This window comes from Nerophis ophidion, linkage group LG07 (genome assembly GCF_033978795.1).
Source record: "Nerophis ophidion isolate RoL-2023_Sa linkage group LG07, RoL_Noph_v1.0, whole genome shotgun sequence".
Classification (NCBI taxonomy): domain Eukaryota; kingdom Metazoa; phylum Chordata; class Actinopteri; order Syngnathiformes; family Syngnathidae; genus Nerophis; species Nerophis ophidion.
The window spans coordinates 27,433,973-27,578,151 of record NC_084617.1 but is presented as its reverse complement, the minus strand read 5'-3'; the positions used below and the strand labels follow the sequence as shown (position 1 = coordinate 27,578,151).

The 144,179-nt window shown below is 39.2% G+C and overlaps 3 protein-coding genes across 9 annotated transcripts in view; 1 reads left to right on the top strand and 2 right to left on the bottom strand.

Annotated features, from left to right (window-relative positions):
• Nucleotides 1–6,997, bottom strand: part of grapa (GRB2 related adaptor protein a) — a 90,327-nt gene extending 83,330 nt beyond the window's left edge. The window contains exon 1 of the mRNA XM_061905848.1: nt 6,673–6,997. Coding sequence (XP_061761832.1) covers nt 6,673–6,750 — 78 coding nt within the window. The 5' untranslated portion in view covers nt 6,751–6,997. The remainder of the gene's footprint in view (nt 1–6,672) is intronic.
• Nucleotides 6,998–33,080: 26,083 nt separating this feature from the next.
• Nucleotides 33,081–102,210, top strand: epn2 (epsin 2). 5 transcript variants are annotated; one of them, XM_061905842.1, is made up of 10 exons: nt 33,081–33,427; nt 54,302–54,999; nt 64,261–64,415; nt 74,618–74,730; nt 75,692–75,796; nt 76,184–76,289; nt 88,047–88,193; nt 88,324–88,353; nt 92,558–92,785; nt 99,191–102,210. In XM_061905842.1, exons 2-10 carry the CDS (start codon nt 54,569–54,571, stop codon nt 99,502–99,504), a joined length of 1,629 nt encoding a protein of 542 aa, XP_061761826.1. In that variant the 5' UTR covers nt 33,081–33,427; nt 54,302–54,568; the 3' UTR covers nt 99,505–102,210. The 5 variants fall into 5 exon arrangements, with proteins under 5 accessions (XP_061761826.1, XP_061761823.1, XP_061761827.1 ...); XM_061905839.1 differs by having other exon boundaries at nt 33,082–33,427; nt 88,324–88,416; XM_061905840.1 differs by lacking the exon at nt 33,081–33,427 and adding an exon at nt 33,612–34,144 and having other exon boundaries at nt 88,324–88,416.
• Nucleotides 102,211–102,253: 43 nt separating this feature from the next.
• Nucleotides 102,254–112,155, bottom strand: b9d1 (B9 protein domain 1). Of its 3 annotated transcripts, XM_061905845.1 has the most exons (7): nt 111,953–112,154; nt 111,741–111,809; nt 104,922–105,033; nt 104,743–104,839; nt 104,409–104,471; nt 102,572–102,639; nt 102,254–102,486 (listed from the first exon to the last, which is right to left on the bottom strand). In XM_061905845.1, the coding sequence occupies exons 1-7, from the start codon at nt 112,013–112,015 to the stop codon at nt 102,338–102,340; spliced, it is 621 nt and encodes a 206-aa protein (XP_061761829.1). In that variant the 5' UTR covers nt 112,016–112,154; the 3' UTR covers nt 102,254–102,337. The 3 variants fall into 3 exon arrangements, with proteins under 3 accessions (XP_061761829.1, XP_061761830.1, XP_061761831.1); XM_061905846.1 differs by lacking the exon at nt 111,741–111,809 and having other exon boundaries at nt 111,953–112,155; XM_061905847.1 differs by lacking the exons at nt 111,741–111,809; nt 111,953–112,154 and adding an exon at nt 106,729–106,846.
• Nucleotides 112,156–144,179: the final 32,024 nt, after the last annotated feature.

Below are 144,179 nucleotides of genomic sequence, written 5' to 3'. Positions count from 1 at the left end.
CACTTCTCTTGTGCTAATATTGCATAATCGCTCCTACATTTGGATTGACCTGAGAAATGGACTAAAAAAGTTAGCATGTTAACATTTAGAATTTATCAAGTACCAACATATATGAGTCTGAGGTGTGTACCTGTAAATTACCCCAAAAAATGTAAACATTTTTTTTTTAAGTTAGCATGAATGCGTTAGCAGTTGATTAATATTAGCAAGGAGAATCTTGAATTTGGCATGACTTGAATCTGTTAATAAATGTGGAAGCTGCAACACTTTTTAATAGAGAATACATTTTAGGACAACATAAGACATCACATTGACAAAGATAAGACCTTCTGGAGGAAAGTTATGTGGTCAGATGAAACAAAAAATGAGCTGTTGAGCCACAATAGCCAGCAATATGTCTGGAGGAGAAAATGCAAGGCCTTGAATCTCAAGAACACCATGCCGACCGTCAAGCATGGTGGTGGTAGTATTATGCTCTGGGCCTGTTTTGCTGCCAATGGAACTGGTGCTTTACAGAGAGTAAATGGGACAATGATAAAGGAGGATTTCCTCCAAATTCTTCAGGACAACCTAAAATCCTCAGCCCGGAGTTTGGGTCTTGGGCGCAGTTGGGTGTTCCAACAGGACAATGACCCCAAACACACGTCAAACGTGGTAAAGGAATGGCTAAATCAGGCTAAAATAACGTTTTTAGAATGTCCTTCCCAAAGTCCTGACTTAAACGTGTGGACAATGCTGAAGAAACAAGTCCATGTCAGAAATCCAACAGATTCAGCTGAACTGCACCAATTTTGTCAATAGGAGTGGTCAAAAATTCAACAGAAGCTTGTGGATGGCTACCAAAAGAGCCTTATTGCAGTGAAACTTGCCAAGGGACATGTAAGCAAATATTAACATTGTTGTATGTATACTTTTGACCCAGCAGATTTGGTCACAGTATGTGCTCCAATCACTATATCACAAAAAATAAGAGTTGTAGAAATTATAGGATACTCAAGACAGCCATGACATTATGTTCTTTACAAGTATATGTAAACTTTTGACCACAACTGTAAATCAATGTCGTACATACAAACACTAATAATAATAATAATCATCATCATCATCATAATAATGATCCATCCATCCATCCATCCATTTTATACCGCTTATTCCCTTTCGGGGTCGCGGGGGCGCTGGCGCCTATCTCAGCTACAATCGGGCGGAAGGCGGGGTACACCCTGGACAAGTCGCCACCTCATCGCAGGGCCAACACAGATAGACAGACAACATTCACACTCACATTCACACACTAGGGCCAATTTAGTGTTGCCAATCAACCTATCCCCAGGTGCATGTTATGATAATAATAATAATAATAAATAGATGAGTTTCTGGTGTGGAGTCTTACATGAATGGATGTTGGACATTCACACAATATTAATAAGAATAATAAATTGATGATTTTCTGGTGTGGAATCTACCATGAGTGAATGCTTGGACATTCACACAATAATAAAAACTGCCTCCAAGCGGCTGCACTACCTCACAGTCATGGCGAGACATGGACTACCTGCAGACGACCTTGTTACGATCTACACCTGTGGTTCTCAACCTTTTGTCATTGATGTACCCCCTGTGAACCTTTTTTTCATTCAAATACACCCTAATCAGAGCAAAGCATTTTTGGTTGAAAAAAAGAGATAAAGAAGTAAAACACAGCACTATGTCATCAGTTTCTGATTTATTAAATTGTATAATAGTGCAAAATATTGCTCATTTGTAGTGGTCTTTCTTGAACTATTTGGAAAAAAAGATATAAAAATAACTAAAAACTAACAAGGGATTCAATTATAAATAAAGATTTCTCCACATACAAATAATCATCAACTTAAAGTGCCCTCTTTGGGGATTGTAATAGAGATCCATCTGGATTGATGAACTTATTTCTAAACATTCCTTCACAAAAAATAAATATTTAACATCAATATTTATGGAACAGGGCTTCACGGTGGCAGAGGGGTTAGATGGATGGATGGATAATAATAAATAGGTGATTTTCTGGTGTGGAGTATTCCATGAATGAATGCTTGGACATTCACACAATATTAATACAAATAATAATAAATAGACTATTTTTTTGGTTTGGAGTCTTACATGAACGAATGTTGAAACATTCACACAATATTAATTATAATAATAATAATAAATAGATGAGTTTCTGGTGTAGGGTCTTACATGAAAGAATGTTGGACATTCAATCAATATTAATAATAATAACAATAAATAAATAATTATACGTGTGTATGTGTTTTCGTGTGTATGTATATATATATATTAATAAATAGTTGTTTCTGGTGTGGAGTCTTACATGAATGAATGGTGGACAATCACACAATATTATTAATAAAACTAATAAATACAGGATTTTCTGGTGTAGAATCTTACGTGAATGAATGTTGGGCATTCACAGAATAATAATAATAATAAATAGATGATTTTCTGGTGTAGAGTCCTACCTTTGTGAATGTTGGACATTCACACAATACTACTACTACTACTAATAATAATAATAATAATAATAATAAATAGATGTGTTTCTGGTGTGGAGTCTTACATAAATGAAGGATGGACATTCACACAACAATAATAAAAAATACATGAGTTTCTAGTGTAGTCTTATATGAATGAATGTTGGACATTCACACATTATTATTAATAATAACAATAATAAATACATGATTTTCTGGTGTCGAGTCTTACATGAATAAATGATGAACACAATATTAATAATAATAATAATAAATACATTATTTTCTGGTGTGGAGTCTTACATGAATGAAGGTTGGACATCCACCCAATATTATTATTATTATTATTATTATTAATAATAATAATAATAATAGTAATAATAAATAGATGATTTTCTGGTGTGGTGTCTTACCTGTGTGAATATCGGACATTCACTCAATATTAATAATAATGATAATAAATAGATTATTTTCTAATGTAGAGTCTTACATAAATGAATGTTAGAAATTTACATAATAATAATAATAATAATAATAATAATAATAATAATACATTGATCATTTTCTGGTGTGGAGTCTTACATGAATGAATGTTGGACATTCACTCAATATTATTAATAATAATAATTAATCAAGGATTTTCTGGGGTAGAGTCCTACATGTGTGAATGTTGGACATTCACACAATATTAATAATAATGATAATAGTAATAATAAATAGATGATTTTCTGGTGTGGTGTCTTACCTGTGTGAATGTCGGACATTTACCGAATATCAATAATAATAATAATAATAATAAATACATGATTTTCTGGTGTCGAGTCTTACATAAATGAATGATGGACATTCACACAATATTAATAATAATAATAATAATAAATATCGGTACAATATTTTCTGTTGTGGAGTCTTAAATTAATGAATTTTGGACGTTCACACAATATAACTATTATTAATAATAATAATAATTATTATTATTATTATTATAATAAATAGATGAGTTTGTAGTATAGAGTCTTACATGTGTGAATGTTGGACATTCACACCATATTAATAATAATGATAATAGCAATAATAAATAGATGAGTTTGTAGTATAGAGTCTTACATGTGTGAATGTTGGACATTCACACAATATTAATAATAATGATAATAGTAATAATAAATAGATGATTTTCTGGTGTGGTGTCTTACCTGTGTGAATGTTGGTCATTCACCGACTATTAATAATAATTATAATAATAATAATGAATTGAATATTTTCTGGTGTACAGTCTTACATGAATGACCGTTGGACATTCAGTTAAAATTATTATTAATAATAATTATTAGATTATTTTTTTGGTGTGAAGTCTTACATGAATGAATGTTGGACATTCACTCAATATTGATAATAATAACAATAAATAGATGATTTTCTGGTGTGGATTCTTACCTGTGTGAATGTTGAGCATTCACAGAATAATGATAATAATAAAAAGAGGAGTTTCTGGTTTAGAGTCTTAGAGGAATGAATGTTGGACATTCACTAAATATTATTAATAATAATAATAGTAATAATAAATAGATCATTTTCTGGTGTGGAGTCTTACATGAATGAATGTTGGACATTCACTCAATATTATTAATAATAATAACTAATCAAGGATTTTTCTGGTGTAGAGTCCTACATGTGTGAATGTTGGACATTCACACAATATTAATAATAATGATAATAGTAATAATAAATAGATGATTTTCTGGTGTGGTGTCTTACCTGTGTGAATGCCGGACAATTACCGAATATTAATAATAATAATAATAATAATAATAATAATAATAATAATAAATACATGATTTTCTGATGTCGAGTCTTACATAAATGAATGATGGACATTCACACAATATTAATAATAATAATAATGATAAATACCGGTACAATATTTTCTGTTGTGGAGTCTTAAATGAATGAATTTTGGACGTTCACACAATATAATTATTATTAATGATAATAATAATAATAATTATTATAATAATAATAAATAGATGAGTTTCTAGTATAGAGTCTTACATGTGTGAATGTTGGACATTTACACAATATTAATAATAATGATAATAGTAATAATAAATAGATGATTTTCTGGTGTGGTGTCTTGCCTGTGTGAATGTTGGTCATTCACCGACTATTAATAATAATTATAATAATAATAATAAATTGATTATTTTCTGGTGTACAGTCTTACATGAATGACCATTGGACATTCACTTAAAAGTATTATTAATAATAATTATTAGATTATTTTTTTGGTGTGAGGTCTTACATGAATGAATGTTGGACATTCACTCAATATTGATAATAATAACAATAAATAGATGATTTTCTGGTGTGGATTCTTACCTGTTTGAATGTTGGGCATTCACAGAATAATGATAATAATAATAATAAATAGATGATTTTCTGGTTTAGAGTCTTACAGGAATGAATGTTGGACATTCACTCAATGTTATTTTTATTAATAATAATAAATAGATAATTTTCTGGTGTGGAGTCTTACATGAATGAATGATGGAAATTCATTCAATACTAATTCTAATACTAATACTAATAATAAAAAGATGATTTTCTGGTGTGGAGTCTTACATGAATGAATGATGGACATTCACACAATACCAATAATGATAATAATACATAGATGATTTTCTGGTGTGGAGTCTTACATGAATGAATGTTGGACATTCACACAATAATAGTAATAATAATAATAATAAATCGTTTATTTTCTGGTGTAGAGTCTTACATGAATGAATGTTGGACATATCAATTAAAATTATTGATATATAATATTTCGATAATATAATATTTCGAGTGCAATACGTCCGACACTGATTGTTATATATTACTCCGGTGCTCTTGTCTTGTTCTGTATTTTGTACTGTATTTTGTGTTTCTATAGTGTTTTGTATATTGTACAGGATTGTTTATTATTTTTATTGGATGATAGTCTGTTTATTTCAATTGTTAGTTTTTCCTTTATTTCCTCTTGCGGTATTTATTTTTACCGCATATTTGTTCCCACTACCGCACCTTAAGGTGGAGTCCTTAATCTCGTTGTATGCAAATATAATGACAACAAAGTCCATTCTATTTCCATTCTATTATTATTAATGAATAGATGATTTTATGGTGTAGAGTCCTACATGAATGAATGTTGGACATTCACTCAATATTATTATTAATAATAATAAATACATTATTTTCTGATGTAGAGTCTTGCATGTGTGAATGTTGGAAATTCACCCAATATTAATAATAATAATAATAAATAGATGATTTCTGGTGTGGAGTCCTATATGTGGAATGTTGGACATTCACTCAATATTAATACAAATAATAATAAATGGGTTGTACTTGTATAGCGCTTTTCTACCTTTAAGGTACTCAAAGCGCTTTGACACTACTTCCACATTTACCCATTCGCACACTGATGGAGGGAGCTGCCATGCAAGGCGCTAACCAGCACCCATCAGGAGCAAGGGTGAAGTGTCTTGCTCAGGACACAACGGAAGTGACGAGGTTGGTACTAGGTGGGGATTGAACCAGGAACCCTCGGGTTGCGCACGGCCATTCTTCCACTGCGCCACGCCGTCCCTTAATAATAATATATGCTTTTCTGTTATATTTGGTCATATGACTTCAGTCACACCCTGGCTACAAATCCAGATAAATAGTCTGTTAAGTTGCATTTGTACATTCTCTGGAAGATGTGAGTCGCCTCAAAAATATGCAAAACCTGACCTTTGACCCGAGTCAAAGACCCTGGGACATCTGCTAAAGTGAAATGAAGTGGCGCGGGGAGTTTCACTGCACTTCCTGATTGGTTGCACTGTGTGACCCCTTTTAAAAAAAAAAAAAAACAGCTTGATGGCTTGAGCCCTGAGCAGCTGGCGACATGTCGCACGTCTGCAAAGAATCCTGACGTTTGCCGCCACTCAACACTTTGAGGAGCAATTTTCTGCCACAATCATCCTGTGCAGAAATGCGCTCACTTTAGTCCTCTTTAACGAGAATAACACCGGCAAAAAGCCCAATTTGCTAAGATATCTATGCGCTACCCCTTTAGTTACTTTAGCATTGTAGTAGTAACTTGCAGATGTGGAGGTAGAAAAAGAGTTTTTGGTCTTACCTTGAGTAATTCTCCTTTGTTGAAACTGAGTTCATCGCCCTCAGTGGCATGAAACGTGTACAGTGCCACTGCTTCCATGCTGGAAACCACAGTCACACACAAACACACACACACACACACACACACACACACACACACACACACGCACACACGCTTAAACACTGCCACTAATGATCCGGAATGAGAAACTTCAAGAGGTTGATGTGAAACGTAGAAAGGAGGAGAGGCGGCTAGCGGATGAGAGAGAGGTGTGTGAGCTCCGAGAGAGAAAACACACAACTGGCTGCCGCTCGGCAACACACTGCCATGACTAACATACACACACACAGAGAGAGAGAGAGAGAGAGAAAGAGAGTGGGAGGCACATCCTGTGTGTGTATTTATCTCACATCTTGTGCATCTTGAGGTCCAAAGCAAAATGTTTTCACACATAGAATGTGATCTGCAAGGATCCAAACAATGCTAAACATTTTGCTTTGGACCCAATACCAATTTAAAAAAATGTATTTCAATACTTTTCAAATTAAAGGGGACAAAAATGTCATCATTGGCTTTATTTTAGCATGAAATCTTGTAATATACGAAATATGTTTCTTATTGCAATCAAATAAGTATGCTGTCCTTAAAAAAAGTATTGAACATACAAGACAACTTGTCTTTTAGAAGTAAGTAAACAAAGACTCCTAACTACTCTGCTGACGTATGCAATAACATAACATAACTTTAAGTTAAAGTTTAAGTACAAAGGATTGTCACACACACACTATGTGTGGCGACATTTGTCTTCTGCATTTGAACCATCCCCTTGTTCATTCACTGGAAGGTAAGGGGAGCAGTGAGCAGCAGCAGTGGCCTCGTCCGGGAATTATTTTTGGTGATTTAACCCCCAATTCCAACCCTTGATGCTGAGTGCCAAGCAGGGAGGTAATGGGTCCCATTTTTATAGTCTTTGGGGCAGCTTGGCGTAATGGGTAGAGCGGCCGTGCCAGAAACCGGAGGGTTGCAGGTTCGCTTCCCACCTATTGACATCCAAATCACTGCCGTTGCGTCCTTGGGCAGGACACTTCACCCTTTGCCCCCGGTGCTGCTCACACTGGTGAATGAATGATGAATGAATGATAGGTGGTGGTCGGAGGGGCCGTAGGCACAAACTGGCAGCCACGCTTCCGTCAGTTTACCCCAGGGCAACTGTGGCTACGGATGTAGCTTACCACCACCAGGTGTGAATGAATGATGGGTTCCCACTTCTCTGTGAGCACTTTGAGTATCTAATAATAGAAAAGCGCGATATAAATCTAATCCATTATTTTTTTTTTATAGTCTTTGGTGTGACTCGGCCGGGTTTGAACTCACAACCTACCGATCTCAGAGCGGACACTCTAACCATTAGATCACAGAGTAGGTTGTGTACCATTGAAAATATTTTGTCAACATTATTAACCTCCTTATTCATTGGCTGTTAATATGTGCTTACCTGCTGTTTCAACGTGTCCTATCTACTAGGGCTGTGTATCTCGTTAGCATATTAGCTAAGGCTAAGGATGCTAGCGTCATTACATTGTGCTCGCACGTACAAATATGTATGAAAACACTCAGACAGACATCACGCATGGGACGGTATAAAAAGTAAGAATTGTTTTAGTTATATTGTAAAACTCGCAAATGTTGCTTGGAGGGTTGAATGGGTAGAAACGCTATGGACGGTTTTACTTCCGGTTCAAGGCATTAATTACAACAGGAAGTGCATTGTCAACCCACAGCACTTGCACTGAGTGAACTCGAACAAAAGCTGGCGTCACAGAACAAACAATAACACCTTTGTGCCTCGCTTGCAGAGTGAGATGTACTCTTACCCTGGGACCCCCGCACTTGTTAATACTTGAGGGGACATTTCTCAAGACCACAGCAAAGCAACATGTTCTCACACAAACATCCAAAGAGGGTCACTCCGAAGAAAGGGAAAGTAGCGTATCAAGATTGGTTGCATGAACGCAGGAAGTGATCACTGATCAGTGGGCGTGACACGCAAACAGCCAATCAGGTAACAGTATCAAGTTTGGTTGATTCTTTGCGTGGAGTGAGAAGAGAATGTCCAAGTGAAGAAATTGTGGAAAAAAAGAGGAAAAGTCACCTGGACAGGTTTTGGGATGTTTCCAAAGGGACCGTTGTCAGACCAATGTGGTCTGAAAATGATGCAAGGCGCTCCTTATACGACACCACATAAGCCACGCTCACCCTTTAGAGCACAGCTGTCCGAAAATAGTTATTTTTAGGTTTCTCCACTGCAGTGGTCACCAACCTTTTGGAGCCCTGGATCCCTCAAATTTGGCACCAAGGACCTGATCGGGTCCAAGTCATAAAAATGTTAAAAATAAGTCATGAGTTATTTTTTTCCATTATTATCATTATTCAACGCTTAAATCTCCACATCAACTTCAGGTCTATCCGTCAAAAAAAACAAAACAAAAACGTATTTGTTTTAGGCCTTTTTTTGTCAAATAAACCCATGTTTTTATGGCAAAAACACTAAATATGCAATATTTTCCTCCGCCAAAAAATCAAAGTGAAATATATGATGTGAAGTAATTGGAGAATTTGATCCAATATTTAGTTTTTTAGCAATGAAAAATACACTAAAGATCTTGGGGACCAAAAAAGGGTCTCACTCATAAAAGCGTTAAAAAGAAATCATAAATGATTTTTTCTTTACTCTCAATGCTTAAATCTTTACATCATTTTCCGACCTCTCCTCCCTGAGCTGCTACCTTATTGTAGTAAAGGAGCTTGCGTGTCCCAATGATCCTAGGAGCTATGTTGTTCGGGTCTTCTATTCGTCCCCAATAGGGTCTTCCATGACAAACAGGTACTGGGTGAAGGACCAGACAAAGAGCAGCTTAAAGATGTCTCTGAGGAGACATAATCAAGGATCGAGGTTTCCCTCGCCTGGATGCAGGTCACCGGGGCAGCCCTCTGGAGCCAGGCCTGGTGGTGGGGCTCGATGGCGAGCGCCTGGTGACCGGGCAACCACCCACAGGAGGGACCAAAGAAGTCGAGTGCTTTGTAAACTGGGTGGCAGTCGAAGGCAGGGCTCTTGGTAGTCCGATCCTCAGCTAGAGAAGCTACCTCTTAGGACATGGAATGTCACCTTGCTAGGGATGAAGGAGCCTGAGCTGGTGGTCGGTCTCACCTCGATGCAAAGCAAAGGCTCTGGAACCAGTTCTCTCGAGAGGGGCTGGACTCTCTTCCACTCTGGTGTTGCCAGCAGCTGAGAGGCTATCCATGTTGCCCCACGGCTCAGAACCTGTACGTTGAGTTCAACTCTGTGGACAAGAGGGTGGTTTTACTTCACCTCCGGGTGGGGGGAAGGGTCCTGACTGGTTTTGTGTTTACGCACCAAGCAGAAGTTCAGAGTACCCACCCTTTTTGGAGTCCCTAAAAAGAGTACTGGATTGTGCTCCCCCGGGTGATTCCCTTGTTCTACTGGGGGAGTTCAACACTCACTTGGTAACAACAGTAAAACCTGGAGAGGCATGATTGGTAAGAAAACGACCGCCCTAATCTGACCCAGAGTAGTGTTTTATTGTTGGACTTTTGTGCTCGTCACAGATTATCCATAACAGAACAGATTGTCCATGTCCAACTGTAAGGGTGTCCATATGTGCACTTTGCATCAGAACAACCTAGGCCACAGTTCGATTATCGACTTTGTGGTTGTATCATCAAATTTGCAGTCTTGTGTTTTGTGCACTCACTTGAAGAGAGGGGCGGAGCTTTCAACCGATCACCACCTATTGGCGAGTTGGCTCCAATGGAGTCTCCCGTCCGAGAGGGATTCAATTCTTACCTCCGGAAGATCTTCGAAAATGTTATAAGAGAGGCACGGGACATTGAGTACGAGTGGATCATGCTCTGTGCCTCTATTGTCGAAGCAGCCGATCAGAGCTGTGGCCGTAAATTGGTCGGTGCTTGCCGTGGCGGTAATCCCAGAACCCGGTAAGAGATGCCGTCAAGCTGGAGAAGGAGTCCTACCGGGTCCTTTTGGCTCATGGGACCGTGGAGGCAGCGGACAGGTACCGACAGGCCAAGCGTTGTGCGGCTTTGGTGGTTGCAGAGGCAAAAACTCAGACATGGCAAGAGTTTGGAGAAGTCATAGAAAACGACTTCCGGACGGCTTCGGAGCGGCTCTGGACCACCATCCGCCGCCTCACAAGGGGGAATCAGTGCACTGTCAACACCGTGTATAGTCTGGACGGTGTGCTGTTGACGTCGACAGGTAATATTGTGGATCGTTGGACGGAATACTCGGAATACCTCCTTAATCCCACCTACACGTCTTCCAATAAGGAAACAGTGCCTCGGGACTCTGTGGTAGGCTTTGTTATTTCTGGGGCTGAGGTTTCTGAGGTAGTTAAGAAGCTCCTCGGCAGTACAGTGGACCAGATCTATACTCTCGGCAGGATCCTTGAGGGTCTATGGGAGTTTGCCCAAACAGTCTACATGTGTCTTGTGGACTTGGAGAAGCCATTCGACCGTGTCCCCCGGGATGTCCTGTAGGGAGTGCTCAGAGAGTATGGGGTATAGGACCGCCTGATTGTGGCGGTCCGCTCCCTGAATGATCGGTGCAGAGCTTGGTCCGCATTGCTGGCAGTAAGTGGGACCAGTTTCCAGTGAGGGTTGGACTTCGCCAGGCCTGCCCTTTGTCACCAATTCTGTTTATAACTTTTATGGACACCATTTATTGATGCAATTAGGGCATAGAGGGGATCTGCTTTGGTTGCTGAAGGATTCGGTCCCTGCTGTTTGTGGATGACGCGGTCCTGCTGGCTTCATCTGGCCAGGGTCTTCGGCTCTCACTGGATCGGTGAAGCGACTGGGATGAAAATCAGCTGAGCCGGAAAGCAAAGCTTTTCATTTACCCGTCAATCTACGTCCCTACCCTCACCTATGGTCATGAGCTTTGGGTTATGGACAAGTACAAGATCACCGGTACAAGTGGCCGAAAGGACTTTCCTCCATTAGGTGGTGGGGTTCTCCCTTAAAGATAGGGTGAGAAGCTCTGTCATCCGGAAACAGCTCAAAGTAAAGCCGCTGCTCCTCCACATCGAGAAGAGCCAGATGAACTGTTTTGGGCATCTGGTCAGAATGCCCCCCGAACGCCTACCTGGGGAGATGTTTAGGGCATGTCTGACTGGTAGGAGACCACGGGGAAGACCCAGGACACGGTGGAGAGACTAAGTTTCTCAGCTGGCCTGGGAACGACTCAGGATCACCCTCGAAGAGCTGGACGAAGTAGCTGGGAGAGGGAAGTCTGGGCTTTTCTGTTTAGGCTGCTGCCCCCGGGAAACAACCTCGGATAAGCGGGAGAAGATGGATGGATGGATTTTCCAAACTGTTTGTTGATTATAAGTTGTTTTTGTTGTTGTTGTTTTTTTTAATCATTTACTTTTTGCTAAAATACCACTAAAACTATTGGGGATCCAAAAGGTCCCGCACAAAAATGTTAAAAATAAGTCATACATATATTTATATTATACTTTCAACACTTAAGTATCTGGATCAACTTCAGATTCATCTGTCGATTAGAAGGTTTTTTTTATAATTTTTTTTATAATTTTTATTTTTTTATTATTATTATTGTTTGTTTCATGTCCTTTTTGTTGAATACTTTGTTGTTTACATGGCAAACATAGAAAACATGCAATATTTTCTCCAAAAATAGTTCCAAGACAAATATTTGATGCGACGTAATTGGAGCCTAGAATACGTCAATGTTTCATAACAACATTGATTTTGATACATTATTATTTTTTGAGCAATAAAAGCAAAACAAAAAACACAGACATTTTGAGGATCCAAAAGGACCCAACTTATAAAAGTGTAAAAATAAGTCATACATTTTATTTTTCAAATGTCACCGATTGAATCTTTAGATCAGTTTCAGATCAATCCACCAATTATAAGTTTTTATTATTTTAATATGTTTTTTTTTGTTAGTTTTAGGCACGTTTTGTAAAATAACACTTGGTTGGTTTTTTTTTTTGGCCAAAAAACTACATATTTGATATTTTCCCTAAAAAATGTTCGAAGTGGAATCTTTGATGCAAAGTAATTGGACCCTGGAATATGTCAAAAATTCATAACATTGATTTTGATTCATTATTATTTTTTGAGCGCTGACAACGTTACATAATAAAAGTTAAAGTACCACTGATAGTCCCACACACACTAAGTGTGGTGAAATTACCCTCTGCATTTGACCCACCCCTTTGTTTCAGCCCCTGGGAGGTGAGGGGAGCAGTAAGCAGCAGCGGTGGCCACGCTCAGGAATCATTTTGGTGATTGAACCCCTGCAAACAGCCTGCATAGCAGCTTTGTGTTGTTCCAGTCGACATTGAAACTTTTTCCCCTAATATTTCGCCTGTTTTATATAAATATATATATATATATATATATATATATATATATATATATAGTGGTGTCTCACTCAAGCACCGCCTGACAGGTAAGCACCTCACAAGGGAAGAGCCAGGGCATGGAGGCAGAGTGAAACATGGAAGACAACACCCCACCCTTGCCCGCATCATCGAGGGGTGGTACATTCCCCTCTACCTGTTCAATCAGCCTGAAGTGCCACCTGCTGCGCGGCCAGGTGAGACCCAGCTACAAACCTTTCTTAACCCTGCCTCATTCAGGTCTGGCTCTCCTCGGTGTCAAGGCAGGTGCATCAGGCGGAAATTACCTATGACCTTTAAAGACGTGTGCTGTGTGAAGGACTGAGAGCCCCGGACGGGAGGTATTTGTGTTTGGTCACTTTATGTTTGATTCTTCCACACCCCGCCCTTCCTAAAAAGACTTGTATAATAAATACCCTTTTTTGGCTTGCTGTAAAACCAATCCTGTGTCTTGGTGAGGGTTAGGGTACCACAATATATATATATATATATATATATATATATAAATCCCGATGATTAAGGGAACCCCTCATGAAACAGTTCTGTAGAGATGAAGTAGTCTTGTGATTTTTCCCACACATACATATTGCGCTCTACCACGGTATTGAGCACTATTCTCTGGATAATCCAATTAAGATGTGTATATATATATGTATATATATATATATATATATATATATATATATATATATATATATATATATATGAGTTTGACACCTTTGGTATAGAGTGTACATTGAGTGTTCCGCAGCTATACACCTTTGAGTCGTATAACTTGGTATATGAAACACGCTGACACTGAAAGGGTCTAGCGGTACAAAATGGATGACTGTTATTGCGCTATCGTTAGCAAACATCAGAATCAGAATCAAAATCAGCTTCATTGTCATTATGCAGGGTAACGAGATTGAGGCCATTCCATACAGTGCGATGCGTGCATGCAAGAAAGCAATGTGTAAATATATAAAAATATAAAAAATATAAAAGTGCAAAGAAAGGTGTGGAAGAGAACAGTGTACACTCTATACTCTCTGTACACTGTGCAAATGTACGCCCTATACACTCCACAATGTACACTCTATACACTCTGTACAAATGTGACTGTATACACTCTGTACAAATGTACACTCTATACCAAAGGTGTCAAACTCATACAGAGTGGGCCAACATTTAAAACTGAACAAAGCCGCCGGCCAAGGTTGTACAACTTAACCTTTTAATTTTACTTTACCATGAATTGATTAGGGCTTCACGGTGGCAGAGGGGTTAGTGCGTCTGCCTCACAATACGAAGGTCCTGCAGTCCTGGGTTCAAATCCAGGCTCGGGATCTTTCTGTGTGGAGTTTGCATGTTCTCCCCGTGAATGCGTGGGTTCCCTCCGGGTACTCCGGCTTCCCCCCGCTTCCAAAGACATGCACCTGGGGATAGGTTGATTGGCAACACTAAATTGGCCCTAGTGTGTGAATGTTGTCTGTCTATCTGTGTTGGCCCTGCGATGAGGTGGCGACTTGTCCAGGGTGTGCCCCGCCTTCCGCCCGATTGTAGCTGAGATAGGCGCCAGCGCCCCCCGCGACCCCGAAAGGGAATAAGCGGTAGAAAATGGATGGATGGATGGATGAATTGATTAATGTGGACCCCGACTTAAACAAGTTGAAAAACTTATTGGGGTGTTACCATTTAGTGGTCAATTGTACGGAATATGTACTGAACTGTGCAATCTACTAATAAAAGTATCAATCCATCAATCAATCAATCAATAGGGATCCAAACAAGTTTTGCATTGAATATTGAACAAGCAAGGTTTATATAACTTGATAGTGACATAAAAAATTGAGTTTCAAATAATAATAATAATAATGATTAAAAAATATCAATGGCATATCAAATAAAATTTAAATAAAAATTGAATCCCTCTTTTCTATTTGCAGCCTTCTGAGGCAAAATAAACTTTTTCCACAGGCTAATAATAAATTTGAAAACAAAATAATAATAATGAATGAATCAAACATTCGAGCCTCAAAGTAGCAAGAGAATGTGCATGAATAAAATGTTAATTATTGCTCAGTTTTTGCTACAATGATTTGCTTTAACACTGAAAATGGAACAAGAAACACTTATATATCTTAATAGTGAAAAATCAACTTTCAAAAAACATAAGAAAAAACATCAATGGCATATTAAACAAAATTTAAATAAAAAATTGAATGCCCATTTTCTATTTGCAGCCTTCTGAGGTAAATATCAACATTTACTTTTTCCACAGGCTAATAAATTTGAAAATAAAAATAACAATGAATACATTAAGGCTTTTTTTTACTGCTCAGTTTGCAACACGCTGATCTAATCTGATGTGCCCAAGCCAGATAACTGGCATCTTTTCTTGGATGCTAGTTCATTAATGTCGGGGGTTGGCGGTAGCGGGGGGTGTATATTGTAGCGTCCCAGAAGAGTTAGTCCTGCAAAGGGTTCAGGGTATTTGTTCTGTTGTGTTACGGTGCAGATATTCTCCCGAAATGTTTTTGTCATTCTTGTTTGGTGTCGGTTCACAGTGTGGCGTATATTTGTAACAGTGTTAAAGTTGTTTATACGGCCACCCTCAGTGTGACCTGTATGGCAGTTTATCAGGTATGCCTTGCATTCACTCGTGTGTGTGTAAAAGAAAAACGGACGTGACGACAGGTTGTAGGGGAAGCTAAAGGCAGTGCCTGTGAGGCACGCCCCTAATATTGTTGTCTGGGTGGAAATCAAGAGAAATTCGGGAGAATTGTTGCCCCGGGAGATTTTCGGGAGGGGCACTGAAATTCCGGAGTCTACCGGGAAAATCGGGAGGGTTGGCAAGTACGAGTATCAGCGGTGAATGCGATGTTACAGTGCAAAGCACTGCCGCTGTATAATACCGGCGGGCCAGCTCTAATGTTAATTTGATATTGCCTCAAGGGCCAAATGAAATTACACGGCGGGCCAAATTTGGCCCGCGGGCCAGAGTTTGACACACATGCTCTATACAGTGGGTGAAATTAATATATACATGAATATCTACATGAAAAAACAGGGTGGTTGGTGGAATGGGTTATTGCACTGAAGAGAAGGCAGTTATGAGGGTCAATGGGGCAGTCCGTTCAGGGTGGTTATGGCCCTGGGGAAGAAGCTGTTCTTTAGCCTGTTTGTCTTGGATTTAATGCACCTGTACGCTTCCCAGAGGGCAGCAGGTGGAACAGGTCAGAGCCAGGGTGAGTGATGTCCTTGATGATGGCAGCGGGAGGTGTAGATGTCCATCAGAGAGGGGAGAGGGCGGCTGATGATCTTCTGAGCAGTCTTGGCCACTCTTTGCAGCCTCTCTCTGTCTGCTGCAGTGCAGCTGCCGTACCATACTGTAGGTCAGTTGGCTCTCGATGGATGAGCGGTCGAAGGTAAGCAGCAGGTCAGACTTCAGGTTGTACTTCCCGAGGACTCTCAGGAAGTGTAGCCGCTGCTGAGCCTTTTTGATGATTGATGTGGTGTTGAATATCCAGGAAAAGTCGTTAGAGATGTGGACTCCAAGGTACCTGAAGGTGAGGACCCTCTCCACACGCTTGCCGTTGATGTAGAGGGGGGTAGGGTCGGTGCTGCTCCTCCTGAAGTCGACGATGATCTCTCTGGTCTTGCTGGTGTTGAGAGCGAGGTTGTTCTCCGAAGACCAGGCCGTCAGCTTCAGGACTTCCCCCCTATAGGCAGCCTCATCACCCCTGGAGGTGAGCCCGACCACTGTAGTATCGTCAGCGAACTTGACGATAAGTTTGTCACTGTGGGCTGGACAGCAGTCATGGGTGTAGAGGCAGTAAGGGAGGGGGCTCAGCACACAACCCTGTGGGGAGCCGATGCTCAGCGTGCGGGTGGATGAGAGGTGCGGGCCAAGTCTCACATTCTGGGGTCGGTCCGTTAGGAAGTCACTTATCCAGGCGCTTGTGAGAGGGGTGAGGCCAAGAGTGTCCAGTTTATTGCAGAGTCTGTTGGGGATTATTGTATTGAAGGCAGAACTATAATCCACAGAAAGCATCCGGGCATAGCTCTGCTGCTGCTCCGGGTGGTTCAGAGCAGAGTGGAGAGCAACAGCGATGGCGTCGTCTGTAAATCTGTTCGCCCGGTATGCGAACTGGTGTGGGTCGAAGTCTGGAGGGATGTGGTCTTTGATGTGCTGGAGAACCAGTCTCTCGAAGCACTTCATGATTACCGGAGTGAGGGCCACTGGTCGATAATCATTCGGGCTGGTGATGGGAGACTTCTTCAACACCGGGATTATTGTAGATGACTTCAGGCAGGATGGGATGACTGCCTGGGCCAGGGAGAGGTTGAAGATACTGGTGAGGGGGGGAGCAAGCTGGTGGGCGCACACTCTGAGCACCTTTCCAGTTACTCCGTCTGGTCCGGCAGCCTTCCTGGGGTTCACAGCCAGGAGCACTCGTCTGACACTGTGCTCCTGTACAGTGAGTGGAGTAGTGCCGGAGCCCGGTGGGGGCGGGGGCAGGGCTGGAGCAGGTGAGTGTCGCTGGGGGGTTTCGAAACGGGCAAAGAAACAGTTAAGCTCCTCTGCCAGTGTCGCACTCTGATCTGCAGTTGTCACATCGCAGCCTCTGAAGTTTGTGATATCATGAATGCCCCACTACACCTCCCGTGAGTTATTGCTGGACAGATGAGACCCTATGCACCTCCTGTGGTCCGCCTTTGCTTTTTTAATCCCTCTCTTCTGGTCGGCTTTAGCAGCACTGTACAGTGCCCTGTCCGCTGACCTGAAGGCTGCGTCGCAGGCCCTGAAGTGTGTGCGGACCTGGCTGGTCATCCAGGGTTTCTTGTTGGGGTAAACCCGGATGTTTTCTTCCACAGTCACATTCCCGATGCAGAACTGTATGTAGTGCAGCACCGTTCCTGTGGCTGTCTGCAGCTCCTGTTGTTGGAAGAGGTCCCAGTCTGTGTGTTGGAAGCAGTCCTGAAGTTTGGGGAGTGCATCGTCAGGCCAGGTCATCACAGTCTGTGTGATGGGCCTGGCCTGGCGTATGATGGGGGTGTAGGTAGGAGAGAGCAGGAGGGAAAGATGGTCTGACTGTCCAAGTTGGGGGACTGGTGTAGCTCTGTACGTGTGCTTCATGTGGTCCAGGGTGTTCTTGCCCCTTGTAGAACACTTCATGTGCTGGTAGAACTTAGAGAGTACAGTCTTCAGATTGGCCTTATTAAAATCCCCTGCTATGATATGAACACCGTCGGTGTGGGCCCGCTGCTGTTCGTTGACAGTGTTCAGCAGAGGAGAGAGCGCTGTGTTTACTTTGGCGTCCGGTGGAATATACACAGCCGTGATGATAAGAACAGACAGCTCTCTCAGGAGAAAAAAAGGCCGACATCTAACAGACAGGTACTCCACGTCCAGGCAACAGTGCTGTTCAATGATTGTCCCGTTGTTGCACCAGTTCTCATGCATGTTAATACAGAGCCCCCCTACTCTGCTCTTACCGTAGTCCTTAGTTCTGTCCCGGCGGAGCAGAGTGCAGCCGGCTAGCTGCATGCTAGCATCGGGTATTTCCGGGTGAAGCCAGGTTTCGGTGATAATCATAGCACAACAGTCCCGAACATAGCGGTTTCCAGCGAGTTGTAACTCCAGGTCGTTCATCTTCTGTACGAGGGATCTGGAATTGGAGATGGCTCGGTAGATGTGGCTTGTGGGGTTGTTTTCTAAGCCTGAGCAAGACGCCGAACTTGCGGCCACGCTTCTGCTTCCTCTCCCTCCTCCGTCTGCGCCGTCTCCCAGACCCGACAACAAACCACGGAGAGCCCGGTGCTCTCGCTATGTCGTCTGGGATGTTGTGCTCGTGGTGAAAGTCGCTCGAAACAGATATCTGGTGCGAGTTCCCGATATCCGAGAGTGACTGGCGGGTGTACCGGGTGTTTGCACTACAGGTGGTGCACAAAAGGAAAAAAAACAAGAAGAAAAGAAGGAGGAAAGAGCACTGAAATGGAGAGCCGTAAGCCGCTGCGTCCGTGCACGCCGCCATCTTGGAAAAAATTAAATAAAAAAAAATAAATTATTTTACATACACATGCTACTGATTTATGATAGCTCTGTTGCTCATTTTGTACAGTTACACTTAAACCTGAAAGATTCAGACATTCGGCACCGTCTAATAAGTACGGCGGGTTCCAGCGACCCCCGGCCACAGGTCCAAGGCACAGACAGCAGTTTTGTCGTTTATTATATTTGACTTTTCTATACTTGCCAGTGCTGTATATGATTGTTATATGTAGTAGTATATGTAAAAAAATATATACATTTTTTTGTGTTTTTTCATACAATTTGTTCTCATTTTTTAAATTACGTGTTACAGTTGTGATGTTTTTAGCGGCCAAACACAGAAATAAATACATTTCAATGTGGAATATCTACTTGAGATACAAGTGTCTTGAGTTAAGAGCTGCGTCACAGAACCAAATAAGCTCGTAAATTTATTTACTACTGTAAGAAAAATGAAAGCCTCTCATCATTAATGTCAGTTTTCTTTAAAATATGCGGCTTTTGAGTGTAACAATATAATAATAATGCTGTAATAATATTATTTAGATGATTTGTGTTACATGTATAATCATATAATCTTGTGGAATATGATATATACATATAAGTAAGTAGTTTTAATATACTTGTCGTATTTCCAACATGACGCATGATTCCTAACACTTTGCATTTTTAAAGTTTTACTAGTTGTGTAGAGCACCATTACACCATTAGGAATAACTACAGCCACCAGAATGATGATTCATAATTAATGCATGCATCAGATGTCATTAATTGTCTAAATGAACCTGCAGGAAACTCCTACCCTGTTACGTCAATGGCAGAACAGGCCTGACCTCTACTGGTGAAAAGTGGTGGTGCAAGACTCCAGGCTGTCAGTGCATAATAGAATTGGACAAAAACTAGTGATAGAAAATAGATTCAAAGGCACAGAGTAAAGAGAAATGTCTGAAATAATAATGAATAATAGCATTAATTTGTCTTTAACGCGTTTCTTATCCTTTTACAAAATTAAATCCACAAAAATGTCAACATGACCGGGCATTATTTTACTTTTTGAGCCTCTGGTGCTCAAATCCAGTTGGGCATGATATTTTGAATTTCCTATTTTTATACATATAAATACCGTATTTGCTTGAATTGCCACCAGGGCGCTAATTCATTTAAAACCTCTTCTCACTCCTACGCTTACCAAAGGCATGCGGTAAAAGTAAGCATGCGCTAATTATTTTAAAACGTCTTCTCACGCCGGCACTTACCAAAGGTATGCAGTAAAAATTTGAGTGTGATGTAAGCTTGGACCTTAAATCCTACTGAATAGCTCTTAATCTTCTTCCCTTTATGCGATTTTAAATTACCGGTATTGAAATCAGCCTCCTCCATTTTGAAAATGATGACAGGGGAAGTGTAACTCGTGACGTCACGAGTTTGACCAGGCAGTAATAGTAAGCATGCGCTAATTATTTTGGGAAGCTAGTTAGACCCGGAAGTAATTCAAGGCAGGCACATACTATATGCCCTGCGGCAATTCAAGTAAATACGGTATGTTATTATTTGATTGTATTATATTTTAGTCTTCAAAATGTATTCACCCTGCTGTGATAAATTGCACGTTTGACGATCGGAGTGTCAATCTGATTCTTGAGGCGACGATTCGATTCATAATCGATTCTCGAATAAAACCGATTGTTGATATATTATAAAACTTTTCAATTTTGCTCCTCAACAATCCAGTCACATAACTTGGTACTTGACGCATGCTAACATGTTAGTGTTAGCATGCTAACTTATTTAGCACATTTTTCATGCGTACGCTTGAAAAAAATATGACCTGTTAATTGGCACTTTCTAACTGTTGGCATGATCACGTTAGCATTTAAATTTGGCTTGCGCATTTTAGCGTTCACATGCAATTTCAGCGTAAAATTGCCTATTTATGTTTTTTTGTGTAGTGTAACAAAAATCAAATCGCTCCAGCATGCTAACAATTTTTGGGGATACTATGCAGACTAACGCCTCAGTGATATAACTTAGTACTTGACACATGCTAGCATGCTAACTTTTTCAGCCAATTTTACAGCCAAACACCTCAGAGTCATTTCACTTGGTACTCGACACATGATAACTGTTAACAAGCTAACACTAACATTCTAGCATACTAACATGAGCATGCTAACTCTTCTAGCTAATTTTACATGCGTAAGCTTCGTAGTCATATGACATTGTAGTTGACACATTCTAACTGTTAGCGTGATAGCTTTAGCATTTAAAACAACAAGAAAAGAACAATTTCCCTAGTGGATGATTAAAGTTTGTCTAAGTCTAAGTCTAAATTTGGCCTGCGGCTTCCACATTTTAGCATTAACACACAATTTCCCCCCAAATTGCTCATTCACGTTTTTTTATGTAATCTAATCCGGGATGTTTTTTTTATTTTTATTTTAGAATGTGTCACAGGTCAATAAAAAGCAAATGGTCCCAGAATGCTTACTTTTTTTTCTTGCCAAATTTGCAGATGAACACCTCAGAGTCATGGAACTTGATACTTGACACATGCTAACTTTTTTAGCCAATTTTGCAGGTCAGTAATACAACTTGGTACTTGACAGATGGTAACTTTTTTTTTAGCCAATTTTGGAGCCAAACGCCGTAGTCATGTAAGTTAATACTTGAAATATGCTAACTGTCAACATGCATGACAGTTCTCCAGGTATTCCTCAGACATGTTATGCAAACATTGTGTGCTTGTCTATACATGCCGTGTGATTGGCTGACAACCAGGAAGGTGCATGATATCACAAACTTAAAAAATACCTTTTTAGGCGAAACAATGGCAAAGCCTCAAATCATGGGTCACCAGTCAGGGGTCTTCAGTGTTTTCCAGACCAAGGACGCCCAAACTGATGGAGAGATGGAGCAGGGACCCCCCTACTTATACTTCCTGTATAAAACTGTAAGCATACCTTGTTGTTGCACAATACTAATATATTCAAATATTAATATAGTGCTGCTAATAGCTAGGCAACTAGCATGCTAATCGTGCTGATCTTTTTTAAAAAATTGTATTAATAGTGAAGTGAATCAATCAATCAATCAATCGATGTTTACTTATATAGCCCTAAATCACTAGTGTCTCAAAGGGCTGCACAAACCACAACACAAACCACTACGACATCCTCGGTAGGCCCACATAAGGGCAAGGAAAACTCACACCCAGTGGGACGTCGGTGACAATGATGACTATGAGAACCTTGGAGAGGAGGAAAGCAATGGATGTCGAGCGGGTCTAACATAATACTGAGAAATTTCAATCCATAATGGATCCAGTTCAAAGCGGATCCAAGACAGCAGCGAGAGTCCCGTTCACAGCGGAGCCAGCAGGAAAACATCCCAAGCGGAGGCGGATCAGCAGCGCAGAGATGTCCCCAAGCCGATACACAGGCAAGCAGTACAAGGCCACCGGATAGGACCGGACCCCCTCCACAAGGGAGAGTGGGACGTAGGAGAAAAAGAAAAGAAACGGCAGATCAACTGGTCTAAAAAGGGAGTATATTTAAAGGCTTGAGTATACAAATGAGTTTTAAGGTGAGACTTAAATGCTTCTACTGAGGTGGCATCTCGAACTGTTATTCCAGAGTACTGGAGCCCGAACGGAAAACGCTCTATAGCCCGCAGACTTTTTTTGGGCTTTGGGAATCACTAATAAGCCGGAGTCCTTCGAACGCAGATTTCTTGCCGGGACATATGGTACAATACAATCGGCAAGATAGGATGGAGCTAGACCGTGTAGTATTTTATACGTAAGTAGTAAAACCTTAAAGTCACATCTTAAGTGCACAGGAAGCCAATGCAGGTGAGCCAGTACAGGCGTAATGTGATCAAACGTTCTTGTTCTTGTCAAAAGTCTAGCAGCCACATTTTGTACCAACTGTAGTCTTTTAATGCTAGACATGGGGAGACCCGAAAATAATACGTTACAGTAGTCGAGGCGAGACGTAATGATCTCAGCGTCTTTAGTGGACAGAATGGAGCGAATTTTAGCGATATTACGGAGATGAAAGAAGGCCGTTTTAGTAACGCTTTTAATGTGTGAGTCAAAGGAGAGAGTTGGGTCAAAGATAATACCCAGATTCTTTACCGTGTCGCCTTGTTTAATTGTTTGGTTGTCAAATGTTAGAGTTGTATTATTAAATAGAGGTCGGTGTCTAGCAGGACCAATAATCAGCATTTCCGTTTTTTTGGCGTTGAGTTGCAAAAAGTTAGCGGACATCCATTGTTTAATTTCATTAAGACACGCCTCCAGCTGACTACAATCCGGCGTGTTGGTCAGCTTTAGGGGCATGTAGAGCTGGGTGTCATCAGCATAACACTGAAAGCTAACACCGTATTTGCGTATGATGTGTTGGGTGTCATCAGCATAACAGTGAAAGCTAACACCGTATTTGCGTATGATGTCACCAGTGAATTATATTTCTATAGCGCTTTTCTCTAGTGACTCAAAGCGCTTTACACAGTGAAACCCAATATTTAAGTTACATTTAAACCAGTGTGGGTGGCACTGGGAGCAGGTGGGTAAAGTGTCTTGCCCATGGATACAACGGCAGTGACTAGGATGGCGGGAGCGGGGATCGAACCCTTAGGTTGCTGGCATGGTCGCTCTACCAACCGAGCTATACATTAGTTTATTCATACATTACATACTCTGTATATATATATATATATATATATATATATATATATATATATATATATATATATATATATATATATATATACATTTAATAAAAAAATGAATACATAAAAAATAAAATAAAAATAATATATACATATATTTTTTAAAAATGTTATTTTATTTTATGTATTCATATTTTTTTTATTAAATGTATTTTCTTATTTTTAAGAGACAACAAAATAGCACTCCAGTTGTTAGGTAACCATTAACATCCTAGATGCAAGCTAGTGATTAGCGCAGCATTTGTCGGCTAGCGATTAGCGCAATAGTTGCCGACTGGCGATTAGCGCAATATCTGTCTGCTAGCAATTGTCACAATAGTTGTCAGCTAGCGATTAACACAATAGTTGTCAGCTAACAATTAGTGCAATAGTTGTCTGCTAGCGATTAGCGCAATAGTTGCTAGCTAGGGATTAGCTCAGTAGTTGTCAGCTAGCGATGAGGGCAACAGTTGCCAGCTAACAATTAGCGCATACATTGTCAGCTATCGATTATCATGATAGTTGTCAGTTATCAACTATCATGATAGTTGTCAGCTATCAATTAGCGCAATAGTTGACAGCTAACGATAAGCATAATTGTTGTTGGCTAACGATTAGCGTAATAGTTGTCAGCTACCAATTAGCAGAATAGTTGCCAGCTAGTGATTAATGCAGTAGATGTCAGCTAGCGATTATTGCAATAGTTGTCAGCTAGCGATTACTGCAATAGTTGTCAGCTAGCGATTATTGCAATAGTTGTCAGCTAGTGATTAGCGTGATAGTTGTTAGCTAGCAACTAAAAATATTAAATATACTTAAAAAAACAGCTCTTTCCTGTTTCTGATGAATACTAAGGCCTACTCCACTGCTGGATTTAAATGTTGAATATTATGTTTTTTTTTAAGTTGGTACTTGGTGAAAAAAGTTTGAAAACTTATTTTAATGACCTTTTTATTTTGTCTTTGTCTTCTTTGGGGCCAAAACACAAAATATTCAATTCTACCCCACAAAAATATTTCAAAATAAAATAGTTGATGTGGAGTAATTGGAGCCTTCAATAGGTCAATAATTCATAACAACATTGATTTACTATTATTTTTCAGCACGAAAGTTAAAGAAAAAAAGACCTCTAAAATTCTCAAAGATCCAAAAAGGCCCCACTTATAAGTGTTAAAAATGAGTTATGCATTCATTTTTGTTTTACTTTCAATGCTTAAATCTCGATCAACTTCATATATATCCTTCAATTATAAGTTTTTATAAAAAATGTTTTATTTGTTTCATGCCCCTTATGTCTTTTATTTGTTTTTGTTTTTTACGGCAAACACTCAAAATATGCAATATTTCCCCCTAAAATGATTTCAAAGTGGAATATTTGATGTGAAGTCATTGGAGCCTTCACTAGGTCAATAATTTGTGACAACATTGATTTATTATTATTTTAGTTAAAGTTAAAGAAAAACGACTATTAAAAATCCCAAAGATCCAAAAAGGCCCCATTTATAAAAGTGTTAAAAATGAGTTATGCATTCATTTTTATTTGTTTTACTTTCAATGCTTAAATCTCTAGATCAACTTCAGATTCATCCTTCAATTATAAGGTTTTATTTTTTTTGTTTCATGCCCCTTTTGTCTTTTTTTTTTGTTTGTTTTATTTAAGGGAAGCACTCAAAATATGCAATATTTCCCCCAAAATGTATTTCAAAATGTAATATTTGATGTGAAGTCATTGGAGCCTTCAATAGGTCAATAATTCATTGATTTATTATTATTTTAGTTAAAGTTAAAGAAAAAAGACTATTAAAATTCACAAAGATCCAAAGAGGCCCCACTTATAAAAGTGTTAAAAATTAGTTATGCATTCATTTTGATCTTTTTTACTTTAAATGCTTAAATCTTTGATTGATTGATTGATTGATTGATACTTTTATTAGTAGATTGCACAGTACAGTACATATTCCGTACAATTGACCACTAAATGGTAACACCCGAATAAGTTTTTCAACTTGTTTAAGTCGGGGTCCACGTTAATCAATTCATGGTAAAATCTCTAAATCAACTTCAGATATTTCCTTAATTATAAGTTTTTATAAAAAATTGTTTTTATTGTTTCATGCCCCTTTTTTCTTTTTTTTTGTTTTTTGTTTTTTATGGCAAACACTCAAAATATGCAATATTTCCCCCTAAAATGATTTCAAAGTGGAATATTTGATGTGATGTCATTGGAGCCTTCAATAGGTCAATCATTTGAGACAACATTGATTTATTATTATTATTTTAGTTAAAGAAAAAAAGACTTAAAAATCTCAAAGATCCAAAAAGGCCCCATTTATAAAAGTGTTAAAAATTAGTTATGCATTTATTTTTATTTGTTTTACTTTCAATGCTTAAATCTCTAGATCAACTTCAGATATTTCCTTCAATTATAAGTTTTTATAAAAAAAAAAAAAAGTTTTGTTTCATGCCCCTTTTGTCTTTTTTCGTTTATTTTATTTACGGGAAACAGTCAAAATATGCAATATTTCCCCCCAAAATGATTTCAAAATGGAATATTTGATGTGAAGTCATTAGAGCCTTCAATAGGTGAATTATTCATGACAACCTTGATTTTCTTTTATTATTTTTCAGCACGAAAGTTAAAGAAAAAAAGATCATTAAAATTCTCAAAGATCAAAAAGGCCACACTTATAAAAGTGTTAAGAAACAGTTATGCATTCATTTTCATTTTTGTTTTACTTTCAATGCTTAAATCTCTAGATCCATCCATTCAATTTCTTCCGCTTATCCGAGGTAGGGCCGCGGGGGCAGCAGCCTAAGCAGAGAAGCCCAGACTTCCCTTTCACCACCCACTTCGTCCAGCTCCTCCCGGGGGATCCCGAGACCTTCCCAGGCCAGCTGGGAGAGATAGTCTTCCCAACGTGTCCTGGGTCTTCCCCTTGGCCTCCTGCCGGTCTGCCCCAAACACCTCCCTAGAGAGGCGTTCGGGTGGGATCCTGACCAGATGCCCAAACCACCTCATCTGGCTCCTCTCGATGTGGAGGAGCAGCGATTTTACTTTGAGCTCCTTTTAGATGTCAGAGCTTCTCACCCTATCTCTAAGGAAGAGCCCCGCCACCTGGCGTAGGAAACTCATTTCGGCCGCTTGTACCCGTGATTACTGTAAGGTATTATTTTCGGGTCTCCCCATGTCTAGCATTAAAAGATTATAGTTGGTACAAAATGCGGCTGCTAGACTTTTGACAAGAACAAGAACGTTTGATCACATTACGCCTGTACTGGCTCACCTGCACCGGCTTCCTGTGCACTTAAGATGTGACTTTAAGGTTTTACTACTTACGTGTAAAATACTACACGGTCTAGCTCCATCCTATCTTGCTGATTGTATTGTACCATATGTCCCGGCAAGAAATCTGCGTTTAAAGAACTCCGGCTTATAAGTGATTCCCAGAGCCCAAAACAAGTCTGTGGGTTAAAGAGTGTTTTCTATTCGGGCTCCAGTACTATGGAATGCCCTCCTGGTGACAGTTCGAGATGCTACCTCAGTAGAAGCATTTAAGTCCCATCTAAAAAGTCATTTGTATATTCTAGCCTTTAAATAGACCCCCCTTTTAGACCAGTTGATATGCAGTTTATTTTCTTTTCTGCTCTGCCCCCTTCTCCCTGCTGGCCCCACTATGGACTGGACTCTCACTATTATGTTAGATCCACTATGGACTGGACTCTCACTATTATGTTAGATCCACTATGGACTGGACTCTCACACTATTATGTTAGATCCACTATGGACTGGACTCTCACTATTATGTTAGATCCACTATGCACTGGACTCTCACACTATAATGTTAGATCCACTATGGACTGGACTCTCACACTATAATGTTAGATCCACTATGGACTGGACTCTCACACTATTATGTTAGATCCACTATGGACTGGACTCTCACTGTTATGTTAGATTCACTATGGACTGGACTCTCACATTATTATGTTAGATCCAATATGGACTGGACTCTCACTGTTATGTTAGATCCACTATGGACTGGACTTTCATAATATTATGCTAGATCCAACATGGACTGGACTTTCACAATATTATGCTAGATCCACTCGACGTCCATTCCAAGGTTTCTCATTGTCATACCACTGGGTTGAGTTTTTCCTTGCCCTGATGTGGGATCTGAACCGAGGATGTCGTTGTGGCTTGTGCAGCCCTTTGAGAAACTTGTGATTTAGGGCCTTATAAATAAACATTGATTGATTGATTGATTTGGTCTTTTTTTTTTTGTTTTGCTTATGGCAAACATTTAAAATATGCAATATTTCCCCCCAAAAGGATTTCAAAATGGAATATTTGATGTGAAATCATTGGAGCCTTTAATATTCATAACAACCTTGATTTTGATTCATTTTTATTTTTGGAGCAATGACATTAGTTTTTTAGGTGGGCCGTTAAAATAAACGGCTGCACTTTTGATACCTCTGCTTTCGACAACAAGTCTCTGATTTAGTTACTTTTCACTAGGGGTCTCAAACTTAATTTACCTGGGGACCACTGGACGCAGAGTCTGGGTGAGGCTGGGCCGCGAGAAAAGATTTCTTAAAAAAAATGTTGCATACTCCTCATAATGTCTAGTTGTATAATGACGTTTCAAATTGTATCCCTTGTGCACCGCAACTTTCTCTTTGCAAATAAGACACGTCGAGGTGCCCCTGTGCTCAACAAAGAAATATTGCATCTCCCACTTTTCCTGGAATAGTCTTTGCACAACACTAATCATTCTCTTCACTGCAGGCTTTGAAAAAGACATGTTTGGGGTTGTGGAATATATTTGTATTTAGCCAACGCACGGAGAATAATGTTATTTCCGCAAGGTGTGTAGTTCCGCTTTTCCTCCCTACAGCAACACGGCAGTCGGCGGATAATAGCCAGGAAAATAACGGGACAGCGAGCGCAAAAAAGTGACTGCTCCAGGAGTGTTATCCGGCGTCATATATAAATATATGTAGTGTTCATCGTGTGAGGCAATGCAAATTAAACAAACAGAAAAAAAAACCGGTTTGAATTAGTCTAGGTTATGGGGGACTGTTTTTACTGACGGACATGTATCGCAGTGTGACTGCAGCCAGGCATGTAAGAAAACCCTCGTCTCCATGGCAACGTCTCTGTCGCTTTCACTAATTTTCCGCTTTTCCACTATGGCAGGGGTAGGCAACCCAGAATGTTGAAAGAACAATTTTGAACCCAAATAACAACGCTGTCAAGCGCCATTTATATAAAACTTGCGGGCCGCAATAACGTTAAACTTTCATATTAAGGTGGGGGCCGCAAAATAACGACTGCGTGGCTTCCCTCCGGGTACTACGGCTTCCTCACACTTCCAAAGACATGCACCAGGGGATAGGTTGATTGGCAACACTAAAATTGGCCCTAGTGTGTGAATGTGAGTGTGAATGTTGTCTGTCTATCTGTGTTGGCCCTGCGATGAGGTGGTGACTTGTCCAGTGTGTATACCGCCTTCTGCCCGATTGTAGCTGAGATAGGCACCATCGCCCCCCACGATCCCAAAGGGAATAAGCGGTAAAACATATATGGATTGATGGGCCGCAATTGGCCCGCGGGCCGTGTGTCTGAGACCGCTGCTTTACACACTTTGTTCATGTTAACGATATGCATGATAGGCTCCAGCACCCCCCGTGACCCTGAAAGGGACAAGCCTTAGAAAATGGATGGATGGATGATCTCACATAACTAGACTGACCATACGTCCTCTTTTACCCAGACATGTCCTCTTTTGCGGTGCTGTCCGGGATGTCCGGGCAGGGTTTCTTAAATGTTCGGCGTTTTGAGGCAGGGTTTCGTGTATTTTCAATGCAAGTCCAGGGTTAAGAAGGGGTTAAAAACAAAACAAATTGTGAAGGTGTGCGGAGACAGCAGCATTTGTGAGGGAGGGACAGAATCAGAGAGAGCGAGGGAGTGGATTGAATGATTGATTGATTGAAACTTTGATTAATAGATTAGTAGATCAAATTGTCATTGCTCAAAACATAATATTACATCAAAACCATTGTTATTATGAATTATTGACCTATCCAAGGTTCCGATTACGTCACATGAAATATTACACTTTGAAAAATATTTTTGGTGCAAGATTTTGCATATTTTGTGTTTGCCATAAATATAAAAATAAAAGTTTTGTTTGACAAAAAAGGTTGGAAAACAAACAAAAAACAACATAAAAAACTAAAACATTTTGAAATGAGGAAAAGTTCTGAAGTTGATGTAGGCTGCAATGATTTAAGCGTTATATATAAAATGTATGTATGCCCTGGCACACCAATATCATCATTTCATGACCCAAACAAAACACTTTATACTTAAATAAATACACCTACAACTTATTAAATAAAAACATAGAAAAAACTACCAGCACCGGTAAAGTTTAGATCCATGAAGGAAAGAAGAAAGTGAATGAATGTTTATAACCGAATACATTTACATATGTATACACTAGGGGTGTGGGAAAAAATCGATTTGAATACGAATCGAATCGTTTACGTTTCAGAATCGATTCTCATTTTTTAAAAATCTATTTTTTTTTTTTATCAATCCAACAAACCACTGCACAGCAAAACCATAACAATGCAATCCAATTCCAAAACCAAACCTGACCCAGCGACACTCAGAACTGCAATAAACAGAGCAATTGAGGAGACAAACACAACACAGAACAAACCAAAAGTAATGAAACAAAAAGGAATATTATCAACAACAGTATCAATATTAATTATAATTTCAGCATAGCAGTGATTAAAAATCCCTCACTGACATTATCATTAGACATTTATAAAAATAATAAAAAAGAACAATAGTGTCACAGTGGCTTACACTTGGATCGCATCTCATAAGCACTGTGTCCAATGTTTTTACAAAGATAAAATAAGTCATATTTTTGGTCCATGTAATAGTTAAAACAAATTTACATTATTGCAACCAGTTGATAACACGTTGTCCTTTACAATTAGAAAAGCTTTTTTTTTTTTTTAAATCTACTACTCTGCTAGCATGTCAGCAGACGGGTAGATCCTGCTGAAATCCTATGTATTGAATGAATACAGAATCGTTTTGAATTGGAAAAATATGGTTTTTGAATCAAGAATAGAATAAAAAAAAATCGATATATTATCGAATCGTGACCCCAAGAATCGATATTGAATCGAATCGTGGGGCACCCAAAGATTCACAGCCCTAGTATACACATTTGTTTTCTTTTTTTAATATTTCTTATAATGAATTAAGTAATGTTTATGACAACCTTTTTCCAATGTAGAATGTGAGATATAACAGGACAATGCTTAGGTTTATAATTTTTTTTCAAAACGCTTAAAAAAAAGTGGGACTCCAAAAATTTACTCTGGGACCCCATTCTTATGACTTGATGATGGGATCCATTCCTAGCGCCAACACTGCTGTCAACAGAGGAAAAAAAATGCTTTATTTAAATATATTATTTATAAAGCAAGTTCAAGTATCATTGGCAAAAAAAAATGGGGCCATTTATCGTGAGATTTTGAGCCAAAACCTCCTTCCATCAGTGAGAGCTTTGAATGGTTGACCAAATACTTATTTTCCACCATAATTTACAAATAAATTATTTAAAATTCCTACAATGTAAATTCCTGGATTTTTTTTCACATTCTGTCTCTCAGAGTTGAAGTGTACCTATGATGAAAATTACAGACCTCTGTCATCATTTTAAGTGGGAAAACTTGCACAATCGGTGGTTGACCAAATACTTTTTTGCCCCACTGTATGTGTCCTCGTTTTGGGATTTCAGAATATGGTCAGCCCAACAAGTATCGCTTTTTGATTTTTGTGAGTCGATATTATCAATCAATCAATCAATCAATCAATCAATCAATGTTTACTTATATAGCCCTAAATCACTAGTGTCTCAAAGGGCTGCAAAAACCACAACACAAACCACTACGACATCCTCGGTAGGCCGACATAAGGGCAAGGAAAACTCACACCCAGTGGGATGACGGTGATAATGATGACTATGAGAACCTTGGAGAGGATGAAGGCAATGGATGGCGAGCAGGTCTAACATAATACTGTGAAAGTTCAATCCATAATGGATCGAACACAGCCGCGAAGGTCCAGTCCAAAGCAGATCCAACACAGCAGCGAGAGTCCCGTTCACAGCGGAGCCAGCAGGAAACCATCCCAAGCGGAGGCGGATCAGCAGCGCAGGGATGTCCCCAAGCCGATACACAGGAAAGCGGTCCATCCTGGGTCCCGTCTTTGGACGAGCGGTCCATCCTGGGTCCTGACTCTGGACAGTCTGTACGTCATCCATGGCCAGCGCGGTCAAGCAAACATGAATCACGACAGAATGTCAACCAGCAGGTTTCGGTGAGAAAATTGTGGTAAAAAGTCACTTCTTACCAGAGAAAAGCTGAGCTTGTGCCGTCCATAATGCTGCCGTCGACTCCCCTGAGACATTGGTGTCAACACACCCGTGGACGTACACCTCCGACTATCAGGTACTATTTAACTCACTACAACACTAGCAACACAATAGAAAGATAAAGAATTTCCCAGAATTATCCTAGTAAATGTGTCTAAAAACATTTGAATCCGTCCCAATGCAATCGCATTTTTTTTTTCTGGTCCGTCGCTATCAATATCCTCAAACACAAATCTTTCATCCTCACTCAAATTAATGGGGAAATTGTCGTTTTCTCGGTCCGAATAGCTGGTTTTGTTGGAGGCTCCCATTAAAATCAATCGGAATATGTGAGGAGCCCGCACACGTGTGACGTCATTGTCTACGACTTCCGGTAGAGGCAGGGCATTTCTCTTAGCACCAAAAGTTGGAAACTTTATCGTGGATGTTCTCTACTAAATCCTTTCAGCAAAAATATGGCAATATCCCGAAATGATCAAGTATGACACATAGAATGGACCTGCCATCCCCAATTAAATAAGAACATCTCATTTCAGTAGGCCTTTAAGTGGGAAAACTTGCACAATCGGTGGCTGACTAAATACTTTTTTGCCCCACTGTATGAGTCCTCTTTTTGGGATTTCAGAATATGGTCAGCCCGACATAACTCAAGTATCAAAAGTATCGCTTTTTAATTTTTTGTGAGTCGATATTAGGCCACAACGACTCGGTATCGGCGGTGTCGACATTCCAGTATTGACCCGCATGCCACTTCCGCAACCCTGAAGCAAAGTATTCCCTCTTAAAGAATACTATTATTTCCGAAACAAGCTGTTCTTGTTGGGCGACACGGCCCGCATGGAAGGAAGGACTTTGTGTGCGCGAGTCAAGCCGCCCGGGTCACACCCATCCCTGGCTCTCCCCCTCCCGCCCTGCCCGCCATGTTCTGGAGGAGCCTGCCGCTAGCCTTAGCATTAGCATCACTTTAGCTAGGCGGAGGCGCAACAAGCTATTATTAAGTTATTCCCCCCTGCATCAGAAGGACGATATTTATGGCGCCGCGGTCCCGGACTATTGTTTGAATCCACGCCAGCTCGGGACATCCGGTGAGTTATAATAACCCGCTTTCCCCCCACACGGAGGTGGAGTATTTCGGGACGTTTTAATCCTGTTTTCTGCGTCTCGGCGTTAGCTCGCTAGCTCGTTAGCATGTCACTCGGATGTTAAATAAACATATAAACTCATTTTTTCGGGTTAACATGTCAAACAAAGCGTCAAAAAGATGCCGGTTTTGACCCGAAGGAGGAGCGAAAGCTAGCTTATTTCCGTCCCAACTTTTTCCCTCTCTCCGAACGAAGTGAAGACTTAGTCGTCTTGCACTGACATGAAAACTGACAAAAAGACAGCAAAGCAGATTCAAGTTAGCTCGCTAGCGTTAGCATTAGCCACTTAGCATGTGTGTGTTTGCACCAACGTTCGTCATTTTGTGTGTTCCCCCTTTTTTAATATCATTATCTAACAAGGGATACTTTCTGACTACAGGGAAATAAAGATAACGGAAGTTCAAGGAAACGCTGTGATTTCTTATTGAATACGTAGTTTTCCTTGTAAAAACTACAACACGGTTTTACTTCCTTAAGCTTTGATGTTATTTAGCGTCATTTTTGTTGTTGTGCTCATTTACGCTTCAGGGGCGCTGCCTCTGTCCCAACTCATGTTGGAATCGGCCACACTTTGTGACTCATTATAAGGGGATGTGCTCATAGAGACATCATCTGGTTTCCTCCTGGGACAGGAAGGACAAAGACTGGATCGATCAGGAGGTAATGTTGTATCTTTGCGATCCTACTTGGCTCCAACACAGAGCTGAGCAAATATTTTGACTCGGGGGACTGGGGAAGAAAACGTGTGTCGGGGGGGGGGGGGGGGCTCTACTCCCGATTGGGCCGGACTGGTAAAATCGTGGCACGATAACTCAAAAATTAAGAAAACTTCAGATTGTTTTCTTTGTTTAAAATTAGAACGAGAACATGCTGAAATTGTACAAATCGTAATGATGTTGGGGTATTTTTTTTACACTTGCATGTTGCGGTTAAAAGTGTTCTATCTGCATTTGTCGTTATTTATACTCTTTGGATAAATACTGTGATAATGTTAATCAGTCAAGTCATTGGTGTTAATTTTCAATCCATCAGGATAAAAAAAAAATGAAAATCAAATTACAGTAAGTTATTTTTGTAGTTTGATAATTTTCCGGGGGCCACATAGAGAAAACTCTACTCCCAAGTGGGCCAGACTGGTAAAATGGTGGCACGATAACTCAAAAATATAGAAAACTTCAGATTGTTTTCTTTGTTTAAAATTAGAACAAGAACATGCTGAAATTGTACAAATCGTAATGTTGTTGGGGTATTTTTTTTACACTTGCATGTTGCGGTTAAAAGTGTTCTATTTGTCGTTATTTATACTCTTTGGATAAATACTGTGATAATGTTAATCAGTCAAGTCATTGGTGTTAATTTTCAATCCATCAGGATAAAAAAAAAAATGAAAATCAAATTACAGTAAGTTATTTTTGTAGTTTGATAATTTTCCGGGGGCCACATAGAGAAAACTCTACTCCCAAGTGGGCCAGACTGGTAAAATGGTGGCACGATAACTCAAAAATATAGAAAACTTCAGATTGTTTTCTTTGTTTAAAATTAGAACAAGAACATTCTGAAAATTAGCAAATCATAATGTTGTTGTTTTTATTTAAACTTGCGTGTTGCAGGTAAAAGTATTCTATCTGTATTTGTCGTTATTCATACTTTTTGAATAATTTATGTGATAATGTTAATCAGTCAGGTCATTGGTGTTAATTTTCAATCTATCAATATAAAAAAGATATATCAAAATCAAATTACAATATGTTATGTAGTTTGATCATTTTCCGGGGGCCACATGGAGAAAACTCTACTCCCAAGTGGGTCAGACAGGTCAAATCACGGCACGCTAACTTAAAAATAAAGACAACTTCAGATTGTTTTCTTTGTTTAAAACTAGAACGAGAACATTCTGAAAATGAGCAAATCATAATGTTGTTGTTTTTTATTGCACTTACATGTTGCGGTTAATAGTATTCTATTGTCGTTATTGTGTGTGAATGGGCGGATGTGGAAAATACTGTCAAAGCGCTTTGAGCTCCTTAAAAAGGGGTAGAAAAACGCTATACAAGTACAACCCATTTACCATTTACCATCACTTTTATGCAGACATTTGCTGTAAAATCTGCTTCTACATCTGTTCCTGACACATGTGTTTGGGTTGGCTGCTCTGAAAACAAACCCCACCCACTCTTTATTCCTCATCTGAGCTGCTGTGAGGTGGAACTCCTTTAACACCCAAAAGTGCATATTTTAACCATTAAAATAATTAAATAGTTAAAGACTTAGAGTCATTTGAAAATATATACACATTTAGCTATACAGTATGTGGGTTTGGGTCCTTTTTTTAGGGAACACTAATACTAAAAGTCACAATGTCCGACGGAATTCTAAAAATGTTATGACGGACCACCTAAAAAAAAATAAATTTTAAATTTTTTTACTGAATGGGCCCCCCAAAATGTGCATGGAAATAAAGATAGTGGGATATGCAATATTAACTATGAACAATAAAATACTGAATATTAACAACATATGAACGTCTTTTACTTCTCAGACCACCTCCTCCATAGACATCTTTTACAATCAAGCAAAACACAACAAAAATGTATAAAAACTGCACAACATGAATGCAAAGTGTTATCAACACCTACAATATGATAAATTATCAAGTAAAACTCTGCTTCCACATCTGTTCCTCACACGTGTGTTTGGGGCTGGCTGCTCTGAAAACAAACCCCGCCCACCCTTTATTCCTCATCTGAGCTGCTGTGAGGTAGATTACTGTAATAACTCCTACAACACCCAAAAGTGCAGATTTCAACCATTGAAATATGTTCTATAGTTCAAGACTTAAAGTTATTTAAAAACAGCACTGTACATCATAATGGCGGATACAGTTTTGATGTTAAAGGTCGAAAAAAATGATGTAGAATGTCCGGCGGGCCAGAATGAAAATCTTAATGGGCTGCCCAGGTCTGCTCCAACATATAATCCGCAAAGTATTGTATGTCGGAATGTAATAATTGCATCTCGGAATAGGCGATATGGCTTAAAATCGATATGCGGCTTAAAAACTGGATCACGATATAAAAGTAGATTTTTTTTTTTAGGACCTATGGAAAATGAGCAGGCCCTGCGATGAGGTGGCGACTTGTCCAGGGTGTACCCCGCCTTCCGCCCGATTGTAGCTGAGATAGGCGCCAGCGCCCTCCGCGACCCCGAAAGGGAATAAGCGGTAGAAAATGGATGGATGGATGGAAAATGAGCATAGGAAAAATATAATGAATGCAAACATTTTTTATATTTCTGATTGTAATCTGCAAATGTCAACACTAGCATTCTCTAGCAGGTGACTTTTCAAATTGTGCTACACATTAGCAGTAATGCTACTTTTTGTAGGAACACTTTTGCCCAACACTTGACAAATGACGGTTGTCTGTTCGACATATTCCCACTTGAAGCCAAACCACCGCCAGACGATGGACACCCTGCTGTTTTTCTTGGGAATTAATTCTTCCTTCATTTGTTACCAGATTGGCACCTTCTTTCTCTTGTATTACCACTCGCAACACAACTAACGTTACCCATGCTGCTACCTCTCTACTCCGCGAGGGCGTATACGTATGTGACGTATGACGTGTCAGTATGTGACATATGTAAGAAGGTGCGCTTGCTGTCTGTGAGAAGGAGACACAAAAAAGAGTGGGAAGAGCCTGTAATGTAATGCCCGCCGCTACAAGCCACTGTGTGAGAAGGTATACTCGAATATCACGATATAGTCATTTTCTATATCGCACACAGACAAACCCGCGATATATCGAGTATATCGATATATCGCCCAGCCCTACTTTAACCTCAAAACTGTAGCCGCCATTATGATGTGCAGTGCTGTTTTTAAATGACCCTAAGTCTTGAACGATAGCAAGTATTTCAATGGTTGAAATCTGCACTTTTGGGTGTTATAGGAGTCATGGCGCAGTGGGAGAGTGCCAGTCCGCAACCCGAGGGTCCCCTTGTTCAATCCCCACCTATTACCAACCTTGTCACGTCCGTTGTGTCCTTGAGCAAGACACTTCACCCTTGCTCCTGATGGGTGCTGGTTAGCGCCTTGCATGGCAGCTCCCTCCATCAGTGTGTGAATGTGTGTGTGAATGGGTAAAAGTGGAAGTAGTGTCAAAGTGCTTAGAGTACCTTGTAGGTAAAAAAAGCGCTATTCAAGTACAACACATTTATCATTTATAAGTATTATTCAATAAATATATTTATAAAGGATTTTTGAATTGTTGCTATTTTTAGAATATTTAAAAAAAATCTCACGTACCCTTGGCATACCTTCAATTACCACCAGGGGTACGCGTACCCCCATTTGAGAACCACTGATCTAAAGGGTAAGCATTTCTAGGGTGGTATTAGCGGTCTTGGTCATCATTTACAGACCACATTGGTCGGACCAAGGTCCCTTAGAAAACAATCAATCAAGTGTCACAATTTCAAATTTTGTCATTTTTACTATCTCTTCTCACTCCATGCAAATAATCAACCGCCAGTTAATACTGTCGCCTGATTGGCTGTTAGCATGTCACTCCCACTGAACAGTGATCACTTCCTGCCTTGCTCAGTTACCAGAGAGCGAGTGCCTTTGTTCATACAACCAACCTCGCTTCCGACAAAGACAAAAAAAACATTTTATCGAACACATGTTTTATTAATTTCGATTACGTGGGCAGAAGCGGGCCTGTTAGCTTACACACATGCACAAATAGAGGGCCTTGTTTGTGGCGACTCGCTAGTAAGATAGAAATGAGGAGAAAAAATATGATTGCAAAGCCAAATGTCGGGTGTGGGAATGTTTCCTCTTCAAATAAATGAGCTCATCAACACAGATGAATGAGCAAGTGTGCCTAATTTGTTGGAAAGTGATGGGGAAAAAACAACAAAACAAACCACCCGACCCAGTTGTTCCAACTGGGAAAAAAATTGCACTCCAAGATGTCCGATATTAATGGAAGTACAACTTTTGCTAATGGAGATTAAGAGCTATTGTATTTCTATTGTTTGTTTACTTATTGAGGGTAATTACCAGTTATTAATTTTCCAATTGCATTGGTCAAAACAAACAAATGAGAAACCAAATTTCATTGCGGTTAAAAGGAATACCTGCAATATTATCGTTATTACACTGTAGGAATTTTAACGATAAACTCTAATAGTGACAACTGTGGTAAACTCAGCGGTTAGTATTACAATTTAAAATATAATGGAAAAACCGCAAACCAAAAGTGTCATGGTTATCAATATTATCACGGTATATTAAAAAAATAAGTACTTCTACACATTCTGAGTATAGAAGGACCACTGTGTTTTTAGGAGAGCACAGCTTGTATTTTAATGTACAGAAATATCTTAGTTGCTCATACACTAATGTGTTTATAGAAGTTTAGATTGAAGTGCAGTCATGACCAAACATATTGGAACCCCTGCATTTCTATAAAATACTGCACGACTTCTCCCAGAAAATTGTTGAAATTACAAATGCTTTGATATTCACATGTTTATTTATTTATTGCTGGCACCTTTACAAAATTGTAAGAAATAGTTGTATTTTAAACATGTGATGCACCTTTAATCCGTAGCAAGTAACAGGTACTGGCAATATAGAAATCACACATGCAGCTAGTTAAAATGAAGACAAGTTGACTCAACCTTTGTGTTGTGTATACCACCCTAAGCACGGAGAAAAGAAAGAAGAACAAAGAACTCGCAGAAGATTTGAGAACCCAGATTGTGGAAAAGCATGGATAATCTCAAGGCTACAAGTCCATCTCCAGAGATCTAAATGTACCTGTGTCAACTGTGCGCAATGCCATCAAGAAGTTTAAAACCCATGGCACTGTAGCTAACATCCCTGGATGTGGACGGTAGAGAAGAATTGATGAAATACTGCAAATGAACACTAATGTGTTTATAGAAGTTTAGATTGAAGTGCAGTCATGACCAAACATATTGGCACCCCTGCATTTCTATAAAATAATGCACGACTTCTCCCAGAAAATTGTTGAAATTACAAATGATTTGATATTCACATGTTTATTCATTTATTATTGGCACCTTTTCAAAATTGTAAGAAATAGTTGTATTTCAAACATGTGATGCACCTTTAATCTGTAGCAAGTAACAGGTACTGGCAATATAGAAATCACACTTGCAGCCAATTAAAAGGAAGAAAAGTTGCCTCAACCTGTGTTGTGTGTACCACCCTGAGCATGGAGAAAAGAAAGAAGGACAAATAACTCTCAGAAGATTTGAGAACCAAGATTGTGGAAACGCATGGATAATCTCAAGGCTACAAGTCCATCTCCAGAGATCTAAATGTACCTGTGTCTACTGTGCGCAATGCCATCAAGACGTTTAAAGCCCATGGCACTGTAGCTAACATCCCCGGACGTGTACGGTAGAGAAGAATTGATGAAAGACTGCAAATGAAGGATTGTTAGAATTGTGGATAAAGAACCTGGATCCACTTCCAAACAAATTCCAGCTAACCTGCAGACACAGAGTACAACGATGTCAGCTGGCACTATCATCTCAATGAAAAGTGACGCTATGGTAGGAGACCCAGGAGGACCCCACTGCTGATACACACACATACAAAAGCAAGACTGGCGTTTGCAAAAACTTACCTGAGGAAGCCAAAATCCTTCTGGGAGAATGTCCTGTGGAGCTTTATGGCAAAGCACATCATCACACCGTTTACAGAAAACTAAATGAGGCCTTCAAAGAACGAGAACACCATCCTTGCAGTCAAACGTGGCGGAGGTTCACTGATGTTTTGGGGTTGCTTTGCTGCTTCTGGTACCGTATGCCTTGACTGTGTGCATGGCATCAGGACATCTGAGGACTACCAAAGAATTGTGGGGCATAATGTAAGGCCCGGTGTCAGAAAGCTGGGTCTCCGTCAGAGGTCATGGGTGTTACAGCCAGACAACGACCCAAAGCATACCTAAAAAAGCACACAAAAATGGCTTAAGACAAAAAGCTGGACAGATCTGAAAACAGCATTTGGAAGAAGGCACCCTTTAAATCTGAGAGACCTGCAGCCTTTTGCAATAGAAAAGTGATCCAAAATTCCAGTAGCAAGGTGTAAGAAACTCGTTGATGATTACAGGAAGCGATTGATTAGTTATTTTTTCCAAAGGGTGTGCTACCAAATATTAAGTTGAGGGTACATTTTTGGAGTTCTATGTAAAATAATATCAGATTTGTTTTTTAAAATTTTTTTTTGTGTTGTTCCAATGCAAACAAAATAAAACACAAAGCATTTGGAATTTCAACAATTTTCTGGGAGAAGTGGTGCATTATCTGATAGAAACGCAGGGGTGCCAATATTTTTGGCCATAACTGTATGTTGTTTCTTAATGGGGAATACGCTTTGTTTTCATGTTAACATTTAAACTAGCAAACTAATTATTTTGATTTTAAAAGGATAATATGAAACCTTGAGAGTTTTGCTATAGTTATCATTGATACTGTTTATTTGTACTTTCCTAGTATGAAGACACATAGTTAGCTGCTAGCCGGTGAACCAAAAATAAAGTATCCGCCAGAAGGGATCGTTTTTTTGTGATCGGCATTTAACAGGTATTGAACAGCATTGGCAGATAACATACATAATTTTACACAGAAATCGGCTTATACTGATCGATGGCCGATCGATTGACACACCCTTACTTACTTGTGTAAACCTCACCTCCCAACTCTCCTTAAGAGCTGTGTTGGACAATGAGTTTATAGCCTAATGCCTTTTGCTCTTAGGCTAGCACTGCTTGAATAATTCTCATTCAGCAGGGCTTTGTGGACCCTGGTTTGTGCCCAGCATGCTCCGGACTGCATAACAAATGGAATGTGCACCATCATAACAACCATAGTAATAGTCATGATGTCAGTGTTGATGCTCCCAAAAGCAACAAATAAAATCTTCTTGCTCTCTTTCGATTGTGTTGTTCTCGTCCATATACTGTGGAATCTCTCAATTTGTCCCATAGAAATACTATATAGTGGAAAAACTGTTACATCAATCATTAACTGTACATGCATTGTTAGAACATTCAAACATCATTAATAATCAACTTATGATTGAAATAAAAAACAGTATTATAATTAAAATGTCAACATGTATTTAAGCTGCACCCACTAAATTTTTGAATAAAAACAAATTTTTCCATAAATTAGCCTCATCGGACTATAAGCAGCAGATGTATACATTGTGAAATTACTTTTTTACGCAGAAAGTTTCTATAAATCATTATTTACGTACCTTAATTCTTTCCAAAGGGTGTCTGTAACACTGCAGTAAAACGGGAGATCAAACAAAACAGAGGTCATTGTCATGGACCCACTAGCTGCACAAGTAAGTGCTCCAATCAGCTAAACAGACTCAATAACTCCACGGTGACGTTTTGGTGAATTTATGAAACTGAAAAAGAATACCATGTAAGTTAATAATACTAACACAGACACTCGTAAACATGTTAGCATATTAGCTAATGCTAATGACACTAAATTACATTACGATAGCATGTACAAATCTGCATGAAAACACTCCTGCAGATATCACACATGGGACGCTTTAGTAAGTAAGAATTGTTTCAGTTATATCGCGATATATGGTATTAACGGTATTTTAAACAAAACGTGCAAAGTGTTTAGTTTAAAGGCCTACTGAAACTCACTTCTACCGACCATGCAGTCTGATAGTTTATACATCAGTGATGAAATATTAACGTTGCAACACATGCCAATACAGCCGGTTTAGTTTAGTAAATTACAATTTAAAATTTCTAGCCGAGTTTCTTGTTGAAAACGTTGCGGAATGATGACGCGTGCGTGTGACGTCTTGAGTTGGAGGGGACATATTAGCGCAGCACCACTTGCGACTAAAAGTCGTCTCTTTTCATCGCGCAATTACACAGTATTCTGGACATCTGTGTTGCTGAATCTTTTGCAATTTGTTCAATTAAAAATGGAAAAGTCAAAGTAGAAAGATGGAGGTGGGAAGCTTTAGCCTTTAGCCACACAAACACACGGTGTTTCCTTGTTTAAAATTCCCGGAGGTGAAGCTTTACTATGGATCAGAGCGGTCAAGCGAACATGGATCCCGACCACTTGTCAACCGGCAGGTTCGGTGAGAAAATTGTGGTAAAAAGTTGCCTCTTACCGGACATCAGCGGAGCTTGCGCTGTCCATGCAGCTGTCGTGACTAATTCCCTCAGAGACTGGCGTCAAGACACCCGTGGACACACCCCTCCGACTATCAGGTACTATGTAACTCACTAAAACACTAGTAAATAAATAATAAATAAATGGGTTGTACTTGTATAGCGCTTTTCTACCTTCAAGGTACTCAAAGCGCTTTGACACTACTTCCACATTTACCCATTCACACACACATTCACACACTGATGGAGGGAGCTGCCATGCAAGGCGCCAACCAGCACCCATCAGGAGCAAGGGTGAAGTGTCTTGCTCAGGACACAACGGACGTGACGAGGTTGGTTCTAGGTGGGATTTGAACCAGTGAACCTCGGGTTGCGCACGGCCACTCTTCCACTGCGCCACGCCGTCCCTTAACAGTAACACAATAGAAAGATAAGGGATTTCCCAGAATTATCCTAGTAAATGTGTCTAAAAACATCTGAATCGCTTACAATGCAATCGCCTTTTTTTTTTTTTTAGACTTTATTTTTAAATTTTTAATTTTTTCTAGTCTTTCGCTATCAATATGCTCAGTCATGAATCTTTCATCCTCGCTCAAATTAATGGGGAAATTGTCGTTTTCTCGGTCCGAAGAGCTCTTTTTGTTGGAGGCTCCCATTATAAACAATGTGAGGATGCGAGGAGCCCTCACACGGGTGACGTCATCGTATGCTACTTCCGGTAAAGGCAAGGCTTTTTTTTAGCGACCAAAAGTTGCGAACTTTATCGTCAATGTTCTCTACTAAATCCTTTTAGCAAAAATATGGCAATATCGTGAAATGATCAAGTATGACACATAGAATGGACCTGCTATCCCCGTTTGAATAAGAAAATGTCATTTCAGTAGGCCTTTAAACTCAACACTACATTACTGTTACTACCAGTGTTCAGAAAGTTAGTTTTAAAAAGTAATTAATAGTTACTTGTTACTTAACCAAAAAAAGTAATTTCATTACTCTTGGAATTGCTCCTTAATAAATGTAATTAACTAATTAGGAACATAATTATGTGTTCCTTCAAAAATAACTTCAAATATGTAATATGAATTTGAGAGTTTTTTGACAGCAGCCCTTGCTTGCAATTGCCTTTTAAAGGGATTGTCTGTTGCCAAGCGTCGTGTGACGTCACTGAAGGTTTCCGCTTAATTATATTTGTTAGCTTTAACAGTTAGCAGCGGTTGTTTATCTCTGGCGCCTTTCAGCTGCTGGTGTTACCTCCTGTTAAAAAAGAAGAGCTGCCCCCGTCAACCGCCGGAGCTACAGTGCAGGCACATGGACTGGGTGCAAAGGCGAATGTGGCGGTGGCTCGGTGTCAACAATGTGCGGTAGCAATTCCCGCCGCACACCAGACCCTTTCCGCTAGGGCTGGGCGATTTGGCCTTTTATTACTATCTCGATATTTTTAAGCCATGTCAAGATACACAATATATATATTTCAGGGAATTAATTTTTTTTAGTATTTTTTTTTGTCATTAAAAAGGGAGGTTTTTTGGGTTGGTAGACTAATTGAAAGTGTATCTTGTGTTTTTTATGTTGATTTAATTAAAAAAGATAAAAAATGTTTAAATAAAAAAAAAAAATACAAATTTATAAAAAATTATTCTGCGGCCCGGTACCAATCGAGCCAAGGCCCGGTACCGGTCCGCGGCCCGGTGGTTGGGGACCACTGCTCTAAACAGAAGAGCATTGCAGCACATACATAGAGCAAACTTGTCCAAAAGATGGTGCCATGGCACAAACCATAGCATGTTTTACAGTGTATTTGCTTGTTTTTTTGTTAAATCTATTTGCCTTATGGCTGCCAGCGAAGAAAAATCTATTGATTAGCCGCACTGTTAATAAGCCGCAGGATTAAAAGCAGAGGCAAAAAGTACGGTCTTATAGTCCGGAATTGATGGTAACTGCTTTAATTGCAATGACATAAGATTACAGATGTGCCTCAATTTTTGAACCGTCTTCGCTGTTGCACAAGTGTAAATAGAAGCTAACCAGTTTCACATGTTTAAAATAACACAACCTGTTTGAAATAAACTGAAACTAACTAATTAACCCTTGACAAGTGACACATATGGAGCATCACTGCTCTGACTGATGGGCCAGGTTGCTTCAGGTGTATATTCAATCTCTTTTCTCTTGTTGAGGCTCATCTTTTTGGAATCAAAGCTGCACAAAGCCGCCCCCAAAATAAAACCTGCACAGAATGATTTCCTTTTATGCTTGAAGAATGACACCTGAGAAGTTCAATTTCACCCCCAGTGTACATTTCCTACATTGGTCACATTCCATCTTGTAAGAACTTGAGTTTGTTTTGGCAAGTCACTCCAGATGGGCAAAAATAAACATTCCCAGCATAGCAAAGCGTAGAAGTGCCTGGAAGGTCGTGTGATGGTCTGATATGACCCACACTTACATCTTTCATGGCTCCTATGCAGCTTAATGCTTAGGAGAGATGACACTTTTTTAAACCCAATCTAGGCAACAGAGGTGGTTCTCTGGTTATGAACCTCACGGTTGGATTCTGATTCTTTGGGTGACTATTCAATTCAGAATCAATTCTCGTTTCAACACTCGGGCTACAACTCACAATTTTGTTAGTCGATTAGTCAACCACTATCTTAACAATTAGTTGACTAATCCGATAATAAACCATACACATATTTAATGGCTCTAATTTTTCCATCAACTTTTAAATGCAGCTTATTTTAGGCATATGCTTTCGAACAAAGATGACTTAAGTCATTCAGAAATATGTATTTATACCTTCTCATTCAGCTGTTAAAACATTAAGATGAATTTTGAAATATTTCCATTTAAAAGAAAAGAAAGGCAAAGTGCTAAAAAAAAATTAACCTTCTTTATGTATTAAAAACAGTTAAAACAGCAGCTTAAAACAGGGCTTCACGGTGGAGGGGTTAGTGCGTCTGCCTCACAATACGAAGGTCCTGCAGTCCTGGGTTCAATCCCATGCTTGGGATATTTCTGTGTGGAGTTTGCATGTTCTCCCCGTGAATGCGTGGGTTCCCTCCGGGTACTCCAACTTCCTCCCACTTCCAAAGACATGCACCTGGGGATAGGTTGATTGGCAGCACTAAATTGGCCCTAGTGTGTGAATGTTGTCTGTCTATCTGTGTTGCGAGGAGGTGGCGACTTGTCCAGGGTGTACCCCGCCTTCCGCCCGATTGTAGCTGAGATAGGCGCCAGCGCCCCCGCGACCCCAAAAGGGAATACGCGGTTGAAAATGGATGGATGGATAAAACAGCAGCAATGAAGACAAACAACAAAACAGAAAATCTAACTTCCTCAAAAAGAAAAAACATTGTTTTGTATTTAAAAAAACTGCACACTGATATTGCCAAAAGTATTTGGCCCCCTGCCTTTACTCACATATGAACTTGAAGTGCCATCCCATTCCTAACCCGTAGGTTCAATATGATGTCAGTCCACCTTTTGCAGAAGGCTTTACACAAGGTTGCGGAGTGTGCTTTTAGGAATTTTCCACCATTCTTCCAAAAGCGCATTAGTGAGGTCACACACTGGTGTTGGTCGAGAAGGCCTGGCTCTCAGTCTCCGTTCTGATTCATCTCAAAAGTGTTCTATTGGGTTCTGGTCAGGACTCTGTGCAGGCCAGTCAAGTTCATCCACACCAGACTCTGTCATCCATGTCTTTGTGCACTAGTGTACGGTCATGTTGGAAGAGGAAGGGGCCCGCTCCAAACTGTTCCCACAAGGTAGCGTTCTCCTGGCAACCTCCAAACCCTGACTCGTCCATCAGATTGCCAGATGGAAAAGTGTGATTCATCACTCCAGAGAAGGCGTCTCCACTGCTCTAGAGTGCAGTGGCGGCGCGTTTTACACCACCGCATCCGACATTTTGCATTGGACTTGATGATGTATGGCTTAGATGCAGCTGGTCGGCCAAGGAAACCCATTCAATGAAGCTCTCTGCGTTCTGTACGTGGGCTAATTGGAAGTTCACATGAAGTTTGGAACTCTGTAGCGACAGACTGTGCAGAAAGCCGGCGACCTCTTTGCACTATCCGCTGACCCCTCTGTCAGTTTACGTGACCTACCACTTGGTGAGTGGCTGTTGTTCCCAAACTCTTCCATTTTCTTATAATAAAGCCGACAGTTGACATTGGAATGATTAGGAGCAAGGACATTTCCCAATTTGATTTTTTGCACAGGTGGCATTCTATAACAGTTCCATGCTGGAAATCAACGAGAGCGGCCCATTTTTTCACAATTGTTTGTAGAAACAGTCTCCGTGCCAAAGTGCTTGATTTTATACACCTTTGGCCGAGCCAAGTGATTAGGACACCTGATTCTCATCATTTGGATGGGTGGCCAAATACTTTTGGCAATATAGTGCATGTTGACCATTGATTAACCCTTGGCAGTTTTAGCACTGTAATAGACTCAAATGTTGTCTATTTAATAGATTGAATGATTAATCCTGTGATACCTCCACATTGGTGACTGTCTGTTTCTACGCACGCGCGGTTTGCGTTTGTTACTGTGCCTTTTTTACTGCATTGAAAATTTACGCAGCTTTAAAACATACTTGAATTTATTTAGAGAAAAGTTTAGCTGGCTGTCTCTGGCTAAAATGATGATTGAAGTTATTTTTAGCACAACTTTGTCTCATACTTGTTAGCTCGCCAGCAAGGCACAAGACAAGCTAACACTCTTACGAAGGCTCAGACTGATGTCATGCCTCCGCATTAAATGCTGGCGTATCACACATGTACTGCCGTAAAAATAAGGTCCGCTTTGCAAAATGATTGAGGTTTTCATGTTTTTAACAAGAATAAGAGGAAATGTTCTCACACTTCACATGTTTACATGCGAAAAGCACCAGTGATGACGCATGGCTATTGTCGACAAATATAATTGTCAGCGACAAATTTCGCTAATAGTTGCATCCCTATTCAACACAATTCTTTCATTATACAATTTGGTATGATTATAAATTGCAATAAAACCAGGAACAAAACAGAAACTCTGCCTTTTTAAACTACTGACAGACAGCAGAATCTTGCTTTTAACTTAAATTAGCATCCGCCCAGTTGTAGCTGAGATAGGCGCCAGCGCCCCCCGTAACCCCAAAGGGAATAAGCGGTAGGAAATGGATGGATGGATAGCTATTATTTTCACTTGACTTGTGAAAAAAGTATTTTGGCACGGTTTCTAGATTTATTTGGGTGCGTTCATACTTGTCATTTTTGGCCTTATGTTCTGTTAGTACGGTTCGTTTGGTCAAGTGTCCGCAGTCCTCTGAAACCCGGGACCGGACCAAACAGGCATACCAAGAACCATCTTTCTGTAAGCAGAATCATGCCCAGAGTGAGGCAAGTGTGAAGGTCAACTGCACCAGCGCACCAAAACACGGTACAAAATATCGCCAAATGCAAGTGAAACCTAACCAACATCTGAGTGAAAATCAGTTTAAAAAAAATCTTTTAAATGTTAGCGCAGAAGCGTAAATACAGTAAGGTTGTGTTGCCAATTACATTTCAGTGAACTCGTCACAGGCCTGAGCGATGCGGCTAAAAACTTTATTAGCATGTAAGCTTTTTACTTTGTAAATATTGATAATTATTTATATTTTTTATGACCAATGGAAAATAAGGAGCAGAAGAACAAATATATTAAATGTGAACATGTTATTTTTTTGTGTAACTTTCTTCTGGTTATAATGTCCTCAGCTATCAAGGCAGGAAGGAAATGTCTGCACAAGCATGGAAAACACTCAAACAATGTCAACAAAATTCTAAAATCACAATGAACACTTAACAATAACCTCTTTGAGGTGCAAGAATAAGGAATATGTAAGTAATCCCAAATAAAATGCAAAGTTAGCCACGTAATACAAGCAGGATATTACAAATTAAAATGCATTAAAAAAGAAAGAAAAATGTGTCTTGTTTTACATAGGAATTGTGAATGATAGGCGAAATTCCAATAATAGTGCACTTCTCCTTTCAGAGTGATGTATTTGGCCCTCAATAAAAATAGTGAACGCTAACCGAACCACATTTAAGTGCTAACTAAGTATATTTTATTTAATTGTTAGTCCCTAAAGCAGTGTTTTTCAACCACTGTGCCGCGGAACACTAGTGTGCCTTGAAATACAGTCTGATGTGCCGTGAGAGATTATCTAATTTCACCTATTTGGGTGCAAAATAGTTTTTGCAAACCAGTAATTATAGTCTGCAAATGATGTCTTGTTGTTGAGTGGTGTTGCTGTCTAGAGCTCCGCAGAGTAACCGTGTTATACTCTTCCATATCTTTAGGTGGCAGCCGGTAGCTAATTGCTTTGTAAATGTCGGAAACAACGGGAGGCAGTGTGCAGGTAAAGAGGTGTCTAATGCTTACACCAAAAATATACAATAAGTGAGTGCCCCTAAGAAAAGGCATTGAAGCTTAGGGAAGGCTATGCAGAATGAAACTAAAACTGAACTGGCTACAAAGTAAACGAAAACAGAATGCTGGACGACAGCAAAGACTTACTGTGGAACAAAGACGGCGTCCACAAAGTACATCCGAACATGACATGACAGTAAACAATGTCCCCACAAAGAAGGATAAAAACAACTGAAATATTCTTTATTGCTAAAACAAAGTAGATGCGGGAAATATCACTCAAAGGAATACATGAAACTGCTACCGGAAAATAACAAAAAAAGAGAAAAAAGCCACCAAAATAGGAGCGCAAGACAAGAACTAAAACACTACACAGGAAAATAGCAAAAAACTCAAAATAAGTCACAGCGTGGTGTGACAGGTGGTGACAGTACACCTAGTTTAAGACAAGAGCTATAGTGATGCATGGTTGGTTATGGTTTGAAGTCATATCCAACAATTGCGACAATAACTTTTTACTGTGAACTGAGTTTCGTTTTGTGGTGTGCCTACGGATTTTTTTAACGCAAAAATGTGCTTTGGCTCAAAAAAGTTGAAAAACACTGCCCTAAAGTACCAAAATAATATATTTTATTAGCCCAATGTAGATTTATGTTGCTTGTACATTGTACTTTAATACCCAACAACATTTAATCAATTTAGAAATGGTGTCAAACAAGTGTTTTCTTCTTACCTCTGCCAGGCGGAGCCAAATGGCCAAGTAGTGCTGGACTGAAAAGGTGCTAGCAAACGATCAATCAAAGTTTATTTATACAGCCCTTAATCACAAGTGCCTCAAAGGGCTGCACAATCCTCAACCGCATCCCCTGATCGGAACCCACATCCGAGCAAGGAAAAACTCAAAAGCTCAAAATGGGGAAAAATAAGAAACATTGAGAAGGGGCCACAGAGGTAGTGACCCCTCTTCTGGGTGACTGGCTCCAATGGATGCCAAGTGGGTACAAGTATTGCAAGTTATGCATGATAATGTGAGAGTCCAGTCCATTGGAGGCAAGTAGAGGATTTGTCAGAGGTCTACATCCAGGTCATAAAGAAGTGGTTCGCTCCGAGTCTCGACTTAGAACAGCTAGTGTCTTCTCCAAACTGGTACTTCTCCAGGGATTGTACGAGGCCACCTGTTAACCTTCTCATGCCGGAGAGGTGGGCAAAAAAGAGAAGCGGCAGGTCAACTGTCTAATTAAAGGCTTGAGTATATAGATTAGTTTTAAGGTTGGACTTAAATGCTTCTAATGAGGTAGAATCTCTTACGGTAGCACATTGCAAAGTACTTGAGGCCGAGCAGAAAACTTTCTGGAGGCTGCAGACGTTTGCGGGCTCTGTGAATCACTAATAACCCGGTGTTTTTGAAATATATATTCCTGTAAGGAACATAGGGTACAATACAATCCGCAAGATAAGATGGTGCTAAACTGTTTAATATTTTGTAGGTAAGTAATAAAACACTAAAACCTAAGTGTATCAGGAGCCAGTGCAGGTGAGCCAGTAAAGGCGTAACGCCAACCAACTTTCTTGTTCTTGTCTAAAGATTAGCAGCCGCGTTTTGTTTACCAACTGTAGTCTATTAATGCTGGTCATTGGGTAAGTAAGTACATTTTATTTATAAAGTGCTTTTTACAGATAAAAACACAGAGCTGTACAAAACATAGGTGAAGTAAAACAACAATTCACTTAAAACAACAGGCGCAACATCATAAAAACAAAAAAAAACAAAAATATATAGTTAAAAGTTGCATTAACAAAAAGCTTTACTAAAAAGAGAAGTTTTCAAATGTTTCTTAAAATTGTCAACACAGTCAATTGGGAGAAGCGAAAATAATATTTTACACTAATCAAGGTAGTGGTGGACCAAAAAAGACAACTTCTAGCGATTTTACGAAGATGATAGAAGGCTGTTTTAGTAAGACTCTTAATGTGTGACTCAAACCACAGCGAGTTGGTTTGAAAATAGTACCGACATTTTTCACCGAGTCCCTTTGTACGATTTCTTTTTTTTATTTCAATGTGGTTTTCTGAAACAAGTGTCTGTGTCCAGCAGGGCCAACATTTCTGTTTTCTTAGCGTTACAATGCAGTAAGTTGCTGGAAGACACGCCTCCAGGTAACTACAATGTGGCGCGTTGGTCAGCTTTAGAGACACATAAGATTGGCTGTCATCAGCATAATAGTGAAAGCTAGGTTGTAAGTTCAAACCCCGAGTCATAACAAAGACAATAAAAATGGGCCCCATTACCTCCCTGCTTGACACTCAGCATCAAGCGTTGGAATTGGGGGTTGAATCACAAATAATTATTTCCGGGCTTGACTACCGCTGCTGCTCACTGCTCCCCTCACCTCCCAGGGGGTAATCAAGGGTGATGAGTCAAATGCAGAGAGTAATTTCGCCACACCCAGTGTGTGTGTAAGAATCATGGCAACTTTACTTTTTAACTTAACACGGTATTTGCTTATGATGTCACATAGCGGCATCATCATGCTACGGGGTGCACGGCCAACCACAGAACCCCTGTCTTGATGGACATGTGAGTTCATCTGGAACTGCAACCTGCTGTTTCTGGATGTTTCCTATTATTGTAATGGCAGGAGTCTGATTTTCTGACCTAGTCGTCGAGAGTCGATATTTTATTCACACATTAACACACATTCCTCTGCTCAGACTTGCTGCTAAGTGAGCTCGGCACAAGGAAGACCTTAAGGAAACGGGTCCGGCTGTGTTTTGTGGTGGGGGTTGTTCCGGGGTGTAAAGGGGGGTGCGGGGGATTGCGGTGGACAAGACAGACTCTTCTCTCTTCCTCCTGTCTGCAGCCAGTGAATAGGTGATTATTGCAGCAGATGTGTGATTAGGTCTCAGCCGTATTCATGGGGGTGAGGGAACGTTCGGGGTGGGTTGCTCCACGGGAGTCACACTTTACTGGCATTAAGTGAATGTACGTTGTTTTCGTATTCCCTGAGCATTCTCACTCATCCTCGTTTCCTCTCCAGCTGTCCCTCTGTGGCACGGCTAAGCAGGAAGCCCCCATGAATCCCAACATCCAAAAGCTGTTTTTTCCCTCCAAGTCTGAAAATGTAAACCTCTGAATGCACCGCACTCTCCCTACACCGTTGGCGCCATCAGCATGCCGGTACAAGTTCAGTGCACTGATGATATTACCGGATAGGACATGTCATCATGCGCCTATTGAATGTTAGGTAGAACAAAAGTGCTCAGTTGAAGTCTATACCGTGATCTATCCTGTCAACTGAGCCCTAGGTAATCCTGTGTTTTGTACAACACACATACGCAAGGAGAGAGGACTGAGTCATCACAATTATTCTAAATAGCATTGAGTTTGTTTTGGGTTCCATAGCCCCAGGCTTTATGGACTCTAGCTATTGCTGCCCCACTTTTTGGACGCTTTCTGGTCCCAACCACAAACACACCTACTGAGCTTTGGGCCATTGAGAAAGCCTGGAGAATTGCACCATCACACATCTATCACTGTCAAATAGGGCTGGGCGATATCGCCTTTTTTAAATACCGTGATATTTTTAGGCCATATCGTGATTTATGATATATTTCTCAGTATTTTGCCTTAGCCTTGAATGAACACTGGATACATATAATCACAGCAATTTGGTGATTCTATGTGTCTACATTAAAACATTCTTGTTCATACTGCACTAATATATGCTACTTTTAAACTTTGATGCAGAGAAGGAAATCACAACTAAGTCAATTTACCAAAACTGTAATTATTAAAGTTATTAGCAGGTGACTTTTCAAATGATTCTACATATTAGCAGTAATGCTACTTTTGGTAGCAACGCTTGTGCCCCACACATGACAAATTAAAGTTGTCTATTCGACATATTCCCGCTTGAAGCCGAACCACCGCCAGACAATGGACCCCGTGCTGTTGTTCTTGGGAATTAATTCTTCCTTCATTTGTAACGAGATTCACACCTTCTTTCTCTTGCAACAACCCGCTAGCATCACAGCTAACGTTAGCCACGCCGCTACCTCTCTGCTGGGCGAGGGCGTGTACGTATGTGACGTATGACATGACAGTATGTGACGTATGTAAGAATGTGCGCCTGCTTGTCTGTGAGAAGGAGACACAGGAAAGAGCGAGGAGGGCCTGTAGTGTAATGCCCACAGCTAAAAACAACTGCGTGAGAACATCTACTCGAATATTACGATATAGTCATTTTCTATATGGCACAGAGACAAACCCGCGATTTATATCGTATATCGATATATCGCCCAGCCCTACTGTCAACACAATACCTTATATTGTGTGATTAATGCCCCAAACTCGCTTTAAACCACTTTTACAAATTATGGAAGATCTGTTTTTAATGGCTTGACTTAGATTCACCGCTATTGAAACATTCACTGTATAACTCGTTATTGATGCTGCTTTACATTTGTATTTTTTGTTGCTATTTGAATGGAGTTGTAATATATTATTTTTTTAATATAGTATATGGTAAAAGGCTGCTCTGGCTTCAAAATGCAGTCTTTTGTATGAATAAAATCTGTTTAGCCTCTGAAAAAAGCAAGGGCTGGGCGACATGGCAGAAAACTATCATGATGTAAGTGTTTTATATCGGTCAATATGGATATTTATTGATTTTTTTGTATGACCTAAGAAAGGTAAGGACCAGGGGAAAAATAATTTCAACATAAATAATTGTATTTGTAATGTAACCTTCCTCTGATTTTAATCCCCTCAAGCTATCTAGGCAGAAAGTTAAGGAAATGTCAACATAAGCATGGAAAAAACAAACAATGTAAACAAAATTGTAAAATTATTGGACACTTAACAAGTTCCTAAAATGAAGGTGCAAAAATAAGAAATATGTAAGAAATGCTTCATAAGGTGTAACAAAATAGTGCAAAATGTAAATATGGAGAAACCTGCAGACTATTTTTTTGCAGGTTTAGGAGAAGAAGTTACAGCTGTGCTCTAAAGGGTGAGCGTTGCTAAGGTGGTGTGGTATTAGCGGTCTTGCCTTGCATCATTTACAGACCACGTTGGTCTGACTTTGGTCCCTTAGAAAAAATCAATGAAAATGTTTTATTGCCCATCCCTACAGTCGGGACTTTACGGTTCAGCTAATCAAAAATGTAACGTGATGTCTGTCAACTTGTTCATTGACCTTTGTTTTGTACATCCTAGGTAATGGCATGGTCCAAAGTACTGCCGGCACTTGGCGTGTGGAGATGGTTTTAACAGACGTTCTGGAGGACTCAGGAACACTGCACTGGCCTGGAGAAGCCTCATAAACCCCTTATCCGGCACACACTTTTCTAGACAAGGATTTTTGGTCCCACGCGCTGTGAGAAAGGACACAGACTCCTCATCTGTAGCTGGAATACACAAAGTTGTTCCCCTCTGTGAGCTTCCCTTGTTTGTCATCCCGTGTGTCCCACCTCAACTGCCACAATGCCAAGCTCCACCATCCGTCGGCAGATGAAGAACATGGTGAACAACTACTCTGACGCAGAGAAGAAGGTCCGAGAGGCCACTTCCAACGACCCCTGGGGGCCCTCCTCCTCACTGATGTCCGAAATTGCAGACTTGACCTACAACGTGGTGGCCTTCAGCGAGATCATGAGTATGATCTGGAGACGGCTCAATGACCACGGCAAGAACTGGCGCCATGTCTACAAAGCGCTCACCCTGCTCGACTACCTGATCAAGACGGGTTCAGAGCGCGTGGCGTTGCAATGCAAGGAGAACATCTTTGCCATCCAGACGCTGAAGGACTTCCAGTACATTGACCGCGACGGAAAGGACCAGGGCATCAATGTGAGGGAGAAGAGCAAGCAGCTGGTGGTCCTTCTCAAAGACGAAGACCGTCTCAAAGGAGAGAGGTAAGCAGACAAGGATGTTTAATTAATCAGTCCTAAATTATTAAGAATATTATAGTTAATGAACTCAAAGATATAGTATTTTTGTGCATCCAATCAGGGTTTTATGTCCCTGATTCTAATCATCCATGAGAGAGATTGTCCGATACCAATCACATACACTATATTGCCAAAAGTATTTGGCCACTTTCTTTTACTCACATATGAACTTGAAGTGCCATCCCATGGAATTGTCCAAAATGTTTTGGTATCCTGGAGCATTCAAAGTTCCTTTCACTGGAGCTAAGGGGCTAAGCCCAACTTTTGAAAAAAAAAAAAAAAAAACCCCACACCATAATTCCTCCTCTACCAAATTTGACACTCAGCAGAATGCAGTCTGAAATGTACCATTCTCTTGGCAACCTCCAATCCCAGACTGGTCCATCAGATTGCCAGATGGAAAAGCTTGATTAATCACTCCAGAGAAGGCGTCTCTACTGCTCTAGAGACCAGTGGCGACGTATTTTACAGCACTGCATCCCACGCTTTGCATTGGACTTGGTGATGTATGGCTTAGATAAGCTGCTCGGCCATGGAAACTCATTCCATGAAGCTCTTTGTGTACTGTACGTGGGCTAATTGGAAGGTCACATGAAGTTTGGAGTTTTGTAAAAACTGACAGTATTCACTTAAGAGCGACCCACTCTTTCATAATTGTTTGTAGAAACAGTATACATGCCTAAGTGCTTGATTTTATACACCGGGCCAAGTGATTAGGACAGCTGATTCTCATCATTTGGATGGGTGGCCAAATACTTTTGGTAATATAGTGTATATTAACATTTTCTTATGGTCTCTGCTCTTTACAGTTTAACAATATCAACGCAATATTTAAGGTAGTAGTGTTGGCGTAAACACACCTTTTGTGTCTTTTTTCCCCCTTTAAACCAGAAAGGACGCACATTTCCGTAAGCCTTTGCTTGTTTTGTTATTTTATCGATTATCGCTTCCTGCCGGTATTTTGTTGGCACTTGAGGACCGGCACGTCCCTCTCTCCCGCTCTCTCTGGCCAGGAGAGCGAGGACGCACCTGGGCGCTGACGGCGGAAGCAAGTGCGCTGACACAAAGACAATGTCCGTGTCATGACTTGGAGAAGATACCTGGGTCAAATTTCCGTCCCCGTTTTTATTGGTTGTCTTCAAAGTAATGAATTTACCGTTATAATTTCTTAGATTTTGATTCGCCGGAAGTTTTATCAATGACAAACACTGTCTCTGTTTGCACTCGGACAACTTTTCCACAAGGAGCTGTCAAAAGAAAGACTTCATGTTAAACACTAAGGTGAGTGTAGAGTCAACCTTTTTAACTTTATCCTGTGCCATATCTCCAGTAAATGACTTGTTTTAGTCTTTGTGAGTCCATGGAAACCTTACTTTTATCTCGCGCTGAATCAACATAGTTTGAGGATGGAGACAGTCTAGCTGTTAGCTTCAAGCTAACCAGCACCCGACCAGACTCCTCCACCTCAAAAACATACTTTGCAGGTCAACAAACGAGGCAAATATGTGCTATTTGGAGTATTAATGTGCGAGCAGTGTTGATGTGCGAGTGTTCAAAAGGAGTATCTTGGAGAAGTGGCTGACAAGTCACGCTGACAGTGACGTTATCACTGTTACTGTTTACTGAAGCAGAGATGCTGACTGTGTGTTATGATAAACGCACATGCGTCGCCAGGCTCTGAATTTTATCCATAGACTCATCAGATTCAGTTTTTTATTATCCGTAGCAGGGGTGTCAAAAGTGTGGCCCGGGTGCCATTTGCGGCCCGCAGCTAATCTTTTAAAGGCCTACAGCACATTCTAAAAATACTATTAACATAAACAAAAACATAACAAAAGTGGAATAAAAAAGCTTACAGGTGAAATGTAATTTCGAAAAAGTTGCAATGTTGACTAATCAAACAAAGCTGTTTTGTTTCTTTAAAACTGTCATTGCTCAAAACATAATATTGAATCAAAATCAATGTTTTTATGAATTATTTACCTATCCAAGGCTCCGATCACTTCACATCAAATATTCCACTTTGAAAAATATTTTTGTGGAAGATTTAGCATATTTTTGTTTGCCATAAAAACATGTAGTTTTTTTTGACAAAAAAGGCAGAAAACTAACACAAACAGAATTGACCGATAGATCGGAAGTTGATGAATGTTTATTACTGAATAAATAAATAAATAAATAATAAATACATTTTTCCAAAACACAATATACAACAGGATAATGCATACATTTATCATTTGTTTTCAAAACAGTTACAAAAAAGTGGGTCGCCAAAAATTTACTCTGGGACCCAATTTTTATGACTTAATGGGGTCCCAGGCCTTTTGAAAATTCCTAGAGCCAACACTGAGTAGTTCCTAATTGTTTGATCAAAACGAGTCCGTAATACACAATAACTTAAAAGTAAAACAACTTCATACTTTCATTTAAACCCTTTGGTTTTTACCCTCAAAGCTCTCCTGTGTCCAGTAAAATATTCCCTGAATTTGTACAAAACCCAAAACCAGTGAAGTTGGCACATTGTGTAAATCATAAATAAAAACAGAATACAATGATTTGCAAATCCTTTTCAACCTATATTCAATTGAATAGACTGCAAAGACAAGATATTTAATGTTCCGACCTTATTTTTTGCAAATATTAGCTCATTTTAAATTTGATGCCAGCTGCATGTTTCAAAAAAGCAGGCACAAGTGGCATAAAGGACTAAGAAAGTTGAGTAATGCTCATCAAACACTTATTTTGGAACATTCGACAGGGGAACAGGCTAGTTGGGAACAGGTGGGTGCCATGATTGGGTATAAAAGCAGCTTCCATGAGATGCTCAGTCTTTCACAAACAAGGATGGGGCATAATCAAATTGTCCAACAGTTTAAGAACAACATTTCTCAACGAGCTATTGCAAGCATTTGAGGGATTTCACCATCTACGGTCCGTAATATAATCAAAAAATTAAAGAGAATCTGGAAAAAATCCCTGCAAGTTAGCGTAAATGCCCATGACCTTCAATCCCTCAGGCGGTATTACATCAAAAAGCGACATCGGTGTGTAAAGAATATAACCACATGGGCTCAGGAACACTTTAGAAAACCACTGTCAGTAACTACAGTTTGTCGCTACATCTGTAAATGTAAGTTAAAACTCTACTATGCAAAGCCTAAGCCATTTATAAACAACACCCACAAATGCCGCTGGCATCGCTGGGCCTGGTTCATCTAAGATGGACTGATGCAAAGTGGTTAAGTGTTCTGTGGCCTGACGAGTCCGCATTTCAAATTGTTTTTAGAACCCGTGGACGTTGAGTCTTCCGGACTGTTCTCGGCGCAAAGTTCAAAAGCCATCATCTGTGATGGTATGGGGGTGTATTAATGCCCAAAGTATGGGTAACTTACACATCAGTGAAGGCATCATTAATGCTGAAAGGAGGAGCAACATATGATGCCATCCAAGCAACGTCTTTTTCATGGACGCCCCTGCTTATTTCAGCAAGACAATGCCAAGCCACATTCTGCACATGTTACAACAGCGTGGCTTCGTAGTAAGAGAGTGTGGTTACTTGACTGGCCTGCCTGTAGTCCAGACCTGTCTCCCATTGAAAATGTGTGGCGCATTATGAAGCCTATTGTACCACAATGGAAACCCCAGACTGTTGAACAACTTAAGCTGTACATCAAGCAGGAATGGGAAATAATTCCACATGAAAAGCTTCAAAAATTGGTCTCCTCAGTTCCGAAACCTTTACTGGGTGTTGTTAAAAGGAAAGGCCATGTAACACAGTGGTAAAAATGCTCCTGTGACAACTTTTTTGCAATGTTTTGCTGCCATTACATTTTTAAATATCTTGTCTTTGCAGTCAATTCAATTGAATATAAGTTGAAAAGTATTCGCAAATCATTGTATTCTGTTTTTATTTACCATTTATACAACGTGCCAACTTCGCTGGTTTTGGGTTTTGTAAAAGTGCAGGCCGTGTAGATTTCTGTGGAAGTCATCAACCAAATCCATTTTGTGGTGCATATATGCCCACTCACTGTACGTTGATTTGCAACGAATGCATGAATATCATTTATATTTCCGATCTAAAGTGTTCACTTACAGCACAGACTAGGGATGGAACAGTTTATGAAGAAAAATGCTAACCGTTCTGGTGACCTGTCACAGTTCAGAACACGTGTCGGTTGTATCACGTTTGTTCTTTTTTCATCGTGTTACTCATCAGTTTGGCGTTTGTATGAGTATTTCTGACAATAAGCGTGCACATGTTGATGTGTGAGAACCTGGGAAGGAAAGTTGTACAAGTGTGATACAAAGGTCCGAGTGTCCGGCAAAATGCATTACTTTTTGTTGAGTGTTTATTATGTGGATACAAAAAGGCCAGATTTTTGTGTTTGTTCTTATTCAATGGTCATTGCTTTTGGAGTCCTTTTTAAGCTTTATTTTACAAGTTATCTTTGTGTAATGTTGGTGGGATAAATGTAGGGATGCAAAGATGAATCAATTAAATAATCTATTGAAAAAAGCTTTGATTCACACTCTGTTGCTTCAATTAATCTTTTTTGTGTTTAACTAAATAAAATGTATTGATTCCGGATCGCTTTACATATGCAAACATAGTGTGGCAGCAAACAGCGGATTAAAAAAAAATATATATATTAATACACACATGTCAAAAGTGCAATTTCAATGTTGATGATGTGTATTTACCTAAAAAGAATGAAGGTTGTGGCAAGCAGAAAAATTGTTGTTTTTGAACTTCTTTCCCTAAAATAGGGATATGATTAAATAAGATTTGCTTCTTCCTACTTTTCAACAAAAAAAATTTGAATATGTAAATGGTTATATTTTATTTATTTATTTATTTTACAAACAGACATAGTTGTGTATTTCATTATTGTTTATTTTGTTAATATCAAAGTCTGTTCTAGGTAATCCCTAGAAGCGCACAATTTATCAACAGGGACCCACAGTTAAAATATACATCATCATATAATATACAAAATACAATACGATAAATTTTTAAATCTACCCACCAAATATCCATTTACAATTTCATTTATAAATAAAAAAAGGAATCTTTAAAAATCCACCAAATCAGTCTCAATATCCTATTATTCAATTTGATTAAAAGGTTGCCTCTTGAAGATAGATAGATAGATAGATCTTAGATAATCTCATCATACATACATAAGCCAAGACCAAAATTATGCGACTAATGTGAATTCCTCAACCATAAACGGTGTGTTAAAGTACTAAGCATAACGTCACAATACATTTACCGTATTTTTCGGAGTGTAAGTCGCTCCGGAGTATAAGTCGCACCTGGCAAAAATGCATAATAATGAAGGGAAAAAATATATATAAATTGCACTGGAGTATAAATCGCATTTTTAGGGAAATTTATTTGATAAAACCCTACACCAAGAATAGACATTTGAAAATTTAAAATAAATAAACAATAGTGAACAACAGGCTGAATAAGTGTACGTTATAGGACGCATAAATAACCAACTGAGAAGGTACCTGGTATGTTAACGTAACATATTATGGTAAGAGTCATTCAAATAACTATAACATATAGAACATGCTATACGTTTACCAAACAATCTGTCACTCCTAATCGCTAAATCCCATTAAATCTTATACGTTTAGTCTCTTACGTGAATGAGTTAAATAATATTACATGATATTTTATGGTAATGTGTTAATAATTTCACACATAAGTCGCTCCTGAGTATAAGTCACACTCCTGGCCAAACTATGAAAAAAACTGCGACTTATAGTCCTAAAATACGGTACATTTACTGTACAAACATTTATATACATATTCTGTACATATACATACACTCATGCACATAAGCACATTTCATCAAACATATATTAACGTTGTTGCCCTAGGGTAAACTGGGTAACACATGACACACTGACAAAGCTTAACCTATTGTTACTATAACAATCTACAAGATTAATACAGGTTGCCTCCCTCTCTTCCCCTCCATCTTTCGCTATTCCTTTTTTATTTATTTATTTATTTTTTTAAAAATCTTTAGTTATCATTATGTATCTGTATTGTTGCATTTGAAACACTGTATTGTTGATTATTGAGGTACACTATTGATATTGTTCAGGATCAATAGCGCTTTTTCTATTGGTATTTGTATTGCTCCAGTTGTAGTGTAAAAATGCTCATTGTCATTTTTATATTATTAATTATTTCGCTAACTGCTTCTTTGCTATCACTTTTACGATCATATTTGTCCATATCGTATGTCCTGGTGTTGTTCTATTGTTGTTCGTTTTGTCTCTCTGTCTAATCCCCTCTTATCCCCACAATTTCCCCCTCTGTCTTCCTTTTTACTCTTTCTATCCCCTCCTGCTACGGTCCGGCCGCACCAAATTATAATATAAAACCATTTATTAAAGTCAAATTCAAATAAGGCAACAAGAGAAGTTTCCTACACTTCTCTTTTGTAAAGTAAATCTGAACAGCTTATATGGGCATCTACATCTACGATACAACTTGCCTGAAAAGCTGGACAGGACAAAAAAATAAGAAAAAAAGTTTAAAGAATTTGATTCTTTTATAAAGCTATCAATCTCATTCCAGGGCTTCTGCGGGCTATACTAAAGCTTGTACACTTTTGATGATTTTTCCCTTTTAATAAAGGTTTACTTCTAATGTTATATCTATGAGAAGTAGTGGTCACTGGAATTGAGCTGGCAGAGTCTAGGATTTAATCTATATACTATGTTATCCATAATACAAACACCGTGGAATCTGTGGAATAAATTGTGTGATGTAATACATTGTGACCACATTCCTGTTTTAAATAAACTTCAACCATAATTACCATAACCATTAGGCTCAAAATGTGTTTTATCCGATTACTTAATCGAACAAAATCATCCATCCATCTATTTCCTACCGCTTATTCCCTTTGGGGTGGCGGGGGGCGCTGGTGCCTATCTCAGCTACAATCGGGCGAAAGGCGGCGTACACCCTGGACAAGTCGTCACCTCATCGCAGTGATCGAACAAAATAATTGGTATATTACCAATGTAATCAACAGCTTCAGCCCTAGATATAGGTTTTTCTGGGGTATTGAAAAGAACAACAGTGTACACTGAAGCGAAACCGTGGATTTTGTGAAACGTTCCAGACGAGTGAATAAAATGAAGTCTCTGAGCCTTGCAAAGTGAGCATGTCAACAAGTCTGGGCCCTAGCACAAATCAGTAGACTGGACTTAATGTTGTTACACTAAGCTGGAAAAAACAATCTTAAACCAGGTTCAAACTGTCATCGAGCAACGGCAGTAAAGATGAAATATATAACAATCTTGCAATGAAAGATTGGCTGCAAAAGATAGCGAGTGGTGTCAGAAATGTCCTTGAATCATCTCAGCGTCTCAAGCTGCCGCTTTGCTTTCTGCCTGCCAACCAACCAATGGGAACACACCGCTAAATGACGTGAGGAGCACCGCATCCATAGTCACTCTCACAACACAAAGGACACACAGGAGAACGGATGGAAGCAAATGTGCATTTTAATCTGTAATGACAAAGGTGTGTTGAGGTCATGCTGGCTGGAAAAGGCTGTTTATGGAAACCAGTAAATCATCTTACAGGATTGCAAAAACTATACAAATTGTACACGATCGACCTGATATTACAGGCTTTTGCATTTCATTGAGACTTGGAGCCACGTTTTCTTTTTATTTCAATTAAATGAGGCACTTTGTGTTTATGTTTTAGAAGCTGTACAAGATAACTGTGGCAAACACTTTTTGATAACGGGTTATTTATTTAAAAAAAACAACAATGTTCAATTATACATTTTCAGCCAGCAGTTAGTTCATTTGTTTTAAATTTGAACCTGGAGTTTCCAAACTTTTTGACTGGTTAGCTAGATTAGGCTTAAAAAAATTTGGCCGGGGCCCGAAAGCCGTCTGCATGCAAAGTGTGTGTGTGAGTGTGCATGCAAGATGTATTATTACAGGAATATAATTAATTGGTTATTAAGAGTATGTGAAAATTTGACCGGTAGCTTGTTTACTCTCCTGACGATCTCCTTAAGTTTTTTTAATCAATCCGAACTAGCAAGTATTTAAAAAAGGGCCAAACATAGATAAGTATGGAGTGTTTTGCATATTTCCTAGTAATGGATTTTTTGAATGATGATTGGACATTTGCTGTAATTTCCACAAAGTTCAATGAGCAGGATATGTTATGTATCACCATGTTTGTGTTGATTGATTTTTTTTTAATTTTTTTATGCACTGTGATTAGGGAAGGTTGTTTGGATTGGGCCATACAAGTACATGCTGTGAACATAATCACTTTGATTTACATTTAATGGCCTCCGATCTGAGTTAATTTTGTTGGCCAACAGATGGCGGAAAAATGGCTACTATCTGACCGCTGACTATTACATGAAAACACAGCGCCCAGCCAAATTGCTAATTGGAATTGTGCCGTCTCTTGGGCCAAATTGAAGATACTGACAGGCCGTAGTTTGGACACCCCTGTTCTCAACCAACCATCTATCCATCCATCCATCCATTTTCAACCGCTTATTCCCTTTGGGGTCGCTGGGGGTGCTGGTGCCTATCTCAGCTACAATCGGGCGGAAGGCGGGTACACACTGGACAAGTCGCCACCTCATCGCAGGGCCAACACAGATAGACAGACAACATTCACACTCACATTCCCACACTAGGCCCAATTTAGTGTTGCCAATCAATCTATCCCCAGGTGCATGTCTTTGGAAGTGGGGGGAAGCTGGAGTACCCGGAGGGAACCCACGCATTCACAGAGAGGACACAGTCGCTTCATTTTTCTACCATTTGTTCCAGTGCTGAACGCTTTTTTTTTTTGACAGCCTCTATATTGTTATGTGATGTACAACCATGAAATCAGATGACACTCATTTATTCATAGCAGTGACATCTGTGTGAGCAATTAAATTTATTTAGGCCCTTGTTATGCAGCATCTCGATTTCAAGTGGGATCCCAGCTTCTTTTGTAATGCAAACATTTGGAATGTGGTTTCTGTAGCCAATTAGACTGGCGCCCTGTATCATGTTATAATTCGCATCTCACATTTAACAAATCATTTTTCTAAGTTTTTCCAAGAGGAAAATGTGCAACTCTGATAACATTGATGATAATCTCACCATCCTAAGAACCATGAGCTATTTTACAAAGTTTGCTGTGTTTTGTCTTGCAAGGTCTCAGGCTTTGAAGACTAAAGAGCGCATGGCCCAAGTGTCCACGGGGAGTACTCAGATGGGCTTTGGTCGTGGCTCATCCCAGCCCAACCTCTCCACTTCCTACAGTGAAGAGTACGGGAGGTCAGAGGGCTCGCCTGCCTCCTACCATGGCTGTGAGTACCAATAAAGCACTCCTCCCATATGTAATTAATTCTTTACATTTCTGTTATAGTCCAGCATCCTCAGATCTACTCCTAGTGCTGGACGATATGGAAAAAAAATGAATTACACGATATATATAACTTAGATTTATATCGCGCTTTTCTTGACACTCAAAGCGCTCACAGAGAAGTGGAACTCAACATTCATTCACACCTGGTGGTGGTAAGCTACATCAGTAGCCGCAGCTGCCCTGGGGTAGACTGACAGAAGCGTGGTTGCCAGTTTGCGCCTACGGCCCCTCAGACCATCACCTATCATTCATTCACCAGTGTGAGCGGCACCGGGGGAAAAAGGTGAAGTGTCCTGCCCAAGGACACAACGGCAGCGATTTTTTGGATGTCAATAGGTGGGAAGCGAACCTGCAACCCTCAGGTTTCTGGCTGGCCACTCTACCCACTACGCCATGCCGCCCCTTATAAAGATATGGATCATTTTATATCACGATAACGATATACCACGATATAGCGATGGTACGCTTTCAGTTCTATGAAAAATTTAACATTAATGACCACTTACCTTTTTCCTCACTTCATTTGCAAGTGAAATAAAGAAATACATTTGGTATAGCAAACAACAATACCTACAAAACAAATTTTTAAGTTTTTAAAACACATTTTTTAAAGTTTTTTAAAGTTTTACAAGTATTCAAGTTTCTCTGAACTGCAGTCAGAACGCTATATCTTAACTTAAAATAAACAAATACTACTGGTATCAGATGTAAACAATTTCAATAAAAAATCTTAAAAGTGCACGTCTCTGGCATCAATAACGTTAGCCTTGATTGCAGTCAGAACAGTAGTAGATCACAATTATTAATAATTTAATAGTTTAAATTAACAATAATTAATTCAAACTAATACTTTTGGTTTATCAGGTGTAAACAGTTGCAGTGTTTGGAATCATTAACCTTAATAGAATAGGTTGGTTGTGTTAGCGTCGGGCGACAGAACACTTTTGTTGCTTACTTTGCATATGACCGTTTTCTGCTCTGAATCCGTCGCTTTGAAACGAAACCTTAATTTAACATGTTGTTTTTTGCTGCTTCAACACAGCCTAATAAACACAGAAAAAGTAAAAGTAAAATTCCTTAGTTGTTAACTGTAGGTCAATAATGCTGGTCTTTCTCTCCGACAGACAGGGCTTTGTTGTCCGTTTGATGTGGGGCCCACACACACACACGCACGCACAAACACCGAACAGTGAGCTAACGTTACGCTAAAACCTAATTGGTCTTCACTTCAAGGATTGCGAGCGGGCTGAGCTACCGCTTATCTTTCTAGAACGTTAACCGGCTTATAGTGATGTTATTAGTAGTTGAATTGTAGGGGACTGAGAGGTGTTTATTATAATTTGGGGAGAGTCCGCTGCCATACCATGAATTGAATAACGTGGACCCGACCTTAAACAAGTTGAAAAAGTCATTTGGGTGTTACCATTTAGTGGTCAATTGTACGGAATATGTACTGTACTGTGCAATCTACTAAAAAAAGTTTCAATCAATCACTCATTAAATGCTTACCTCCTAAACACCTTTCTGCTCACCACACCGCAGGAGCACTAACTCAATGCGCTCTGAATACGCACTGCTGATCGGCTGTTACCGCCGATGGTTTTGTGGGTGGGACAAGGCTGGGTACTGCAGAGACGTAAGGAAAGAGGCAGTACGAAGCAGAGCAGCTTATTAAGACATTAGTTTAGGTGGTGGCCCTTTGTTGTTAAGGCAGCCGCCTTAACAACAAAGTGCTGCTGGAAACACAGCAAAAAATTACTGAATGTGCTATTATTGTTGTTGTTACTATGAATCATCTGATGGCACAAGCCTTACTGATAAAATACAGCCTTTACGAATCATCTGAAGGCACGAGCCCGAAGGATAAAATACAGCCCATCGCTTGAAACGATAAAAATAGAAATGGCACGATAGACATTTTTCTATCGTGCCCACAATATATATCGTCATATCGCCTAGCACTACATACTCCTGCATTTATTTTTTGTATAGTTTTAGTACAGGAGTTGCAATAGAAGAGGCATCGTCATGGACCAACTAGCTGCGGAGGCTAGCTCTCCAATCAGCTAAACAGACTCAATAACTCCACGATGTGTTCATCGAGGCGCACTGGCTAGAATTTGTTTTGACCTTTTTTTTTTATGCATGGACCTATTGTGCAGTCCCTCCACTATTCAATTTCAACCAATCCCTGCGAATTATGTACAACATTATAATTCGTCCAATGTCGGCAACTTTCCCTGCACAATTTGGCTACAATATTTTCATGACTAAATTCGAGAAATAAAGGAATAGCGGCTCGTTTCCTCACAGTATTTTTACGTGAGTAGGGAGGATTGGGCTGATTTCATTATCACAAATCTGCTGAAGGATACAATCATCGCATCAGTTGGCACCTGATTATAAGCAGCAGATATATATGTTGTGAAATGAGATATTTACACAGTTAACTGTTTCCAAACTGTGTCTGAAACACGGCAGTAAAACGGCTGATCCAATAAAACAGAAGTCATCGTCATAAACCTGCTGCGTAAGCCAGCTCTTAAATTAGCTAAACAGACTCAATAATGGTGGATTTACTGACACATTTGGTAAACTGAAACAATACAAACAGAATGCAAATGTAAAGTAATAGTACTAACACAGACACTCGTAAATGTGCGAGCATATTAGCTATTTTTAACAGGGCTATCGTCATTACATTACGATAACATGTTCAACTATGCATTAAAACACTCCTTCAGACTTCACACATGGGACAGTTTAGTAAGTAAGAATTGTTTTAGTTGTATTGTAAAACTTACAAACGTTTGGAGTAATGAATGAAGAATCCATTCAGGTAAAATCACTGTGGACGGCTAGAAGAAAGAACAGCACTTGTACTTCCGGTTCAACGCTTAAAAAACAGCAGGAAATCACTGCAGGCGTTCACCCAGTAACACCTGCACTGAGCGAACTTGTCCAAAAGATGGTGCCATAGTACAAACAATGACACACCATTTTAGTGTCTTTGCATGTGTTTAATGAAAACTATTTGCATTATGGCGATCAGCGAAGCAAAATCCATTAATTAGCCACACCATTTTATAATTTGCAGGGTTCAAAGTGTAGGAAAAAAGTAGCGGTTTATACTCTGGAATTTACGATAATAGCAAAATTTTCGCCAATCTCATTGATTTCAAAAGCACACGTCTACTGTCTTATCAAAATTAGTTTCTTGTGTAGATGAGACAGTAACAGCAACACGTAACAATACGTATAACTCTTTATTGCTCAGTTGTTGTCTCCCTCATAGCTCATGGTGGGTTCCATTTGTACTTGGACGGCGGAATTTCCGAGTTCCTAGCTGGAATTTTCAACTGGAACGCCCCCTGGAGGTCAGATTTCCTACTCAAAAAGTCAGAGCATTGGCTTCAAAGATGGCGGCTCTGAATGTAAACAATAATATAAACTCCTATGGTATCCGTTATTAGCACTTCTGATTAGTTTTTGTCGCACAAAATCAGCACCGGTTAGTCAACATTGTCGATAATTACATTTGTTGCCGACAATTATATTTGTCCGCAATAGTCGTGACGTCATCACTTGTGTTTTTCCGTCCGGATGTGGGTAACTCGCAGAAATATGGCCGGTGGTAACATGCAAAGTGTGAGGATATTTCTTCTCATTCTTGTTAAAGACATGAATACCTTGCTCATTTTGCAAAGCGGACCTTGTGTTCCTGGCTGTACGTCTGTGATACGCCAGCGTTTAAAGCGGAGACATGATGTCGGACATCTGGAGGGAGGATGTGGACGTAGCCTCGGTCAGAGCTTCTACCTTGCTAGCTAGCTCACTCTAGCTCACAAGAGCGAGACAAAGTTGTGTGAAAAAATAATTTTAACTTTCATTTTAGCCAAAGTCAGCCGGCTAAACTTTGTCCACATCATTTTAAGTACATTTTAAAGCAATGTCAGTTTGCAAAGCGGAACGGCACTGCTGCTGCCCACTGCTCCCCTCACCTCCCAGGGGGTGATCAAGGGGATGGGTCAAATGCAGGGAATAATTTCTCCACACCAATAGTGTGTGTGACAATCATTGGTACTTTAACTTAAAAAAGGGCACTTTCAAAACCGCAATCCGCACACACGTACACAGACAGGCACGCAATTTAACCTTTCTCACGGCACACTTGACATTTAAATGGGTTGTACTTGTATAGCGCTTTTCTACCTTCAAGGTACTCAAACCGCTTTGACACTACTTCCGCATTTACCCATTCACACACTGATGGAGGGAGCTGCCATGCAAGGCACTAACCAGCACCCATCAGGAGCAAGGGTGAAGTGTCTTGCTCAGGACACAACGGACGTGACGAGGTTGGTACTTGGTGGGGATTGAACCAGGGACCCTCGGGTTGCGCACGGCCACTCTTCCACTGCGCCACGCCGTCCCGCCATACTTCCACTGCGCCACGCCGTTCTCGAGCATACATTTCCCCAACCACTAATCTCTACAGGGTATCCACAGGGTCTTAAATCCAATAATTTGAATTTAAGGCCTTAAAATGTCTAAAATTCTCATAAAATCTTATAAAAAGTCTTTAATACGATTTCGAAAGTTCTTAAAGATCTATTGACGTTACTTTTATTTAAAACATGCGTAAACTTCAGTCTTGCTTTGAAATATATTTTGACTTTTGAGGACGCTATAACGTAACTACACAGCGGAACTAACTGTGCTGCCCGGTCAGAATTTATGGAACACCAACAATTCCTGACTTCCAAACAAATCTTGGTTCACAACAGAGAGCTTTCTGGTGTTTTTAGTTCAGTTAAGCGTTTTGTATTCCAATGTGAAAGAGCTGTGAATAAATTCATATACTTTGCAGGTAATTCCGGGCCTCCAATTTTTCTTCTAATCTTTTGTACTTTTTTGCCTGTATCGATGTGAAACGTGTCTTAAATTCTATTCATTATGGTCTTAAACAAGTCCTAAATTTGGCTTGTTGAAACCGGCAGAGACCCTGCTATATTTATATTTAGTCATGATAATATATTTTTGCCCTCGTAGCTTGCTGTGACCGACTGAGCTGACCGATCCTATCCATCCCGTGAGCCTGAATCTAAACAACCACAAAAGGCACCACACGATATAAACCAATCAGAAGCACTGTAAGGCCGGGTTTGCTTGAGTTTTGGCCCATCTTATGAAGTGCGATTGCTACGATCCGGGAACGTATTAATAACTTCAATCATTTGACAATGAGGCATTGTAACATCAAAAATGGTTCAAATCAAATGATGTCATCAAAATGGCAGCCCCCATAGGTCTTCCAGCGGGACACAAAATGAATGAATGAGTAAATGTGTGAGACACGGTCCGCACACAGAGGCATAGTTAGCGCATTGTAAAACATTGGCAAACCGAAAGAACGCAAATAGAAGTGTTTGTGAATCGAAGTTTCATTGTGTGAATGCTCCAAAGCATTCACACATATGGTTTCTATACCAACATCATCTATTTATTCAACTTGTTCAACTTCTTTTTCTTCTCTAGATTTTAGCGCTCTACTTTCCACATTTCTCACCCGATTCGAACCGTACCAACTTCAAACTGTTCAGCCTACTCGAGAATCGCTGGCTTTCCCTTGACAAACTCCAAGAATTCCAGGTTTTCCAGGACATTTTTCCCATTCAAAAAGGAATTGGCCATTTTTCAAACATCCAACATTTCCACACGTTTCAACCGATTCAAACCATTCCACCTACAACACATTCCATCATTCTTGAATTATAAACGATCTTTTTTCCAAGTTAAAAAAAAAATCCAGGATTTTCCAAAATTCCTGGTTTTCCAAAGCCCTGTTTCCACCCTTTTTTCTGGCGACTATTCCGTCCACATTTTTCAACACATTTCAACCATTCCACTATCAAAACCTTCCTCTTAATTAGGACAAAAAATTAAGTGTTTTTTTTAACTGGAAAAATTCACAGTTTTCCCGAATTTCCAGGAATGCCGTAATACCCTTACTACTTCAACATTTTTCGACCGATTTAAAAATAAAATTCAACACTAACCCTTACAGCTCATTCAGACCATTCAAGTTTTTTACTAATTAAAAAAAAACAAATAAAAAAAAATCCCGCTTTTTCCAAATTTGGGGAAATTCCGTTTGAAATCAATGGAACATTATTCAAAGTTCCACATCTCTCACATTTATCATCTGATTCAATCTGTTCCAACTTCAAAATATTCCGCCTGTTTGGGGATTGTGTGCTCTACTTTAACTATTCTTTAAAAATTCCAGGAATTTACTTCAACTTTAGTATTGGCGCATTCACACAATATTCCTTCAGGAATTTTTAAATACACCAATGGTGCAACTGCACACATCCTCAGTGATGTAACTTAGGATCACAGGGGGTTTCGCGTCTTTCAACAATCAGACCCCCTCCCCTAGCCAGGGTTGATCAGGCCCCAGCCTGTGTCCAGGTAGCGCTACTGCCCTACATGCCACGCTTCTCCCCTCCTGATCCACAGCCACCTTGATGCCACTTCTGCTGCATCTGTGACTAACTTCATGGCCCTTTGCTGGCTGGCTGGCCCCTGTGATGCCAAGCATTCTGTAGGCCCTGCAGAGAGATTTGCCCACAAACCCTCGACATCCCACTTCAACGAGCCGGCACATCACTCGCCACCCATTGCTCCGACACTCCTCCACAAGCTGAGAGTACTTTGCGCTCCTCCTCTCAGTGGCCTCCTCCAATTGCCTCATCTAGTTGTATTTATTTCACAGTCACTCTGGTTACATTTTTGGCAACTGAATCAATTTCAACTAAGTGAATCGTTTTAGCCCGTATCCTCTATATAAACTAATATCGTCCCTGAATCGCATCGGCAACCTTAAATTCCAATTCCAATGGTATCATTGTTAAAATGAATCGTGACATTAATATTAATAATAATAGTAATAATAAACAGATTTATAAGTGCACGGGGTGTGATGGTAAACATCGCCTTGGAGAAATACAGTTTTAGGCAAGAAAACTGATAGAATAGAATACCTTTTATTGTCACCATACACAGGTACAATGAGATTAAAAGCAACTCCAGTATCAGTGTCTATAAATATGCAAAACATAGGAAGGAAAGAAAATATATAATGCAAAAGGAGGTAAGGTGCACAGTCCAGTCCTGAGAACGAATGTTGTGAATGTGTTGTTTAAATATTAAATATTATACTATATACATATACACAGAAGCATTCAGATTGTGGGTGGAAAGTACAAACTGCACACAGAAAGGGCCTAAACTATAAAATCAGTGCCTATGAGAGTTCAGCGTGGTTATGGCTTTAGAAAAAAAAATGTTCTTGAGTCTGTTTGTCTTCGACCTGATGACACTGTAGTGCCTTCCTTGGGGCAGCAGGTCAAACAGGTCAAAGCCAGGGTGAGAGCTGTCCTAGATAATGTTGGTAGCTCTGCTGAGGCAGCAGGAGGTGTAAATGTTTGTCAGAGAGGGGAGAGGACAGCCAATGATCTGCTGTGCTGCCTTCACCACTCTCTGGAGCCTCTTCATGTCTGCAACGGTGCAGCTGCCGTACCATGCTGTGATGCAGTATGTCAGCAGGCTCTTAATGGATGAGCGGTAGAAGGTCAGCAGCAGGTTGGAGTCCAGGTTGTACTTCTTGAGGACTCTCAGGAAGTGCAGCCGTTGCTGAGCCTTCTTAGTGATGCAATTAGTTCCACTGTTAGTGATAAATAGGCACAAGATAGGTTTATATGATGATGACAATTTCCTGATCCTTTTCTGCTTCCCAGTGTCAAATTAACGACTGTTAGGAAGATACACAGAAGGACAAACGGAAAACAGGAGAATTTGCAATGCATGCGTGAACGAACCCTGGTCTGTTTTCCCTTTAGCTTTCGACGTTTGGCTTTTTTGTAGACGGTGGCGCTGCCGAGTGCATGCACCAGATCGTGTAGTGCGCTATCAGCCCGAGTATGTGACCCACAGTCCTTCATGCACGTAATCTGCACTATGCTGCTCTGGGGCGGAAGGTCCAGCAGCTGAGTCATGCTCTTGAGAAAAGCGAAACCGTGTCGAGCCAATAGGAACACGACCGGTGTTGCGAGGAGGGATTTTTGAGATTCCAGTTGGCGCTCCGGGTGTTACGCGTCGGTAGTGTGTGATTTAAAACAATGTGACTGACTTTAGATGTGAGCTGTCCTCGGCCCCTAATGGTTTGTGTAACATATTTAAAGGAGAACTGCACTATTTTGCGGGGGATTTTGGCCTATCATTCACAATTGCTATGTGAGACAGGAACACACATCTTTCTCCTTTCTGTGCATTCTGAATCATTAAAAACAGCTAGTTTGAGGCGGCTAACAAAAACAGGTAATGGCAATTGATCTATTCCGTGTATTAAGCCCTCCAAAAACCTCCAACAAGGTTTCATATACATGCTGTAAGTATTAAAAACATTAAAAACTACTAATCATGGCATACTTAATTTGGGCAAACGACGACCACCTTCTGAAAAATTATGATCTACAACAGGTGTGAAACTAATTTTATATCAGGGGCCACATGGAAAAAATCTACTCCCGAGTGGGCCGGTCTGGTAAAATCACGGCACAATAACTTAAAAATAACGAGAACTTTAGATTGTTTTCTTTGTTTAAAAATAGAACATGGACATTCTGTAAATGTACAAATCCTAATGTTTTTTTCTTTTTTTTACACATATATGTTGCGGTTAATAGTATTCTATCTGTATTTATCGTTATTTATACTTTCTGTGTAAACTATGTGATAATGTTCGTCAGTCAACTCATTGGTGTTTATTTTCAATCTATCGAGATAAAAAAATATCAAAATCAAATTATAGGATGTTATTTATGTAGTCTGCTCATTTTCCTCGACCGGTGCACCAACGTGTTTTTCTTTTTTTACATATGTAGCATAATCTACAAATATACAAATATTTGCTTTTGCGGCATCTAGCGGGCACATTTAGAACAGCAGTTTTTTTTCATTCAAAGATTTTGGCTCATTTTTATACTTAGCAACCTCATCCCACGGGCCGGATAAAACCTGTTCGCCTGATTTGGCCCGCGGGCCGCACGTTTGACACCCCTGATCTAGAACCTTACATTTTTTAGTCTGAATATACTGACGATGATCTACAAGTTTTCAAAGCTGGATGATAAATAGATCCAGTTCGAGTGAAACACTAAGGCATGTAACTAGAAATGCAATGTATAAACACAATAACAAAACAGTGATTTGCAATGTCCGCTCCCACTGGGAAGCCAACTAGTAAGATGGTTGTATATTTCAGCACAAGACTTGTGCTCTCTGTTTAGCACAATCCTCACTCCTCAGGTAAAATGCTGTAAGAAATAAGTATCTTGCCTCGTCTTCCCAGAGATGTCTTGATAGTTTAATAAAATAAAAAAAAAGACCAATGTCTTGGTTTGTGGCCACATATTCTAGTCTTTATTCTTCAGCTATCATTCATTCCACTATACATGCGCAAAGTACGGTTTATAATCTAGCATTAACTTTTCCAAACTCCGAGGCGATGCAGCAGTAGTATCTCAGTAGCTCGATACTCGCAGTAGTTTGCTGACTTTGGCGCTCTGTTGCTAAAAGTAGTTCCTCTGTGTTAGCTCCTAGCATAACAATCTCGTTATCGCTTGGTTGATAAGCAGGTCATGGCATGTAAATGGGGTATTGTTGGTTTAAATTTTATTATGTACATGGTTAACTGCATCGTACTTATAGATTGTTTTTGATTCTGACTGCATAAAAAAAGAGTAAAACATGTTCTTGTCCCACGTAGGGATTGTGAATAAAAAAAGTGTCAATTGTTTTTCAGATTTTAAAATCCTAAAACAACAAAATTGAGAAGTCCATTGTCACACTTTTAATCAATGCTATACATTTACTTGCCACATTTTGTTTTAGGGGATCTTTTTGGAAGAAACATATGTACCACATGCATTATGTGATGATTGTCAACTTGTTTCCTTCCATGTGAACTCAGAAAAAGAAGGTCCATAGAGTTTTGAAGACACACAGAAACATTTTCTACATTCTCCAGATATAATCCTAATACCTGGAAATGCTTTTTATATGAATTTTGTCTACTAGCCACATCTCCCAATGCGGGCTCAGAACTGGAGCAGGCCAGGCCTCAGACCAGTGGTGAAGAAGAGCTACAGTTACAACTCGCTTTGGCCATGAGCAGAGAGGCTGCAGAACAGGTACGAAACACGGGTGCTAACGTGGCAGATCATGGATACGATGAGTATCCATCTTGAAGGTGTCTAGCTGTGATTGGTCAGTCTACTTATAAGATTTGAATGTAGGGTAACTAGAGTAAAGTACAGAGTAGGGCAATAAGGCACAACGCAATGGCTAAAAAGGATCTAATTACCGGTCAAAATCGACAATTATTGATATTTTCTTATGACCTATCAAAAATAAGGACCAGGACAAATGATTTTAACTGTAAACACTTTAATTTAAATCGTTTTGTTATTAAAAAAATATTTAAAAAATTTGAATTAAACTATTTTCTGAAAATGTAGTGCCAGGAAGTTACAGCTGTGCTCTAAAGGGCGAGTGCAGCTTTGGTGGTGTCTTGGTGGGGATGAGCGCCATTTACAGACCACATTGGTCTGACTACGGTCCCTTTCGAAAAAATCCCCAAAAGGGCCATACTGTCCAACTGACTTTTCCTCTTTTATCCAAAATGTCTTAATTTTTTTCCCCGTTTTCACTTCATGCAATGAATCAATTGCGAGAGAACAAGACGTCACAACCAAACTTGATAGCTGATACTGTTACCTGATGGACTGTTAGCGCGATCACTTCCTGCGTTTCTCGGTTACCAGAGAGCAAGTGCCTTTTTACATGCAACCAACCTTGATTCCCAACTTACGCTTTCTGCTGACGAAGAACAAATAAATCAAAATACATTTTTTTTATATTGGCTACGTGTCTATTGCGATATGTACTGATATAGTTTTATTGCTCGGCCCTAGTACAGCTACGACATAGTAGTTGTAATTACTTCATTTTACTTAACTCAAATTTACACCTTTTGTATTCAACTAAAAGTATATAGTTTTGTATTTGTATTTGAATTGAAAATGTAATTGTAAGTCCTAGTAAATGCTGGAAACTGCAGTTTGTACTCATTGGTCTTCTGCCCATTTATAGGAGGAGCGCGTACGCAGGGGCGATGATTTGAGGCTACAGATGGCCTTGGAGGAGAGTAAGAAAGGAGGTCCAGGGTCCGGCAAACTCACCAGAAAGAAAAACGACGTAAGTAACCCACAGAGCACAAACAAGAGTGACTAAGGTCTCCCATGATCCTAATCCAGTCCCCTCAACCTCAATAGCAGCATGAATTGATTTACGTGGACCCCGACTTAAACAAGTTGAAAAACTTATTCGGGTGTTACTATTTAGTGGTCAATTGTACGGAATATGTACTGTACTGTGCAATCTACTAATAAAAGTTTCAATCAATTAATCAAAGCAATGAAGCTTTGATCTATGAGGATTGCCTTGTTAGCTCACCATTCTTGTTTGCAGAGGGAGGCCTGTATGAACGGATAAATGTGCAGTTGAGAACTAGCATTGTTTATGTTCGCTCTTACTGTAAACATTTTTTAACAAATATTTTGTATTTTTTTAATTTTTTTTCAGCCACAGTCCGCTCTGATGGATTTGATGGCTGTCCCAGAGCCAGGTGCTACTGCTGATCCCTGGGGTGGAGGAGCTGTAGCCAAAGGGGACCCCTGGAAGTCTTATGGTATACACACATGCATGTTGTATCATGCAAAAGCCACTTTTATTGCCCGATTTTGTATATTTGGGATCTCCATGAGCCCTGCGATGAGGTGGCGACTTGTCCAGGGTTTACCATGCCTTCTGCCCGATTGTAGCTGAGATAGGCTCCAGCGACCCCGAAGGGAATTAGCGGTAGAAAATGGATGGATGGATGGATGGGATCTCTATGAGTGCTGAAAATGTGAATTCAAGCCATGGAGGCTTTGCCAAGGTATTTATAAAACCTTATTGTAAACGAGTGGTTTAAGATTTAGGACAAGTGACGTCAGTGGAAATTTCCATACATGGCAGAGGTTTTCCGGAAAACACCTGCGCGAGTCCGTCATTTTTATTTTTAGAAACCGTTTGTAGTCCAAACAAAAATTTCCTAGTTTGACTCATAACCCAAAATGCTATCAACATCAGAAAATATACAGAAGGATTATTCCCCATCAGTATTGTGATTTCCAGAGTATACAGCGCACGCACACTGCTATATATGTCGCATCCACTAGGTTTTAGAAAGAAAACTATTTTCCATTTATTAGCCGCACCGGACTATAAGCTGCAGATGTATATGTTGTGAAATTATTTACACAGCAAGATTTTATAAATGTTTGTTTACATACCTTAATTGTTTCCAAACGGTATCTGTAACATGGCAGTAAAACGGCTGATCAAGCAAAACAGAAGTTATCGTCATAGACCCACTAGCTGCGGAAGCTCGCTCTCCAATCAGCTAAACAGACTCAATAACTCCACGGTGACGTTTTGGTGAATTAACTGAGTAATTTATGAAATTGAAACAATACAATGAAAATGCCATTGTATGTCAATAATACTAACACATACACTTGTAAACATGTTAGCGTAATGCTAATGCTAGCGACGTTAGCTTCATTGCATTATGATAGCACGTACAAATATGCATGAAAACACTCCTACAGACATCACACATGGGACGGTTTAGTGGAGTAAGCATAGTTTTAGTTTTATTGTAAAACCTACAAACATTGTTTGGAGTGATGAATGAAGTAGAAACGCTATGGACGATTACAATAGAGAACGGCGCTTCTGGTTCAAAGCTTTAAACAGAAGGAAACAATTGCAGGCATTCACTCAGCTGCACCTGCAGTGAGCGAACTAGTTAAAAAAAATGGCGCCACATAGGGCAATGCGCTATATCGAGTTTGTAAGATATAAATATATATTTTTAAACAAGATATGAATTAAGAAAATATCGTAATATCTATATAATTTATTTCAAGTTAAAATGACCAAACATCACTTATTTGTTGTGGTCCTTGTTTTGCCCCGCTCCTCACTCACTCTCATGGGCTACTAAACTTTCCCTTTCCTCCTTCCAAGACGGGCTTGCACGTATAAGAACGTCCATGATTGGCGGTTTAGCTCGGTTGGTAGAGTGTTGCAGGTTCGATTCCCGCTTCCACCATCCTAGTCACTGCCGTTGTGTCCTTTGGCAAGACACTTTACCCACCTGCTTCCAGTGCCACCCACACTGGTTTGAATGTAACTTAGATATTGGGTTTCACTATGTAAAGCGCTTTGAGTCACTAGAGAAAAAGCGCTATATAAATATAATTCACTTCACTTCACTTTACTTTAGTGGTTTAATATGATGAGTTACGATTGGTTAAGATTAGGCCAATCAGAGGCATGATAGGGCGGGTCATGGAACCAGAAATCACAACAGACATCCCAAATGACGACGAGAAAGTCGTGGAAGAGAAGAGGGAATTTTCAAGCTACCGATTTATATATTAAAAAAAAAATAGTGGAAAATGGCAGAGGGATTCTCTTCCTTAGATTTTTCTTATAGCGATGTAGATGACGTCCAGGAAACCCACAATGTGTCTACTTGGCCACATTTGGACAAATGTATGCGTCTGGATAAAATATTCATTTGAGTTGTATACCATGAAAGGGCTTCATGGTGGCAGAGGGGTTAGTGCGTCTGCCTCACAATACGAAGGTCCGGAGTAGTCTGGGGTTCAACCCCGGGCTCGGGATCTTTCTGTGTGGAGTTTGCATGTCCTCCCCGTGAATGCGTGAGTTCCCTCCGGGTACTCCGGCTTCCTCTCTCTTCCAAAGACATGCACCTGGGGATAGGTTGATTGGCAACACTAAAATTGGCCCTAGTGTGTGAATGTGAGTGTGAATGTTGTCTGTCTATCTGTGTTGGCCCTGCGATGAGGTGGCGACTTGTCCAGGGTATACGCCGCCTTCCGCCCGATTGTAGCTGAGATAGGCACCGCAACCCCAAAGGGAATAAGTGGTAGGAAATGGATGGATGGACCATGTAAGCCCAAATCAAAACCGTTCTCCAGTTGCCATGAGAAATGCTGTCAAAAATGTATGCCGAAGCGAGGAAGATCATAGATAGATCATTTTATTTATGTCATGTAATTCTGTGCTACTTAAACATTTCATTTTCTGTGCTGTAAATACCCATCTTGACTAAGTGGGTTCATAAAAATGCCACTGACTATTTACAGTACAGTTGTCATTTACTGCGATTTCAGTTAATCTGGCTCAAAAAATAATATCTTTGTGTGTATACTTTCACCGGAAAATATATGGACATATATATCAAATATGGAGTTTAAGTAAAAATATATCGAGATATATTTTTTCGTCCATATCGCCCAGCCCTAGTGCCACAGCACAATCTATGACAAACTATTTCACTGTCTTTGTACCGTATTTTTCGGAGTATAAGTCCCACTGGGGTATAAGTCGCATTATTTTGGGAAAATGTATTTGATAAACCAAGAATAGACATTTGAAAGGCAATTTAAAATAAATAAAGAATAGTGAACAACAGGCTGCATAAGTGTATGTTATATGACCAAAAATAACCAACTGAGAACGTGCCTGGTATGTTAACATATTATGGTAAGAGTCATTAAAATAACTATAACATATAGAACATGCTATACGTTTACCAAACGATCTGTCACTCCTAATTGATAAATTCAATGAAATCTTATACGTCTAGTCCAGGGGTCGGCAACCCAAAATGTTGAAAGAGCCATATTGGACCAAAAATACATTAACAAATCTGTCTAGAGCCGCAAAACAAATTTGAAAGCCGTATTACATACAGATAGTGTGTCATGAGATATAAATTGAATCAAGAGGACTTAAAGGAAACTAAATGAGCTCAAACATAGCTAGAAATGAGGCATAATGATGCAATGTGTACATATAGCTAGCCTAAATAGCATGTTAGCATCGATTAGCTTGCAGTCATGCAGGGACCAAATATGTCCGATTAACATTCCACACAAGTCAATAACATCAACGAAACTCACCTTTGTGCATTCACGCACAACATTAAAAGTTTTGTTGACAAAATGAGACAGAAAAAGAAATGGCATAAAAAACGTCCTAGAAAGTCGGAGAAAGTTGTACATGTAAACAAACCACGGTGAGTTCAAAGACAGGCAAAATTAGTAGGACAAAACGGCGCTCGCCAAATACTTGAATCAGTGAAGCATGTTTAATACAAACAGTGTGCTTTACAACAATTAGGGAGGTTTGTGTCATGTTTGTCCTCCTACAGAAACCATATTAAAACAAAAAATATATGTTTTCCCCTCATCTTTTTCCTTTTTTCATACATTTTTGAAAAAGGTCCAGAGAGCCACTAGGGCGGCGCTAAAGAGCCGCATGCGGCTCTAGAGCCGCGGGTTGCTGACCCCTGGTCTAGTCTCTTACGTGAATGAGCTGAATAATATTATTTGATATCTTACGGTAATGTGTTAATTATTTCACACGTAAGTGTAAAAACTGCGATTTATAGTCCGAAAAATACGGTATGTGTTTAATTACTATTTGCTTCAAGTTCCAATCCATAAATCAACCACACCGTTTTATAAGATCTAGGGTTCAAAGCGTAGGTAAAAAGTAGCAGCTTATAAATTTGGACAATTGTCCAAATGTCGATTATTTCCACGTTAAAGAAATACAAACGGGTCTAAAACGCAGATCTAGTACAATCACACTCATCAGAGAACGGAGGAGAGGAGATGTCAATCTAGCTTGAATGTGAATGAGTAAAACAAGAAAAAAAAAACGTTGTACATTATAACAGAACAGGATTTGCGTTTAAGCTAAAAGTAACCAGCTGAGAAGAGGAAAATAGCAAGTATATCTCAGAAGAGTACGGCCGCTGGCTGGCAAAACTTTGAGCCATAAATATGGATGACTTGATAGACAATATGTCTTTGAGCGCAGAGTTATGGCGATTTGGAGCAAAGTGTTTGAAAATTCTGTGGTTTCAGAAGGCAAGAAAGTTAAATCAAGTCTTGTCTGTTCACCAAGTAGGGACATTTATTTATTTTAGTAGCTAATGAAGGAGCTTTTTGTACGTATTAATAATTAAACATAATACCTCTGAATGTGAGTGTGAATGTTGTCTGTCTATCTGTGTTGGCCCTGCGATGAGGTGGCGACTTGTCCAGGGTGTACGCCGCCTTCCGCCCGATTGTAGCTGAAATAGGCGCCAGCGCCCCCGCGACCCCAAAGGGAATAAGCGTTAAAAATGGATGGATGGATGGACCTCTACAATACATACAACTATACGATGTATTGACATTGCACAATTTACTAACATACTGTGCAATATCATAATGAAAGATGCATAAATATTTGATTCGTAATCCAAAAGTAGCCCCTGAATCGTAATCCTAATCAAATTCTAGTACATGGTTACAAAGAAACGGTACGACTAAAAACAGCAGACTGATTTTATTTGTAATGATACGTTAACGATAGGTCTGAAAACTGTATGACAATATGAGTGTTTTTTTTAATCGGTTGATATTAATAATTATTGATATTTCTTATCAATAATATGGACTAGGGAAAAAATATGATAAATGTAAAAATGTGTATTTCTAATGTAACTTCCTCTAAATTTAATCCCCACAACTATCAAGGCACAAAGGAAAGGAAATGTAAACACAAGCATGGAAAACACTCAAACAATACAAACAAAGTTTTAAAATCACATCAAACACTTAATAATAAGGTCTTAAAATGAAATGTGCAAAAATAAAGAATATGTAAGAAATGCTTAATAAAGCGTAAGAAAATAGTGCAAAGTGTGAAAATGTTAACAGAGAAACCGGAGAAGGATTCTGCAGGTTAAGTGCCAAGAAGTTACAGCTGTGCTCTAAAGGGTAAGCATTGCTAAGGTAGTGTGATGTTAGCGGTTTTGGTAGGGACGAGTGCCTTGCATCATTTACAGACCACATTGGTCTGACCAAGGTTCCATTGGAAAAATCCCAAAAAGTGACACAATTGCAATGTCTTCATTTGTACTTTCCCTTTCACTCCATGCAAAGAATCAACCACCAGACAATCAAAGTCTATAGTTGATACTGTTAGCTGATTGGCTAGTAGTGTGTTCCACCCACTGATCAGTGATCACTTCCTGAGTTTCTCGGTTACCAAAGAGCGATACATATTGATACCCTTTTATCGGCCAGCCCGAGTTAGCGATGTAGCATTGTAGCTGCTTGTTTAACACAGAAATAAAAATGCTTTAAATAATACAGGGATCAACATGTCAATTCAAAGATTGGCCAGACATCATAATGACACCTAGCCTGTATACTTATAGCGTCATGATTAGTATATTACATTTAATTTATAAAGCACCTTTCAAAAAACCCAAAGACACTTAACAATATACAGATAAAAAATAAAAGATAAAAATAGAATCAATGTACAGATTAGGGTTGTACGGTATACCGGTATTAGTATAGTACCGCGGTACAAATGAATTGTTTTCTGTATGATACCGTCTCTGTAACGTACTTGCACCACGCGCCCGCGTCGAAGTCACATTGTGTAACTGCTGGTTTACGAGCAGACGAGCATGTTCAGCGGCACACAATCACATAGTACTTACAAGCAGACAGTCTGTAGACAGAAAAACGAAGACGGACGCATTTTGGCTAAAAGACTAACGATAAAGGAGAAGTTATAACACTGAAACGCCCTCAGGAAGAGGTGCTGTAAGACATGGCTAGCTGGCTAGCTAGCTAGCGGCTAATGTCCACCTGCCGTCGGCAGTGTTTTAGCGACTTCTAAATCACTAATCCTGGTCTCCATGGCGACAAATAAAGAAAGTTTCTTACGAGTATCATTATCACTGCAGGACAAGGAATAGCTAAACATGCTTCACTACACACCGTAGCTCACTGGCATCAAAATGTAAACAAACCCAATTGGTGGATCTACGCCTGACATCCACTGTAATGATATCTAGTATAGACACGTATCTAGTCGATACTATTATGATCATGTCAATATTTTTTGGCATCTCAACATCTTCTTTTGTTTTTTTTAAACATACATTGTTTATAAAGTCAGGAAATATGTCCCTGGACACATGAGGACTTTGAATGACCAATGTATGATCCTGTAACTACTTGGTATCGGACTGATACCCAAATTTGTGTTATCATCCAAAACTAATGTAAAGTATCAAACAGCAGAAGAATAATTGATTATTACATTCTAACATAAGTGTAGAAAGAACATGTTAAAACAGGAAATAAGCAGATATTAACAGTAAATGAACAAGTAAATAATTAATTGTCTACCACTTATCCTTAATAATATTGACAAAATAATAGAATGATAAATGGTACAATATTTTACTGTTTACATCAGTAGACTAATTAGGAGCCTTTGTTTGTTTACTTACTACTAAAATACAAGTTGTCTAGTATGTTCACTATTTTATTTAAGGCCTTAACTGCAATAATAAACATATGTTTAATGTACCTTAAGCGTTTTTGTTAAAATAAAGCCAATAATGCACATTTTTTGTGGTCCCCTTTGTTTGGAACAGTACTGAAAAGTACTGAAATAATTTTAGCAGTTATACAAACATATTGGTATTGTTCCAACACTAGTACAGATGAAATAATTAAACTTGTCCTGAAAGATGTTGGAAGAGAAATCAAACAAACCTCATGAGTGGTTTTATTTTAAATCTCAGTTCTGAAGTTTCTTGTTGAAATTCCCTTTGAAACGGCGGATGGTTTCAATCAGCGTGTGGACCTGAAGCGTGAAAGGGTTAATTTGCATTTAAAGGCATCCCACACCCCAAAATAGCTTGTTTTCAAGAGACTGTCTGAAAGGGTCCTGAAGCAAAAGCAAAATTGAAGCAAAGGTTTGAACAAAGAACCGCCATCACATTTTCTGTAGACCACAAGGAAGTGTGTTAAACGTAGATTAAAAAAAAAAAATGAGCCCTTTAATGTGATATCCACTCATGGGTTGTTGTGTCGAAACACTGCACATTAAAGTCCAGACAGAGGATAATTGACTGAAAATTATTTAATACTTCAAATATTATTGGTCAATTTTCCTACTAACGTTACAAAGTCTTTGAAATATGCCACACCTACATTTGGCGCTTTGAGCAGACAGCCACCGGACACACCAAAACTAGGCAAAGAAAGACGAACAGCTTCACATCACACAAACACAAGAAGAAGGTGATGGCAAACTTTCTAGATTTTACACGTTGGTGGTTGCAAAAGCATCAGACGTGTGTAATTGTACCCGACAGCTCTGTCGTCCACCATTGTAGTCCTCCGTCAATGCATAGGGGGTTTCTCTTGTTATTCTGGTCATGTGACGTGGCGGCGACATCATTGCTGTCCAAAAGTAAAGGTTTTGCTTGTGCACATGACTAGATTTTCCCATTTTGGGACCTGATATCCCTCCAAAAAATCATCACAGGACACTCAGAATGCTGTTCTGACATAAAAACGTGTGAGAGTGCACCTCTGCTTGAGAACTACAATTCTTTGTCAAGTAGGAATGCAGCTCTGCAGGCCCAGTGACATTCATCACAGAACACAGGGGAAACTTTTCTACTGCTCAAATTCCCCCCTGTCCCACCTCCTTCAGGGACACCTATTTCTGAGACTGTAAAAACATTCACAATGTGAATTGCTCTACACAGAACACATTTGACCAAGACCTCTGTGCAACCCTAATCAATCCGTTAACATCAGTAGAAATGCAATGGAGGCTGATTTTTAGTTTGTTGTGCTCCACTTACTGTGCAAATCCCTTCTGCTATGTAAACATGAGAGTTGAGTCTGTAATGGGACAAAACGCTTGTTGCTTGAGGTGTGCCCCAACTTCCTGTCTGTCGGCGAGCTGTAAGGTGATGACATAAAGTTTGATAGTTGAGTAATTTTTGACACAATCTGTCTGATATACTCTAGTGTTTTTTAACGACTGTGTCACCGCAAACTAGTGTGCTGTGAGATACAGTCTGGTGTGCCATGGGAGAATATGTAATTTCACCTATTTGGGTTAAAAATATTTTTGCAAACTAGTAAAAATAATCTGGAAATGTGCCGTTGTTGAGTGTCGGTGCTGTCTAGAGCTGGGCAGAGTAACCGTGTTATACTCTTCCATATCAGTAGGTAGCAGCACATAGCTAATTGCTTTGTAGATGTCGGGGACACGGTTTGTCGTGATCACAATATGCAGACGACAGTATGCAGGTAAACAGGTATCTAATGCTAAAACCAAAAATAAACAAAAGGCGGGTGCCGCTAAAAAAGGCATTGAAGTTTAGGGAAGGCTATGCAAAATGAAACTAAAACTGAACTGTTTGCAAAGTAAACAAAAACAGAATGCCATACGACAGCAAAGACTTACAGCGTGAGGAGCAGACAGCGTTCACAAAGTACATCCGAATATCATATGACAATCAACAATGTCTCCGCAAAGGATAGCGACCATTTAAATAGTCTTGATTGCAAAAACAAACACCAAAAACTCAAAATAAGTCACAGCGTGATGTGACTGGTCGTGACAGTGACTTTGAGACAAGAGCTATAGTGATGCATGCTTGGTTATGGTTTGAATCACATCCAACACTTCCAAGAACAACTTTTTATTGTTAATGTCGGCTACTTAGTTTAATTTTTTCTGCTGTTGGTGTGCCTCCGCGTTTTTTCAATGAAAAAACTGTGCCTTGGCTCAAAAAAGGTTAAAAAACAATTCTCTACTTTGCCTCAAGGGGAACTGCACTTTAGTTTTGCTCTATCCTTCACAATCCATATGTAAGACAAGAACACGCATTGTTATATTTTCGTAAATATTTTCTTCTTCCTGGGGCGTGTAGGGTGTGACAGAAAATAAATGAGAAGCACTGAGCTAGTGGGAGTTCATGTTCCACCCATAAAGTCGTCTAAAAACATCCCAAAAAAAAGTTACCCCTCGTGACTTGGATGTTAATCAAGATTTAGCGATATTGTTATTATGGACAAGCTATTTTTAGCCGAACCATGATCAAAGAGAGCAAACTTGTTGATGCTGTTATATTGACATATTGAGCCGCTGCCTCGCCTCCTTGAGTTGGTGAAAGTTAATTCTGGATGATAAATCATGCCTTTCACCTGGTTAGTAGAAGGTTGTGGACATAAAGCGAGAAGTTGGTCAACTTTTTTTTAACCCTGAGTGAGGATTATGATTAATTTATCAAAACGGGAAGATATTAACATCCCAGCAGTCAACATTCCAGTGAGAACAGACATTGTACCATAAGTGATTGTTTTTTCATATATATAGTTTAGAACATGATTTAGAACATGATTGTTTTATGTTGATAGTTCGTATGTCTTGTTTAGCCCTCAGCAATACTGCTACTAGATGCTTAGTGTTTCACTAAAGCTGCATCTGTTTAGTACACAGCTTTTAAAACTTGTAGATCCTCCCCATATTCAGGCTCAAAAATAAACATTTCTGGATCATCATTTGTCCCAAAGTATTCTTTGTTTTTCTCAACCTGAAGTCTGCCATGATTAGTAGTTGTTGAAGTCAATAGTGAACATTGGGATGCATCTGGGAAATAAATACGTACATATTACATGTTATTATGAATGTGCTTTTTACTACATGACATATACTGTATCTTTATAGTGTGTACATAAACACTGGAGTTTTTTTTAGAGGGTTTTATAGGCGAAATAGAGCGACTCCCATTAGCTCCACTTTTGCTAACATTTATTTAAAAGTTATAATGCATAAAAAATAAAAAAAGTACTGTATTTTTCTGACTTTAAGCCGAAGAAAAAAATAAGTTTTTTATCTAAAATATATATATATATATATATATATATACATACATACATACATATATATATATTTTTAAATGTATTTAAATATATTATATATATTTTTATATAAATGTGTGTGTGTGTGCGTGCGCGCCTGCGTATATATGTGTGTGTGTGTGTGTGTGTGTGTGTGTGTATATATATATATATATATATATATATATATATATATATATATTACTATTCATATTAGCCGAACCAAACTATAAGCCTTATATAAATACGTTGTGAAATGAGTTATTTTTAAAAAGGTTTTTTAAATGTTTATGTTTACTTTTATTGTTTCCCAACGGTGTCTGTAACACGGCAGTAAAATGGCTGGTCAAACAAAACAGAAGTCATCGTCAGGGACCCACTAGCTGCGGAAGCTAGCTCTCCAATCAGCTAAACAAACTCCACGGGGACATTTAGGTAAATTTACTGAGCAATTAGTGAAAGGGAAACAATACAAAACGAATGCCATTGTAAGTTCTGAATACTAACACGTGTTAACATATTAGCTAATGCTGACGACGCTAGCGTCATTACACTACGATAGCACGTACAAATGAAACACTCCTACAGACATAACACATGAGAGAGTTTAGTAAACATGAATTGTTTTAGTTGGATTGTAAAACTTTCAAACATTGCTTGGAGGAATGAATGATAAATCTAGACGAGTAGAAACGCCATAGACTGTAAGAATACCTAATAGGACTTCAACTTCTGATTGAAGTGCACAGTCGAAACAGAAGAGTAATGCTGCACCTGCAGTGAGCAAACTTGTCAAAAAAAAAAGATGGCGCCATAGCACAAACAATAACACCCCATTTCAGTGTGTTAGCTTTTTTTTTTCAAAGCTATTTGTATAATGACTGTCATTAGCCACTCAGTTTTATACGCTGCAGGGTTCAAAGCGTCTCTCATAAGGATTGTGAATGATAGGCAAAATTCCCCAAAAAATGCAGTTTCCCCTTTAAGCCAAGGGCTGGGCAATATGGCTGAAAACTGTATCACGACATGAATGTTGTATATCGGTCAATATCGTTATATATTGATATTTTTTATGACCTATCTAAAATAAGAAGCTGGAGAGAACATATTAAATGTGTAACCTTCCTCTGATTATAATCCTCTCAGATATTGAGGCAGAAAGAAAAGGAAATGCCAATATAAGCATGGAAAACAAACACATGAATAAACACATTTCTAAAATCACATTGAACCCTTTAATAATAACGGTAGTAAAACAATTATTTAGTTACTCCAGATCTTGTTTCATGGAGACTTTGTGATTTCAGATTTAATACAAGATTCTGGGTACGAGGGCACACTGAAAGATCGACGACCATTTTGCATGATAATGATTATTAAAGGGTTCAAATGGTCTTGGTGGGGACGAGCGCCTTGCATCATTTACAGACCACGTTGGTTTTCCTACAAAGAAGAAAAATACAATTATGGAATGTTTTATCAAACACATTCTTTATTGATATATCGATTATGTATCTTTTGCAATATATACTATCGTTTTGTCACCCAGCCCTACTTAAGCCCTTCTTTCTCCCAAGGTTCCACTCCTAAAATGGCAGCTGACCCATGGGGGGCTCCTACCTCTGTGCCACCCATGAAAAGCAGTGATCCCTGGGCTTCCAATTCCACCCCTGCGTCTGATCCCTGGGGATCAGCCGCTACTCGCCCCAAGGTTTCCAACACAGGTAATCCCCATGGAAATGTACTCACCTCCTTGCATGCATGTCTCATTTCGTCTCCAAGGATATCCATATTGGTTTTGTCGGTTTCCATCCATGGGTGTTTGCTTTATATGTGTATGTTGTCCTCCTGTAGGTAGCTTTGACGTGTTCACTGAATCCAATGGTACGTCCAAAGAGGACTTCTCAGAGTTTGACAGCCTGCGCTCCTCCTCCTCTGTCCCTGCTGGTACTCACCCTGTCCTCGTCTCTCTATTGACACGGAGTCTGTTGTTTTTCCTCTGTGTCCTCAGATGGGTACAATTTCTGGAGGGCACAGACACATGTCTCGTCTTTGTTTGTATTTTTCACCGGACTGGAGTAATGGGATGGCAGCAAGTTGTTGTTCACCCATGACAAAAATAACATCTTCTGATTACTCTGGTCGGGTATCACTCGGGTGTGAATCTGACGCATTTTCAGGACTATAGAGTGCACCGGTATATAAGCCGCACACACAACATTTTAGAAGAACATTTTTTTTCCATACATTAGCTGCACCGAACTATAAACCGCATATATATGAGTTGTGAAGTAAATATTTTGTATATGATTATTAACATACCTTAGTTGTTACCAAACTGTGTCTGTAACACAGCAGTAAAACGGCTGATCAAACAAAACAGAAGTCATTGACATGCTCTCCAATCAGCTACACAGACTCTAAGTCCATGGTGACGCTTTTGTGATTTACGAAACTAAAACGATACACAAAAAATGCTGTTGTAAGTTAACAATACTAACGAAAACATTTGTAAATGTGTTAGCCCATTAGCTAATGCTAGCAACACTAGCTTCATTACATTGCGATAACATGTACAAATAAGCATGAAACCACTCCTACATTCATCGCACATTGGACGGTTTAGTAAATAAAAAATATTTTAGTTGTATTGTAAAACTTACAAACGTTGCTTGGAGTGATGAATGAAGAATCCATACGAGTAGAAACACTATGAATAATTAGAAGATGGAACGGCACTTCTACTTGCAGTTAAAGGATCAGCCTAAACAGAAGGGCTAACTGCAGCATTGCAGCACCTGCAGTGAAAGAACTCGTCAAAAAGATGGCAGCAATACAAAGACAAGATATTTGATAATCACAGTCGTAAACTTTATTATTCTTTTTGCAAATAATAAATAACTTAGAATTTCATGGCTGCAACACGTGCCAAAGTAGTTGGGTAAGGGCATGTTCACCACTGTGTTACATCATCTTTTCTTTTAACAACACTCATAAAACGTTTGTGAACTGAAGAAACTAATTGTTGAAGCTTTGAAAGTAGAATTCTTTCCCATTCTTGTTTTATGTAGAGCTTCAGTCGTTCAACAGTCTGGGGTCTCCGCTATCATATTTTACGCTTCATAATGCGCCACACATTTTCGATTGGAAACAGGTCATGACTGCATGTGGGCCAGGAAAGTACCCACACTCTTTTTTTACGAAGCCACGCTGTTGTAACACGTGATGAATTTGGCTTGGCATTGTCTTGCTGAAATAAGCAGGGGCGTCCATGAAAAAGACGGCGCTTAGATGGCAGCATATATTGTTCCAAAACTTGTATGTACCTTTCAGCATTAATGGTGCCTTCACAGATGTGTAAGTTACCCATGCCTTGGACACTAATGCACCCCCATACCATCACAGATGCTGGCTTTTGAACTTTGCGTCCATAACAGTCTGGATGGTTCGCTTCCTCTTTGGTCCGGATGACACGATGTCGACTATTTCCAAAAACAATTTGAAATGTGGACTCGTCAGACCACAGAACACTTTTCCACTTTGCATTAGTCCATCTTAGATGATCTCGGGCCCAGAGAAGCCGGCAGCGTTTTTGGATGTTGTTAATGAATGGCTTTCGCTTTGCATAGCAGAGCTTTAACTTGCAATAACAGATGGAGCGACAAACTGTATTTAGTGACAGAGGTTTTCTGAAGTGTTCCTGAGCCCATGTGGTGATATCCTTTAGAGATTGATGTCGGTTTTTGATACAGTGCCGTCTGAGGGATCGAAGGTCACGGTCATTCAATGTTGGTTTCCGGCCATACCGCTTATGTGGAGTTATTTCTCCAGATTCTCTTTTTGATGATATTATGGACCGTAGATGTTGAAATCCCTCAATTTCTTGCAATTGCACTTTGAGAAACGTTTTTCTTAAACTGTTTGAGTATTTGCTCCTGCAGTTGTGGACAAAGGGGTGTACCTCGCCCCATTCTTTCTTGTGAAAGACAGCATTTTTTGGGAAGCTGTTTTTACATCCAATCATGGCACCCACCTGTTCCCAATTAGCCTGCACGTCTGTGGGATGTTCCAAATAAGTGTTTGATGAGCATTCCTCAACTTTATCAGTATTTATTGCCACCTTTCCCAACTTCTTTGTCACCTGTTGCTGGCATCAAATTCTAAAGTTAATGATTATTTGCAAAAAAAAAAGTTTATCAGTTAGAACAAAAAATATGTTGTCTTTGTAGCCTATTCAACTGAATATGGGTTGTAAATGATTTTCAAATCATTGTATTGTGTTTATATTTACATTTAACACAATTTCCCACTCATATGGAAATGGGGTTTGTATTTGCATTATGGCCGTCAGCGAAGAAAAATACATATATTAGCTGCTCTCTTTAATAAGCCGCAGGGTTCAAAGGGCAGGAAAAAAGTAGCAGCTTATAGTCAGAAATTTTTGGTAGTCTTTTTTTTTCAAAACATCAAAAAATACATGCTTTTTTGTTTGTTAGAGACCCACTAACTCAAATGTTCCCGATGTAGGGCTGTTCGGGTCAAAAACAGTTTGGCACAGATCTTGGTGTTTCTTGTTGTGGTTTGACTTTGTAGTTCATGTGATGCTCATATATGATACAGTAAAGGAACAGAAAATACACTTTGGAACATCATCCTCTTCAAAAGATAAGCCAGTGTGTAAAATGAAGTGTGGTCTGCTAAAGGGGAAATGCCTTTTCTTTTAGATTTTTTTTCTACCATTCACAATCTTTATGTAATACTTATTTTGACTTCTAAGTCATAAATAAATGCTGGCAAAAGTCAGCTAAAAATGAAGCTAATCGGATCTGTTTCATTATGCCTGTAATGCGCTCTAAAATACTAATTCATCAATGTTTTATACACATGGTGTAATGTAGTAACAGGCACACTCATAACATGTAATATTTACTTATTTTGCTCATTTTGATAATACGGCGGCTTATTAATTTCACAGATACATCACAAAGTTCACTTTTCATTTCAACAACAACGCTACTAACCATGGCAGACTTGATGAGACACAACAAAGACTACTTTGGGACAAATTTTTATCCAGAATCTTCTATTTTTGATCCTGAATATAAGGAGGATGATCTACAAGTTTTAAAAGCTGAGTAATAAACAGATGCAGCTTTAGTGAGACACTAAGCATCACATAGCAGTATTGCTAAGTGCTAAACAAGACATACAAACTATCAACATAATAAAACAATCACTAAACTGTACAATGTCTGCTCTCACTGGGATGTTTATATATTCCCGTTTCGATTAAGAATTAATCAAAACCCTCCCGCAAGTTACGCAAACAAGCTTCTTTTTGTTTCTTTCTCGCCATCTCCGGGTTTATTTGACTGTCAAAGTTGACCAACTTCTCGGTTTATGTCCAAAGCCTTCTACTATCCAGGTGAGAGGCATGGTTTATCATCCAGAATTAACTTTCACCAACTCAGAGGCGATGCAGCAGCTTATTATGTCAACACTGTAGCAGCGTAGGCTATTCATGATCACGACGCTGCTAAAAATACTTTGTCGTAGTTGGCGTCTATAATAACAATATCGCTAATACTTGGGTAGTATTCAGGTCACGGCAGGTAAACAGAGTATTGTGGGGGTTTCAGGATGTTTTTGAGAGGGATTTATTCGCCAAATTAGCATCATTATTATTATTTTAAGACTTAATGTATGAATCCATGTCTTATATATACGGGATGTGAACGATAGGTAACATTTTTTTTAAAAGTGCAGTCACCCTTTAAAGCTTCTGAAGCGACTTTGGCTCAAATCTGACAAATTCCTAGGTAGTTAGCGCAACTATTAGCCTTTTGTCTCTGCCATATGTGAGGCTGACTTGCCCCGATGACATGGTCAGGTGTTTTACTGGTAAAAGGCTTGCTGGGTTCGATGCACCTCCAGAACTTAGCTCGCTGTCTACCTCTGATGTCTTCCCTCCCGTACAAGAATAATCACATGACTTTATTTGCAACTGACCTGCAGACGGATGCTCAAGTCAAGCCGACAGACGATAGTACTCAGGCAACACGCTATAACCAAAACTTGTGTTTCCTAGGTGACGGTGGCATAGTGTCATCTATTCCCTCCCAAGCCAGCCTTGCCAGCAGCAGCAGCCTGGACATCTTTGACCCGCTTCCCACCTCCTTTTCTTCCACCACTAACTCAACCAGGAAGACTCCAGAGTCCTTCCTGGGGCCCAATGCTGCCCTGGTGAATTTGGACTCTCTGGTGACCAAACCAACTCAACCTGCGCCAGCGTTCAACCCATTTTTGGCTTCAGCAGGTAGGCAGAAGATGAAAAGAAAACATGCCTGCTATTAAATTGGAACTATATTTAGCAGACACTAAAATGGGCTTCACGGTGACAGAGGGGTTAGTGCGTCTGCCTCACAATACGAAGTTCCTGCAGTCCTGGGTTCAAATCCAAGCTCGGGATCTTTCTGTGTGGAGTTTGCATGTTCTCCCCGTGAATGTGTGGGTTCCCTCCGGGTACTCCGGCTTCCTCCCACCTCCAAAGACATGCACCTGGGGATAGGTTGATTGGCAACACTAAATTGGCCCTAGTGTGTGAATGTGAGTGTGAATGTTGTCTGTCTATCTGTGTTGGCCCTGCGATGAGGTGGCGACTTGTCCAGGGTGTACCCTGCCTTCCGCCCGATTGTAGCTGAGATAGGCGCCAGCGCCCCCCGCAACCCCGAAAGGGAATAAGCGGTAGAAAATGGATGGATGGATAAAATGAACCCATTTACTAATACTGATACTTCATCAGAATACAGTAGTTTCTTTCAGGACATACAAGAGTTTTCTTCTTTGAGACAAAAAAAAAACATTATACCAGCCCTGGAAAAAACTACGGAATCAGATTTGGAAGATGTTCATTCAGTTTAATTTTGTAGAAAAAAAAACATGATGTAAAAAAACCCAAAAAACTTGAGTTATTTAAAATGACAACTATTGGCTTTAAGAAACACTCAAAACAATCTAGAATTTAAAATTGTGGTAAAAAATAGTTTGTTTTTTAGATCAAGCAAGGTGAAATGATGGATTTACTCAATTCTGAGGAAGCACTAAGGGAATTATGAAAAACACTCCAACACACCAGCAGTACTTTGTTGCACCACCTCTGGCTTTAAAGGAGCTTGCAGCCTCTGAGGTAACTAGTGACAAACAGAACTCTTCATCAATCTTGCTCCAACTTTCTCTGATGGCAGCTTGGAGAGTTGTCATCCGCCATTTCCACCACACATTTTACATTGGATTGACATCATTGACCTCACGTAGCTTTCTTCAAGGAAACTTCTTACATTTTTTGCTCTATCAAGATGCATTATTGTGTAGGAAAATGATGTCGTCACTCCCAAGCATCCTTTCCATAGATGGAGTCGGAGACACAAAGTAAACGTGTGCATTTACTGACAATCATTAGCTGACATGCAGCACAAATAATCAATGAGTTTGCAAATGTGCACATTTTCTTCAGGCGGTCCTCTTCATAAATCTCATTGGAAGCAAAAAAAAACAAATGTTGCAGCTTCATTACCTTGTCCAATGCAGATTCAGCATTCATCACTGAATATGACTCTCATCCAGTCATCCGTAGTCCACCATTTCTGTTCTTTAGCCCATCAGAACCTTGTTTTTTATGTTTACATGTTCATGACAGCTGTTCTTTAGTTTTTCTGTGTTTACATCCTGTTTCCTTTAAGCGCTTTCTTACAGTTCTCTCACAGACGCTGACTCCAGTTTTGTTCTTCATTTGTGCATTTTCTCTTTTCAATACATATTGCTTGGAAGTTTTCTGATGATGTTGTCCTTGGTCTACCAGTATTTTACAATCTTCCCATGTTGTGTGTATGGTACTTGTTCCACATTTCACACACCGCTGATTGAACAATCAACATCTTGTGCAACATTTCACCTTTTTGAACAACTTTTATCTCAATTGACACCTCTTGTGTTAGAGCCATGATTCATGTCAATCCACCTGCTGCAACAGCCCTCCAAAGTGTGAACACTTTCTTTTTAACTGCAGATGAATTAACACATTTCATCTGATGCATGTGTTAGCTTTGGAAATTAACATTTACAGGGTGATTCCATCATGTGTTCCTCAGAAGTTAGTATTCTACAGTTTTGTTGCATATACATAGTTTACATATATGAACATATCAATGACTCTGGACATGAACATCACCAACCGTCAAATATTAACCAAAACTTACGTGTGTATATATATATATATATATATATATATATATATATATATATATATATATTGCCATAGACTTGTAATCTATATCAATGATAAAGTGCAAAACATTTCATTTGTTACGTCTTTGTTGGAAGAAAGGATGTATGGAAGCAAGGTTTGTTGCATGAACAAAGGTACTCGCTCTCTGGTAACCGAGCAACGCAGGAGAAGAGAATGTCAAAAAAGGAAATTGTAAATACAAGAGGAAAAGTCACCAGGACAGGTATTGGGATTTTTTTTAAAAAAAGGGACTGTAATCAGACCAATATGATCTGTGAATGCAGCAAGGCCAGACCGCTAATACCACCCAAGCCGCGCTCACCCTTTAGAGCACAGCTGCACCTTCCTAGCACTAAACCTGTAGAAAATTGTTCTTCTCAGGTTTCTCTGTTTACATTTTCACACGTTGCACTATTTTCTTACACTTTATTAAGTCGTTCTTACATATTCCTTATTCAATGTGATTTTACTACTTTGTTGACATTGAGTGTTTTCCATGCTTGTGTTGACATTTCCTTTCTGCCTTGATAGCTGAGGGATTATAATGAGAAGAAGGTAACATTTACAATAACATTTTTTACATGTAGTGGATTTTTCTCCTGTTCCTTATTTTCTACATGTCATAAAACAAGTACTTATCTATATTGTCCGATATAAAGCACTTATATCATGATACAGTTCAGCCATAGTTCAAATTAGTTGACAATTGTACATTTTCCTCCAACCAAACAACATGAAACCTAAAATTTTAGGCAGTAGTTTTTAGCCCACAATTGTTGACTTTGTACAAAAAAATAATAAATATAAAAACAATTGTTGTTCGTGTATTAAAAAATTCCAAAACACGCATCTAAATAGTATAAAAAATATATACTATTAACAGAGTGAAGAGAATCGGTTGTATTAAGTTGTATTACTATATATTTTTCAGAGAGTTGGCAACACTCGTGAGAAGTTACAGCTAACAGGATTGGTACACTGAAAAGGGTATAATGAGGTTATCATTTGAATAGTTGCTATTAATCTACAGTGTATATATATATATATATATATATATATATATATATATATATATATATACACACACACACACACACACACACAGTCAAGAAAATAAGTATTTGAACACCCTGCTATTTTGCAAATTCTCCCACTTAGAAATCAGGGAGGGGTCTGAAATTTTCACGGTAGGTGCATGTCCACTGTATGAGAGATAACCTAAAAAGAAAAATCTAGAAAAAAACATCTATGATTTTTTAACAATTTATTCGTGTGATACAGCTGAAAATAAGTATTTGAACACCTGTCTATCAGCTAGAATTCTGACCCTCAAAGACTTGTTAGTCCGCCTTTAAACGTCTTCCTCCACTCCACTGTATTATCCTGAATCAGATGCACCTGTGTGAGGTCGTTAGCTGCATAAAGACACCTGTCCACCCCATACAATCAGTAAGATCCAAACATTCAGCATGGCTAAGAGCTGTCCAAAGACACCTGAGACAAAATCGTACAACTCCACAAGGATGGAAAGGGCTACGGAGAAATTGCCAAGCAGCTTGGTGAAAAAAGGTCCACTGTTGGAGCAATCATTAGAAAAAGGAAATAGCTAAACATGACGGCCAATCTCAATGGGAGTGGAGCTCCATGCTAGATATCACCTGGTGGGGTCTCAATGATGCTAAGAAAAGTGAGGAACCAGCCCAGGACTACACAGCAGGACTTGGTCAATGACCTGAAAAGAGCTGGGACCACTGTTTCCATGGTCACTGTTGGCAATACACTAAGATGTCATGGTTTGAAATCATGCATGGCACAGAAGGTTCCCCTGCTTAAACCAGCACATGTTAAGGCCCGTCTTAAGTTCGCCAATGACCATTTGGATGATCCAGAGGAGTCATGAGAGAAAGTTTTCTGGACAGATGAGACCGAAATTTACCTTTTTGGTCATAATTGAACTATGTGTGTTTGGAGGAAGAAGAATGATGCATACCATCCCAAGAACACCATCCCTACTGTGAAGCATGGGGGTGGTAACATCATGCTTTGGGGGTGTTTTTCTGCTCATGGGACAGGACGACTGTACTGTATTAAGGAGAGGATGACTCCAGTCAATTCTTGTGAAATTGTGGCCAAAAACCTCCTTCCCCCCAGTCAGATCATTGAAGATGAGTCGTGGCTGGATCTTCCAACATGACAATTACCCAAAGCACACAGCCAGGAAAACCAAGAAGTGTCTTCGTAAGAACCATATCAAGGTTCTGGAGTGGCCTAGCCAGTCTCCAGACCTAAATCCAATTGAAAATCTTTGGAGGGAGCTGAAAGTCTGAGTTACTCAGCGACAGTCCAGAAACCTGACTGATCTAGAGAAGATCTGTGTGGAGGAGTGGGCCAAAATCCCTCCTGCAGTCTGTGCAAACTTTGTAAAGAACTACAGGAAACGTTTGACCTCTGTAATTGCAAACAAAAGCTACTCTACCAAATATTAATGTTGGTGTTCAAATACTTGTTTTCAGCTGTATCACACAAATAAATTGTTAAAAAATCATATATTGTGATTTCTGGATTTTTTTTTTTAGGTTATCTCGTACAGTGGACATGCACCTTCCGTAAATATTTCAGACCCCTCCATGATTTCTAAGTGGAAGAACTTGAAAAATAGCAGGGTGTTCAAATACTTATTTTCTTCACTGTATATATAAATATATACAAACCCCGTTTCCATATGAGTTGGGAAATTGTGTTAGATGTAAATATAAACGGAATATAATAATTTGCAAATCCTTTTCAACCCATATTCCATTGAATGCACTACAAAGACAAGATATTTGATGTTCAAACTCATAAGCTGTTTTTTTTGCAAATAATCAACTTAGAATTTCATGGCTGCAACACGTGCCAAAGTAGTTGGGAAAGGGCATGTTCACCACTGTGTTACATCACCTTTTTTTTTTTTTTACAACACTCGATAAACGTTTGGTTACCGAGGAAACTAATTGTTGAAGCTTTGGAAGTGGATTTCTTTCCCATTCTTGTTTTATGTAGAGCTTTAGTTGTTCAACACTCTGGGGTCTCCACTGTCGTATTTTACGCTTCACAATGCGCCACACATTTTCGATGGGAGACAGGTCTGGAGTGCAGGCGGGCCAGGAAAGTACCCGTACTCTTTTACTACGAAGCCACACTGTTGTAACACGTGGCTTGGCATTGTTTTGCTGAAATAAGCAGGGACATCCATGATAAAGTTGCTTGGATGACAACATATGTTGCTCCAAAACCTGTGTGGACCTTTCAGCATTAATGGTGCCTTCACAGATGTGTAAGTTACCCATGCCTTGGGCACTAATACGCCCCCATACCATCACAGATGCTGGCTTTTCAACTTTGCGCCTATAACAATCCGGATGGTTATTTTCCTCTTTGTTCCGGAGGACAGCACTTCCACAGTTTCCAAATATAGTTTGAAATTGGAACTCGTCAGACCACAGAACACTTTACCACTTTGCATCAGTCCATCTTAGATGAGCTCGGGCCCAGCAAAGCTGGCGGCGTTCCTGGGTTTTGTTGATCAATGGCTTTCGCTTTGCATAGTAGAGTTTTAACTTGCACTTAAAAATGTAACGACCAACTGTAGTTACAGACAGTGGTTTTATGAAGTGTTCCTGAGCCCCGTGGTGATATCCTTTACACACTGATGTTGGTTTTTGATGCAGTACCGCCTGAGGGATCAAAGGTCCGTAATATCATCGCTTACGTGCAGTGATTTCTCCAGATTCTCTGAACCTTTTCTATGATTTTACGGACCGTATGTGGTAAAATCCCTAAATTCCTTGCAATAGCTCGTTGAGAAATGTTGTTCTGAAACTGTAAGACAATTTGCTTACAAATTGTTGACCCTACCCCATCCTTGTTTGTGAATTACTTAGCATTCCATGGAAGCTGCTTTTATACCCAATCATGGAATCCACTTGTTCCCAATTAGCATGCACACCTGTGGGATGTTCCAAATAAGTGTTTGATGAGCATTCCTTAACTTTATCAGTATTTATTGCAACCTTTCCCAACCACTTTTTCACGTATTGCTGGCATCAAATTCTAAAGTTAATGATTATTTGCAAAAAAAAAGTTTATCAGTTTTTACTTCAAATATGTTGTTTTTGTAGCATATTCAACTGAATATGGGTTGAAAAGGATTTGCAAATCATTGTATTCCGTTTATATTTACATCTAACACAATGTCCCAACTCATATGAAAACGGGGTTTGTTTATATATATATATATATATATATATATATATGTATATGTATATATATATACATATAGATCTAATATACAGCTCTAATTCAAATCAACACATGTATTCTTATTTTTTTCCGTACAGTATTGTAAAATAAGCTGTTATTAATAATACAACATTTATTATTCATGTTCCTGTGCAGGTGGTGCCGCCTCGGCCTCCAGTGCCCACGCCAACCCCTTCCAGGTGGGCCAGCCCGCCCCTCCCACCCTCAACCAGATGCGCGTCAGCCCCATGCCCTCGGGTTTCGCCGCAGCCATGTCTGACCCTATGTCCAGCCAGCCCGTCACCATGGTGCCCCTGGCGGGCATGGCCCCCGCCGGCCACCACCCGATGGCCAGCATGAGTTCGGGCGCCGGAATCCCCGCCTCCATGTCCATGCCCCAACCCATGATCGGCATGCCGCCTCAGGCCGGCGCGCAGCCCACTGGAGCCACCAACCCCTTTATTTTGTGAAGGTGGGCCCACCGCCATCTTTTCCCCCTCCTTTAGGACGTCTGGTCCTGTTTAACCCTCTCTCTCTCCCTCTCTGTCCTCCATCACACATCAGACCTTAGACTTGTTGTTTTGGGACACTCTCCTTCCTTCTGTGCAAGCCTGACTGTACTAACGCCAGGATCTTAACTCCTCACCACAGCTAATCTTTTATAAGCCCTGTCAGCTGGTGTGTGTAAGTGTGTGTGTGTGTGTGTGTGTGTGTGCACATATTAGTGCTTTTACACTGTGGATCTTCCAGTGGGCTTCTCTTACTGGAGTTAGAATGACAAAGACCATTTGTTGTGTTTATACTCCGTGTATGTATGTGTATGTGTGTGTTACTAAGCAGGGATTTTGCACATTTTGTTGTTTTTTTCCATACAATTTATTTTGGCGACTGTTGGGCTCACCGTTACTCCTTAGCTTCAGGGATGGGGTCTAGAACAATTCCTACTGTGGACTTAGCCTGTCCACACTTACTGGGTCTCCCATGACAGTACCCCCCTCCCACAACTCTCTACGTTGGTACCCGGGCGTCACAGGATTCCCTTTGAACGCTTCTCAAACATCCATGGTGACGCGTGTGTGTGTGTGTGTGTAGACAGGAGAAGACAGTAGTATCGGCCCACACACACACGCTGAGGCATTGTGGGACTTGTTTTGTGTCTAGGATCAAAGGGAAGTGTGTGTGCGACGAGAAAGAGACCGTATCAGCCTTGTGAGGAGTTAGGCTCCGCAATGATGATGTCAGCATTTTCTGACGTAGGTCACAAGCTGTGACAGACCTGGTGGACACGTACACACACACACACACACACACACACACACACACTAGCGCGGCAGAACAAAGAAACAAAATGCTGTCATGAATGAAGTGTTCTTCACTCGGTGCCGCCCCCTAGTGGAGTGTTTTCTACGCCGCAGCCTCTTCTAGCCCTTCCCTTAGAAGCACAACTGTTACCAAAGTCCTAGCGGTTTATTGTTTTTGTTTTTTTGAGGCACACTCCCGTTCTTACTGTTTTTTTTCCCCCCCGACGTAGTTGAAAGCTAGTGATGGGTGAAAGGATACTGATCATCGGTATATTAACACGTGACCGATACAGCTGCTGTGTCGCTGGACTGCGAAGCGGCAAACGGGAACTTATTTGGGCCCACAGGTGCCAGCTAGCGCGTTATCAAAGACGTCGCAGGAAAGGGAACATTTTGATTTGAGTGCACCAAATGTTTACTTTTTGGCCCATTTTCATCTTTTTTGTATAGCTACTCATTAAAAAAATATATTTTTTGCTAATTTTATTTGTAGGTCACACGTAATGACCAGTAATAAACACCAACACAGCATCGCATTGTGGATACAGGTAGTGAGTGTGCCATGCGCTCACTGAAGCGTCTTTTACTAGGATTGTGAATCGTTGGCACAGGTAGTGAGTGTGCCATGCGCTCACTAAGGCGGCATTAGTGTGAATCGTTGGCCACCTAACGATTTGACCCGTTTCCTGGGGTGACGGTTTGATTCAGAATTGATTCCTGATTCAAACCGATTCTTGCAATGTATTTGGTGTAGTAATTCTAATGAATTCAAAACATGTAAAAGCTAATTCTGGTCTAAAAACGTTTTTTTGACAATTGATGCTTATAAAAAAAAAAAATCAAATACATTTTTGACAATTATGAATTGATTTTCAATCTGGATAAATTAGAATTGCGATTTTTTTTCTTTCGTGCAGCCCTACTTTTTGGCTCGTTGACCACCCTTGCTCTTTTAAAAAAACATACAAATATTAGCTAACTATTGGTTTTATGTAAAGGTAAAAGGTGATTACTTTTTTAATTAGCAGATGGCGGCCGACCACTATGAAACACCAACACAGTTTCGATACAGGTAGTGAGTGTGCCACACGCTCACTGAGGTGTCATTTACCCATCACTACGCTACTTTTTTTCCAAGTTTGTGTCAAAGTGTTTGATTGAGTCTCCAGAAGAGATAAATAAGTCTTTGTCCATCACTGCCAATATTTTTTTTTTTTTAGACTTAAGTTTCCTCTCTTGATGTCATCTTTCCTCTTCATTGCAGACCTTTTATTTTCTCTCAGGCAAAAAGGAGGCGCAGCTTCAAGGGGATGTGAAGTGAATGAGAGCTGATTTGATGAATGGATGAATGAATTGCAACACAACTATAATATGCAAACATTGAAAGATGCCTGATGTGATTTGCTAATAGTCTTTATCGTACGGCTAATTAGTCATTTAGCTAAGAAGCGACACTTTCTCACTCGACTTCGATATTCAAGTGAACATGAAAAAAAAAAAGACACTGCAAATGACCACTTTTTATGCGCAGAGGGGCAGCGATGCGTTGTTACGTATTTACTAACAGACTGTCCTGTCTTTATAGGCGTTAATAATAGCCACCTTTCTATTCCTTTCTCACAGTACTGGGGAGCAGGCTGCTTTTTATCGCTTACAAGCTGTCGGCATTATAACTGTATAATATAATTTATCATTTGTACTATTGTAACATAACGTTCTTTCGTTGACCTTATTTTTTGTTCTCAGTCTAATGGGTTTTTGTAGAAAAAAATAAGTCCCCGTGGAATTTAACGGCGTCTGAAAGAAAAAGGAGCGCGGCGAGGACGAGTGTAGCTGCATTGGTTCAAAATAAAATTATATCACTTCTGCTCTGAACTCTTGTCTTTTCTTGTTCAACATGAAAACACTGCAAAGCAGATCATTGACAAGTTGAACTTTATGTAAAAATATAAAAGACATACAAAAGCGAGGTTTAAATATAAAAGGTTGTTTGCAGAGAAGATCAGAAGTTACTTTGGTCTTCTGTGGACCAGCTGGACCCGGCGTGAGATTGTGGGTTTGCAGGTCCCGAGTCGTAGCCCAGTTTCTTCAGGTCCTTCATCATGATGCTGAAGCACACGGTGACAAATCCTTGAGAGCAAACTCGTGTCACTGCAACACACATGAAAGCAAGTTGACACAAAGTACAGTAGAGGCGATATTGTAGCCTGGGATTGGATCTACGAAGCACACGTACCTTCTCTCCCTTCGCCTTGGGCGACTACTTTAGGGTCCGTGTACTCGGGCCGGCGTCCCATTAGCCAGCTGAGGAGGACACACTGACTTAGATCATTAACATAATACCTTACACAAGTATTTTAGCATGCTAACGTTTTATGCTAGTATTTTAGCAAATTTTCAACATAATTCAATGATGGATTCTGTTACTTGGCGCCACATTGCCAACTGTTGTTATGTTAACATGCTAACCGGTAAAGAGCTAGAATACATCTAAGATGGCACCAGTCACTACCTGTTCGGTCCAAGTCAACTTGTTCCACGGCAGTTATGTCCGTGCGCACACGTCACTGTTAGCATGCTTTATTTGTTTTGCTCATCTTTATTTCAGTAACAATGTCATATAAAAGATAAGAACAGCAAACATTTAACAATAGAATACCGTATTTTTCGGATTATAAATCGTTACGGAGTATAAATCGCTGCGGAGTATAACTCGCACCGGCCAAAAATGCATAATAAAGACGGAAAAAAACACAAGTCGCACTAGAGTATAAGTCGCATTTTTGGGGGAAATTTATTTGATAAAATCCAACACCAATATAAAACCTTACAAATTAAATAGGGTCCTTTGTCCCATTGTAAAAGGACTCCCGTTGGGATTCCTTTTATAGTGGGCCTTGCGGACCCTAAATAGACATTTGAAAGACGATTGCTGATACACCCCTAGTCTCTTATGTGAATAAAATAAATAATAATTGATATTTTACGGTAATGTGTAAATAATTCCACACATAATTTGCCCCAGAGTATAAATCACACCCCCAGCCAAACTATTAAAAAAGACTCCGACTTAAAATCCGAAAAATACGGTAAATTTTGGAACCATACAGAAACCCAAACGATCTCTTCAAGCAGCCTTAAAAGGCTAAGAAAATATATTTTTTTACTTCTTTATTTACATCAAATATATAAATTACCAATACTACTTTTTGCTAGGCCACAGATATTAGAGGTGCACAAAAAAATTGCAATTCATATTATTTCAGATTTAAAATCGACTCGTAGTTTTCAAAATGTATTTGAAATTGTATTTTTTTACATTTCAAATATTTTTTCTTTGGAAGAGTCAGTTTTCTATAAGTCTTTTAGGCCAACCTAATGCAACCAAAAGGAACTTTTGTAACCTGCAACTTGTTTTGAAAATGTGTCATTATTAATTATTACACCAAAAAATATTTTGCAAGAATCAGTTTGAATCTAGAATCGTGCTAAATCAAGCATTGATTATAAATAAAATCGTCACCCCAGGAATCGGACTCGGATTGAATTATTAGAGATCACACCCGTAATACTTATATGATTTCGTCAAAATACGGAAACTATGATTATTAGTTTAAAAAAAAAGGATACATTTAGCTATAAAACTTTCGGTGGAACAGCTTATATACTTTTAGATGACACCAAGTAATAAAATCCATGATAATTAGGTTAAAAAGTATAAATTAGCTACAATGTTAGCATAAAACATTAGGAAACATCTTAAAATACTTTCAATACGGCGCCAAGCAACAAAATGGTGCATCCAACAAGCTAAATGCCGGCATTATTTGAAAATGGCGCCAAATAACAGGAACCATGAATAGGTAAAAAAAAGTACAAAGTTAGCTAAAATGCAAGCATAAAACATAAGGATGGTAACAGAGGAACAGCCAACATAATAAAATCCATGATTATTAGAAAAAATATAAATAATTATCCCAATGTTACCAGTAGCATGCTAACAGGTAAACAGCTAGCTAAGATGGCAATACTCTGAAAGTCAGTAGTCGTGTAGTCTTTGTAAATCAACTCACCTGGTGAACTTCTGAAGTCTCCATGTGGGCTCAGGAACAAACATTGCCATGGTCCTGGTGTGTCTGCATGCACATGGACTACTTAGTACTATAAAGTTGTGTAAACAGGCCCATGTCAAATGTTGATTCATGAATGAATGACGGCGCTTCGTGTGGAATTTCACCCCCAAATAAATTGCTACTATTAACTTAGAGGAGCGGCTCCACACTGTGTATGGAGACGCACCATTAGCTGCTAGGGGACTAAAAATAAAATGTTTGTGATAGACATTAAAAGAGATTAATCTGAAATGCCGTTCAGGTGGTATTTAACTAGTAAGAGAGTAGTACTGACTGTCCAGGTGTGATGGGGATGTGTGTCGCTCCGTAGCCTCGGACCACATCGTTGCCGAACACGTCCGGTCCATAAACGCTCACCACAAGCTGAGGCCCTTTCACAATAATTGCAACATTCCCATGAACAGGACTTTGTATGAACACAAGATGCGTACTGCGTACGAGTAAGATACTCACACCCTGAAGGGTTCGTACTCTTGAACGTTACATCCAGCGGGAAGTTCCAGATCAGCTTGTGAGACGCCTGACTGCCTTTACATGTTATTTGAGTGATGCCCTCCTCCAAACCCTACAGAGAGATGCAAAACATGAGGTAGTCATTAATTAGGTGATTATTTAGAAAAAGTAGACATTCCCATTGAACGATATGGAAAAACACCAATCAGTGCAGTGTCAATACATGTAGTGAGTGTGCCACTCACACACAATCACACACACAGAAACATACACTTGTGTAAAATGTGAAGGCAGTTTAAAGGCCTACTGAAATGAGATTTTCTTATTTAAACGGGAATAGCAGGTCCATTCTATGTGTCATACTTGATCATTTCGCGATATTGCCATATTTTTTCTGAAAGAATTTTGTAGAGAACATCCACGATAAAGTTCGCAACTTTTGGTCGCTGATAGAAAAGCCCTGCCTTTACCGGAAGTAGCAGACAATGTGCGCGTGATGTCACGAGTTGCAGGGCTCCACACATATTCACATTGTTTTTAATGGGAGCCACCAGCAGTAATCAATCAATCAATCAATCAATGTTTACTTATATAGCCCGAAATCACTAGTGTCTCAAAGGGCTGCACAAACCACTACGACATCCTCGGTAGGCCCATATAAGGGCAAGGAAAACTCACACCCAGTGGGACGTCGGTGACAATGATGACTATGAGAACCTTGGAGAGGAGGAAATCAATGGATGTCGAGCGGGTCTAACATGATACTGTGAAAGTTCAATCCATAATGGATCCAACACAGTCGCAAGAGTCCAGTCCAAAGTGGATCCAACACAGCAGCGAGAGTCCCGTTCACAGCGGAGCCAGCAGGAAAACATCCCAAGCGGAGGCGGATCAGCAGCGTAGAGATGTCCCCAGCCGATACACAGGCAAGCAGTACATGGCCACCGGATCGGACCGGACCCCCTCCACAAGGGAGAGTGGGACATAGGAGAAAAAGAAAAGAGACGGCAGATCAACTGGTCTAAAAAGGGAGTCTATTTAAAGGCTAGAGTATACAAATGAGTTTTAAGGTGAAACTTAAATGCTTCTACTGAGGTGGCATCTTGAACTTTTACCGGGAGGGCATTCCAGAGCACTGGAGCCCGAAATGAAAACACTCTGTAGCCCGCAGACTTTTTTTGGCCTTTGGGAATCACTAATAAGCCGGAGTCCTTTGAACGCAGATTTCTTGCCGGGACATATGGTACAATACAATCTGCAAGATAGGCTGGAGCTAGACCGTGTAGTATTTTATACGTAAGTAGTAAAACCTTAAAGTCACATCTTAAGTGCACAGGAAGCCAGTGCAGGTGAGCCAGTACAAGCGTAATGTGATCAAACTTTCTTGTTCTTGTCAAAAGTCTAGCAGCCGCATTTTGTACCATTTTCCCAAGATGGCGCTGCTGTAGTGGCTGCTGTAGGCAGGAGCTCTGTGCTCTTGTGTCATCCTTTGGTGTTTCCCTCTTGTTTTCATGTGTTATTATATTTTTTTGCATTTTGGTCCGGGACCATTTGGGACTGTGTGACAAGGGGTGGCACTTTCGTGACCTCTGTGGTGCTTTTTTTTGTGGACTTCTGGATCGGCCTCCCGGGAGCCTTTTGGCCATGGAGACCAGCTGCAGGGTCTCTGCTACACCAGAGTCTGTTTGGATGTACTGGAGGAGATGCAGATGAGGGGACAGGACTGTGGAGCTAGCACTGAGCTACTGGGACGGAGAGGCTTCGCGGTGTCTTGACTGGGTGAGCAGGTGTCGGACACCTCAGTCACCTTGGACGTATCCTCGCTCATCCATGCGGACTGGACACTGGCCGAGAGTGGAGTCGGCTGTCTTGGTTGCCTTGTTGGGTCTGCTTCTGTCTCTGGCCATGCTCCCTCGACCCCAGCAGACGATGGCGTGGAACACTGCAGAGGCCACCACAGTGGATATGTTTCTTTTACTTTTTATTCATGGCTGTATGTAGAAGTGTCTGGTTGTATCTGCTGCTTTAATGTCTTTAATGTCCTCTGTGTTCTTTGATGTTTCCCTCTTACACACATGGAAGAGGGGTGTGTACTATGGCTATGAGTTGTTGTGTTGTTTTTTTTTGTTTTTTGTTTTTTTCCCTTGGCCTCAGTCTGCACCCCCACTCCAGGGCCTAGGCTAAGACCGATTTTTTAATTTTATTTTAATCTTCTATTTTTTTCTCCCCACCCCCCTTGTTTACCTGTATGTCATCTTTTTTGTAAGGGGCGCTGGAAGCCGGCAGACCAGTCAGCGATCCTGTTCTGTCTCCCTGTAATGTTTGTCTGATCTTGAATGGGATTGTGCTGAAAATTGTAATTTTCCTGAAGGAACTCTCCTGACGGAATAAATAAAGTACTATCTATCTATCTATCTAATCTTTTAATGCTAGACATGGGGAGACCCGAAAATAATACGTTACAGTAGTCGAGGCGAGACGTAACAAACGCATGGATAATGATCTCAGCGTCTATAGTGGACAGAATGGAGCGAATTTTAGCGATATTACGGAGATGAAAGAAGGCCGTTTTAGTAGCGCTTTTAATGTGTGACTCAAAGGAGAGAGTTGGGTCAAAGGTAACACCCAGATTCTTTACCGAGTCGCCTTGTTTAATTGTTTGGTTGTCAAATGTTAGAGTTGTATTATTAAATAGAGGTCGGTGTCTAGCAGGACCGATAATCAGCATTTCCGTTTTTTTGGCGTTGAGTTGCAAAAAGTTAGCGGACATCCATTGTTTAATTTCATTAGGACACGCCTCCAGCTGACTACAATCCGACGTGTTGGTCAGCTTTAGGGGCATGTAGAGTTGGGTGTCATCAGCATAACAGTGAAAGCTAATACCGTATTTGCGTATGACGTCACCTAGCGGCACCATGTAAATGCTGAAGAGTGCAGGGCCAAGGACCGAACCCTGGGGAACTCCACACGTTACCTTAACGTAGTCCGAGGTCACATTGTTATGGGAGACGCACTGCATCCTATCAGTAAGATAAGAGTTAAACCAAGACAGGGCTAAGTCTGACATACCAATTTGTGTTTTGATACGTTCTAATAAAATATTATGATCGACGGTATCGAAAGCAGCGCTAAGATCGAGGAGCAGCAACATAGATGACGCATCAGAATCCATCATTAGCAATAGATCATTAGTCATTTTTGCGAGGGCTGTCTCCGTGGAGTGATTTGCCCTGAAACCGGATTGAAAGGTTTCACATAGATTGTTAGACGCTAAGTGTTCATTTAACTGCTCCGCAACAATTTTTTCGAGGATTTTTTAAATAAAGGGAAGGTGAGACACCGGTCGGTAGTTTACCATGAGGTCAGGATCAAGGTTAGGTCTTTTAAGAAGAGGATGAATAACCACTTTTTTGAATGCTAGGAGAACAGTGCCCGAGGAAAGTGATAAGTTTATAATATTTAGCACTGATGGACCTAATAATACAAAGAGCACCTTGATCAGTTTCCCAGGAAGTGGGTCAAGTAAACATGTTGTTTGTTTTATTCCATTTACACGTTGTAACAATTCCTCTAATGTTATTTCCTCAAAACAAGAGAAACTATTTTGGAGGGCAGTACCCGCCGTATATACAATCGTGTCAGTGTTAATAGAACCCAGTTGTAGCTAGGACGCATTGTCTTTAATCTCCTTTGTAATGACTTCAATTTTCTTAAGTAAGAGCAATTCAGACCGAGAAAGCGACAATTTCCCCATTAATTTGAGCGAGGATGAAAGATTTGTGAATTAGAATATTGATTGATAGTGAAGGACTAGAAAAAAAAAAGCGACGGATCCAGGCGGCGGCAGTGTGAGCGTTTCGGATGTAATTAGACACATTTACCAGGATAATTCTGGAATATCCCTTATCTGCTTATTGTTTTAATAGTGTTTTAGTGAGATTTTAAAGATAGTAAAGACATACCTCGAGGTCGGATGGTTGCGGTGAACACGAAGTGTCTCAGAGAGAAGACGAGGAGCCAAGCTCACAGCTGCCTTTTAAACAGCTGCTGCAGGACGATGAATAATCCAATGATTTATCCGGTAAGATATATATCGCAATTTCCCCATCCAAAAACATGCTGGTTGACGTAGAGAAAACATGTTCGCTTGACCGCTCCGCTTCACAACAAACAAAGAAACATCGGCTGTTTCCTCGGTGCTAAAGACAGCTGCAATACACCGCTTTCCACCAACAGCATTGTTCTTGGTAGTCTCCATTATTAAATGAACAAATTACAAAAGATTCAGCAACACAGATGTCCAAAATACTGCGTAATTATGCCATTAAAGCAGACGACTTTTAGCCGTAACTGGTGCAGCTGCTAATATTTCCTGACAGTCCGTGACGTCACGCGTACGGTTCATCATTTTCAACAAGAAACTCGCAGGAAATTTAAAATTGCAATTTAGTAAACTAAACCGGCCGTATTGGCATGTGTTGCAATGTTAATATTTCATCATTGATATATAAACTATCAGACTGCGTGGTCGGTAGTAGTGGGTTTCAGTAGGCCTTTAAAAAAACAAATTAATTGCAGTAAAAAAACCCTGATTGGTCCTACTTCTTAACAAGTGTGTTAAATGTGTGTAAACATTTTAATACTCTGCTTCATGACGATGCAATGTATTTGTGCACCACTGCTAAGAATTAGGGTAGTAACATCCAACCATCCATTTCCTACCGCTTGTCCCGTTCAGGGTAGCGGGGTGTGCTGGAGCCTGTCTCAGTTACATTCGGGCGGAAGGCAGGATAAACCTTGGACAAGTCGCCACCTCATCGCAGGGCCAACACAGATAGACAGACAACATTCACACACTAGGGACCATTTAGTGATGCATCTGCCTCACAATACGAAGGTCCTGAGTAGTCCTGGGTTCAATCCTGGGCTCAGGATCTTTCTGTGTGGAGTTTGCATGTTCCCCCCGTGAATGCGTGGGATCCCTCCGGGTACTCCGGCTTCCTCCCAACTCCAAAGAAATGCACCTGGGGATAGGTTGATTGGCAACACTAAATTGGCCCTAGTGTGTGAATGTTGTCTGTCTATTTGTGTTGGCTCTGCGATGAGGTGGCGACTTGTCCAGGGTGTACTCCGCCTTCCGCCCGATTGTAGCTGAGATAGGCACCAGCGACCCCAAAGGGAATAAGCGGTAGGAAATTGATGGATGGATAATACCGTATTTCCTTGAATTGCCGCAGGACATATAGTATGTGCCTGCCTTGAATTACTGCCTGGTCAAACTCGTGGCGTCACGAGTGACACTTCCCCTGTCATCATTTTCAAAATGGAGGATGCTGATTTCAATACCGGTAATTTGAAATCGCATAAAGGGAAGAAAATTAAGAGCTATTCAGTAGGATTTAAAGGCCTACTGAAACCCACTACTACCCACCACGCAGTCTGATAGTTTATATATCAATGATGATATATTAACATTGCAAAACATGCCAATACGGCCTTTTTAGTTTACTAAATTACAATTTTAAATTTCCCGGGAGTTTCGTCTTGAAAACGTTGTGTAATGATGACGTGTACGCGTGACGTCGCAGGTTTTTAGGAAGTATGAGCGCTGCACACACACACACACAGCTAAAAGTTGTCTGCTTTAACGGCATAATTACACAGTATTTTGGAGATCTGTGTTGCTGAATCTTTTGCAATTTGTTCAATTAATATTGGAGTAGTTACAGTACAAATATGGAGTTGGGAAGCTTTAGCCTTTGGCCACACAAACATACGTAGATTCCTTGTTTAAAATTCCCGGAGGTGAAACTTTCTTATGGATCAGAGCGCGGTCAAGAGAACATGGATCCCTACCAAATGTCAAGGTTTCGGTGAGAAAATTGTGGTTAAAAAGTCAGTTTTTACCGGAGAAAAGCTGAGCTTGTGCCGTCCGTAGCTGCCGTCGACTCCCTTGAGACATTGGCGTGCAGACACCCTTCCGACTATAAGGTACTATTAAACTCACTAAAACACTAGCAACACAATAGAAAGATAAGGGATTTCCCAGAATAACCTAGTAAATGTGTCCAAAAACATTGGAATCCGTCCCAATGCAATTGTGTTTTTTTTTTTTTACTTTTTTTTTTTTAGTCCGTCACTTTCAATATCTTTAAACACGAATCTTTCATCCTCGCTCAAATTAATGGGGAAATTGCCGTTTTCTCGGTCCGAATAGCACTTTTTGTTGGAGGCTCCCATTAAAATCAGTGTGAATATGTGAGGAGCCATCAAACATGTGACGTCATCGTCTGCGACATCCGGTAGAGGCAAAGGCTTTTCTCTTAGCACCGAAAGTTGTGAACTTTATCTTGGATGTTCTCCACTAGATCCTTTCAGCAAAAATATGGCAATATCGCGAAATGACACATAGAATGGACCTGCTAACCCCGTTTGAATAAGAACATCTCATTCCAGTAGGCCTTTAAGGTGCAAGCTTACATCACACTCAAATATTTACTGCATGCCTTTGATAAATGTCGGAGTGAGAAGAGGTTTTAAAATAATTAGCGCATGCTTACTTTTACCGCATGCCTTTGGTAAGCGCAGGAGTGAGAAGAGGTTTTAAATTAATTAGCGCCCAGGCGGCAATTCAAGGAAATACGGTAATTATAATTATAATATGAGTAAATGCTGGACTCATCTCTGGCTATGGTTGGAATGATAATCCTAATCATACAAAAATATGAGTTTAAAAAAAATAACAAATAAATTTTGCAGCCGTATTTGCTCTGCATTGACTTAACATTGACACGAAGGAAATTACGTCATCCTACTTACGGTGGTTGGAATCCAGTCTTGGCCGTAAACGTAGCAGTATTTGCAGTATAAGTTGTCATAAGAGGGGAACTGCAATACAATAAAAAAACCACCAAACATCAATTTTAAAGAAGAAAAGTGAAGTTGTTCGCTTAAAGTTTGAACACTGGCTAATGCTATTGCTAACGCTAGCTAGTTAGCGGCTGGGACAAAGACGAGGCCACAAAACTCACGTCTGCGCCTTCAATCTGTCCGGTGACCGAGAGGAGGAACACCGAAGGGTTACTTGCGGCCATCACAGCTGCGGTCTTAATGTCGAAAGACGTTTTAGCGGCGAGCTTTTTCGAAGAAACATTTAGCACGCTCGTCGCGCTAGCCAAACGCCTGCCTGCTGTTGCCAAGGCGACGCGATCTACGAAACGCCAGGAGGGACAAACCTTGCGGAAATGCAAAAAGTACGGACCGTGATACTGCTAATAAAATAGAATAGAAAGTACTTTATTGATCCCTGGGGGGAATTCAGCACCACAGTTCGCTCACAATAGATAATAATAATAAATAATATGTAACATGAATTATATATATAATATATGAATAATATAAATATATTCTACATTTAAGTGTAGTCAGGAAGGAACATATGCATTATACAGTCTGAAGGCTGTCAGTATGAAGGACCTCCTGTGTCGTTCCGTGTTGCATTTTGTAATAATGTCCACAAGATGGCGGCAGATGAAGGGGTTTGCCTCTCATCCTCTGGGTGTGTTATATGGGTAACGTCCACAAGGTGGCGGCAGCGTAGCGCATGGAATAAACTAGAAAAGTGACACAAACAGATGAAAAGGGAATTGAATAAATTAATGTGTTATTATATACGACATTGATTTGTTTAATACATTTAATATAAGTACATATAATTAATCTAAGTGTTTAATTAATTAATTAGTCACTAATTGATTCCATTTAATGGTTTGATTAGATATTAAATTAAATCACAAACTATTTCAAGATTTAATTAATTATTTCAATATTTAATCATATTTTTAATAACCTGTACACAATTAATTATTGTACTATTGAATAATTTATTAAATAACATATATAATTAATTATTTACTTAATAACCTGTGTGTCAGGGCTTAAAGGCCTACTGAAACCCACTACTACCCACCACGCATGCAGTCTGATAGTTTATATATCAATGATGAAATATTAACATTGCAACACATGCAAATACGGCCGGTTTAGTTTACTAAATTGCAATTTTAAATTTCCCGCGGAGTTGCTTGTTGAAAACGTCGCGGAATGATGACGCGTGTGCGTGACGTCACGGACTGTCAGGAAATATTAGCTCAGCACCACTTACGGCTAAATAGTGCAGACTATAAAGAACAATGCTGTTGGTGGAAAGCGGTGGATTTCAGCTGCCTTTAGTACCGAAACCCAGCCGGTGTTTCTTTGTTTCTTGTGAAGCTTTAACAGAGCGGTCAAGCGAACATGTTTCTCTACGTCAACCAGCATGTTTTTGGATGGGAAAATTGTGATATATATCTTACCGGAGACATCATTGGATTATTCGTCCTCCTGCAGTAGCTGTTTAAAAGCCAGCTGTGAGCTTGGCTCCTCGGCTTCTCTCTGAGACACTGCGTGTTCACCGCAGCCATCCGACCTTGAGGTATGTCTTTACAATCTCACTACAACACTATTAAAACGATAAGCAGATAAGGGATCTTCCAGAATTATCCTAATAAATGTGTCTAATTACATCCGAAATGCTCACACTGCCGCCGCCCGGAGCCGTCGCTTTTTATTTTATTTTATTTTATTTTTTATTTTTTTGTAGTCCTTCGCTATCAATATCATCATCCACAAATCTTTCATCCTCGCTCAATTTAATGGGGAAATTGTTGTTTTCTCGGTCCGAATTGTTCATACTGCTGGTGGCTCCCATTAAAAACAATGTGTGGACGTGCGGAGCCCTCACCCTTGTGATGTCATCTTCTGCTACTTCCGGTAAAGGCGAGGCTTTTTTATCAGCACCAAAAGTTGCGAACTTTATCGTTGATGTTCTCTACTAAATCATTTCAGCAAAAATATGGCAATATCGCGAAATGATCAAGTATGACACACAGAATGGACCTGCTATTCCCGTTTAAATAAGAAAATCTCATTTCAGTAGGCCTTTAATGGGTTTATTTTACCAAGCAGTCAGGTGTCACTGGACCCGCCCATTGACTTTGACGGATGAATTTGACATAGAAATTAAATTCTTGAAGCGCTGACACATCGACTCATGAAATAACTAAATAAATCATTAAATAATGACAGACGTAATGAAATCATAAAATATATGAATAAAAAAACATGTGTACCTTCTACTTTTACCAAGTAGGAGTAGTAAGTACACTGGAACACAAGTGTATTGCATACGTCTTCCAAGTAAGAGCAATAAGTACACAAGAACACCTGTGTACTTATTACTTCTACCAAGTAGGAGTGGTAAGTACACAGGAACACATTTGTACTTACTTCTGCCACCAAGTAGTAGTAAGTACATATGAACACACGTGTACAAACTATTTCTACCATGTAGGAGTGGTAAGTACACAGAAAGACATGTGTACATACTACAGCTACCAAGTAGTAGTAAGTACAAATGAACACATGTGTTCATAATATTTATACCAAGTAGGAGTGGTAATTACACAGAAACACATGTATACTTATTACAGCGACAAAGTAGTTGTAGTATGTACAAATATACATATGTGTAAATAGTGTTTCTACCAACTAGGGGTGGTAAGTACACAAGGAGACATGTGTACGTACTACTGCTACCAAAGAGTACTAGTAAGCATATATGGTCACACAAGTATTTAGTATTTCTACCAAGTAAGGGTGGTAAGTACACAGGTACACATGTTTACTTACTACAGCTACCAGGTAATAGAAAGTACAAATGAACACACGTGTACATAGTATTTTTTTACCAAGTAGTGGTTGTAAGTACATAGGGACATATGTGCACTTACTACAACTACCCAGTAGTAGTAGTAAGCACACATGAACACACATTTGCAAAGTATTTCTACCAAGTGGGAGTGGTAAGTACACATGAACACATGTGTACTTACCACAGCTACCAGGTAGTTGTAGTTAGTACAAATGAACACATGTGTACATAGTATTTCTACCAAGTAGGGGTGGTAATTACACAGGAACACATGTGTACTTACTACTGCTACCAAGTAGTACTAGTAAGCACACATGAACACACACGTACATAGTATTACTACCAAGTAGGAGTGGTAAGTACTGAGGAACATGTGTACTTAATAATGCTACCAAGTAGTAGTAGTAAGCACACATGTACATAGTATCTCTCCCAAGTAGGAGTGGTACTACAGCTGCCAGTAGTAAGTACAAATGAACACATGTGTACATAGCATTTCGACCAAGTAGGGGTGGTAAGTACATGGGAACACATTTGTACTTACTACAGCTACCAAGTAGTAGTTGTGAGTACAAATGAACAAAAGTGTACATAGTATTACTACCAAGTAGGAGTGGTAAGTGCACAAGAACATATGTGTACTTACTAGGTCTACCAAGTAATAGTAAGTGCAGAGGAACACACGTGTATATAGTATTTCTACCAAGTAGGAGTGGTAAGTACACAGGAACACATATTTACGTTCTAGTAGTAAGTACAAAAGAATGCGTGAGCTTTCTACTTCTACCAAGAAGAGGTAGTAGCAAGTACACAGCGCTACGTATACTTTTTACTTCTACCCAGTAGTAGTACACAAAAACATGTGTACTTGCTACTTCTACCCAGTGGCAGTACACACAGACATATGTGTACTTACGATTCTTATGTAGTAGAAGTGATAAGTACACTGGACTATATGTGTACTTCCTACTACTTTTATTTAGTAGTAATAGTTGTAAGTACACAGGAACACATGTGTACATAGTATTTCTACCAAGCAAGCGTGGTAAGTACACATGAACATATGTGTACTTACTACTGCTACCAAGTAGTAGTAGTAAGTACAAATGAACACTCGTATACATAGAATTTCTACCAAGTAGTAGTGGTAAGTACACAGGAACACATGTTAACTTTCTAGTAGTAAGTACAAAACAACACGAGCGCTTTCTACTTCTACCAAGAAGGAGTAGTAAGTATACAGCAACACATGAGTACTTTTTACTTCTACCAAGTGGCAATACACAAAAAAACATGTGTACTTGCTACTTATACCCAGTAGCAGTACACAAGAATATATGGGTACTCTCTACTCTTACCCAGTAAAAGTGATAAGTACACTGGACTATATGTGTACTTCCTACTACTTTACCCAGTCGTAGTAGTTGTAAGCACACAGGCTGTTGCAGGATTTGGCAGCAGGTGGACAGAAGGCCGATCAGGGCACAGATGGTTTACGTTGAAGCTGCACTGGGAGGAAGACGAATGTTTTGCTGCTTGGACAAAGAAAAGTTTGAAGTGCACTAAAATCTTCCTGGAGGACCACAGAGACTGCAGTTTAGAGCTGGTCTTCTGCTAAAGTAATGGGACATGTTGTGACATGATTTGTGTATAAATGTATGATTAATTCGTCATTTCTTAGTGGAACTAATAACACAAAAAATACTTTGGACTGTTTTGTGTGTGTAATTTACCTTTTGTTGTATATTGGGTGTTTAGTGTCTTAAAAATAGGAAAAAATGTGCGAAATGTGGTTGTGCAATACTTCTACTGGCCATGGGGTGGCACTCATCTTCCAACAAGTTGATACTATTAGACAAACTTTAATGATCTACAAGGGAAATTGTTCTAAATTAAACTTCAATGGAGGTTTTGAACTGTATAAATATTTGATTTTAATATTTATGTAAAATGTTTTCCACCTGCACAACTAAAAGCCGTGAAAAGCATACTTGAAGTGCAAACTGGAAATTAAAACTGTGATTCCAACAAATGGAAAAAAAAACTGCATTCATGATTGCCAGTGGAAACCTTTAACACCTGACACAGTACACGCATGTGTACTTACTACTTCTACCCAATATTAAACAAAGGTGAATAAAAGAAGCCATCCTTCACCTTTGACACAGTACACGTGTACTTACTACTTCTACCCAGTATTAAACAATACAGTGTAGTGGCAACAAAAAACATCCCATACATTTGACACAGTACACACATGTGTACTTACTACTTCTACCCAGTATTAAATGAGTGAATAATAAAAAGCCATCCCAGATCACACTAGTAAACCAGAAAGAGTTCATCTGTAAACTTATTTTCAGTGAACAATATTTAGGATACTCGGGATTTGCCCCTTAGTGGTACTGATAAGTCACTACATGGACGCCTCAACCTCAACCAGTACACACATGTGTACTTACTACTTCTACCCAGTATTAAATAATGGTAAATAAAACAAGCCATCCCATACACTTGACAAAGTACACATATGTACTTACTTGTTCTACCCAGTATTAAATAATGGTGAATAAAAGAAGCCATCCCTTACATTTGACACAGTACACACATGCGTACTTACTACTTCTACCCAGTATTAAATAATGGTGAATAAAATAAATCCATCTCATACACTTGACAGAGTACACACGTGTACTTACTACTTCTACCCAGTATTAAATTATGGTAAAAAAAACAAGCCATCCTATACACTCGACAAGGTATACACACATATGTACTTACTTTTTCTACCTAGTATTAAATAATGGTGAATAAAAGAAAACCATCTCATACACCTCACACAGTACACACGTGTACTTACTTCTTCTACCCAGTATTAAATACTTGAATTAAAAAAAGCCATCCCAGATCACACTAGTAAACCAGAAAGAGTTAATCTGTAAACTTATTTTCAGTGAACAATATTTAGATGATGGAAGGAGGTTTTGGCTCAAAATCTCACGATACATGGCCCCATTCATTCGTTTCTTAACATGGCTCAATCATCCTTCCCCTTCGCAGAAAAACAGCTCCAAAGCATGATGTTTCCATCCCCATGCTTCACAGTAGGTGTGGTGTTCTTGGGATACAACTCAGTATTCTTCTTCCAAACACGACGAGTTGAGTTTATACCAAAATGGATACATGGATGATACAGCAGAGGATTGGGAGAATCAAACCAAAATAGAACTTTTTGGTATAAACTCAACTCGTCGTGTTTGGAGGAAGAAGAATACTGAGTTGCATCCCAAGAACACCACACCTACTGTGAAGCATGGGGGTGGAAACATCATGCTTTGGGGCTGTTTTTCTGCTAAGGGGACAGGACGATTGGAAAGAATGAATGGGGCCATGTATCGTGAGATTTTGAGCCAAAGCCTCCTTCCATCAATGAGAGCTTTGAATGGTTGACCAAATACTTATTTTCCACCATAATTTACAAATAAGTTATTTAAAATTCCTACAATGTGAATTCCTGGATTTTTTTTCACATTCTGTCTCTCACAGTTGAAGTGTACTTATGATGAAAATTACAGACCTCTGTCATCATTTTAAGTGGGAGAACTTGCACAATTGGTGATTGACTAAATACTTTTTTGCCCCACTGTATACATACATATATATATATATATATATATATATATATATATATATATATATATATATACATATATATATATATATATATATATATATATATGATATTAATACATGTGCATATATTGATAAATATACAAATAAATAAATAATTTGTATAAAGAAAGGCGTGTTTGTAAATATATTTTTGAGATTGGAAAATATATACAAATCGAATTTATAAATATAAAAATGTGACATACAAATAAATCAAAAATTTGTATAAATAAACGTGTATTTGTTAACATATTTTTGAGATATTAATATATATATGCTTGATTTTGTATTTGTATTGAATTTGCGTATGTGGATTGCTTTTATGCTTTTGTGTCGATGAGACATTTCTACCACAAACCAGATGCACAAATAGATGTGACCTACACACTCCCCCGAACAACCAGCAGAGGGCACTTTGCGCCGAGAACAATCAGGATGGTTCTTTTCCTCTTTGATCCGGACCATTTAGCTTTCTACGCCACGTGCTGTGTAACGTTCCTTATGCTTCCTGTACATTTCCCTGTTGCACTATTTGTGTTATTGTTATTAAATAAATATTTACCTGCACCTTGCCTGCCGTCTCTGTATCCTGAGGTCCAGACTAACAACACGCAAGTAGAGAATGTAAAAACCAGGAGAATTAATCAGAAGCACAATGGCAAGTTAGGAGGTTTTCTGGTGAAATAATTACACTTTAGGTGACATAATTACACTTTTGGAATCATAAAAAGTGTTCTTATGTCACTACAAGTGTAATTATTGTAACCAGTAGCTATTAGAAGCTAGCAGCTACACAACCTCTAAATATGTCACCAAAAGAGTAAATATGTCACTACAAGGTATTTATGTCACACTTGTGGTGACATAATTACTCATGTGGTGACATAATTACACATTTGGAGTCATACAAAGTGTAACTATGTCACCACAAGTGACATAATTACTCTTGTGGTGACATAAATACCCTTGTGGTGACATAATTATACTTTTGGTGCCACATTAGGTGACATAATTACACTTTTGGAGTCATAAAGAGTGTAATTATGTCACCACAAGTGACATAATTACCCTTGCGGTCACATAATTACTCTTTTGGTGACATAATTTCACTTCGAGTATCATAATTACACATTTGGAGTCATAAAAAGTGTAATTTTGTCACCACAAGTGTGACATACGTACACTTTTGGTGACATAATTAGAGGTTGTTATTATTTTAGTAAAATATGTGTGTTTATTGGAGGACATTTAGATGTTAACTATCCAGCTTTGCATAAGTAAACACTCTGCAGGACATCTTGTATCGCACATGATATCACACACAAGTAAACATTCTGCATGACTGCTTGTATCGCACATTGTTTTACACATGTAAACACGTTGCAGGACTGCTAGTATCGCACATGATATTGCACACAAGTAAACACGCAGCAGGACTGCTTGTATCGCACGTGATATCACACACACGTAAACATTCTGCATGACTGCTTGTATCGCACATTGTTTCACACATGTAAACACGTTGCAGGACTGCCAGTATCGCACATGATATTGCACACAAGTAAACACGCAGCACGACTGCTTGTATCGCAAATGATATCACACACACGTAAACACTCTGCAGGACTGCTTTTATCGCACATGATATCACACACAACTAAACACGCTGCAGGACTGCTTGTATCGCAAATGATATCACACACAAGTAAACACGCTGCAGGACTGCTTGTATCGCACATGATATCACACACAAGAAAACACGCTGAAGGACTTCTTGTATTACACATGATATCACACACAGGTAAACAGTCTCTGCAGGACTGCTTGCATCGCACATGATATCACACACAAATAAACACACTGCAGGACTGCTTGTATCGCACATTATATCACACACAAGAAAACACGCTGCAGGACTGCTTGTGTCGCACATGATATCACACATGGTGAAGCATGCTGCAGGACTGCTTGTATTGTATATTTTATATGAAAGTTGCTACCATCCGATACTTGGTTTTCAGCTGATATCAGAGTGGGATCAGGACTGTGAACGACTCTTGCCGTCGTCGCTCTGGTTCCACTGACCACTAAGGAAGGACATCTCTATTAGCAGGTTTGACTCTTGTTTATTTTTCAATAACAGGAAGTCTTTTGCGCCGCAGTCGCTCCCACTGCTGGCTCCTCCGTCTCCCTCTTTAGTCGGCCGCGTCTTCGTCGCCGGCTTGCTCTCTCTCGCTTCCGCTCTTCATCCGTTGCTGCAGGCTCTCCAACTCCTTCTGCCCTGATCTCTCCTCCTTCTCCCCTTTTATACACTGAGAGGAGATGCACCGATTGTGTCTAGGTGCGCGAGGCACGCACCTGAACTTGATTGCGGCGTTGCAATTACATTAGTAATTGTGGATTTTTTGTGGACGATAGGAAGTAGAAAAAGTGACTTTGTTGGCATCAAGAAGAAATCATACACAATTTTCCAATGACTGAAGTAATATTAATTATTAGTATACATTAATATAGGAACCATACATATTTAATAATATATTTGCAATAAATATGTAATAATATATTAACAATAAATATGTAATAATACACTGACAATTAATTTGTCATGTTAATATAGTAACATACATATGTAAACATAAGTAATATTAAATGTGTCATAATAATATAGTAATATGAACTATGTAATGAATATAGTAACATTAATATGTACTATGAATATAATATATGTAACATTAATATAATACCATTAAATATGTAATATTATTATAGTAACATAAAATATGTATATAAAACAAATATTTAATATTATAATAGTAACATTAAATATGTAATATGAATATAGTAACATCAAATGTTTAACAACAATATAGTAGCATTAAATATGTAATAATAATATAAAAGCATTAAATATGTAATAATATAGTAACATTAGATATGTAATATAGTAATAGTGCATATGTAATATGAATATAGTATATATAAACAAATATGCAACTCACATAATAACATAAATATGTAATGAATAAAGGAACATAAATAAGTAATATGAATATAGTATAAATATGAATGTAATATTAATATAGTTACATTAACTACTTAATATAAAAATATAGTAACATTAAATATGTGTAATATTAAATATGTAATATTAATGTAGTAACATTAAATATGTAATATAGTAATATTGATTATGTAATACTAATGCGGTTTTAATGAATATGTAAAATGAGTATAGTATATATAATTAAATATGTAATATCATATAGTAACATACATATTTAATTAATATAGTAATATTAAATATGTAATGAATATAGTAACATAAAAATGTAATAATAATATAGTAACATTAAATATGACTACATCTACATGAAATGTGTAAAATTAATATAGTAACATGAAACATGTAATATTAATATTGTAAGATTAAATATGTAATATTAATATAGTAACGATAAAGGTGTCATTGACATATCAATAGTGAGTTCTCATGAAATGGTTCTTCTAGCTGACCTCCTCCTCCATCACCTCTCATGTCTGCTGCCTCTCTGGAACCTTCTTTGGTTACATTCTTGTCTTCTTGTCCTCCCAGCAGTGAAATATTATTTCCATCTCCTTCCATTCCATCCTGGCACTGATCCTCCTCTTCCTCCTCCTCCTGCTCAACGTGTCCTTCTCCTTTCCTCCATCTCTCCCCCTTGTCCTCCATGATGTCTTCTTCTCCCTCCCTCCTCTCATCATCCATCCTCCTTTTTAGGCGCCACCTGCCTCGTGCCTGCAAGCTCACTTCTCCACCTCCTCTTGGCGCTGCTCCATCTTTCTTCTTGACTCCGGCTTCCTTCATCTGCAGCCATTCCACTTGTGGGAAGATGCCACACTTCTCCATTTTCATCTGCAACACACCTGACTGCCTTTCAGCTTCACAAGACACATTTTTAGACAGGAAAACTGCACTTTTGCCCACTAACGTACACTGAAACACATGTGTACTTACTACTACTGGGTAGAAGTAGTAAGTTCACAACAACATGTTTAGTTACTACTACTACTACTACTACTACTGGGTAGAAGTAGTCGGTACATAGGAACAAATGTGCACTTACTACTACTACCAAGTAGTAATAGTAGGTAAATAGGAAAACATGTGCACTTACTACTAATACCACATAGTAGTAGTAGGTACATACGAACACATGTGCACTTACTACTACTACCAGGTAGTAGTAGTAGGTACATAGGAACACATAATCAATAACTACTTCTACCCAGTAGTAGTAGTAAGGACAAGGACACATGTAGACTTACTACTTCTACTCTGTGGTAGTAGTATTAGGTATATTGGAACACATGTATACTTAATACTTCTACTCAATGATTATATTAAGTACAAAGGAACATATTTGCACTTACTACTTCTAATGTTGTAGTAGAAAGTACACAGGAAGTTGGAAAACATATTCATTTGTTACTACCACCAAGTAATACTATCAAATCAAGTACAGAGGAACTTATGTGCACTTACTACTATTACTATAACTATTACTAGTTAACTTTTAACTTTACAGGGTAAAAGTAGTAAATACACAAGAACACGTGTGCACTTACTATTTCTACCCACTAATTCTATTGAATACAGAGGAACATATGTGCAGTTACATATGTCTACTTAGTACTTCTACCCAGTAGTAGTAGTAATAGGTACATAGGAACATATGTGTACTTACTACCACTACCCAGTTTGTAGTAGTAGGTACATGGGAACACATGTGTACTTATTACTTCTACCCAATAATACCATTTAGTACAAAGGAACATATGTGCACTTACTGCTATTACAGGATAAAACTAGTAAGTACACAAGAACACGTGTGCAATTATTACTCATACCCACTAATACTATTGAATACAAAGGTACATATGTGCAATTACATATGTCTACTTAGTACTTCTACCCTGTAGTAGTAGTAGTAGTAGTAGTAGGTACATAGGAACACATGTGTACTTACTACTTCTATGCAGTAGTAGTAGTAGGTACATAGGAACACATGTATATTTACTACTTCCACCCAGTAATAGTATTAAGTACACATGACCATGTGCACTTACTACTTCTACCCAGTAGTAGTAGTAGGTGCATAGGAACACACATGTACTTCCTACTTCTACCCAGTAAAATTATTAAGTACAGAGGAATATATGTGCACTCACTTCTTCTACCCAGTAAAATTATTAAGTACAGAGGAATATATGTGCACTCACTTCTTCTACCCAGTACTGGCAGTGAGTACATAGGACTACATGTGCACTTACTACCACTACCCAGTTGTCGTAGTCGGTACACAGGAACACATGTGTACTTACTACTACAACTTGCTTTTGTAAGTGACTTTGGGAAAAAGAAAAAAAACATCCATGTGTTTATTGGAGGACGTTTGATGTCGATGTTGAAACACGCTGCAGGACCGCCTGTATCGGAAATTTAATTACAAGTTGATATCATCCTAAATGTGTGTTTTTGCTGGTATCAGATTAGAATCTAATCGGGACTTCTTTTAAATCAGCTTTTGAAATACATTTTCATGCACTGGCCTTTAAAAACAAACTGAGCAAGACTTTTTAGTATGTTTAATTGCTTTTATCAGCTATTTTAACCTGTAAGATGTTTTTATTTAAAAAAGCTGAGGAGACTTTTTTTTTTTTTAGACTTTTTACTAATAATTTAAATATTTTATTTGCTTTTCTCAGCTGCTATTTTTTCCTTTTTTTCTTTAACCTGTTAGATGTTTTTGTATTTATTTAAAAGAAGGTGAGCAAGAATTTTCTCAAATTTTTGTAAATGTTACAAATATTTTTTTCATTTTTTTTTGTTTTTATCAGCTATATTTTTAAACTCTCAGATGTTTTTATTCAAAACAAAATGAGATAGAGTTGTTGATACATTTTAGTAATATTTTATGCAGTTTTGTACTTTTATCGGCGGTTTTTTTTTAACTTGTCAGATGTGTTTTTTTTTAATTATACAAGCTGTTGATTTTTCTACACTTTTTTGTAATAAATTAAGTATTTTAGCAAATTGGATTTGCTTTAATCATCTATTTTTTTCTACCTTTCAGATGTTATTTACAACAAGCAGAGCTAGAGTTGTCTGGACTTTTTGGTAATGTTTTAAATATTTTATTAAGTTTTATTTGCTTTTATCAGCTATATTTTAAACAAGATGAGTTGGACTTGTTGATACTTTTTAGTAATACTTCAAATATTTTATGCTCTTTTATGTGCTTTTATCAGCTGTTTTTTTCAACTTGTCAGATGTTTTTTTTATTTATCTAAACAAGCTGTTGATATTTCTAGATGTTTTTGTAATATTTTACCTATTTTATCTTTTTTTTTTTGGCTTTTATCTGTTATGTTTTTAACGTTTCAGATGTCATTTACCACAAGGTGAGCTGGACTTTTCTAGACTTTTTAGTAAGTTTTCAAATATTTTATTTAGTTTCATTTGCTTTTATCAGCTATCTGAATTTGTTTTCTATTTTTTATTTTGAACCTGTTATGTTTTTATTAAAAACAAGCTGAGGTAGACTTCTTAGTAACATTTATTTATTTTTATCAGCTATTTTTGTTAACTTGTCAGATGTTTTTTTTAAATTTAAACAAGCTGTTGACTCTTTTTGTAATATTTTAAATAATTTATATGATTTGATCAGCTATTTTTTTTCAACATTTCAGATGTTTTTATCCAAAACAAGATGAGATGGACTTATCTATACTTTTTAGCAATGCTTTAAATATTTCCTGCAGTGTTATGTGATTTTATCAGCTTTTTTTAATTTATTTTTTTTACTGGTCAGGTGTTTTTTTTAGTTGACTTTTCTAGACTTTTTTTTTGTAATATTTTAGGCATTTTATCTAATGTCAATTTATTTTATCAGCTATTTTATTCAACTTTTCAGATATTATTTACAAGGTGAGTTGGAATTTTCCAGACTTTTTAGTAATATTTTGAATATTTTATATATTTTTTTTGCTTTTATCAGCTACATCATTATTATTTATTGTTTTAACCTATTATATGTTTTTATTCAGCCCTGCGATGAGGTGGCGACTTGTCCAGGGTGTACCCCACCTTCCGCCCGATTGTAGCTGACATAGGCACCAGCGCCCCCCCGCGACCCCAAAAGGGAATAAGCGGTAGAAATGGATGGATGGCTGGATGTTTTTATTCAAAACAATCAGAGCTGAACTTTTCTAGACTTAAAAAGTATGTTTCATCAGCTATTTTTATATTATAAACCTGTCATGTTTTTATTAATTTTATTAATCGAATTATTGGTGAGTCTTTGTATTGTTTTTTTTTAACTTGTAGAGCATCTTGGGAAGCGTGAGCTGTGGTTTTAGAAGTGAATATGTTCCTCAAATATCTGCTGGTTACCTTGACTTCTGGTTTCAAAACACAACAAATGCAGTAATTATGCGATGTAAATATGGGATGTAAATATGAGATGTAAATATACGCAGTCAGTCTCCATTCAGTAGTACAAGCAGGCGTCAGAAGACCAAGAAGGTTAGCAGATGACTAAGTGCTGAAGGGAGAGCGCAATGACTAAAAAGGTTCCAGGGGAAGGTCAGGACTTGATGTTCCCCAGACCTTCTCCTGGCTTTATTCTATTGTGTACTTTACGGTTCTTACACGTGATCTTTTATGTCCCCTCCTTCACTTCCACATGTTGGGATCCCTGTGCCCCAGTCCCAAAGTCCAATACCAGGAGCTCATCCGTCCACAATCTAATGGCTGTGTTTAGTCTCAGGCTTTATGTTGCTCTTAGCGTTATGTTAGTTTTTTTTCTAGAGGAGAACCCTCTGAATGACATGTTGTTATTTTCATGGCTGCTGAGGCATTAGAAACATAATAATTGTGCTCTAATAAATGTTAATGCATGTGGCTATTTTACATTGTTTTTATGTGTTGCTTTTTATTACATTTTTTTTTACATTTTATTGCCAGCACCCCCCGTGACCCCAAAAGGGAATAAGCGGTAGAAAATTGATGGATGGATGTTATTATTTTTTAACATGTTTTACATGTTTGTACATGTAAACATGTAGCTCTATTTTGTTGATTTTTCAAAGTTCAATGTTATTTTTTTTCATTTTTTAAATTGCATTTTATATATTTTGAACATTTTTTTCACATGAAATTCATGTACTTTTTTGTAATTTTCAAAATTGTATTTGATCATTTTCACATGTATTTTTTAATGTAATACATGTTGCGCTTTTATCGTAATTGTTTTCATGTTGCTTTTGAATATAATTGTTTTACATTTTATTTCACAATTTTTTACACGTCAGACATGTTTTTTTAAAATATTTTTTTAAATTCAATGTTATTTCTTTTTACATGTTTTAAATTTGTACATGTTATACATGTTGCAATTTGTTTACTTTTATTCTTATTTTTTTACATGTTTTGTATAAGTAATTAATGTTGTTATTTTTCATTATTTTAAAATGCTATTTTATTTTTTTCAATGTTTTTAAGTGTATTTTTCTTTTTTAAAATGTTTTACATGTTGACATTTTGTGTTGGTCGGATTTTAGTTTTTCTTTTTTTGTGGTATCAATCTTTACTTTTTGCATATATAAGCTCATTTTGGAATTTGATGTCTACAACATGTTTCAAAAAAGCTGCCACAAGTTGCAAAAAAGACTGAAAAAGTTGAGGACTGCTCATCAAACACTTATTTGGAACATCCCACAGGTGAACAGGCTCATTGGGAACGGGTGGGTTCCATGAACTGCTCAGTCATATATATATACATATATACATATATATATATATATATATATATATATATATATATATATATATATATATATATATATATATATATATATATATATATATATATATATATATATAAATATGAACAGGCTCATTGGGAACAGGTTATTTCCATGAACGGCTCAGTCATATATATGTACATATATATATATATATGACTGAGCCGTTCATGGAACCCACCTGTTCCCAATGAGCCTGTTCACCTGTGGGATGTTCCAAATAAGTGTTTGATGAGCAGTCCTCAACTTTTGCAGTCAGGGCGCTGAGTGTATCTGGTTTGGTGGCTGTACGATTAGATCTCTGCTATTTGCAGATGATGTGGTCCTGGTGGCTTCATCTGGCCAAGATCTTCAGCTCTCACTGGATCGGTTCGCAGCCGAGAATGGAGCGACTGGGATTAGAATCAGCACCTCCAAGTTCGAGTCCATGGTTGTCGCCAGGAAAAGGGTGGAGTGCAATCTCCGGGTTGGGGAGGAGATCTTGCCCCAAGTGGAGGAGTTCAAGTACTTCGGAGTCTTTTACACGAGTGAGGGAAAAGTAGCTTGTGAGATCGACAGGGGGATCGGTGCGGTGTCTTCATTATTGCAGACGCTGTATTGATCCGTTGTGATGAAGAAAGAGCTGAGCCGGAAGGCAAAGCTCTCAATTTACCAGTCGATCTACGTTCCCATCTCACCTATGGTCATGAGCTTTGGGTCATGACCGAAAGGATAAGATCACGGGTACAAGCGGCCCAAATGTGTTTCCTCCGCCGGGTGGTGGGGCTCTCCCTTAGAGATAGGGTGAGAAGCTCTCACATCCGGAAGAAACTCAAAGTAAAGCTAATGCTCCTCCACATCGAGAGGAGCCAGATGAGGTGGTTTGGACATCTGGTCAGGACGCCACCCGAACGCCTCCCTAGAGAGGTGTTTCAGGCACGTCCGACCGGTAGGAGAACATGGGGAAGTCCCAGGACACGTTGGGAAGACTATGTCTCCCTGTTGGCCTGGGGACGCCTCGAAATGGCTGGGGAGAGGGAAGTATGGGCTTCCCTGCTTAGGCTGCTGCCCCCGTGACTCGACCTCAGATGAGCGGAAGAAGATGGATGGCTGGATGGATGGATATACACTGTCAACTCCAGACATTAAACTATAGACAGTCAACTATCTTGTCAACTATAGACATTAAACTATGCAGTCAACTATAGACGGTCAAGAATAAACATTAAACTCTATATTATGTATGATTGACGGTCAATTATCTAGTCAACTCTAAACATTAAACTTTATACTGTCAACTATAGATGGTCAATTATAGACAGTCAACTATAAACATTAAACTATACACTGTCAACTATAGACATTAAACTATAGACAGTTAACTATCTAGTCAACTGTAGACAGTCAACTATAGCCATTAAACTACAAACGTCTGTATATGCAGTCAACTATAGATAATCAAGTATAAACATTAAACTATATACTATCTACTATAGACAGTCAACTATCTAGTCAACTATAGACGATCTACTATAAACATTAAACTATATACTGTCAACTGTAGACATTAAACTATAGACAGTCAGCTATAGACAGTCAAGTAGTAGGGTGTGTGTCACCATGATATTTGTACGTAGATCTCTTTAGCCGCACTCGTCCTTCAGCTGGGAGAAGACACGGCGCAGACAATCGGGAGGGCAAAGTCAGAGGGACAAAAATGAGCAAGTTATTGGTTTAAAAGGCATGTGGTGTAAAAGTGCCATTAGGAGGAATACGTGAGAGGAGATGGATGAAGATTATTCATATATTCATCAGTAGACTCCGTCTTTAAGGTCAGCCTGGACTACTGAGCTCCCTGGTGATGGAGTCCACATTATTATGCTGTTGGTTCTGCTTTGAAAAATATACTTTTTTTCTTCCGCTTCTTGCTTGCCGGACTGGTCCAGCGTAGTGTCACATGACATGACTGTCATTTATGGAGCGAGTCAGCCCCTCTAGGAAATTCAGGACAGCTTTTTTTTTTTTTTTTAAAGTTGCAATGTTTTCAGGCTCATTTGTTTTTAACAACATTGAATCAAATTGTAATTTTATGAATTTGTTAATGTTTGAAGTTTTCCTTGTGACCTTAGACTCAAAAAGCTCAGGATAGGGAAAGGAAATGGGAAAACAGATACTGTATGATATTTTACTCGTTTTATACCACGCTAATGAAACGCACATACAGTAGTCAGAGCTCATTGTCAAATGTATTCTAAAGGGGAACATTATCACCAGACCTATGTAAGCGTCAATATATACCTTGATGTTGCAGAAGAAAGACCAAATATTTTTTTAACCGATTACCGAACTCTAAAAGGGTGAATTTGGCGATTTAAATGCCGTTCAATTGATAGCCTGTCGAGCGATGATCTTTCACCCGTGACGTCACAACATGAAGCAATTCGCTATTTTATCAATCTTATTGCTCGCACCAAGTCAAATCAGCGCTGATATTTTCCGTTTTTTTCGACCTTTTTCCGGTACCTTGGAGACATCGTGCCTCGTGGATTCAAGTTGCTCCAGTGGCCAAAAGATGCGAAAGTCCCTCGTTTGTTCTGCACACTTTACCGACGACAGCTTTGCTACGACAGAGATGGCAAGAATGTGTGGATATCCTGCGACACTCAAAGCAGATGCATTTCCAACGATAAAGTCAATGAAATCACAAAGGTGAGTTTTGTTGATGTTATTGACTTATGTGTAGTGTGCTAATCAGACATATTTGGTCACGGCATGACTGCCAGCTAATCGATGCTAACATGCTATTTAGGCTAGCTGTATGTACATATTGCATCATTATGCCTCTTTTGTAGCTATATTTGCATCCATCCTTTCCCTCCACCCACATTTTATGCCAAACAAACACATACCAATCGTTGGTTAAAAGGCGATCGCCGAATTCATCTGCGCCTCCTCTCGTGCCGCTGTCTGACATGATATGGCTCAAAAGCTTCAGTTTCTTCTTCAATTTTGTTCTCGCTATCTGCCTGCACACTCCAACCATCCATTTCAATACATGCGTAATCTGTTGAATCGCTTGTGCCGCTGAAATCCGAGTCTGAATCCGAGCTACTATGCTATACCTTTCTGTACTATCCGCCATGTTTGTTTCTGGTGGCTTCACGCAGTGACGTCACAGGACAATAGACGGGTGGATATAACGACAGTTAAAATCAGGCACTTTAAAGCCGTTTTTCGGGATATTGCATGATGGGTAAAATTTTGAGAAAAACTTTGAAAAATAAAATAAGCCACTGGGAACTGATTTTTATTGGTTTTAACCCTTCAGAAATTGTGATAATGTTCCCCTTTAACTACAATAACTACTTTTTTAAAGATGCGTAAAGCCCTGTGGACTATAACCTTTACAGATTTGTATTCATATATAATATAATATATAATATAATATATATATATATATATATATATATATATATATATATATATATATACATATATATATATATATATATATATATATATATATATATATATATATATATATATATATATATATATAATATAATCATAATGGGGGACTTTAATATCCATATGAATACCCTATCGGACCCACCGTGCGTAGCGCTCCAGACTGTAATTGATAGCTGTGGTCTCACACAAATAATAAATGAACCCACGCATCGCAACGGTAATACGATAGACCTAGTGCTTGTCAGGGGTATCACCGTCTCCAAAGTTACGATACTCCCGTATACTAAAGTATTGTCCGATCATTACCTTATAAAATTCGAGGTTCAGACGCATGTTCGTCAAACTAATAATAATAATAACTGCTATAGCAGCCGCAACATTAATACAGCCACAACGAAGCTTGCTGACCTACTGCCCTCTGTAATGGCACCATTCCAAAAGTATGTGGGCTCTATTGATAACCTCACTAACAACTTTAACAACACCCTGCGCGAAACCATTGATAACATAGCACCGCTAAAGTTAAAAAAGGCTCCAAAAAAGCGCACCCTGTGGTTTACAGAAGAAACTAGAGCTCAAAAATTATTATGTAGAAAGCTGGAACGCAAATGGCGCACGGCTAAACTTGAGGTGCATCATCAAGCATGGAGTGATGGTTTAATAACTTTTAAACGCATGCTTACCTTAGCTAAAGCTAAATATTACTCAAATCTCATCCACCGTAATAAAAACGATCCTAAATTTTTGTTTAGTACGGTAGCATCGCTAACCCAACAAGGGACCCCTTCCAGTAGCTCAACCCACTCAGCTGATGACTTTATGCAATTCTTTAGTAAGAAAATTGAAGTCATTAGAAAGGAGATTAAAGACAATGCGTCCCAGCTACAACGGGGTTCTATTAACACTGATACAATGGTATATACGGCGGATACTGCCCTCCAAAATAGTTTCTCTCGTTTTGAGGAAATAACATTAGAGGAATTGTTACAACGTGTAAATGGAATAAAACAGACAACATGCTTACTTGACCCTCTTCCTGGGAAACTGATCAAGGAGCTCTTTGTATTATTAGGTCCATCAGTGCTAAATATTATAAACTTATCACTCTCCTCGGGCACTGTTCCCCTAGCATTCAAAAAAGCGGTTATTCATCCTCTTCTTAAAAGACCTAACCTCGATCCTGACCTCATGGTAAACTACCGACCGGTGTCTCACCTTCCCTTTATTTCAAAAATCCTTGAAAAAATTGTTGCGGAGCAGTTAAATGAACACTTAGCGTCTAACAATCTATGTGAAACCTTTCAATCCGGTTTCAGGGCAAATCACTCCACGGAGACAGCCCTTGCAAAAATGACTAATGATCTATTGCTAACGATGGATTCTGATGCGTCATCTATGTTGCTGCTCCTCGATCTTAGCGCTGCTTTCGATACCGTCGATCATAATATTTTATTAGAACGTATCAAAACACGAATTGGTATGTCAGACTTAGCCCTGTCTTGGTTTAACTCTTATCTTACTGATAGGATGCAGTGTGTCTCCCATAACAATGTGACCTCGGACTACGTTAAGGTAACGTGTGGAGTTCCCCAGGGTTCGGTCTTTGGCCCTGCACTCTTCAGCATCTACATGCTGCCGCTAGGTGACATCATACGCAAATACGGTGTTAGCTTTCACTGTTATGCTGATGACACCCAACTCTACATGCCCCTAAAGCTGACCAACACGCCGGACTGTAGTCAGCTGGAGGCGTGTCTTAATGAAATTAAACAATGGATGTCCGCTAACTTTTTGCAACTCAACGCCAAAAAAACGGAAATGCTGATTATCGGTCCTGCTAGACACCGAACTCTATTTAATAATACAACTCTAACATTTGACAACCAAACAATTAAACAAGGCGACACGGTAAAGAATCTGGGTATTATCTTTGACCCAACTCTCTCCTTTGAGGCACACATTAAAAGCGTTACTAAAACGGCCTTCTTTCATCTCCGTAATATCGCTAAAATTTGCTCCATTCTGTCCACTAAAGACGCTGAGATCATTATCCATGCGTTTGTTACGTCTCGCCTCGATTACTGTAACGTATTATTTTCGGGTCTCCCCATGTCTAGCATTAAAAGATTACAGTTGGTACAAAATGCGGCTGCTAGACTTTTGACAAGAACAAGAAAGTTTGATCACATTACGCCTGTACTGGCTCACCTGCACTGGCTTCCTGTGCACTTAAGATGTGACTTTAAGGTTTTACTACTTACGTATAAAATACTACACGGTCTAGCTCCATCCTATCTTGCCGATTGTATTGTACCATATGTCCCGGCAAGAAATCTGCGTTCAAAGGACTCCGGCTTGTTAGTGATTCCCAAAGCCCAAAAAAGTCTGCGGGCTATAGAGCGTTTTCCGTTCGGGCTCCAGTACTCTGGAATGCCCTCCCGGTAACAGTTCGAGATGCCACCTCAGTAGAAGCATTTAAGTCTCACCTTAAAACTCATTTGTATACTCTAGCCTTTAAATAGACTCCCTTTTTAGACCAGTTGATCTGCCGTTTCTTTTCTTTTTCTTCTATGTCCCACTCTCCCTTGTGGAGGGGGTCCGGTACGATCCGGTGGCCATGTACTGCTTGCCTTTGTATCGGCTGGGGACATCTCTGCGCTGCTGATCTGCCTCCGCTTGGGATGGTTTCCTGCTGGCTCCGCTGTGAACGGGACTCTCGCTGCTGTGTTGGATCCGCTTTGGACTGGACTCTCGCGACTGTGTTGGATCCATTGTGGATTGAACTTTCACAGTATCATGTTAGACCCGCTCGACATCCATTGCTTTCCTCCTCTCTAAGGTTCTCATAGTCATTATTGTCACCGACGTCCCACTGGGTCATTATTGTCACCGATGTCCCACTGGGTGTGAGTTTTCCTTGCCCTTATGTGGGCCTACCGAGGATGTCGTGGTGGTTTGTGCAGCCCTTTGAGACACTAGTGATTTAGGGCTATATAAGTAAACATTGATTGATTGATTGATATTTGCTGACGGCCATAATGCAAATAGTTTTTGTAAAAAAAAACAAGCTCGGAAACTGAAGTTGTGTTATTATTTTTTGCTAGGGCGCCATCTTTTGGACGACTTTGCTCACTGCAGGTGCTGCGGTGCCCTTCAGTTTAGACAGCGCTTTCAACCGGAAGTACAAGTGACGTTTCGTCCATAGCGTTTCTACTCGTTTACATTCTTTATTCATCACTCCAAGCGTTTTTTAATAAAATAATTCTTACTTACTAAACCTTCCCATGTGTGACGTCTGTAGGAGTATTTTCATGCTTATTTGTACATGTTATCGTAATATTTTGAAGCTAGCATTGTTAGCATTAGCTAATATGCTAACAAGTTTAAAAGTGTCTTTGTTAGTATTGTTTACTTACAACGGCATTCTTTTTATATCGTTTAAGTTTCACAAATTCACCAAAACGTCCCCTTGGAGTTGTTGAGTCCGTTTAGCTGATTGGAAAGCGAGCCTGTGCAGCTAGTGGGTCCATGACGATGACTTCTGTTTTTATATATGTGTGTGTGTGTGTGTGTGTGTGTGTGTGTGTGTGTGTGTGTGTGTGTGTGTGTGTGTGTGTGCGTGTGTGTGTGTGCGTGTGTGTGTGTGTGTTTGTGCACCCTGGACAAGTCAGCAGGGCCTATATCTATCTCTCTCTCTCTCTCTCTATATATATATATATATATATATATATATATTTATATATATATATATATTAGGGGTGGGCAAATTAATGCGTTAATTACGAGTTAACTCATCAATCTATTAACGCCGACAATTATTTTATCGCACATTTGCGTATGTTGTTTACATGCTTTTATTTTGTTAACGCCTTTTCTTAACAAGATGGCGGCGCCCGGACGGGCTTCGGCGTCGAGGGACTCTTGGTAAAGATGGAATATTTGGCAAGAATACCGGACGATTCTGCTAATTGTCTGTCTATTTATGAATAATGCAGACGAGGAGTGTTGGCTGAGTTCTTAACGTTTGCTTTCAGAGCGTGCATATCACAACATACAAGATGACATCATGGCGACACACAACAACCTATACCGGGCTACCGCACATGCTCGTCACTCCTGTTGCATGCTGGGTAGGGTTGTTCTTTTTTTCCCTGGCTCATAACATCACAATATAGTACCATGTATATGCGTTCAGTTTATCAAACAATCGGAAAATTCCCATCATATCAATTCCTAGATATGGTCATAATTATTTTAAGTGCACTACGCAGAATAAACACAACATTATTAATATTGCTACTACGGATAATTTGATCAAAAATTCCCTAAAACAGCCCACTACCTATAATATAGGTTTTTTAAACATAAGATCCCTGATAAAAAAATGTTTCTGCTGTTACCTCAGAAATTGCCTGTTCAGATGTTATGATTGTGGCTCAGAGATCTGTATGTAGATTATATTCATTTTCCATAACAAACAGGATAACTTAAATACCCTGGCAGTGGCAATAAGCTTAAATGTTTGTATTTACATTTTTTGAGTTGATTTTCCTAAAATACGCTATTTAACTGATACTGTTTAACAAGTACTGATTTAAATTGTGTTTGCACAACAAATGTTTTGGTGCTTTTGTTCATGTGGGAGAATATCCCAATAAAGGTGCACTACACTCTACTTTTGAATTCATTATTGGGCTTTGTGTATTCTATGCTGTTAATCGCGATTAATCGGAGAAATAGTGCGATTAACTTCAATTAAAATTTTTAATCGTTGCCCAGCCCTAATATATATATATATATATATATATATATATATATATATATATATATATATATATATATATATATACATATAGAGAGATAGATGTATGTACTAAAGTTGCAAATCTTTGGGTGTCCCACGATTTGATTCAATATCGATTGTTGGGGTCACGATTAGATTATATATCGATTTATTCGATTCAACGCGATTCTCGATTCAAAAACAATATTTTTCCAATTCAAAACGATTCTGTATTCATTCAATACATAGGATTTCAGCAGGATCTACCCCAGTCTGCTGACATGCTAGCAGAGTAGTAGATTTTTTTTTAAAAAGCTTTTATAATTGTAAAGGACAATGTTTTATCAACTGATTGCAATAATGTAAATTTGTTTAATAATTAAACAAACCAAAAATATGACTTATTTTATCTTTGTGAAAATATTGGACACAGTGTGTTGTCAAGCTTATGAGATGCGATGCAAGTGTAAGCCACTGTGACACTATTGTTCTTTTTTTTTTATTTTTATAAATGTCTAATGATAATGTCAATGAGGGATTTTTAATCACTGCTATGCTGAAATTACAACTAATATTGATACTGTTGTTGATAATATTCATTTTTGTTTCACTACTTTTGGTTTGTTCTGTGTCGTGTTTGTGTCTCCTCTCATTTGCTCTGTTTATTGCAGTTCTGAGTGTCAGGTTTGGTTTTGGAATTGGATTGCATTGTTATGCAACACCCCTGTTCTACAGTATCGTTACTTTTGACAACCTCAGACTTGTGATCTTTCCGACTTTAATAGCTGTTCCCAAACATGTTGGTAAATTTTCCACCTGCATTTGAAAAGCAAAGTTATTTCTGAAAGACGACGACACCAATTTAGAAAAGTTTAGTCCACTTGTTTCATTCCGCACGACCGTCCACTTTGCAGATTGGCTTTGATGTTCTCCATCCACTAATTCTTGACCCTCTTTGCCTTCACGCCGCAGGCCATTTGAGTGGAGTTACAGTAAATGCAAACACGGTCGGAAAAGCATCCCGCGCGCTAATGGATCAGCAAATCTCATCAAGCCCATGAAAAATGAACCAAATAAGTCGAGGGTAACTGGAAGGAAGTCGCAAGGGACGTCGCTCTCTCTCTCTTTCCCAGCCACTTCCTCATTTGCCCTTTTTCCTTTCACTTCCCGCGACTCCTCCTTACATTATCGACCGCTTCGCAAGAAGATCTGAGCCGCTTGGGCCAACTGGGACTTGAGGACCTACTTTGTACTGCACCGGCATCAGCGGTTGCAATGTTGGTAAACGGCGACCCTGTTGTCGGGGCGACCGCCATTCCGTTGTCACAGAAGCACTCAGGCTAATGGTGGTGGAGCCAAATTAACGACGGTGCTATTTCCTTACTCAGATATGCAAACATCACTGATGAGACACCACAATAAACTGCATCTTCTTACCTCAAGACGGCAGCCGTAAATCGATGGCGTTTTTACCTGACCTGCTTTGTTTGGCTCTTTGCACGCCATCGGACATGTTGAGCCACCGCAGCGCTTTCATCTGCTAATTCAAGTTTTATTGAGGACCTTTACTGTCTTTTAGCCAGGGTTTTAGTAGATGCACACAAAATCATCATAACACGGACGTCTCGCAGCCAAGGGTGTATTTTAAATAGCAAACCGCTACAAAGAAGTTGTGGTATTTATTGCCGACGTTATTATGGCTCACATACTTAAATGGTTGGCTTCAAAAGATGGAGGATTGTGGGTTGAAGGCCTACTGAAATGAGATTTTCTTATTTAAACGGGGATAGCAGGTCCATTCTATGTGTCATACTTGATCATTTCGCAATATTGCCATATTTTTGCTGAAAGGATTTAGCAGAGAACATCCACGATAAAGTTTGCAACTTTTGGTCGCGAACAGAAAAGCCTTGCCTTTACCGGAAATTGCAGACGATGATGTCGCCTGTTGAGGGCTCCTCACATCCTCACATTGTTTATAATGGGAGCCTCCAACAAAAAGAGCTATTCGGACCGAGAAAACGACAATTTCCCCATTAATTTGAGCGAGGATGAAATATTTGTGTTTGAGGATATTGATAGCGACGGACTAGAAAAAAAAACAAAAAAAAACGCAATTGCATTGGGACGGATTCAAATGTTTTTAGACACATTTACTAGGATAATTCTGGGAAATCCCTTATCTTTCTATTGTGTTGCTAGTGTTTTAGTGAGTTTAATAGTACCTGATAGTCGGAGGGGTTTGTCCACGGGTGTCTTGACGCCAGTGTCTGATGGAAGTCAACGGCAGTAGTATGGACGGCACAAGCTCAGCCAATCTCCACTAGGTGGAAAATTTTTACCACAATTTTCTCCCCGAAAATTGCTGGTTGACATTTGGTCGGGATCCATGTTCGCTTGACCGCTCTGATCCATAGTAAAGCTTCACCTCTGGGAATTTTAAACAAGGAATCACCGTGTGTTTGTGTGGCTAAAGGCTAAAGCTTCCTAACTCCGTCTTTCTACTTTGACTTCTCCATTATTAATTGAACAAATTGCAAACAATTCAGCAACACAGATGTCCAAAATACTGTGTAATTATGCGGTTAAAGCAGACGACATTTAGCTGTGTGTGTCCTAACAGTCCGGGACTTTACGCGAACACGTCATCATTCCGCGACGTTTTCAACAAAAAACTCCCGGGAAATTTAAAATTGCAATTTAGTAAACTAAAAAAGTCCGTATTGGCATGTGTTGCAAAATTAAGATTCCATCATTGATATATAAACTATCAGACTGCGTGGTCGGTAGTAGTGGGTTTCAGTATGCCTTTAAAGGAGTCTTTAGAAAGGACAGTGGGGAAACAAGTCTCTATATTGAAGCTATTGTCATGTACAGTTAAACCTGTGTTAGCAGCCCCCGGTCTATGTTGGTCACTAGCCGGCAGGGACTACCGAAATTTTCCCCGCAGACAAAAAGTGGTGGTAAACACTTATTTTTCAGTAACAAAACCGATATCAACGTTTGCCAAAATACAAATGTTTGACAGCGATTCATGTGTGTGCTTCCTAATTAATCCGCGTAATCATGAATAATAATTTTTTTGTATGTGAGGGGAACCCAGCAGGCACAAGACATTGAAACAGCGTTGAGAACTTGTTGAATTAGGTCCTGACGTTGAGCAACTCAAACACAACGTTCGAACAAGATGCTTTTTGATAACGGTTAATCAATGCTGGGTTCTGACGTATGATTTGACCATTGAAATTTGGTCATTTTCCCAACCAATATTCCACAACACCAATACAAGGTTGAAACAACATGCTTTTTGGCAACATTTAATCAATGTTGGGTTCCCACGATTTGACCTTTGAATTTTGGTCATGTCCCCAACCAATATTCTACAACAAAAATACAACTTTGAAACATGCTTTTTGATGACGTTTACCCTGGACTGTTGAATGACTGAAGCTCTACATAAAACAAGAATGGGAAAGAATTCCACTTTCAAAGCTTCAACAATTAGTTTCCTCAGTTCCCAAATGTTAATTGGGTGTTGTTAAAAGAAAAGGCGATGTAACACAGTGGTGAACATGCCCTTTCCCAACTACTTTGGCATGTGTTGCAGCCATGAAATTCTAAGTTCATTATTATTTACAAAAAAAAAAAAGTTTATGAGTTTGAACATCAAATATCTTGTCTTTGTAGCATATTCAACTGAATATGGGTTGAAAAGGATTTGCAAATCATTGTATTCTGTTTTTATTTACCTCTAACACAATTTCCCAACTCATATGGAAACGGGGTTTGCATTTGTTCTGACTTTTCTCTGCAATTTTAGCGGTTTATTAAAAACAAGAGTAGTGGCAAATCAAACCACTGCTTATTTAAACTAAAAATATTTGGTCAGACTTAATTTCTGATATTTATTTTGTATTTGTGTCATTTTTTAAGTCAAAAACAACAGTAACGAATAGCAGGCAAATCCATAAATTCAACCTGACGTTGGTTCCACTTTATTTTTGATATTTATGTTTTAATATTGTACTATTTTATTTTGAAAAACAAAAGAAAAGTTGCAGGTAAACCTATTGTTAAAACGTTGGTTACCGTAGTTTGTTTGAAAATGATTTTGTTTTTGCTAAAATGTTACCAAATCGATTTTAACTCACTGAATTGTTTTGGATTGTGTTGTTCTAAAAAATTAAAAAAATATTGAATCAAATCGGGGCTTCACGGTGGCAGAGGGGTTAGTGCGTCTGCCTCACAATACGAAGGTCCTGCAGTCCTGGGTTCAAATCCAGGCTCGGGATTTTTCTGTGTGGAGTTTGCATGTCCTCCCCGTGAATGTGTGGGTTCCCTCCGGGTACTCCGGCTTCCTCCCACTTCCAAAGACATGCACCTGGGGATAGGTTGATTGGCAACACTAAATTGGCCCTAGTGTGTGAATGAGAGTGTGAATATTGTCTGTCTATCTGTGTTGGCCCTGCGATGAGGTGGCGACTTGTCCAGGGTGTACCCCGCCTTCCACCCGATTGTAGCTGAGATAGGCGCCAGCGCCCCCTGCGATCCCAAAAGGGAATAAGCGGTAGAAAATGGATGGATGGATGGATGAATCAAATTGTTGTTAAAAAGATTGGTTCACCCCTATTTTTTTTCACTTGATCAAACATTTTAGAACATTCCACACTACAAAATAAAAGTACAGCAGTTTCCGGACTATAGAAAGCACCGGTATATACGCCGCACCCACACAATTTTAGAAGAAAAAAACATTTTCCATGTATTAGCCGCAGATATATTCTGTAAATGTTTAATTACATACCTTAATTGTTTCCAAACGGCTGATCAAACAAAACAGAAGTCATCGTCATGGACCCATTAGCTGTGCAAGCTAGCTCTCCAATACGCAAAACAGACTCAATAACTCCATGGTGACGTTTTGGTGAATTTACTGAGGAATTTGTGAAACTGAAACAATACAAAACAAATGCCATTAATACACACACAGACACTCGTATACGTGTTAGCATACTAGCTAATGCTAGAATGCTAACTTCATTACATTACGATAGCACGTACAAATATGTCTTAAAAACACTCCTACCGACATCACACTTTGAATATTAAATAAGTAAGAATTGTTTTAGTTAAACTGTGAAACTTACAAATGTTGTTTGCAGTGATAATTGAAAAATAATTTCAAGGTAAACGCTATGAATGCTTATTTCCGGTTTATGTTATCAAAACGGGAGGTACATTTTCATTCTGCAGGTGTGAAAACACTCCTACATACATCACTCATGTGACGATTTAGTAAGTAAGAATTGCTTTAGTTAAAATTTCAAACTTACAAACGTTGCTTTTAACCATAAATTAACAATCATTTCGAGGAAAAACGCTTGGACGCTTATATCCGGTTTAGTGTTATCAAAACAGGAAGTACATTTTCAACTCCCAGGTATGAAAACACTCCTACATACATCACTCATGGGATGATTTAGTAAGTAAGAATTGTTTTAGTTAAACTGTAAAACTTACAAACTTTGATTTGAGCTATAAATGAACAATCCTTTCGAGCAAAAAGATATGAACGCTTATTTCTGGTTTACGTTATCAAAACAGGGAGTACATTTTCAACCTGCATTACCCGCAGTGAGCCAACCTGTCCAAAAGATGGGGCCATAGCAGAAACAACACACCATTTCATTCCTCTGCTTGGGTTTAAAGGCCTACTGAAACCCACTACTACCGACCACGCAGACTGATAGTTTATATATCAATGATGAAATAATAACATTGCAACACATGCCAATAGGGCCGGTTTAGTTTACTAAAGTACAATTTTTAATTTCCCGCGGAATTTCTCGCTGAAAACGTCGCGGATTCAGGGGATATATTAGCGCAGCACCATTTGTGACTAAAAGTCGTCTCTTTTCAGGGCGCAATTACACAGTATTCTGGACATCTGTGTTGCTGAATCTTTTGCAATTTGTTCAATTAATAATGGAGAAGTCAAAGTAGAAAGATGGCGCTGGGACGCTTTAGCCTTTAGCCACACAAACACACAGTGTTTCCTTGTTTAAAATTCCCGGAGGTGAAGCTTTACAATGGATCAGAGCGGTCAAGCGAACATGGTTCCCAACCTCTTGCCAACCAGCAGTTTTCGGTGAGAAAATTGTGGTAAAAAGTTGCCTCTTACCGGAGATCAGCTGAGCTTGCGCCGTCCATACACTTCCCTCAGAGACTGGCGTCAAGACACCCGTGGACACACCCCTCCGACTATCAGGTACTATTTAATCTCTCTAAAACACTAGCAACACAATAGAAAGATAAGGGATTTCCCTGAATTATCCCAGTAAATGTGTCTAAAAACATCTGAATCCGTCCCAATGCAATCGCCTTTTTTTTTCTAGTCCTTCGCTATCAATATCATCATCCACGAATCTTTCATCCTCGCTCAAATTAATGGGGAAATTGTCGTTTTCTCTGTCCGAATAGCACTTGCTGCTGGAGGCTCCCATTATAAACAATGTGAGGACATGAGGAGCCCTCCCCCTTGTGACATCATCGCCTGCTACTTCCGGTAAAGGCGAAGCTTTTTTATTAGCGACCAAAAGTTGCAAAATTTATCGTTGATGTTCTCTACTAAATCCTTTCAGCAAAAATATGGCAATATCGCGAAATGATCCAGTATGACACATAGAATGGACTTGCTATCCCCGTTTAAATAAGAAAATCTAATTTCAGTAGGCCTTTAATGCACACTATTGAGCGCAAAACATCATTTTGTGCTCATTACATTATTACGTTTTATATTAAAAACAATAAAAAATAGTTTTTATAATCCATATACATTGAAAAGGTTCCATTATCAACCATACTTTGATATCTTAAACAAATATGAAATATTTTTTACAAAAAGTATTTTTTGTCTATATTGAAGAATAAACATGAATAACTCACGGAGCACTTTTGCTACAGTTTGTCTTTTTTTAAAAAACAACACAGTCGTCTGCTAAAAGGCGAGTCAAGAATCTTTGTTTACATTAGTGGCCTGCCCTACCAGTCCCAAGACGTGTTTTCTTTTGACAAAGTCAACTGAATCTCTCCGACAAGGATGACCTTTTATGCGTACGTAACCTTTGGCGTCTGTCAAGTTAATGTTTATTGATTTTAAAGGCTTTGAATATCACACAGCTGTTTACATCAGGTGTATCCCTGAGTACCGTTAGTGTTGCACTTGGTGATAAATAGTATCATAATTAAGGGGCGGCATGGCGTAGTGGGTAGAGCGGCTGTGCCAGAAACCTGAGGGTTACAGGTTCGCTTCCCACCTATTGACATCCAAATCGCTGCCGTTGTGTCCTTGGGCAGACACTTCACCCTTGCCCCTGGTGCCGCTCACACCGGTGAATGAATGATGAATGAATGATTGGTGGTGGTCGGAGGGGCCGTAGGTGCAAACTGGCAGCCACGCTTCCGTCAGTCTACCCCAGGGTAGCTGTGGCTACATATGTAGCTTACCACCACCAGGTGTGAATGAATGATGGGTTCCCACTTCTTTGTGAGCGCTTTGAGTATCTAACAATAGAAAAGCGCGATATAAATCTAATCCATTATTATTATTATTATCATTAGGATCTGCAGACCATGTTGTGTTCAGGGTTAGTCGGGAAAATAGGGATGTGTATCGTTCACATTTGAACCGATGCGGTTCAAACCGTACTCAACGTGCCGTTTTTTGTTACTTTTGCGTGTTAAATGTTTGGTCATATTTTTTTTTTTTTTTTTTTTTTTAATGTAACATGTACAAAAAACTGGTAACTGTGCTCTGTAGTTGTTATAACTTGTTTTATCATCACATTTCTGATTCTCATTTGCAAGTCCAGGACATTAGATGGCAGTAGTTGTGTAGTTCATGGTGTGTTTTTCTGTTTTTTGTCGTGCCCTAAAAAGTGTTAATACTGTAAGTATTGTACTAACTAAGCACCAGCTGTTTGATTGTAACGTGCATCTTAGTTGGAGATTTCATTACTAAATTTGCAGGTGTGGAAAATCGCTAATGCAAATAGTACCATGTCTATGGTAAATCCATCAAGCAAGCACATTTTGGAAAAGTGGAGGCTGAGTTAATCTCCTGCCTCTCTAGACCGCTAACTTATTCACATCTATTATCTATTGTAGATTTACACACAGTACAGTGCATGTGTGACATAACTTCCTTTACATTTGGTACCATTTTATTTTGGTAGTGTGAAGGACTGCGTATGTCAGGCTTGCCCCTGACAGTTTGTTTGTGTTCTAGTTTTTTCCTGTGTGTGTAGTATTTCCTGTCAGCGCTTTCATTTTCTGTCTTTTTCCCCGAGCGCATTTTCCCCTCCGCTGTTGCTGATTGGCACCTGGCCACACCTGGTGTCAATCAGCCCGCTCCTATTTTTACCTGCTTTTGTCCACCAGTCAGTGCTGGATTATTGTCATGTATTGTGGCTTCTGTATTGTCGCTCCTGTCTTGTCGTGCCGTGTCATGTCTTTGCAGCGTAGCGGTAAGCTATATTCGTTAGATGTTTGTAGCTTACTGTTTTTTGTTCTCTGCTTCCAGTTTGTTTTAATATTACAAGAACGACTTCTGTTTTCCTGCTCGCTACCCGCTGGCTTCCACGCAAGGCCCCTTTTGTTTTTGCTAGCTTCCATGCTAAGTTCCTTTTGTTTTCTAGCTCCCATGCTAGCTCTCTTAGTTGGTTATCCGCCTCGTGCGCACCTTTTGGTTGTACCCCTT

What these genes read in the sequence shown, in the direction of transcription:
- epn2 (XM_061905839.1), top strand. Translation starts at nt 54,569, where the DNA reads ATGCCAAGCTCCACCATCCGTCGGCAGATGAAGAACATGGTGAACAAC. An exon ending in GACCGTCTCAAAGGAGAGAG is followed by an intron (nt 55,000 to 64,260) that starts GTAAGCAGACAA and finishes TTGTCTTGCAAG; the next exon opens with GTCTCAGGCTTTGAAGACTA. An exon ending in GCAGAGAGGCTGCAGAACAG is followed by an intron (nt 74,731 to 75,691) that starts GTACGAAACACG and finishes GCCCATTTATAG; the next exon opens with GAGGAGCGCGTACGCAGGGG.
- b9d1 (XM_061905845.1), bottom strand. Translation starts at nt 112,015, where the DNA reads ATGGCCGCAAGTAACCCTTCGGTGTTCCTCCTCTCGGTCACCGGACAG. An exon ending in GACAGATTGAAGGCGCAGAC is followed by an intron (nt 111,810 to 111,952) that starts GTGAGTTTTGTG and finishes ATTGTATTGCAG; the next exon opens with TTCCCCTCTTATGACAACTT. An exon ending in AAGACTGGATTCCAACCACC is followed by an intron (nt 105,034 to 111,740) that starts GTAAGTAGGATG and finishes ATCTCTCTGTAG; the next exon opens with GGTTTGGAGGAGGGCATCAC.